Genomic DNA, 144,179 nt, shown 5'->3' with positions numbered 1-144,179 from the left:
CGTAAGGTTTTAATATATTTTCCAAAAATAATTGTTAGGTATCAGATTGCAATTTCCCTGACTTTGTGCAAGTGACATGTACATTGCCTAATTCCTCTTCTTGTTTTCGAACATCTACTGCTACCCGTGGTCCAAAATTTCCTCCAACTTCTTGCAGGCACAAAAATATTTTTGGCAAAAGTTTTCCCGAATATGTTACTGCATACTGCACTGTGTACGAATGTGATATTTTATTTAAACTCCCCACTGCAACTTCAGTGGTCTTCTCACCTTGAATGCTTAACGTTCTCTTGGGTTGGATTTTGTATTCGCATCCAGTTTGGTCGGTATTAATAATGTAATCTTCTTGAAATGTTGATATTATCTTTTGAACTTGGTCTTGAAAGAATTGTGCTGATTTCATAATGTCTTCCACGGTTAATGTATCTTTCTTCAATATAAAACGCGTTATTTTTCGTTGTTTTATTCTTTGTTCCCGTTTTAATTTTTTCACCCACGATGTTGAAGCCCTGAACTTAAAATCATCTGATCTAAATTGATTTGAAGCTTGTAAAGCCCATAATTGCAACATTCTTGTAGTTACTTGCTTCTTCAATTGGCGAGCCTCGAGAAATCTGTCTACTGTCCACTGTGTAATTACATGATATTTTTCATGTGAAGAACAATTTCTTTCAATTGTCTGTTTCTAATGTAATAATTGGCTAGCAGAGCACAGCTGCCTTGTCACACTCCTCTGAAGGGTTTTCCAAGTCCACGTAGGATGGAGTTTTGCAGCGGTTACTGCTTTTATTTTGGTAGCCCACGAAATTACTTCTCTTTTCTCCTTCTTTGCGGGTGGGCTGTATGTAGATTCATTGTCAGTATTGCTTCCCTCGCTGGATACTTCTTCGTAGGGACCAGTTTCCTCCACAAATTGGTCGTCTGCATTTTCATCCTCTTCACAGTGGACTACTACCTCTTCCTCACAGAGTACCATGCCTTCTATAGCATCTTCGATGCGTTTGAGAAACTCATTCCCAATTATAATTGCAGCACTTGTCATGGTGCCGGATGCTTTTTCGGCAATCAAACCTTTTGACCGCAAGGAACGTACTGCGAAATCCACAGCGTCTGTACAAATAATTTTGTACTCTTCGTTCACTGCTGCGACCGAAGTAGACGGTTGAGATTCCATTTTATTAGTAGATAAAGTCTGCAGTAAATCGGTAGTCAAAAGGAGCGTTTTTTCTATGTTGCAAGAGGTATGGTGTCGGAACGAACTAACTTCGATGACAATTTTTACTTAAAATTACACGTCGGAGGATTCCTGATTGGTGGAGGCTATTTGAGGTGATAGAAAGCTTTGAGCGGATATAATTCTGCAATTGGTTATTAGGAACGTCGTGGGAGGGTTTTTTGGAGAAAATAGCGGGGGTGGTCTTGGAAATAAAAAGTAGAGGTAGATACAAAGGGTGACGGCGACTAGGTTGTCAACGCACTGGTGAGGACAGTTACTTTCCAATTTTTGGGAAATTTCTGGCAGCCAAATGTTGGTATTGTTCTGTAGTGGCTTTGTCTCATCACGTACAGGGCTACGGAATATTTCTTCGCGCAGGGGACGAAATTACGGTAAGAACCTTGGCACTGAATACATTGCAATGCAATAGAGTGTAAGGCCTGTCGCGGTACACGTGCCCAAAACATCCTCCCCAGGTCGAAGGTCGCGCAAATTTAGGGATGAAAAAACGATATTCCGAATTAGCGATGCGGCAGAGTTGCCTTGCGTCTTTTGCAGATGTTTTATGGCTATATGGTCCCGCGAGTCGGCGACGATCGTTGACGTCCGTGCCTAGGTTCTACCTCCTTTACCGTACCGCAATATAATCCTTCACTGGTCAACTCGGGCATAACGCATTCGCTCAAAAAGCGCTATTTACTTTACAACGCCCTAAGAAATAAAAAATGCTGTACAGAACAAGCATTTATAACATGCGCTTGGTGTATGAAACCATTATGTTTTTCCTGTTTTTATGATAAAAATCATACAATGCATTGCGAAACCCATATGAAATAAATATCTAATTTTTGTATTTATTTATACGTGAGATGTAAATATATATGAGAATATGTTTGTAAGTATGTGTGAAAATAAACATTTATAACCATAATAGTACTTTTTTAAATTTGTAACAGCTATCTTTTTCCATGATATTAAAAATTAAAATTAAAATTAAAAATAAATAAAAAAACAAAATGTTCTAGTTCCGGGGGCACGAACCCAGTCTTCCGACCCCAATTCCTCGACGCTAACTCCACGGCTACCATGACTGCTGAAAATATAATAATTTGAAGCGTTGAAGAGCGTATTAGTGGGCGTAGAGAAGACATTGGACCAGCTTGGACGTAGTCGTAATTAAGATAAACCCACTGATAATCGAGTAACAGTAGTTGTGCCACGTCCAAGATTATGTTTCCCATATGGGAAGGGTATATCGGATGCGGTTCCTTTACGGATGAATCCGACGGCTCTTACGAGTTTTCAAGAGGTGCAAGCTTATGCAGATGATTCTAAAACAACTTTGGATATTGCTAGAATTTGGGGATTGCGTAGTACCGTAGTATGGCATAGTACAGCCGCAGCAGGTTCCGAATTGTTTAATGCGGTGTTGGATCCAGGATTGAGATCTTATGTAGATGCTTATAAGGGACAAATTACACCTATGAAATATGTTACTGGATTATATCAATTTTGGGCAGGTACTATTGAATTACGCTTTGATTTTGTATCAAATAGTTTTCATACAGGAGCAGTTATTATATCAGCAGAATTTAATAGAACTTCTGTTGTGACCGATGAATGTCAGTCGCATTCGACGTATACGAAAACTTTTCATTTAGGAGATCAGAAATCAGTACATTTTACAGTGCCATATATTTACGATACGGTAATGCGCCGGAATACAGCTATGTGCTATAATCCTTTATTGTTGGGTCCAGTGGCTGATGCTACGATGTTGGATACTGCGGTTGGAATAAGACCATAATCGCGTATGCGAGTGAAGATGCGCATAATAAATGAATTACGACCTATACAATCAGCTCCACAGGAGATAGACATATTAATGTTTATGAGAGCGGGACGAAATTATGCATTGCACGGATTGAAGCAGTCAACATATGTGGATTCTAGGGATGTTGTTTCTATGGATAGCTTTCCTAGTGATGGTTATAAGGGGGTGCCTGATGTTATACCAGCGGGGGAGCGAGTGAAAAGAGAAGGAGTAAATACACGTCTTCCTCATGTCTCGAGATTTCTACCAGATGCAGTAGCTAATCAGTGGAATGAGTATCGGCGCTTTCCGCGTACGCAAATGGATAACGGAACTAAAGAAGATGAAGATCCGACAGAAGATTTCTCGGATGGACAGAGTGCTATGGGATTTCAGTCGGTAGATACGCAAGTCGGAATTAAAGACATATTGAGACGGCCAGTACTGCTTTTCCAAAATGTGGCGGTTAAGACGATGTATACAGGTTTTTTTATTCCGTTAATGCCTCCGTCACGCATGATGCAGTGGAACACGCAAGATACAGAGATGCAATGGCAGGAATTATTGGGCCATACGCCTCAAGCTGCTTTGATGAACCTATTTAGATTTTGGAGAGGTTCAATGCGTTAGACTATTGTAGTGCATACATCACAGAATGCTCCGGTATATGTTACTCAGTTGCCGCATACAGGCATTAGGAAATTTGGTCAAATGCAAGTAAACGGACTTAAAAACCTGGGTGCTGGCTCTAAACCGAAATTATAATTCCCACCGTTAATCCTACGGCATGTGTGGAGGCTCCCTTTGATACGGAGAATAATTGGGCTTTAACTTTTGAAGAGGATGCCCAATGCGATTATTCGCGGCGGGATAAGGGAGCTACTAATTCAGGACATTTGGTAGTATCATCGCCAAAAGATATAATCATGTCGGTGTGGTGGTCAGCGGGGGACGACTTTGAAGTAGCAAATTTTTATGGGATACTAGGGTTCAAATGGAAGAGGTAGCGGAAGAGGAATTTGTTGATGCTCAAGAGTTTGATACTCCAGCATCGCCTTATACACCATTACTGAACACGGATTTTCGGCCGTCTAACGTGGTAACTTCGGTTAGTACGTTATATCATGCAGCGAAGAAAGTAGTTAACCCGGAACGCCTAATGACAACGGCTGTGTGTATGATACCTGGAATTGGACCAACGTATGCAACATTGGATACAATGGGCAGCTTAAAAAACAATATTGTCGATTCAGTACAAGTCGTAACTAATACCGTGGAAGATAAAAGTGGTGAAATTTCGGCAAAATTAGGGACATCAATTATAACCAAAATACTTATAAACTGATGATGAGAATAGAAAAATAATTGGTCCATATAAAAATGATCTAGGGTAACTGTGTCAGTAGACGGTCGTTTAGAGCATAGTGAAAATTCATTTTACGCACTGTCATTGTTAATATACTATTTTCTATATGTTTTAATACTGTAGTAATTTGTAGCTAAAATACCTAGAAATTTGCAGAAATGTTTAGCGTTTCAGGTGTCCGTAGTCAACCGTTATAAATAGTGTTAGTATGCAGGTAACAAAAGTTGATCAAATTATCACAAAAAGAAACGAATCTTTCTTTCTGTATTGCTTGAAAACAATATTCATGTTAGTCATATTAACCCCTTAACCTACAACTACGTGTGAGACACGTAGTCTTCTATTCGGGCTAAAACTGATTACCACGGGCCTGGCTCGTAGTACATCGGTCGGGCCAAATGTAAATACTACGGGCATAGCTCGTGGTACATCGGTTGGGCCAAATGTAAATACTACGGGTATAGCTCGTGGTACAACGATCGCAGTTTGTAATTTGACTCGCCACGAACAGCACAGACCAGGCTTGTGATACGCACGTTCGCACTTTGAAATATATTTTCTTAAATATTAGAGAAATATCTCTACAAGATGTGCGCGTTTAGTACAACTTAGGACGATTTGCCGAACCGCGAAATGACTCGAAGGCTGCGCGATCTTATTGACGCTTTGGGCCCAGGCTGTTGAAACATAAATCGTAGGTTAACTTTGATAGTGTTGGAAACCGGCCTTAAGGCATGTTCGTTGCGCCCTCCGGCGGACCCACGTGTGTTTTGTCTTGCGTGTGATGTAGCGTGCTGTTTGGTTCTTCCTTCTTCTTACTGGGTCTCTCGTCGCGTTCAGACGTGCCGCGTTGTGCCGTGTAATAAAAGTATAATTTAACTCTCATATAATCTCACAGATAGTACGAACTTCGTATATTAAAACACTTACAAAATTAAATCACAATATTCCATATTATTACATACCTAAATTTTATGCAATAATTCTTTGTTAAAAAGTAAAGTGTATTTACAACTGTTATCATTCTCAACGATTAATTCATCAAAATGTGTATAGAAATCGAACAAACCATCTAAGTCGAGTGGATGTTAAATTTCGAATCATTTAGATTTATAGCACTAGTATCTAAGTTGTAACTGTTGGAATGTATGTAAATGTGATAGTCTCGATCTATGCGCCATCTGAAAAGGAGAGAGGTGTGTGAGTAAGGAGGTCGTGCTGGAAAGAATATGCGTGGGAATACAGTATTGTCTTTATAGAAGCGACGCTCTCGGGGCTCAACACGCTCGGCTATATCGTGGACGAGAAACGATTCTTGATACTTTGTTGACGCCTACTGGAGGCGGCGAGTATAGAAAACAACAGCGAGCATATGACAAAGAGGGACTGAGCGGCCGAGCATCGCCGAATTTGCTATCGCTTCCTTCGCTTCGGGTCGGCTGTAACGAAACACAGGCGATGTTTATGCGAGCCTATACGAAATCGGTGTTCTAATTCTGACTTCTACCTCTCTTGGTAGAGGTCGCAGAATGAAATACTGATTCTGTATAGGCTCGCGTAAACATCGCCTGTGTTTCGATACAGCCGACGTGGAGTCACTTGAGCGATGCATGCCTTTGATTTCTTATTGCGTTAGTAAATAGGACCTAAATTGTATATCGTATTTGGTGTCATTTTAATCAGAAAAGTGTCACGAATATGTTGATGAAGTTCGAAAAAAGGAAGAACAAAAATAAAGATAAATTTCGTTGTTGATTTAATATTGTATATGTACTAGTTAAATCGTGTCATAATTTCAGTACATATATGTATGTATCGCTCGTTTACTGCAATAGTGATATGACTCAAAAAGATACAACTTGCGAATTTGAACTGTTTAACCAACTTATTTTACTCTGAGTTGTCTCACGATTTCAGCAAATAAATAATAGGTCAATTAAACATGTAGTACAATTTTCTTTTAATGTTTGAGTTTCTTATGAAATTCCATCATCTTTGGTTGAAGCAAACATTATAATTTGTTATCCGTAACAGGCGTATGCAAAATAAAACAATTGTTCCTAGTGACAGATTCAGAAGAAAGTAATAAAATCTGCAATTATTCTGATTTTTTTATGACGTATGAATAATTAAGGTGATTTTAATTATTTCGGCTATAGTATCAAATAGAAATATTTAAATATAAAGTAGTAAGCAAATTTCAAATTGTGTGAAAACGATTGAAAAATGGAAACAAGGAAAAAGGAGCCTTAAAAGCAAAGCGTCTAGATTCATCCCTGATCGGTCCCTCTGGCTGCAAGGACATGGCCTACGATACAATACAGAGTAGTGTTTCAAGTGTCTAGCGCTTTCCCTTCCCTCGTTTTTTACTGTCGTAGTCCCAGGTCACAATTTCGAATGCCTGAACAAAGTGGAAAAGAGATAGACAGAGAAAAATAGAAAACGAAGGACTGTAAGGTTCCGAGGGTCAATGGTTTGAAAACTGCAAGCACGTCTCAGTTCAGACCCAGAGTTTCGACAGTTAAAGTGCGCTCAGAATTTTAGTTTTTCTTATCCTTCAATTTTAAATTACATATAGTTCTTGTTTGTGTATTTTGTGTCTTTTTTTAATTATTATAATTATGTTCAGTGTAGTTTTAGTTAATTTCAATTAAATATAGTTTCTTTTTGTTTCCATTTCGTTTATTTTAATTACATTCGCTTAAATTTTAGTTACTTTTAATTAGACTTAGTTTATTTACAATTTTTTATTAATTATTACTGCCTTGATACTTAGTTTAATTTAGTTAGTTTAGTGATTCATTTAAGAGAATTTAAAATAAAAGGATGGCAACTAAAAGGAGAGTCAGTTTGACTGTGCAACAACGGCTGGACGCGTTAAAAGATTTGGAAACGTTACCCCTTACAAGTGTTGCTGCAAAATTTAACGTGCATCCTACGACAATTCGTCGTATAAAAAACAATTCTGCAATAATTGGTCGATTTGCAGAAGAGAACAAGCGACGCGCTAAACGGCAAAGGTTTAGGAAGCCAATGTACGAAGAATTGGAGCAACATTTACTTGCGTGGTTCACTGAAAGAAGAACACTCGGCGATATCCTTTCGGACACGATTCTTCTGCAAAAAGCCATAGAACTGAAGAACACTTTGGCAATATCTTCCAATTTTAAAGTGAGTAGAGGCTGGCTCTCAAAATTTAAAGAACGCCATAATACAAGGCTTGTCCATGTTTGTGGTGAAAAAGCCAGCGCTGATGAGGACGGTGCAAATGTATTTGTACAAGACTTTAATAAGTTTATTGTAGAAGAAAATATAAATTTAGACTGCATTTATAATATGGATGAAAGTGGTTTATTGTGGAAAGCTTTGCCAACAAAAACACTTGCAGGTGGAAATGAAGCATCTGTAAGTGGATATAAATTACGGAAGGAAAGAGTGACAATTGCGTTACGCTCAAATGCCACGGGGACGCATAAAATTATGCCCCTCGTAATATACAAATTTAAAAAGCCAAGGGCTTTAAAAAATATTATGAATAAACTTCCCGTGATATTCAAGATGCAACGCAATGCATGGATGGACCAAAGTTTGTTTGCAGATTGGTATGAAAATCACTTCAAACCAAGTGTGAGGGACTACCACATAAAAAATGGTATTAATGGACCAGTAATTTTATTACTTGATAATTGCGCTGGTCATAAAGTGACGGCTGATACTGACCGAAATTTTAGAATTAAATATTTACCAGCCAATACTACATGTTTAATTCAACCAATGGACCAAGGAGTAATTGAAAAGACGAAACGTAGTTTTCGTCGTAGATTGATGCAGAGAGTGATTGATTGCACGAGAGGCATTAATGAATTTTATAAAATATATTCCATAAGAGATTGCATTGAGATGATTGCAGAGTCGTGGAAAGAAATAACAACCGACAATATAAGAAATGCGTGGAATAAAATTATTAAAAGAACCACTTTCGAAGAAGAGGAAAGAGCATTAGGAGTAATGCAAGAATTAATTTCTTTAATATCCGAAGATAATGTCAGTAAAGAAGAAGCCGAGGAATTATTGCAAATGTGTAGCGAAGAGGAGAAGAAAAATCCTGCAGAACACGGGGACAAGGATGAAGACGGAGACCAAGACGAGGACGAAGATAGGGTTGAAAACGAGGACGAAGATAGGGTTGAAGACGGGGACGTTGAAGGAGCAGAAAATCAGATTTTCAATAGACATGAAAGAGACGAATTAAAATACATTTTTGAGCGACTGCAACAATACAAACCTCGATTACGACGGTCAACACAAATGCACATTGATCTCCTTAAATTTTCAATTTTGGGTAAGATAAAGTATAATTTAGTATTAATTATACATATACATATATATATATATATATGTATATATGCTATACATAATACTTAAAGTGTAATCGAAAATTATGTAATTACAATTTCTTTTTTCAGATGAGGATACACTTTAACGAAAGGACAAATGTATATTATAATTTATGAAAAACAATAATAAAAATTGTGTTGTACTTGATCTTAGTTAAATCAGGAAACTGTCACAGACATGTTAAAAGTTTCAAAACAAGAAAAGGAAAAATAAAAAATTTGTATTATTTCACTAGTGTTGCTTTAGTAATTTGAACCCGTATCGTTTGACAATCTTCGACGACCGACCGTCAAGCGCGCCGCACAGTGGTTCAAGCGAGGAAAAAAGTCGATTTTTGCAATGTTGTATATCCAGGTTCTGTTTATTATAATTTCAGATGAAGATGATTGAAGTATGAGAATCAACAAAGATTTCTGTAAATACCCACCTGATTACAAAGATATTATAACATGAAAGTTAGGAAATAGGGAATCGGCAATTTTGGACTACTAGTGCACCTACAAATAAACGCAGTTACAAGTATCTGAATAATTTAAGAAAAAATACAATTATGTAATTTGATTATGTTGATAATAAACAAGTAAATTACATGAATAAAGTTAATGACAATCTCATTTATTTCAATAGGACATATGTTGAATAAAACGGTATTTTTAAGAATAGAATTAAAGTTTAATTAGACATAACTTTTTTGCGTCAGCTAGCGTCAAAATAAGACTTCATGCTAATTATGCACTATATTTTTAAGTTTATATCCAAACAGGTTTCAGCTGCGTAAATCTGCGATTTTGGTATTAGGAGCATTTTTTTCTGTAACGTTGATCAATGTCTGAAATATCTCGCTTTCATTTTGGGTCATTGATATTGTCTTAAATAGAGTCATATATTTTTTAACTTATTATTTTATTGTATGTGTTATTTTCTACAAAAAACTACTAACATATTTATATCAGATCATTAGTTTTAATTTAATGACTTAATATTAATATTCAAAAGTCTCCGAAAGTAATAGTTTTTCGACATAAATATGTTAATACTTTTTCGTAAAGAATAATACATTTAAATGTATATGATTCCGTCTAGTCAGGTCTAGTCACCTGATTGGTAATTTTTACATTGACATCCACCTATTCCGCGCGCCTGAAAAGCGGTCCGTGCGGAGTAAGCAGTACCAATGGGGGTGGAAGGCAAGACAAAGATGATTTTGCAATGTGGTGGAATTTCCGCCAGGCTTGGGCCCCTGGACATGACCTGGTCAATGGCCATTAGGTTCAGTCTCTGGGCCCTTTGGAAATTGCACAAACAGTGACTAATACACCATCCATGGCAGTGTGTTATATATGCAAAACGATCTTGGGGAACCGCCCATAGGAAGGCACACTCGCCGGTACAGCGAATGCTGGGTTCTAACGGTACGCAGTGGGGATAAGTAGAGGGGATACGATATTTGTCTATATCGTGGACGAGTTTTGAGCTTATATAGAGAAAATACTATGTATATATATATACACCAATAGGTATATTATCTGTCTCTGAGAACGAGAAAGAAGAGCACTCACAGATTACCTTTAAGCAAGGTATGATCTTCGTCCATTCGAAAAGACTTTTATTCGTCTTATTGCTTCAAGGGCGTATCGATTCTTTCTAAAACTAATTCCCCATCACTGAGTGAATTTAAAAATGATTTTTTAATAAATGACGAATGATATAATCGCGGAAGGTTATTTTGCAAGGAGACACCTTATTATTCTGATTACATAAATTGTTATTATTGTTTAACACATTGACTGTCGCGTGCAGGACTTTTAAGGAGCTAAACAGATTAATCTCTAAGGTGAATTGTTAAACAAAACAAATCTGAAAAAATAAGTACTATAACAAATGTTTCATTATTAAAATCATAATAATAAAAAAAAAATTAAAAGCAGTAGGAGAAGATAGGTAACAGATGAAAGTCATTGGAAAGTGACAAAAATTTTTTAAGACATAAATCGAATTAAAAACAAATTATTGTATGGAATTCGATTCAAAACAATCAAATAGCGATAGACGATAGTGAGACACATTTTCAAAGGAATACAACTCGTGATGCAGATGGAAAATATATAGTTAGCATTCCATTCAATGACAAAATTGGAAAATTAGGGACCTCAAGGGAACAGGCAGAAAAACGCCTGCTGGCCATGGAACGAAAATTTGCAAGGAATCCTACTCTTCGTTCTCAATATAATCAATTCATGTTAGAATACGAACAATTAGGACACATGTCGCGTTTCATTGATTCCACTAATACATTAGATTCCGGTTACTTCTTACCACACCATGCCGTTTTTAAGGAAACAAGCACTACCACTAAATTACGTGTAGTTTTCGATGGTTCCGCCAAAACTTCATCCGGAATATCTCTAAATGAAACGCAGCTTGTGGGTCCAACCGTCCAAAGCGATCTATTCTCGATCTTACTGAGATTTCGAAAACATAACATTATTCTGTCGGCCGATATTGAAAAGATGTATCGGCAGGTACTGGTGAAAGGGGAGGATCGAAGGTTTCAGCGTATCCTTTGGCGCTTTAGTCGGGAAGATCCTATCAACACATTTGAATTAAATACCATCACTTATGGTACGGCATCTGCCCCATTTTTAGCCACGCGAACATTGACTCGGGTAGGTCAAGAACATCTTGACACATTTCCAATCACTGCTCATACGATCATTAACGACTTCTACGTGGACGATTTATTAACAGGCTGCGAGACAGTGACGGACGCTCAACAATTACATCGCGAACTGACAGATATTTTAGGGCAGGCAGGTTTTCCATTAAGAAAATGGGCTTGCAACCACCGTGACGTGTTAACAGGACTGACTGACGAAACACGACAAGAAATAAGGTTTGATACGAGCGACCATGACCAGAAGACATTAGGTTTGTTATGGTCCACAACTACGGACGAGCTTTGGTACACTTTCAAATCACATTCGCAGACTCCCGTGACTAAGCGCGCCATTTTATCCCGGATCGCACAAATCTTCGATCTGGGTTTGATAGGGCCTGTCATTGTGAGAGCAAAACTCATCATGCAACAATTATGGCAGCTGCAATTAGGGTGGGATGAAACCTTACCACAAGGTTTGCATACCCAATGGTCGACCTTTCATTCGGAATTACATCAAGTTATTTCATGTAAGGTACAACGTAGAGTATTGTGTAGTAACGCTAAAAGCGTTGAACTGCTTGGCTTCGCGGACGCATCCGAAACGGCATATGGGGCATGCATCTACATTCGTACGCTAATGGAGAATAATACATGGTTTGTGTGGCTACTATGCGCGAAATCTCGGATAGCACCCTTAAAAACTATTTCTTTACCGCGTTTAGAACTTTGCGCGGCACTTTTGCTATCACAGCTAGCAGATAAGGTCAAACGCGCGCTCGAGTTGGATTTTAACTGTGAACAATATTGGTCCGACTCCACTATAACCCTTGCCTGGATTAAAGGTCCATCATCAAGGTGGAAAACCTTTGTTGCAAATAGGACATCGGAAATTCAACAACTAACTTCGACCAAAAACTGGAACCATGTAAATTCAGAGCAAAATCCCGCCGATGTACTTTCACGTGGTTCTAGCCCTAGCGATCTGAGCACAAATCATCTTTGGTGGTTTGGCCCAAAATGGTTAACTGAAGAGGTCGATCAATGGCCTGCTTCAGACATTTTTGTGCAGCATCCACCCGAGGAAAGGCAACGTTCAGTTACATGCTACAACATATTAAATAAATCTCATTCGGACCTTGATGATATCTTTCTGAAATACTCCAGCTATTGCCGATTACGTCGAATCTTCGCATATTGTCTACGGTTCATCAATCGACTTAAACTTGTTATTAGGAAACCGCAATCTGGCAAAAATGGAGATGATCTTCCATATAACAATCTATTTTTATCCACTAAGGAGCTTGTAGAATCAGAATACTCACTTGTGAGATTAGCGCAGCTACGGGAATTCGCTGATGAAATTAAAATTTTAATCTCTAACAAGAAACTAAGTTCAACGAATCGCCTAATCTCATTAAACCCATTTTTGGACAACTTTGGAGTCCTTAGAGTTGGAGGGAGATTAATCAATGCACCTGTGCCTTACAATCAGAAACATCCAATGATTTTGCCGTACAAACACCCATTGTCCACACTTATTGTAGTTTATGAGCATCAAAGACTTTTGCATGCCGGGTGTCAGCATACACTAGCGTCATTACGTTCTCGATTTTGGCCAATTTCCGAGAAACGACTAGTGAAGAAGGTCATTTACGATTGCGTACCATGCTTCAAGGTAAACCCCATTGGTACCAGGTATATTATGGGCAACCTACCTGCCGCTCGGGTAACGCCGGCTCGCGCGTTCGCTACTTGCGGCATCGATTATGCAGGTCCGGTAGTAATTAAGGAAAGGGGTCGTGGTCGTATCTCTCACAAAACTTACATTTGTTTGTTTGTTTGCTTCGCGACGAAGGCGATCCACATTGAATTGGCGATAGACCTCACCACCGATGCTTTCCTAAATTGTCTATATAGATTTATTTCGCGAAGAGGAAGAAGCCAATGCATTTACTCTGACAATGGGACGAATTTTATCGGAGCTCGAAGTGAACTCAATGAACTGGGCATATTACTGAATAGCCAACCCCATAATGATAGAGTCCGTACAGCCCTGTCCCAGGAGCAAATACAGTGGCATCTCATTCCGCCTCACTCACCGCATTTCGGTGGCCTCTGGGAACGCGCAATCAAATCAGTTAAAACCCATTTGAAGATCGTAATAGGAACTCAACAATTGACATACGAGGAATTATATACAACTAGAGTAACCCTGCCCGCGTTGCTGGACAATACAATAACATACGTTTACGTCTTTGTATTAAAAATTAAATTTTCTAGAAAGAATAGACATTTTCCTGAAAAAGAAGTGCAAAATAAGATAAATTTTTTAAAGTGAGAACATCAAAAAGGAAAAAATTTATTGCAGATGACGCGAGCAAGCAGAGCCTTATACCGACAAAATGTAATTCGCATAAGAAAAAAAATACATTTTATATAGGGAAAACACACCATCATAAAAGTGCGCGTATAACGCATATTCGTAGAAATTTTTCGATGTTTTTTTTTTATAAACCATCAGTGAAAGTAGACCTTTCCAACGCATGTACTCGTTTGAAAATCGGTTGAGTGGTTCTCGAGTTATAAAATCACGAACATAGGACAACTTATTTTTATATATATAGACACTCGCGCAAATAGAAGCATGTCTAAATTCGCGACCACTTCATCCATTGTCAAATGATCCGAATGATCTCACCCCGCTCACGCCAGGACACTTTTTGATAGGCGAGCCTTTAAATGCTCTTCCACAACCAGATCTCTTACATTTAAACCAGAATAGATTGAATAGATACCAGTTAATCCAACAAATGAAACAACATTTTTGGAAGCGCTGGCAACGCGATTATCTCACTGAATTACAACAAAGATGTAAGTGGAAAACGGACTCTCCAAATGCCATCTCAGAGGGTATGGTGGTACTCATCCGTGATGATAACCTCCCCCCTCTTAGATGGAAATTGGGAAGAATTACAGAACTGCATAAGGGAACCGACGGAGTCGTAAGGGTGGCTTCTGTCAAAACTTCAGATGGAATTATCAAACGACCGATTGTAAAACTTTGCTTTCTACCAATTACAAGTATCCATAATTAGTTCTAGCATTTCATGTATATTTGCTCACAATAGTATAGGCGTTAATTAATATTATAAGAATTATTTTAAGTATCTATCAAACATGTACTTTATTCTTGTTAGAACAACTTTGTAAATAGAATTTAATTAACTTGACATTTAAGCCTGTATTATAGAATCGATGTATATTTGTATATTTGTCCGCTAAATTACCTCTAACCGTTCGTATTTATACCCTAAGTTATAGATTCGGTATATTCGCGCACTGATGTTTCCTGTAATCATTTGTAAGTTGTATCCTAGCTATAAATGCACCTCATTTGTATTTATCATTGAATGCCGATGCATTCAAGGCGGGCGGAATGTTTAGATTCACAATATGAATTGCCACCTTATAAAGCCATTTGACTAGTGCCCTTAAGGCAATAGGGCCCTAAAGGCCATTAGCAGCATTTGCTAATGGGACGAGGTACCGCGCGGCCTGACACCACCGTTGGGTCAGGGTTTTTCCGCCAAGTACTTGTGCGAAGGTAGAGAAGTAGCAGCGCACCAATCAGGAAGGGGAAATTTTCTGATTGGCTAGAGGCTGACTTTCAAAGTAACATTTAAGGCCCCACACTTGTAATTTTTGACACACACGTTTTTTGAACATAGGCAGCACACCACGTGCAACGCATAAGGAACATCGGCAGCACTCTACGTGCATTATAAATTGTAAATAAAGACAATCCTTAACCAAATCTGGTTTTTCAATCAACCTTTGGCAGCACACAACGTGCACTGCTGGTCCTTCGAGCAAGTCGGCACATTACGTGCAAATCTTCCAAAGCTTGAAGATCTTACGATCGCCACAAGCCCCAACAATAGCGAAATTAAATAAATTGCAGCTGATACGGAATTAAACGTATTTCTTAACTGTGGATCAATTCCGAAGATAGCTTTCTTAAAATTCAAGTAAGAATCGTGTTAGAATGAAATTTTCTTGACTATCAAGTGGATATATAAGAATACACGTAGCCATTTTGCGATTACACGATTATATTTCGGGAGAAATTTAAAAATTTGAAAGTCATTAAAGTTTTATATTTTATTTCTTAGTAATAATTAAAAAATATTTATTTGAACATTTATTGTAATTTTTCTGTTAGAGTACAACTACTTTGCTGAGTCTGTCTAATGTTTTAAATTAGAAGAGATGAATTGATTATTAAGATAGAAATATACCTAGAAATAGTTTAATGTAACCAATTATAGAAGACCATAATATTATTTTCAAAACCAATATAGTGTCAAAATAGGTAATTACACTTTTTTACTTTTAAAAATATCTGACTGTGTCCTCACAAAATGGCGTCCGGGGGCATGCGTATCTTTTTTCCTTGCTTTGGCACGATTCTGACTAGAATTTGTTTCTAGAAAAGGTTATTTTTATGTTGAGAGAAATACACTTTTCTTTAAAGAAATATTGATAATCTTGGCTGTAATAAAATAAGGTAATTTTGGAAAAGAAAATTATTATCACAAATTTCAAATTATTATCTCTTATAAATATAATAAGCTTTTCAGTGAGACATATTTAGCAAACTTTTAGAAACAATTAAATATTTTGATTTTCTCGCAGATAGGAAATAAATAAAAATTTGTAGTAATTTTATTATTATTCTTGTATAGAAAATAATATAAAATAAAGTTGACTGGTCATTTTTTCTTGTTAATCTAATCGCATAATACTAAAGAATTAAAGAATTAATAACGTAATGAACGTTATGAATTACGTTTAGTAATCTGTAAAGAAAATGTAATTATTCTGAAGGAAATTGATTAATATAATAAATATAATACAAAGAAGTTACCATAGTGTGGTCAACTTTATAGAATTAAATTGAAGCTTTAAATTAGATATTATGGTGATAACGATTAAATTGTCAGTACCGCTTAAAATTGCAGTTCATTGCGCATATAATAGTTAATCGGTGCAGTTGTTGGCTTGTTAGTTATTATATTCACGGCAATTGTACGATCAAACAGATACGATATCTTGTTTTGCATTTCAAATTGCAGCAATCAATAATTCATTTCTCGCATTCGTGCAAACGGACACGAACTATTGGCCAACAGTTAAACACAGTTTCTATATCATTTATAGCTAAGTTATATAATAATTACCATAAATATGACCCGATAAGCTATTAGTTATTTAAGGTTTCTCTAATATTGAAACAATGACACGTATCGTTTTAAAATATTCACTATATCCTGTTGAAAACTTTTTATATTTACTTTCGTGCTCAAAATATAAATTATAAAAATAATTTTGATATTGTTAAGAATAACTAAAAATCGGTAAGGTAGTACGCGATCTATGTTAATATGTACGAAATAAACAGACGCGTGACATCTATTGTCCTGAGACAAATGTATCTACCATGTATGTTTGTATATAAATATGGATCGCGCTGTGAGGAATGTTCTAGAGGTAAAGTGTGAGCCGTTGTCGAAGTAATAAAGTAATCTGTAATACATAATCCGTTAGTCGTCATAAATAAAAACCCTAATATAAAATTAACAGATATAATTTTAATGTCTACCAATCTCGTATTTATTGGAAGATAATTCGAGAAGTTGACAAAAGAATAATAAAGGAGTTCTGTTTGACACGAGAATTACAATATTTAACTGATTAAACTTGTTATGTCTTTCTTTGGAGTCAAATTAACGAAATGTCTATATTGTTCTTTTTATGAAGAAAACTTAAATAAAAGTTGAAGTATAGCATCGGTTCTAACTAAAACGATTTCTTTTGAATAATGTAAATGATATATCGTATCAACAAAATAAAAAAGATATTAATATCCGTCAGAAATCACAAAGTAAAATATTAACGTAAATGTTAACATCTTCGCTTAGTACTTTGTAACATAATAAACAAGTTGACTTTACATTACCTTCATATTCTGTTCAAGTCAATAACTTACAAAAATTAAATCGTAGTAGTAAATATAAAGCTCAGCGTACTAAAAATTTTAAGTATAACAAGAAATATTTGTGTAAAATTTATATATATTATTTTTATAAACATTATAAATATTATTTTTGAACATGAACAGAATATTTCCTAACGGAACACTAGTCGGAGGAATATAATCTTAAATATTTATGAAAAAAAAACAAGTTTCGGAAATATTATACTGGCGCATTGAAAAAAATTCCATGTTTGTTATTGCTATCCAACCGAAGCACTAGTTATTGAAGTTGATCGATATCTCGAATTGCTTCGATCAACACGCTTCACTGGGACAATATTTCATGCAAATAAATACAACGGAATGTTTCGAGTAAAGTTTTTTCACTGTATCGATATTCGACGTTTCGAAAATAAACGTACACCGCATCTAACTGATTTTAATTAAATGCTAAAGTAAAGAATTGAACACTTATACAGGATAAGAAACTTAAAACAACCAACTAGATTTACAACAAACATAGGTCACTGAGAATTTAGTGTTGTTATATACTGATTAATTAAAATAAAATGTAAAAGATATTTCCACTGCTTAGTTACATTTAAACGGATACACGGCGTTTTGCTGTAGTAGAAATCTTACTACGAATACATGTTTAAGAAATAGAGGTGTGGAAATGTTTATATTCCGTAACAATTTTAATAATAAATAGCACAATTATAGAAATTCCAATATTAAGTAACCGCGGTCGCTATATGTGCCAAAAACAATATAATTAAGTATTGACTCACCAATCGTTGATTATGATGAAGTAATGCCGCCGTTATAAGCTGTCGACGAAGCTGTTGTCCACTGGAAATTATCAGCGAAGTCGTCTAAGTAGTCCTGCTAGATTTAGGTATGCAACGAAGAGATATAGAAAAACTGTAGAATACAAGAAAAAAATTATTATCTATCGTAAAAATTATGGACAATTTATAATTTAATATTAAAGACTCTACGTTCAAAATTAATTACAGGTTTTTGATAATTAAGAAAATTTTAAACTAATAGCAAAATTTTTTCTAAACGTACATAAAATAAAGTAGGACGATAATTACATTTCTTATTCATAGTCTGCCGTCCAGTACATATTTCACTTCAGCGGTGCACTGACTCTAATACCGGTAACGAATAATTTTGATTTACAATAGAAAAAGTTATTAACGCGACCGAAAATCAAAATTGGCAAACAACTATTGTCGCGATTTATAAAGCATAAAGAGCGACGACGCTCTGGAAAAAATTTACAAATGCGCAATATACACTGACTCGACCTTCGCTTGTGTTTAAAATATAAACGATATTCTAACCGAAGTCGCTGTGGTTCGATTAACAATAATCTATTCTACGAAACAGGCACTGATTCTACCGACCGCATTGCACGCGGTCATTAAAACGTCTAAAAGAAATAACTATTAACTAAACACATATACAGTAGACTTGTAACGAATAGGAATTCGATAAAAAGACATAAAAGGTTTATATACGTATATGCTCACGTCACACGTTAGAAAAAGCATTATGGCGTCGACACTGCGTGCTGATAGTTTCCTACGTGTTCGAATTACAATCACGGGCTATAACAGAAATAAAACATAAATTTGTTATAGATACGTATAAATATTGTATGAAGGCACCGTTGGAGAGTGACTAAACGTAATAATACCGATTAGAAACGTTTAGAAATAATAAGTATGTACCCAATTTGATGCGAAGTTGTCAATATCTTACCACAGCAATTGCCATAGAACGAATGGCGAGCCCAAATTACAGTAGCCGATGCGTACCTACTAAGGGGTGCGGGGTGAGGAGAGATGATCAGGTAGTCCAACGTCTCGATTGTCAGTGTTTATTTCAAACAGAACGGTTAAACCTCGAATAACGTTGTTATTGTACAGTTAATCTCATAAGTATTCGTACTTTCATTGCTTATGGAAGAAATTTGTTGAAATCAAACGATGAATATAAGATTTTGCAATAAACATTTTGCTATAAATGAATACATGTATAAAGATTATTTATACCAAATTATAACAAAATTGATTAACTAATAACAAAAATATATTGATTTTATTCTACATAGTACGTAATAACAGTCCACAAAAGTATTCGTATCATTTTTAGCGAAGTCGATTTTCTTTCGTTTCGAATATCATTACACATCGAAAATAATTTCCACAGTTCATAGTTGGTTTAGTGAGCGCTAACAAAATAGTCTAGTTCGAAATTGTGTCAAAATAGCATCAATAATCATAAATGAGACGAAAGAAGTCCAAGACTAATCTAGAAGAGCGTCAAGTAATTTTTAAATTACACCAAGAGGGCAAAAGTTATGTTGAGATAGGAAAAATAATGGGCAGAAGTAAATCGACTATCCAATTCACCATTATATTGATAAAAGCAAGTGATAGCATGAAATTTCCAGTAAACAAAAATTAAAAAATTAGAAAAAATTGTAGAAGTTTGGAATAGTATTGAACCAAATATCACTTTAAAACTAGTAAAAAGTACACCAAATAGATTAAACGATGTAATAAGGCATAAAGGTGGACCCACGAAATACTAGAAAATTAATACAAAGTAAAAAAGCTACCATGATATGCGATTTTTTGACAGAATCTACACTGGTACGAATACTTTTATGGAGTGCTATGTACTATGCAGAGTAACATCAATATATTTTTGTTATTAGCTAATTAATTTCGTTATAATTTGGTATAAATAAACTTTATACATGTGTTCATTTATAACAAAAAATTTATTGCAAAACTTTAAATGCATCCTTTGATTTCAACACATTTCTCTTACAAGCAACGTGGGTACTAATACTTATGGGACTGACTGTACCTCGAATAACGTTATTGTATGTGATCGAGGATGTTTAACGTCGAAGCTGCGGCTGTAAAATAAATACATAACGGTTCTAGTCAAACCATTAATTACTTAATGTCTTATTATCGCTATATTTTCGTGACGTCACGATGCGAAGTATCCGGATTTTGACACTTCTTGAATATCGAATATCGATCTGTTATGGGATATACAGAATGAAAAGCAAGTAGTTAGGAGATATTTAAATAATTCTAAAATTCGTACTGACATTAGCGTTTATTTACAGGTATGGTTCCATATAACGACGATTTGCATCACAGTATTTTTGAAATCGATGAACTAAGGACTGGCCTACGTCATTTAATGTATCGGTTGGTATTTTGCCACATTCATCGGTAATACGCTGCTTTATATCAGTCACTGTAGTTGAAACTTTTGCATAAATAAATTGAAGAACGATTGTCATAACCGAATCGTTCTCAAATGTTTACATTTTAACCCAGCCAATCTCAATTAATCGTCTCTGTTAGTCCTACATTGGTATAAACAGAGCTCACGTCTTACTGCGGCAGAAATGATGCATTTGTATTTAAATTATTCAAATTGAAATATCTCCTAAACTACTTGCTTTTCGACATACGTGGTCAGTACTTTTTTATAAAGAATGTCTAGCTGCATCATTTGATGCATGTTGGATTTCCTAACCGTCTCACGATGTTACAAAAACATCTCCAGTGACGACTGTATATTTCGTTTTAGTTTTGGCCATGAGTTCTACGAACTGCGCTTCACTCTTGCCTTTCTTCTGCAGGTGAACTGCACTGTTCAGAAACAGATCTCATAGAGAACGGATCTCTAAGATATACCTTTACGTATTTAATAAAAGTGAAATTCTACTATTAAATATTGTTCGTTTAATTTAAATCATACGTCCCATAGCCCTACAATTCCAATAATGCATAAAAAAGTACCTCATTCCATTTGAAAAAACAAAGTTGACCTTCATATATCCTTGACGCGTCCCCATACGAAAAAAAACTAAGAATACAAAAATTATGCCCAACTCGATATCATCTAAGTTCCCAATGAAACATTTTTCGCTACGTGTCACAATACCGAGGAAATCAAGATGTCAAAATCGGCTGAGACACCCTGTATGTTACCTCTCGACAAAATTGTGTTCAGTCGTCTACACCTCTATCATTTAGTTCCAACTCGTTCATTAAACAGCTATGTCGTGGTGGTCGCAGCAACAAAAAATAATAAACCGACATATTTTTACCAGATTCATGTGTATTCTTTCAAACCAAATTAATAAATTTAAATTGCATTTGCTACTGTAGTCAACTTTAATAAATGGGTGGAATATGTTTTTCAGATTCATCTTAAACCTAGAATACGTTACGAAAACATTAATTTTTCACAACTTGTGAAATACAAATTTTTATATATTGAGTCTGCTCTAGTCTGTTACTAGTCTGTGCATTTCTTGTGTGCTAAAATAGTTTTTAAGAGTAATTTTATTCTTACTATTGCTAGCATTACTATGCTAGGAACAGTAATCCCATATACTTGTTACGTTTTGAAATCTGATACACTTATGTTTTGCTGTATGTATTTACTTCCTCAACTGCCACTCGACTTCACCTTGAAGCTCACGAAATCCTTGTTCCTGTCACGCGAAAATACGACTATATTATACATTGTCTGTAGTTTTAATCCATGTCTTTCGAAAAAGATATTGCTCGTGACGTCTATTCGATACTTACAATTAGTCTATGCCTCTACTACAGTCTAGTAGTCTATACTGCATACAGTTCGTACTTTTTACCATTACTCTGTCAAACCCAATGTTATAGACTCAGAATCAAGAAAGACACAGACGGTAACATGTTTCATTCAATGAAATAGCGGTTATCGAAGCAAGAAACGAAAGAGCAAGTTAAAAAGAAGTTATATTCATTAGAATTGCTCGACAGAGCACAGACATTCCTACACTCTGGCCTTAAATTTAATATAAAAGTTAAATTACTTATTGCTAGTTTAATGATCCTGTGGCGGATGATGGTGCCGTTTATGATGTCTTCACCGAAGTAAACCTGCACTAAAATATAATTTAAGAATATAGAAAAATAAAAGTTCAATTATATCAAACAGTATTAAACAAAATGTTTATGTGTTAAATAAAATGAAGTATTCTACCCATACCTGCGTATCGAGAGATAAAAATTCGAAAAATCATGTAAAAGTGAAATAGCAAACGATTACAAAAATTATCTATCATCTATCTAAAGGATTATAACAATTTCAGAGACAAACAGAAACGAAAATTGTAAGTATAATCTTGAATTATGCGTGTATCTTATTGTGCTGATTATTCGGAATGTCCGATTAATATTTATTCTTTTATTTCCTAGTTATGATCGAAATACATGTTCGACTTCTATACCATGCATGTCTTATAACATAAGATACACTTCCAAAGAGTGAAACAGACTATTAAAAAGACCATGCATTAAATTGTAAGAAGATCCTTTTAAGAAGACTTTAATCTTCGAATTCGTGATGGCTTTAATGGGTCATTGGTTATTTCATGGTCAACAATGATTTTCTTATGGTAGTCCATTGCAGATTCAGAAATAGTCAAGTCGTAAAACCAGCCGAAATAATTCTTCTGTAGAACAAACAGTCGTAACTGTTAAGTTTGACTTTGTGTCTCCCCACCCATTATCCCCACTTCTACTATTTTACAAAGGGGTAAAGTAAAGCCACTACTGATGAATTCCTCAGTATCCCTGGGATGTACAGGAAATCGAATCTTGCGATTTGGAGGCCTACGTCTAGCCATTAGTAAACAGCAGATTGTTACTGACCACTGGTGACCACTATTGGCCGATTCTGACCACAGTTGACCATTGCTTTGTGACCATTTGTAACTATTTGTCATCAAGTAGTAAGACCACTACACACATTTGTATTACTAGCACAAAATTACCCTGTTTACTTTATTTGATTGTTTGGTGTTAATTCAATTTTATCTGTTTATGGGGTTTTATTTGTTTAATATATTGTTTCTTTTCTCTATTCGCACTTTTGCATTATTCTTCAAATTGGTATGATTGTTTTTATATGAATATATTTATATTTCCATACTATTTCATGAATTTTAATTATACTAATTAGAATAAAAGTTTTATTTTTACGTTATTACTCAAATATAATACTTGTAACATTTTGCCGAGATACTTTGTTTAATTCTGTGGTATTTTCATTTTTCACTTTCTTAGTATTTCATAAATCTCTTTATTAGCTGGGTGATAAATAATTATTGTAATCGTTTGCTATTTTACTTTCATATTACTCTACGAATTTTTATTTCTCGTTGTACAGATATAGGTAGAATACTTGATTTGGTCTCTTCCGAAGACTTCTATTTTCACATTATTTCAGAAATTTTTGTGACATTGTCATTATGTGTAATATTAGGAAAGTAATGTGATATTTTGTTTAACACTGTTTGATATAATTATACTTTTATTTGTTTATGGTTCTAAATTAGATTTCAGTTTAGGTGCAGGTTTATAGAAAGACATCACAGAAGGCATTATCATCCGTCGCGGGATCTTGTTTAACTTTAGATTAAGTTAGAACTAAGTCCATAGAGTACGAATGTCTGCGAAACAATTATAATGAGAATAGTTTCTTCTTATTTCGCTCTCTCGTTCCTTACTTCGTTCACTAGCGTCTCATTGGATGAAATATGTGATCAGCCGTATGGTTGGTCCGAACGATCTAGTCGTTTTCTCCTGGTAGCTCGATTTGGGGAAAATGGTTCTTCACTTGAAGGTGTAGAGTTCCGTTTCCTGCGGAAACACATACCTTCCGACGGAGGTCCTTGTCTCAGGTACTCTCTCTTTGTCAGACATCCTAAATCGGGTCCTTTAGCCCCCGGCGTGGTGTGTTGGAGAAATGGAGACCAATTTCAGAGGCGCGACTCATTTTTCTGAAGAATCAAATTACTAACGGACAAACGATTGGATCCTAAGACCTTCTCCACGGTTCAGCATGGCGTCGCGTCGCGTGTCTCCTAATGTTCTCTCGTTTTCTTTGATAAAGTAATTGCTTGGCTAAACTAAACGAGGGGACCGAAAGAACTTTAATTCTTTCCATCTACTGAGTTTGGAACCCATCTATCTCTTTTCGAGTCTCGAGCTGTAGCAACCTCTTCCTAGTGAGACCTGGTAATCAGTGTTACTCGCGACGAAAATCCTTCGCCGCGGATAACACCGAACTAATGGCTGCGAATTTAAAATAGTTTCTTTAAATATCCGACAAAATTGTTAATAATAGCAACCTTGTACATCGTGTACAGTGAGTAACTTTAATATTCGGATACTATACAATTTTTACATTATCGCATTGTAATTTTATTCACGACGAAGGAAACAAATATTGAATCCAAAATTACATTACTGCATAAGGTCTAGTTAATAAAAGTATAAATTTTATTTATATAATTACTAACGTTTATTAAATATTCTATTTTAAACAAAAGAATGTCTGGTTTTAACGTTACAATAATATTCGGACACTTTTAAATACTGATAGTTTTTGTAGTAATTTTTACAAACGAAAAGTAATTCAATATCGTGTAAGATATTCTTCTTGACGAATGACCTCTTTTAATCGTTCAGGCATATTGCAAATTATTTTTTTCAAATATTCTGTACTAATATTATTCCATTCCTCTTTCAGTCGTTCTTTTAACATTTCTTTAGATATTATTGCAGTTGTTCTAATTCGTCAGTCTAGTTCATCCCATAAATTCTCTATAGGATTCATATCTGGGGACTGAGGTGGTGGCGATTGTAATAATTTTGGACTATTATACAGCAAATATTCCTGTACAATACATGCCTTATGCTTGGGGTCATTATCTTGATAATACTTAAATGTATTCTGAGTCCCCATTTTTATTGCACTTTTACGTAGATTATTTTTTAAAATATTGAGGTATACAGTTTTATCCATTATGTTATTAATAAAAATTAATTCACCCGTACCAAATGTTGAGATACATTCCTATACAAGTACATTTCCACCTCCGTACTTTATAGTCGGCTTCGTATCTTTAATTTTGAATTCTTCATTTTTCTTTCGCCACACCATTCTTCGCCCATCCAATTCAAAACTATTTAATTTACTCTCATCACTAAAAATAACGTCATTCCACCATGTATCTTCTTTTGAAATAAATTTTCTCGCAAAATTTAATCTTTTCTTCCTATTAGTTTCATTCAGATACAGTTTTTCCGAGCAACTCATCCATTATAACCACATTCTTTTAATGCTCTGCGTATTCTTTGGGAGTGTACTTTCTTTCCAATCTCTTCTAATAATTCGGCAGCTAATTTTGGTGCACGTAATGTAGGATCTTTCTTTATTTTTTTCATAATTTTTCTTTTAGCTCTGAATCATATTTCCCTCAATAGATTACGTTAAATTAATATCATTGTACAAAAAATTTCATTTATTTGCGAAGATATGCAGGTTCGATTGGTCGTCGGGTCTCATAAACACGAATCGCGGAAACGATTAGCCTAATTAACAAGTAATTTACTAGTAATTAGTAACTGAAACAACGAACCAGGTGAAAGCATCGACCGCTATATGTTATCCAGCGGAAGTATACCCGCGGGAGCAATACAATTCTACGCGCAACACGTTTCCGCATCCTGTGCAAAACTATTCATTGCTGATTTCTAAGCTCTAATTCGCGTTTGATTAAATTATAATTTATGTGGTTGTTTAATGAAGAGAGAGAGAGAGAGAGAGAGAGAGTGCTCCGTGAGGAGCAGAGCCGTGTTTAAATATTTCGACGCCCAATGGAATATTGATCACACCGAAATTTAACAAATTTTTCATAGCTTTGGTAAAAATAAAATGCCTGTGATAATTGTAACAACAGAATTTATTAATTAATATACTAATATTCCTCCTTTGCTTTGATGTCATACATTGTTTTATCATCTTCCTTATATCTTCATTATTGTATCATTTACCTGTAATTCTTGTTTTCCAACTCGGTTATTGTAGTGTTCGATAATGAATAAACAAATTTTTTAAGTTTCAGACATTTTCTATTGCATTTAAATCAAGCAAACCGCCTGGCCATGGGAGTACAGGGATATTCTTAGATGAAAGCAATTCTTTGACCGACTTAGCCCCGTATCACGGTACTCCATTTTGTATATACATACATATACATAGTAGGGTAATCGTGATCTCAGAGAATTGTAAAAGAGAAGGAAAACAGTTTTTACTATATCCTGGTATTGTTTTACATTCATATTTTCTTTAACAAAATAAATTGGGCTTTTTTATCATCACTGCTTGCTCTATATTTTTGTAAAATAATTGACAATGGTGAAAGTGTTAGAGATTACTACATCATTTAGTACAATAATACTTGTGATACATGAAAACTTGGAGTTTTTATTTGTGTGTCTTAATTTATTTCACATTTCTGAATCTGGAGTATTTCTTGCGTGACGCAATACGTATGTAATTAATCCAGGATTATGTTTTACATTGTTTGTCCACTCGTGTTTCGTACAAAGTGTGAGGTGATTTCCAGAAAAACGTTTTGACAAAACTGATCAACGACGTTCAGATTGACGAACGATCCACTATCTCATCGAGAACCGAGTAGTCATTGCGGATTTTGTTTTAAACGAACACAGACAGGTGGAGTGACTTTTAGTGGACAGTTGAAGACAGAAAAATCAAAGAGCTTCGAAATCTATAATTACGTTATTCGATATTTCACAATCAAATTTTACTATTTTTTACAGATTCTTTAACGAATATGAACATTTCCTTACGTTTTGCTTTTATATATTTGAATTTGTCATCGCGATGCAGTAATTCACAGACTTCTGCACATAATGTAAATTTTTAAAAAATTTGATAAATATATTTGTAGTCATAATGAGTCACTTGTTGTTTAATGTTTCCAATCTCCATCTTACAGTCCTCTTTAAAATATTCATCTAAGAAAAGTGTAAACTCATCAAAATAATCGAGTAAAATACCTAGGAAGGAACATCTTTTGCAATTATTTTTCGAAATATATAAATTTCTAATATTCTAATGCTAATGCACAATGCACTCTGTACATGCTATCGATGAAAACAACGACATTTTGTTTCTCTGTGTGTAATGTAAATGTAAAAAATAGTTTTCAAAAACTTATTGCATGTTTTATTCGCATACAGGAAATTCATTTTAATCGAGCGTATAGTATTGTCATAAAAAATTCGTGAATATACAGAATAGTTTGCATATTGGATCAATGAACATTTGTACATTTCGTATTACATATTTCGTAATGTTCTCTTGCTTGATGTCGAATAATCGACCATGGAAAATATGCATTTAATGAACTTGACTGTTCGTATCTCAATGGCTGATTATTATTTCAGGAAAAAAATTATTCTAAAGCGCGGCAGGATAATAAAATCTTCCTACGTTTAAGGAAACGTAAAACGCACGATGGTTTCCAATTTCTAGACGCTGAAAGTTTTACTCTCAGATAGGTACACAAACGTCGTAACTTTTCGCTCCTTTGCAATTCTGTCTCCTTTTGTTTCTCGAGTTTTGATCACCAAGCGGCCGATCGAAGCGATCGAACGGTCTAGGTAATAAATACGGTTTCCCAAGAGTGAAATGTTCCAAAGTTTCATCGAATCGGGCCAGATTCCCACATGACCCCTTCCACAAATACTAAAACCTTTCAGACTTCTGTCAAATTCGCCCTCTATATTTCTGTGTTTTGCGTTAAACAATAATATTAATTAATAGTTATTGGTAGTGCCCACTTACTTCTGTCTCTCTGTAATTGCTTGATGTTTGTTTAAACCTAATTTGGGTTTACATCGATTGTTAATATTTATTTTAATTGTTATTCAAATAATCTATATACTATAACGATGAATATTAAATAAAACTTAAACATGTAATTGCAATGCTATATTGGTTAAATTTCATTGATATCCTTTTTCATCATCTGTCCACTTACTTTTGTCCTTGACTGTGTATGTTTTGATGTCACAAAAAGCTATTATTTCATTCTTGCTATGTAATTCCATAATGTCAAAGTTTACTCTATTCTTTGCTAAAAACAAGTTTAAATACCAAAGTTATTTATTATTAATTAACTAAAAATTAGATGTACTTTAAGCTTTTGATACATTGATAGTAAGCAACGAATTTGATACAGAATAGTGAATAATTTTTTTTTGTACTCCTAATAATACAACAACCTCTCATTATTTGCTACCGTTTCCCAACGAAAGTCCATTTCAATTCCGCAAGTTATAATCTGCTGAATTTAGATACTCGGGGGCATCCCGGCCCGCTTGAAATCCTCCGAATTTCGGTGAGGTCATGAACCTTTCAGTGGCACGTTTCCCGTCACGAAATCTCGTTTCCCGGCGTCACGATAAATCATGTCGCCGTTCGTGCATTACGGAGGACACCGGGACACGCATGTTCCCCCAACCGCTCCGAAGGATCTGTTTAATACGAATTTGCATTTCAGTCGCAAAGTCGGCGAAGACGACGACGTTGCGCGACCGTACCGTACTTAGAAACGCATTTCGTTGAATAATGCTACTCCACATCGAATGAATAGTTTCGGCAATAAATTAATCTGAGAGCTTCGAAAGAAAACTGACAGACCAGGCGAATGCCAATTTTAGCAACGAAAGTCTTCTACCAGGGCTGAGAAAGAATAGAGTTTTTTAATAGTAAAGGAATATAAATATTTGTATTTTTTCGTCTGATACAGAATTGTGCAGATATACACTTTTCCTTGAAATAGTAGTTACATAAAGAAGTAGTATTTCAAATATGTGCATATTTTAATAGTAATTCAGTAGTATTAGGAAAATTGCATTATAGGAAAATAGTATTTGAAATAGTGCAGTCATTCATGTTTAGAAGTTACAACATTTCCCTTTTCCTCCATTATAATAATCAATCAAGTTCTGAAAAACTACAGTATAAATAGATAATTCAAATAAAAAGAAAATGAATAAATTACAATTTTCTAAATCTTTCCAAAACATTGAAAATTGTTCCACTTCGAGAAACACTGCCTTATACCGTTTATCCGTTTAAATAGAACCGGGTTGCTTTATGTTTCATACAGAGGGTAGTAAAATTTTTCAAATAGAAATAATAATTAATACTTTGATTTCCTGTATCATCGTTATTTTTAATAAAGAAGAAATGATTACGAGATAACTCTAGTTCTCACAGAGATTTTATGATTTACGATCAATTTTTAGTTTTCAAAAATTCTGTCTCTATGTTTACATCTTTTTTTATTAAAAAGATTCTTATTACTTTTAACCATAAACTAACGTGATGCAACCAGCTACGTGATTTGCTCATTTCTTACAAATGCATCTGCAGTCGATAACATTTTTTAATTTCTGGTGCAAAAACACTTTTTCCTTAGATTAATTCCATATTTACCAGCCATCCTTGATTCCCAATTATTATGTATATACATACATATTAAAAGTGTTATAATAGTAATAAAATTTAGAATAAATGAAAGACAGCAAATTTCATATCTTAAAATTATCGTATATTATATGAAAATTACATCCTTGTAGCACATTGTTATTCAATAAATAATTAATGTAAATTCGTAGAAACTGTAATACAAATACTTAGTAACTTAATTTGACGATTGAATATCCTTCGTGTACATATAATTCACGAGAGATTTATAACGGAAGTGAATTCAGACTTAACGAAATTAATTTATATAAAATTCTAATTTTATTTCTGAATCGCTTAATTACTCTTTTATTGATCGACATGTAATAACTTTTCTTTGATATAATTTATACGTTTTTTAGTAGTGTATAGTGCTGCGTGCGACTAAATAATCACCCTCGCAATGTTAAACATTAAAAAAGACGTAGTCGTAATTGCAAGTAGATTATAAAAAATGTGTCGCTTATCGCATTGACATTTCCTTGTAATTAATAATAATTCAGCAAACGAGGCTACAAATTTCTTACAAAATAACTGCTACCAATTTCAACTTATCTCGTTGCAACATAATTATACATTATTAACAAATAGTGCATTAAAAAAAGATAAGCTAAACGACACTCGTAGAATTTACCAAACGAGAAATAAACATAAATCCCTTTAGAATAATTAATTATAAACGTAAAACAATTATTAAGCGAAGGATAGAAATTATCGTAGAATAAGAAACGATCTAATCTATGGTACTTAAATCAGAAGATATTTAATAATAAATAAAAACGTATGATTAAGGTTTTCGATATTAGAATAAAATTACAATTTAGTCCAACAACTTGGGCACCCGAAGTACTTATAAATAGCGAAACATTGATGCCAATATACACCACTAACGTATCGTACGCGTTAACACTTGAGATTTATTTGTAAAAACAGAATGTTCAATGAATATATGGTGCATTACATAGTCTACAAACGATATTAACCCATTCACTCTCGCAACATTGATATACATATCATAATATTTCATTGAGTACAGTTATTTCATTTTTACTTTGTTGAGCACCAATGGGACGTATTGGACCCACGGCATATTATTACGAACCGAGCGTACATATCCCAGACGCGATTCTCTATTTACGAAAAAGTTGTGGAATTGACGGAAAGAAACTCTCACGCAAATAAATTTGCTTGATTGTTCGTTGGAATCGCAATACCAAGGAAATAGAATTCCTAAAAATTTATATAAATAGGATTATATTTTCGAAAATGGTACTTTTGAAATTAAAAGAACAAAATCATGCTAGGAATCAAACGTGTTATTTCTGCAGCTCTTTAAAAATTAAAGTAAACGATAGAAATAAATCTTTGGTTGTAAGAACAAGGGAAAACATGAAATTATTTAAGAAAATAATTCTGTTGGTTGTTCGTTCAAATTGCAATACCAAGGAAATTGGGTCCTCCAAGAAAATAAATGTCACAGATAAAAAGATTGTATTTTCGGAAATGAAACTTTTAACATTAAAAAAACAAAATCATGCTAAAGATCAAATACGTGATTTCTCTTGCTCTTTAAAAACTGATGTAAATAATGGAAATAATAAAAATACAACTTTCTAGAATCTTTAGACTTCCGCAAGCAAGTTTATAAATATAATCAATTTGTTTCGATACAAAATTCAGGTCTTCGTTAGTATTACGAGCAAAAAAATTAACAAAATAATTATATAAAATTAGTATAGAAATTCTTTACTATGCTTCTTAATATTTATTTTTTTAGAGCAAAACGAATTTTTCATTTCTATACTAATTTTCTATCATTTTCTTAGTTAATATTTTTGTTTATAATACCAAAGAAGACTCAAACTTCGAGTCGAAATGTTTAAATTGATCACGAAAATTTGCTTGTGCAAGATTAGAGACTTTAGAACGTTTAAAAAATAGTTTAATAGAGTTTAGAATATTTAATAATTAGTTTACTTCATTGCCTTGTCAAAAATTTTTTAAATCGAAGCAATAAAATTCATTCTTTTGTATTCTTTGTTATTTATAATTTTACAAAATGTACTTCAAGGTCATTAAAAACGGCGAGGTTGTTAAAATTGCAAATAATTACCCCGTGATTGTTGGAACCAGGCGTGCCAAATACATTCTTACCCAAGGAAAAATTTTAAATCATTTTACAACAGTTAAAAATATTTTAAACGCCATTCTTGACTCATACGAATACTAATCATTAGAATTGAAAACAAAATGTCCAGACACATAAAACAACATTTTCTTAAATCGCATTATTTTATCTTTTGTAAATACTTTGCACGATTTGGCAAACACAAAAATATGAAAATTTGAAATAAAATTAAAACGCGTGTTTTTTTCAAATTTGCAGAAAGATGTCGACCCAGTAATTTTAATTGTGCTGTTTTTCATTATTGAAAAGCCAAACTAAACATAATAAAAAGGAAATAATAGTAATAGAAATGTAAAATCTTAATCGGGCCATGTATTTACCATTCCTGATTTAAATCAATTTAAACTTAATATCTGAATATTAGTCTCCTCGACCTTCGCGACGAAAATTAAAAAAAGATAAGGCTTCTCGCGGATTTCACTGGCGAACGAAATTAGAAAATAAGGGGGAGGTTTTGTGATGACGAAAGGAAGGGCGCGGGGTGGTGCAGAAAAGTACGAAGGTAAGAAAGAAAGAGCAGAGAACCAGCGTTCTTCCGGCAATTAGAATTTTCCAAGAGACCAGCGCGACTCGCTACAATCCCGCACGAGTGCCTTAATTAAGCCAGACCAATTAAAAACACGGCCATGCCGGATTATTCCACCGCGGGATCTAATAAGTGAAACGCCGTGGCTTTCCTTTGCGCTTCTCGAAGACGTCGAATTAATTGACTGGCTCACTGACAGCGCGCTAGAGGGAAGCCACTTCTCGAGGAGCCAATCTGGTAATATCAGATCGAAAAATCCATTTTTTTTTGTTTGTTTTCTCTTAAAGTCCTCAAAGAATTATCCTGAAAATATTGTGACAAAAATCGAAAAACTATTAATGTTATAGGACTTTAAACCGAATACGGTTTAGAATACTCTATACGTTCCGACACGGTATAATTGAAATTTTAAAGTGGTACGTCTCGAAACGATATTATTCAGCACAGTGTGCAAGATAATCTTCGAAGTTAAAACGATTAGAAAATTTAAAATGTGAAAATCAATTCAATATATTTAGTATTTTTTTAAGCGACTTAAGGAAACGAAAAAAGGTCGAAGAAATGAATGTTTCTTATAAGAGCGATATTGAAATTTTAGTTCCATGGTAGTTCAATCGATTGATAAAACTAATCTGAATATAGATTTCCTTTCCTACTTCTGTTTTAAATTAAATTAAATAATACTAATAACCTGTTTCAGAAAAATAATTTGTGAGAATATGTCATTAAATTATATTATACGAGATATCTGTTTATTAATTTTCAATGTAATCGAATTATTCCTACGTATAAACAAAATTGCAAATGACAGTAGTAAAATAATTACCGTAAATAAAACGTTGAATGCAATTCTCGCACATTTTGTCGAATTTTGTATAGCAACCATGGTATCTCAATAACTAATCAACCAATTCGATTTGAAATTTTGGTTACATACATATAAAATAAATATTTAATTTTTATTTGAATTGGTATTATCTTAATATGTGTATAAAATAAGTCCTTTATTATTTGATCAAAAATTAATTCAATATCCATTAACGATATTTTTTATCGTTTGAGAAAGCTACAAAATTTAATGAAGAAATTAAATTTTTTTTAAATCTGACTTTTTACATTAGGAGTATCAGAATGAAAGTAACCATATCATATGTGGACACGTATTTAAATGTATGTAGTTTGTAATAACTAATATTTGGTTGAAATATGAATGTAATACACATGTAGTGTTTAAAATTGGTATGTTGAGTAGTTTTTTAAAAAAGCTCTTAATTATCATTCAAAGGTTAGTTTATAAACTAGACAGATCCCTTAAGGAGCAATGCAATGGCGTAAAGCTATTGTATCTTCGAAATAAACGGTCCACGGGTCTATATTTATTAAGATATTTTACTCGTTTAAAAGTTTAATAACTTCTTAGCGAGTACAATTTATTTACTAAATTGTAAACCATGAAATTTTATGACAATAATTACATGAGTCACGCTGTGTACATAAATAACATGCAGTTATTATCGTAAGTAAATAATTGTACAGTCAGAATTTATACGGTGTGAATCACGCAACGCGATGCTAACAGTAAGTATTCAACAGAACAAGACTGAACGAATTAATGAGATCTAACGTCATAAGTTATTTTTATTTTGTTTTATCAGGTGCAATTGTAAGCATAGGTAGTGTAGTTACACTCTTTTAATTTCCTTGCGTAATTCGCGAAGTATTACAGTTTCCCTCGTTTCCTTAGTCGATCTTTAATATTAGTTAAAATTTGGCAGTGCTCCTGTGTGTTCTATGTTAGTTTCTCTTCAACTATTTTCTGCGCGAACAGTATTACTGTTTAAATAGACGCTTTACTGCATTTCAGTAACACACCACGCTGTTTCAATGAGCCACTCAATTATTGGAATATTAAATAAACAAACCCTTAAGCACTAAATATAATATTTCCTTGTTATTTGCGATAGTGTCCCGATGACTGTGCAAAATTACAGCTTAAGAAGTAATGTACAAATTGGCAGCATTAATATTATTATCTATTATGCGCTAAATATTAATTAAAAAAAAAAAGTAGTGGCACTAAAAATATTCACGCATCGAACATAAAGTTAAGGTAAAATTAAGTTTCCTTAAATTGCATAAATTCAAGTAAATAAAGCTAAGCTACATAATAACGAATATATTCACGAACGAATCATTAGTTAATTAACGATCTTTCGTTCTTACACATGATCGTCGAGACGTCGGTTTAATTCTTATAAAAAGAGTATTGTTATCCCGTCGCGCAACGCAGTAACGTAAAAAACATTAATTGTAAGTGTGAGACTCGGAATCGGAGCTAATATCGAAACGTACATGGAATCGATCCCAGGTACTTTCTACCTTAAAATTAACACATGAACGATCAGACTGGACATTACTGTTAACGACTAACGATCGTGATCGACGAACCGAGCACACCCGAAACACTGCACGGAGCTATGAAGATTGCCTCTGAACGATGTTCATGTTACGAGACAAATCTGATTTTTAATTGGCTTTAGCAAGTTGTCTTAGCATTTAATGTTCTTTCTCTCAAGAGAGACTCAGATAGCACGCGACATGTTCAAGAAGACCATTGTACATGTACATGTTTGGTCTGATTGTCATACGACCTGATTTGAACGTCTTAAAGACGTACGAACCGGTACGTTTTAAAGATGTTCATTGTTATGTCCATGTTTGGTCTGGGCATCTTACAACCTGGTCTGGTTTAAAAAGTGTTTTTTTTTTGTTTTATATTTGACGAATCAATTCTTCTTGCTCAGTCAACAGACTGAATTAATACGTTAAATGAAACGAAAGTTATATACATATACTATAATATACTATACATATATCTTCAAAACGTTCAATTCCAGCCTGAAGGCATATACGTCTAGAAGATGTCTTGAAAATGTCTGGGAGACGTACTTACATAAAATATCCGAAAGACATCTTGAACATTTCAATATCTAGAAGACGTCTTAAAGACGTCACGTTTTGTAACAAAAGACGTTTATAAGGTGTATTTTGGATATCCATAGAACATTACCAGACGTCTTTAAAACGACTGACAATCTAAAACATATGACTTAGAAACGTCTTTAAAAGATCTATGCGACATCCGAAAAACATCGTAAAGACGACACATAAAACGATCGGATTACGTATTCTGCACGACTTTAAAACGCCTGAATGTCTGAAGCTGATGTCATAAAAATGTATTTGTGCTATCTGGGTAAAGTATTAAGCAAGAGAAAGAGAGAGAGAGAGAATAGACATATACATATATTGGATGCTCGCTAAGACTACTTATCAGAACCAATTAACTTTTTCCTATATGCGAGTTGTTTGAGCAACGAATTTACAATTCTGTTTTTCCTCCCATAAAATGCATTTATACTAATTATTGAATTATGTGAATATTGAAATAACCTATTATAAAAATTGTGATCATTTGAATTCCATCCAGAGGCAATTCCTTCCGCTTCTTGGTATACAACTGCTTTAAAAATAACTTACGCAAAGCGATAGAACAACGCAACGCGGCCATAATGGCCAAAACAGGTTCATTGCGTTGAAAAATTATTGAAATGTAATGACTTGGATGTAACTCTGATTCCTTCCATGTTGATGCAACGTTGGAGACTTAAAAGAACTAGCGACGTAATTACGATTTCACACGATCATTTATGAACTAACTGATAAACAATCGATTCGAATGTCGTTGTAAAATCTAAACTTCAGACAGGATTGACTAAAATTCCTCGTAATTGTCGCATAAATCATACAGTGGCAGACATATATTTACGTACGGGATGCATTTTAATTTGCAAACTTAGGATACTTTGACAGAAAATCAGTAACAGTACTGAAACTATATTTCTAGAATATTTAAATCTTGCTCTATATTATAATAAATACATTTTATTTGTTTCTTTTCCTTTTCTTATAAACATTTTATATGATTATTACAATATCATTGTATTTTTCTACTAAAAATTACTCATTAACCCATCTATGCTTCGTATAATAAATATAGTGTGTTTCAGGAATGGTGGTACAATCAAGCAAAATAAAATAAGTCGAAAATGTACAATAATCGAAAAAAGAAATAATATTCACTGTATTTGAATGTGTGCACACAGGAATTAATTCTAGCTGTAGTTTTAACAACGAACGAAATATTTGCACGAATCATGGCTGTAGTAAATTTAGATTAAATTCCATATTCAGTAATGCTGATTAATGAACGCGCTATAGTCGAATCAAAACCAACTGTTGAGTTTGTTCCAACCGTAGTAAATTATTCTAGCCATTGTATCATAACAAAATGCATTTTGAATCATTTTCGTAGATCAACAAATAATATCCAGACTATAATTTCTTAATCATGTTAAAATGTTAAAATGATCAAGTTCTTTTTACTCGTATTTAATTGTCCATTCGAAACACAATACTTGTAACAGAAAACACTGATATATTTTGTTTTTTTATAAACAGAAAATTATATTGTCTTCTTAGTAAGTTGAATGAGAATTTATAAGAAAATACAATGAAACTATTACGACAGGATGGTAAATTGAAAAATAGAAAAGCATTTAAAAATTTTTGTTGAACATTGTAATGTAATTTCATCATATGTTTATCTATTATCCAAAATTTACTAAATTTCAATAAAGAATATTAACTTATGCACTTAATATAGTCAGTATCAAATAATCTAAAATGAAAAACAATCAATTTTCATATTGATTCGAAGGTAAATATTACATCTTTTACCCAATACTTTTGCATTCTTTCAATTATGTCGCGAAAAAGTATTTCGAATAGAAATTTCCTTGTCTTTTATTTCAGACTAATTTGGTCACGTGACACTTTTTCTACCAACTCGAACAGAGTGGCTGCTCGTGATTATCCATAAATTTTACACAAATCAAATTTATTTCATGAACTTCAGTAGATTTGTAGTTTTACATATACATTTTTAGATGTCAAATAAACATTTAATTAAATTTTATATCCGTCTTCAAAAATAATTTCTAAGTATTTTTCCAAATAAGGGCTAACTTTCCTACCTTCTGATTGTGCGTAAATAAATGTCTGCTACTTTAAACTACAAAAGTCAAAAGAATTCGCAACTTAAATATCGAAAAATCGTTGTTTTCGTTTTCTTTTCAGTTCAACTTAATTGACACTGCAAGGGAGAACAATTTTACCCAAGTTCCACAAATTTGCTAGTGCCAATTTTACATTCAACGAAGTTTTACAGCTTCATAGTGAATTTGTAAGCATCGCGGATAAACAATCTTCTTTCAAAATGGTCGCAAATTATAGGCGATGAATTTGGAACGACAGAAATTCGCAAAGTTGAACTGATTCATGATTTAAACGTCGTCTGAATAGATTTATTCACGCTGGCTGGACGCATTCCGAGATCCTGACCGGATCCATTCCCATTAACGATCACGATCGATTACAGCAGTCGCTCGTGAAATCGATTCGATGGCACAGAGAGTAATTCTCGACTACGGAACGTTCTCCGATTACGTTACACTCTCGATACAGATACACACTCTCACTCACACTGCTCTTTATCTCTTTACTTCGTTCCCTTAACGTTATGGTAAATTACATTGTTCCTATTTACAGCGTGATATACATACAGATCGTTTCTCTATAAAACTCGTTTCGCGGTACATTTCTGGTTTCGTATGTGTACACGTGATACAAAACCGCTGTAACTTCGTTGAGATCGATCGATTTCCTGTTTCCTTAGAACTAATAAATCGATTGTGACCACCACCGATTCCGATCGAGTCGATCGAAAACGGAAGTTCGATCGATCGCACTTTTTTCTGTTTTTTTTCTATTTTTTGTTTTTTTTTTATTTTTGGTACATTTCCTTCCCACGAAGCTAGTTGTTAGGGATTGTAATTAATATAGGGAGATCGATCGATCGTCGATTCGTGTCGTTCGATCGTGTCGTTTTCGTTCGTGTATTATGTGCAGCTTCGGTTCTTATTTGATCGCTGTCATTGTTCCTGCGAACTGAATTCCGATCAAAAGAAATTTGAGCGGTGCTGCTGACTATTGTTCCGAGCATGTTATTGTACGATGATAAAAATATGAATGACTCAGAATGTTACTATTAACGGTACACATTATTTTAACATTTACCTGAGCGAATAGATGAAAATGTCAGGTTTATAAATCGTGTCACGATAGAAAGTATTGTTTCGTTCCTTGAAGACTCGCAAAGTATGTACAATTATGACAGTACATAATTTAAAATAATTTGAGACTTACAAGTCTAGTAATAAGAATTGTACAATTGTAAAGTATATTATGCAAATTTCATAGTTTGCAGTACAGACTTTGTAAAGCAAGAAAATATTCCTTGTAAACTGTGCAAAATAAAAAATAACTAAATTTTGTCATTGATAATTTATGATGCTTAAATTCGCAACAAGAATATTTTTCTTGAATGTTCTGAAAGTCACTGTATACCTTTTGAAATTCATATTTAGTAGTATTTCATATTGATTCAACGAATAGGCTATTTTTTTATAAGAAATATATAAATGTGTTTTAACATGTTTGAAAATTTCGATTATTCTGTGAAATTTATCTAAACGTAATGATGTACGGCACGAAAAGAGTATTTAAAAAATAAACTGAGTTCCCCAAGTTTTTCTAATTTTATAGCTGTAACAAACAGAAATTTTTGCTTTAACATCTGGGATGTCCTTTTCAATTTACATTTTGAGCCACTCGTATTTTTTCAATCTCCACGATTCTGTTCTTTCAATGAGAATATGTAACGTTTTACAAAATTCGCGATGTGAAATGATCATCGAGGCAGTTACGTTATCGATGTTCTCTGTTATCACGAACAAGACATCTTTGAACACGATATTGTCGATAACGTGTAATACCTGGCAAGAAATCGAAATCCAACGGAAAATCATGGTCGCAATAAAGGACCTTCGGTTCGTTTTCTTGTAAAGTATGCAATAACACTTTCACGAACAGTCTCGTCAATCTTTCGACAGCAAATTATGATTCGTAATCGATAAAGGATGCACAATATAATTGTTTATTGCTGTACATCGTTTGTGCAGATATGTATTCTTCGAAGAAGCAAATAAACAAACGTTGTCCATCGTAAACATGTTTGTGAACTTTCTCAATGAATAAATTATTGTACGTACGTAGGACATTGATCTACCCTTTTGACCAACACCTATTGTTATTGTTATTACCGTTGAACAGGCAGTGTTATTCTTTTTTATAATTGAATTTTTCCATTACTGGTAATACTTCAATTTGTGCGTCTTCGTCGCAACAACATTTCGTTGTAAATAAAATATTTTCAGGAATTAAGAACGTTCTAGCACTTGATTAGAGAAAATGGACATAATTATATCGAGTACAGACATTCGTTCCTCACGCAACAGCAGGAAACAAAGATTCCTCTTAAGATATTTTCCGTTTAAATTTATTTTAGAGTTAACCTTCAACGCAGTAATATCAAATTTAGAAACGTACCTGAATTTAATTCGAAATTAAATATTTTTGTAATATTCGGGGATAATTCAAAACGAATGTGTTCGATCGACGATTATTCATTCTACGCCATTTCCGACAATCTTTTCCCAGCGTCTGATTCGAACATTCGGATATTAAACTCTAGTTTACAATCTTATTCGTTCTTACAGCCTCAACGACGTTTCAGGTGCTCGCTTCTAGTACCAGTCGCGAGACGAGAACCCTCTCCGCATAAAATATTTTTCTCTCCATTTACAATCAACGTGCTTATATCTTCTAACCCAGACTCCAATGTCATACACTCGCGTCTCTTGATTAAAAACAGTATTTCTCAATAACAACAGCATCTTCAACAACAATAAGAATTTTCAATATCCACTTCCGCTCGGTGGCTGAAAAATTGTCGATGCGTTTCGAAAGCTGTTCTCCAGTGATGGGACCGATAAAGTGACATACTCATTGATATATTGAAGTATCAACCCAATATAGAAATTAATGTCATTGATATTAGTATGACCTAATTATTGAAATTTCTTGTAGAATCGATACAATGCAAACATCGCGGTAATTACAATTTATACAATCAAAACCATTATTAGAATAACTTCGAATACATATTAATCTAAATAGTAATTGACGTGGAACCATTTTATAGAAACAATTAATATAGGTCATTCGTTATTTTTCATAATGGTGTAACTAGTCTATCATTCTGATTTACGAATTTAAAATAATTGTCAGAACAACTTTAAGATGTTTATATCTAAATAATAATTCGAGTCAAACCGCGTATGCAATAAATTCATTTTGATAATTAATATTCGCTCTTTATAATGCTCGATTGTAATGAATAAAAGTTTTTTTGGACACCTAAAGAGCGACAATATCGAAATCTTAATTATTAGTTTATTGAGCCAATTGATATTAGCCATCATTTACTTTATTTCTGGTGTGAATAAGAATTATACTTGATATAAAGGTAATCGTATATGTAATTAAGTAGTTGTGTAGACAATGTGTCAATAATGAAAAAAAATAAACGTTGGTAACGTCATTATTAGAGACATCACTTCTAACAAAATACAGTCTGAAGACAAGTTCTACCACTGACTAAAAATTCCAAACACTATCAGTGAAAAATGCATGATATTAATAAATGCCAGTCTTTTTCTAAAGCATTTATGTATATGTGCTTTGAATCAAAATATTTAGTTACTTCTATTGTCAATTCAAATATTGTTTAGTATAAAACGTTTGTTCTATAAAACATTGAATACTTCTTGCTTTCTTTATGTTTTTACTAAATGTCTATTACCAAAACAATTTATAGGTTTAGGAAAGATTTGAAAATACATTTTATCGTATTTTTAAATAATTATAACTAGGTAGAAAATTAAAGTAGAAGTTAGTAATTACATACACAGTTTAGTGATTTGGTATACTAATCCAATTAGAAACAAAGTGTAGCTAACTTCTGGAGTGCTGAAAAAGCACCATAATATGCTTTAGATTCTAACTTTAATGAAAATCAGTACTTGTAACTTCTTGGGTCGCTATTGATCCATTTTAAATTCAAAATGGCGGATTCACATTTTGGAGGCAAAATCAATTTCGTACTTGTCGGTCCTATTGAAGTAAAGACTGCAGATTCATTATCAGCGACCGAAGAAAAAGTTCGAATTTAAGAAGCTTTTAGAATATTAGGTCTGTCATATATCTATCATTCTTAATTTTCAAAATTTGACTATAGATTCGTTATTAACAATGTAAAAAATCCTGTGATATGAAGTTTTAAGGAATAATATTAAAAGAATTTTGTTATTCCACATTAATATAATATAATAAACAATAATACAATTATAGAATTTGCATGATAACTTTATATAAGATGTATGCAAGTTTTTAGTAAACTATATACAATATACAGGATTAAATTTAAAAATGACCAGTTCTCAGGAGGTTAATCTTCGACTGCTTAAATCATATTTCACTTTCACAAACAAATTACTTCCTGATTATTTATGCATCCATGAATGAATCAATACTAACACTAAACAATTAGTAGCTGAATCTGTAAGTTATTGAATATTCGTATAAGAGATTATATGCAAATCTGGTACAATTGTGTCAGTGAACTTTGCAAGGATTATCTTCATTTGGTCACCGAGCGATAAATTCTATAAAGATATCTATTACTAGTTATTTTTAACATAATTCACAAGTACATAGCGATACAATGTAATCGATTGCTACAAAAGAATCAGTTTTCGACGAATCTAAACTCATCTCGGTCCCATTGCTAGCGATTCTCAGATCTCGATCGAAACGGCTCGAAATCTCACCATTGAAATCGTACTTATAACGTTCGCTAGCTCGACGAGCTTTCATTCACTACCAGTGTCAGGCACAGACGCGCACGAAACGATTTCGCTACGCAATAAAAGCTCCTCCATTTCTGATTCTCTGAGTCCAGCTTAATGTACATCCGCCCTACGGTTTTGGCTCGCGCGAAGCTATAGCTCAACAATTTAAATAAGATTCCTGAATACAATTCAGCGTCAGGTTTTGATATCTTTCGATGGTCTTGTTCGCTTTAAACAGTATCAGACTATACTTGCTAACTAACCAAAGACCATTCGTTTACCATCGCTCGATTTATTACCTTATGTTTCTTATTTCAACTTTACCGAGCTATACCTTGCGATCACATTTGTTATCGAAACGTTAGCCACGAAGTTCTCTCGTAATCCGAAGAAAATCGTGGCGCGATTCGTCGAGACCTTGCGAACTGGAAATGAAAGTCTCATCTTGAACGCAGATCCTTCGCGCGAGGAACGAAGAAATTATGAGAAAAGTATCGCCACCACGTGCTCGTTTCCGGTACCAGGCGCGAGAACGACAAATTCCACAACTCGCCGCTCGAAGAAACAAACGATTGATCGACGTCGAGCATCGCGGCTCAAACACAGTTTACAGCGGCTTCGTTTCGTCAGGCGCGCCATAGAAAATCGGTTGTCTCGATTAAAAGCAGTAATTCCGCGTGCGTACTTCTGGTACCGGGCTCAAGGACGGGGGTCGTCCCTCGCGCGGGACAACCCCTTCCTCCTGTCAGCCGTAGTAGTAGCTTTTGGTGGTGAGGCTTCGTGGATTTTCCTGGCGCAGGATCGTGTGGAGATTGTCGGTACCGACCATATGATTACCCAGATCCACTCTGACGCCCGTGACGGAGGGATGAAGGACGGGTTGTGGATGCATCGAGGTGGGTGACAAAGGTATCCTTGTGTCCGCGTAGTAACGCTCGCCGTGGAGTCTCTCGGCCAGCTGGGTCTCCGGAAGCCTGCAAGGAAGAATTACGAATGAGACATACTACGTCGCAAACCTGTAGTTGAACGAGCATTGTTACGGCGCGAAATAACAATTAGGATTTATCCTGTGTTGCAGCGTAACAGTAAATTCATAAAGCCAGCGGATGTAGAGTCACACCTTTCACACAATCAAGTTCTGCCTATAACCAAGTGTCATTAAGGCGGCTATTTAATTATTAAATTCATTCAAATCTGTATGGCCCTTTCAAATCCAGGCGTTCTATCACTTTACTATCTGCACATCGAAAACCGGTGCCAGATGTTTTATGGCAAGTTAGGTATCGCAGGAAACATCTGGGTACCAAGCGCTGACCTGGGCCCGTAGCCGCCTTGCAGAAAACCCCAGACGAGGGAAAATTATTAAAAATAATAGTTACATGCCGTCTCCCACTGACCAATTTCGCCTCCAAATTGATTGGCCGGCATATCAGCAATTTTTAACCAATCTAAAACTGATGCTTCCTCCCATGGCCTTGGGTACGCCCATGGCGAGGTTAGCTTCTTGGGCAACTTTGGCCTAGACAGCACATCAAAATTGATACTTAGACACAACTCTTCAATATTATATTCTAGATTTTGTACATTTCGGCTATCCGACAAAGAATAAATAGTTATTGGTTGTTACAATATTCTACTGATTGTGATTAACGTATATTACCTTCCGTATCCCACAAACATTCACTCGTCATTAAAGTTGACGTGTGAAGTTGAGTATATCAGAAAGTTTTTTTCACAAATTTAAATTATTTTGCTCAACCCCTCAACAAGCATATTTAACAATATTTAACCCTTTGACTATGAAGCTGTGTATACTTACAGTCAGCCAAAAAGTCTCCGTACACGGCACTAAGATTTATTGAACGTTGTATATTAGCCAAGAAGGAGATCAGAAATAAATAATATACAACGTTCAATAAATCTTAGTGCCGTGTACGGAGACTTTTTTGATTGACTGTATGTGTATAGGTATGTTTATATAAATATTCAATGGGGTTTAAATGTAGACTCTCAGGTAGCCACGGTAAAATTTAACTTTTTTAACAAAATTTCATAACTGTGGTCCGATATAATATAAAATGTAATTTATTTAGGTTTAATACACCATAGAGCGAAATTACAGAGGTAGCGAAGAAGAGATGGTTTATAAACCAGTTTCGATGGTAATACAACAAACACGAGAAATCCCGCGACCGCGTGGCGAGCTTCACTTGGTGGTTCCCCTACGGTCGACCAGTACTCCAACGTAAAGCGCCATTGTGCGGCCATATGCGCGCCACAACAACTTTGGACCGATATTTGAGATTATTATCTAGCTACCATGGAAGCACCGTTGTTAGAAGGATCTTTGCGCTAAGGTAATTGTAACTTATAAAATATTGAATACTTCTGTATGGAAAAATTGTGGATTATTCATCAAATATAGATCTAAATATACAGGGTGTTCCGTATTTTTCCGTAGACTTCAGCAATGTGTTTTACTAGTAAAAATAAGATCAAAGTCTCATATAACAAAAAATGCATAAATGCTTTGTTAAGAAGTTATGACAAAAATATGAAATGTGACATTTTTTTATTTACTAAACAAACAAATTTGCTAAAATTTTGTTTAAAGGGAAGAACTGCTAGTTGAGGCACGAAAAAATATTTTTAACATAGAATTATGTGGATAACTTAAACACTTCTTTATCAGAGTTTAGTTTCTATCATTTATCTTGGATGCTGAAGTATTCTTTCTTCGATGATAACTTCTTATTGTCATACAATTTTGAAGTATTGTTCAAGTTTATATTCAGTAAATTACAAAGAAACTCACGATATCGAATGCTTACAAAAGATTCATTTTATTTTATTATACATTTCTTTCTTATTTTAATATCCTGAATGTCAACCGAGTTTCACAGCTCATATTTTTGTTATTACTGCTTAACAAAGCATTTATAGATTTTGTGTTATATAACATTTTAGTCTTAGTTTTACTTGTAGAACGCACTGCTGAACTGTGTACGGAAAAATGCGGAACACCCTGTATATTCATATGAAGTCAAACTTAGTACAATAATATTTTACCATTTTCCATCAAAAATTCTAAAGAACAACCAAAATTACATTCTAGAATAGAATACGCCCTTAAAAAAGTATTTTACCCAGCTAGAATATCAACGTAAGTTAGTAAATGAAATACGAACCTCGTGTCTTGCATGGGAACTGGCACCGGAGTGGTGAGATCGATGTCAGCGTCGATCTCCGAAATATCGTCGTTGAATCCATTCGGAACTGCTTCGTTATTTGCATGGAACTTCGCGTCTCTCTTGGCGCGATGGCGACTGACCAGAAGACGTCCAATTACCAAGCCCAAAAAGATCAGAATACCGGCTGTGACCGATACTATGATGTACAGGTAGAATTTTTCTTGATTTTCTGCATTAACGAAAGTGACAAATGATTAATTTATTAAATTTGTTATTTCGTAACAACTTCTCGCATCAACTAATATATATTACGAGTCAAGTTAAAACACGGACATTCTGAAATTCACGAGAGCGTCAAGTTGCATGCAAGACTACTAAAAACTTTTGCCACGGAAAAATGCAATGCCAAACACAGTGCTCGATTCTTTGACTGCAAACCTTAAAAACACGTCGCGCTTCGAGCAATCGGATGCAACCTACTTCTCACCTATGCATTCCTTCAGTATTCTACGTAAGAGAAATTAAATTAGCATAGTTTCCAAACTATCCTTACTAAACCTCTTTCCCCAAGACTTCAACAAATTTATTTCCTAAACTTTTACTCTCTGGCATATACTATTTCTCAATAAGTACGATATTGTATTATATGATGGTTCTTGCACAGACGAGGTATACGAGTAGACCAGTTTCACCTTATGGACTTTTGAGGCCCAATCTAACTGCCATACCGAGTTGAAAATTCGGAGGTGATTTTAACGTCCTCTTCTCATGGATGGCGGTCAGTTGAGAAACTATTCACTGGATTAGTTTTGATGGGTAGATAGCTGTAGTGTGTGCGTAAATACATGTAAGTTGACTATGGGAGGGATTGAAAAAGGCAATCCAGTATTATCAGGCAGGCTGGTGCCCAAAGGAAACTGCCCTTCCACTTACACACACTAATGCATAGCCACTTTGTATATGAGTTCTGGCGCTTCGTATAGTTTCGGGGATTCGAGAAAGAAGGCGAACCTGAGTCTTTCCCTTTCTTGCTCTCAACACAGCTGAAATTCGACCTCGCATCACCGGCATACGATTTCGAATCTTGACTGCCCACGCATTTTTACTTTCCAATTTATATAGGTATAAAGTACAATAATAACAAAAAAATTTCAAAAATTTTTTTTATGGAAATACACGTTTTAAGACCCCCTGATTATATTTTAACTATTAAAAAAATAGACATTTTTTTACTATGTTTACGGACGAACGTTCATCTTTTTATATTATTAATACGATTTAGTCTTATTTCAAATATTTTTCAAAAATCATCTTTAGTCTTCTACATTCATCATCAAGCCTTTCTTCCTTAAATGTAGATTAACTTGTTTTATTTGCAATTAATTTATATTTATCGTAAATCGTCTCTGTTAATTTGTTTCTCTCCTAGAAGCGTCCATTGTCGCTAAATGATTGTTAGACATCATTCAACTGAATCACGACGTCATGACAACGTAAACAAAACATTATCGGAGAAGCCCTGGTATTATGTTTCAAAAATTTACTAGATTTATTAGATTTACATACAGATTTCGTTTTTTCCTCATTGTATAAAATATTCTTAAAAACAATAAATTTGTATGTAGTTTAATTAACAATATCACACATAATAATAAATGAATATAATATTATGCTAAATTGTTGCTTATTTTATTTTAAAACAGACAAAATTGCCGTTTCTATGTTTGTCTTGGTTGTTTTAATTGCAAAACAAGGAATAATATAAAATCGCTGCGATATTGCAACGGCATCGCACCGCTTGTCTGTTTCCAGCCTTAAAAAGAAAAGACGTCTTCAATAATGGCATCGTTCCTTAATGACCCCAGCGTAAACCCAATCACATGTACGGCAAATCTTAACAATTTCGGAATGGAAAAGTAAAAAATAACGCGTGATAAATTGTAACGATGCTTGATGTCGCGTAAACAGAGAAAAATTCGTAATAGTATCGCACAACTGTGCATTATGATTCTGGTTTCAAGCGATTTCATGATTTCACGACTAATTTCATTTTGATTTCGTTTTAATTAATTTTATGAGATTTTATGTTATTTCAAGTGATTTCAAACTAACTTCGTATTTATTATGAAAAGGGGAGTTCGTGATTTTTGAGAGTGAATCACTTTTCGGAAGCGAATGCTACCATGTTATTTATTACAATTGATTGCTTGGTAGCCGCTTGATATCTTCCCTTAAATTGAATCATTGTACTATTTAATATATTTAGTCGCATAGATATTGTACTAACAAATATCTTGTAAACTGTGTTGTAGCCAAAACAGTAAAACAGTCGTCAGGTATATACCGTAAAACTATAAAATGTTACATTCGATCATCGGTGTTGTTGGTAGCAGGTATACAATTTAAGGGGGTCTTTTAGTAAAATAAACATTTTTTCTGAATTTTTTACGAAAAAACCATGAGACTTTTGAATACAAATGTTTCACTCACTTTGTTATATATCTTTCAAGGATATACACAAATTTTTTTAGTGCAAAATAGTAAAAAGTATAGGAGTTCGATAATGACATGTATAGATTGTTTCGAAAAACAGGTTCAGATGACTGACATCATAGAGACTATTCTGTTCATCTGAAACAAATGAATCAAAATGCGAGGATTTTTTTCGTCTTTGAGATTGAAAAAGAAATAGAATAACACATCACATCTTAATATCCCTAGTTCCGACTACAAAGGCATGTCTATAAATTTCAAATCCATTAATCAATTTGAATTCGTGATATTATGTCAGCCAGTTTCGAAAATATGGTTTCGAGAAAAACGCATTCACAACTTCCGGTGTCATTATTTACCACTGTGTACACTTCCCTCTAAATGGCTATAACTTCGTTATTTTTACGAATTTTAATGAGGCAACTTCATTATAATTGCTAAATAAAGATGACAAGTAAGACTGTATTCTCTAATTTCTTTAGATTTTAAAATTTTCCTATATTAGAAAATAGGTGTACGGCGGAAGCTATACAACTTTATAATTCCTAGCATGTATAATAATATGTATACATATACTATATGTATATGTACTATAACGTACGGTCACTTGCTGTGGAAAGTCAACGAATCTACAAAAAGCGCTCAGGTCTCGTTTCCAGAAATATAAGGGATGTCAGTCACAATGGCCTTTGTCGTTTACTGATGATGCGAACGGGTGACGATGCAAGAGTGAGAAAGAAAGGCTTACATTTGCTTTCTTTCTTTAACCCTTCCAACTTCGAAGAGTCGAGAAAGTGGATAGTGTGCGAAAGTGGAATGAGGAATTCCTGGAGCCCCCGGTGGGCACTGATAAAACTGATTTTGAGTCTCAAATACGTTTTTGCCGAGTTATTTTTTAAATAAATGATGTATTACAATGTGAAATAAAAAATAGAGGATTTGCGGTATACTTATCAATGAGGTACATCCTTACGTATTTTAATGATCTTGAAATCTTTAAATAATCTTAATCGATTGATTACTCCAATGAAATTAATCGATTGATGCTCAATTTTGGACCGTACAGCTTTCATTCCGTTAAAATGATAATGGGACTTTAGAGCCTCTGAAAAATGGGCCGAAAAAATACATTCGGTCTACTCGTTTACCTCGTCTGTGGTTCTTGTGTAAATAAGTAATGTTACCAACGATGGAAATAAAAGATTTTCTATTATCCAGTGCAGGTAAGTTATCGATCGTAAGTAATATGTCGACTGTGGACGACTTTCCAGCAGTTGATATGTACGAAATCTCTTTTTACCGACATGCTGCAATGTAGTATAGCTTTCGTCGGCAAGAGATCAAAACCAAGAAAGAAAGTCAATGAGGGGACGTACTGATTGATAGAATGATAGAACGAGAAGGGAACAGTGTAATACTTACTTGATATGAATGAATATGCATTGATCCATTCATTGATATATCCAACAACGACACGATCCTCTTCAGGAAAGGCGTAGATTACCGTTGTGCAATTAATTGGCGACATCGTACTGGTGGAAAGATTCCTAGTATTATCAGCCAAGTTGTTCTCGAGCATTACCATCCCTTGAATAACCATGGGTGTTAAGGGCATGTCTTTTGCCCCTACACCGACCGATTTAAAGTTCTTCGATCGCGTGTCCACTGTGTAGACGCGAGAAACAAATGAATCGTGGAAACTGGTAAAGGAGGCGAAATTGTGACTCGAATGTAGCGATGGGAACCATACTGCACGTGATTTCGATATCTTTCTGGAAACTATTTGTTACTTGCTGGTGTAATAAAAAAGAAAAGGCGAGATTTTTGTGTCAAAAGCGCGAATCTGACGTTTACTGGAAATGCAGTTTCATATAATAATAAAAAGGTTTTAGACATCTCTGATTGTTTCCTGAAGAGTCATAAACATAGAAGGAAGTGTAGACTGGAACTTCGATAACATGTGTGAAGATAAGGATTTTTGAAACTGGGTTCCTTTTTATACAAATTTACTCAAACTTAGCTAATAAAAATGTGTTTTACACGAAAATATGACTATTTTTATATTCAGGAATATAGTTATTTTAGTATATCGGTATTTTAGTGTTATTACAGAAAATATATTATTTTCCATTTTTTTTATTGGTTAAAGTGAATTTTTCTTTAAGCATTGAACACAATATACACATTTCCATGCGAACAATAAATACTTTCTTATTTTAATTCCCCTTCAATAATATCAAACGATCAGTATAATCGGAAAGATTTAAACAGTCTGCTCGAGGGTAGCACTGCGCTATCGCCGCCATATTGTCAAGATAGTATGGCATAGAAGTAGCAGCCGTAGCCAGAAAAAATAAATTAAGTCTCATTTTTGAAGAGTACGGAAACGCAACATGACGCAGGTGCCTCCTTCCCTATTCATCAAAAACGGGATTTAACTTATTTTTCTGACCATGCTGGTTGTGTCAGACGCGACAAGGTGCTTCGAACGGTCAATCGAGTTTCAATCGACTGTGGAACTTGCTGGAAAGGTTGTCGATGTGAAAAACCGAATTGGTCCCATCGCTACTTGCGTGTAGGATCAAATGAGCTGCTGGGAAGTGAGAACGCAATGCACAAATAGGTGCCGATAATTCACATTACCATCCCCTGTTCGGTTATTTACAAGAAGCCAAGATCGAGCTGATTATTTGACAGATGGCAGAGACGTACTCGAGAAACTTAGGTGCAAGTGTACTTCAAGAGTAATTTAGCGTTAACGACGCAATCATTGCAGAGTCGAAGTACCAAGGGGCTAAGTGGCAAAATTGGGTAGAGAGAGATTATTTCTTGATTAAATGTTACGTGCCAATGCTTTTAACTCTAGAAAAAGGCAACGCATCGACAGTTACATCGTGAATGAAGATGCTGATTGGTTTGTTAGTTAAGTGCAACTGCAGACTTCTCTGAATATTTATTTTATTTAATGGATTGACTCGATGTGAACAAAAACAAAAGGAAATAAGACGTGGTCGATCGTTGTTAAGTACACGTATGTACTTACAGACAGCGTAGTTTCAAGCTGCCTGTTTTCTTTCAGAAAGCACCATTCCAGGCACCATGCTTCTGTCGACGCGTAATGGGAGATTACTTTGTTCAAAAGAAAAACATGCTTGTAAGTGGAACAATAGTTACCTTCAAGCATGCTTTCTTTCGAAAGGAGCTTAAATACATTTTGAATGAACTAGACCGTACAATGGGCTTGAAAGAGATATTTCTATTGACTAATAACTGGGTCAGCCGGAACAAGAATTAATTTTGTATGTTTTTATTTTATTGGTGATTTATGAAATTTATGGTTCAATAGAATACAAATTCCTAATAACTGGGTACAATGTGACGTCCAATGATAACGATTTTGCATTAACGAGATTCTACAGCTGTGGCTTCGAAGATTTATATAATATTTCAAGGAATTTAGAGGTTGAACGATGATATTCTATAAAATATTTCGTTCCAATGGGCACTTTCTACAAACAATTTTAATTTATAATTTAAAATTAAAAATTAATCTCTTTATAAAAAAGTTTAACTGAAGAAGGAAATAACACTTAACATTTTTATATTGTTTTCTACAAAAACCTTGTTTTTATAATATTGATTTATCTTTATAAATCATTATCATTCTATTATAACAACAAAATAATGTTTCTTTTATGTGATCAGAAAATCATTATTTGGTATCAGCCTCTTTAATACTTCCACTCTGCAATTGATATTTTTATTTACATTTCACTATTGGATTAAATTTACACGAACTTTGAAATTAACTAAAAGGTAATCGCGGTTAATTTATTTTACAGACAGCATATTCTTGTTAAGGCGACGATGTATTGTTCGGAATTAGGTTATGTACAGAGAATTGGAAGAAAAATTGGTATGTAATCCTCCACCAAATTACAATCGTGTCGTTATTATACAGTTGCGATTAATGGAAAATGCGGAGGTGCTGTGTAAAAGTAATTAGAGCAGAAAATTTGATACGTAAAGAAATATCATGACAGGGCTGACCGTGAATGTTTACTAAAAATTAGAACATTGTTTCGAACGATATTTCTTCGTTTGCTACTGTTTGAAATGAAACATTAACGTATTTTATAATAAGTATTCCATTGGAGACTAAATTCTACTATTTTATGTCGACTTATTTTCGTAATTAGATGTAACAAACTATATAAGGTGTTTGGCTATGGGTAACAACTTTAAGGATTCGTTCGAAAATAAGACGAAAATCATAAACGACAAAATTACGTTGGAAACTGTGTCTGAAAGTATAATTTTAAAAAATACGCAAAGAACTGAGGTTTTATTTAATATTTTCTTTATTCGGGAAGATATAATAAAATTTTATTCCGTCTTTTTATACAAATTCTTTTAATTGAATATTCCTCAAAATTTATTCCACATATTGTTTAAACATATTTAAATTTTTATCGAAATCAATTTAATCGTTTACATGCATTTGTGTTAATTGTAATAAACACATACATACGTAAATTCAAATACATATATTTTTTTATTGGTCGAAATATGATTAAGTGATCTTATTAAAGTTTTTCCACAAATAAATGTTTTCAAATGTTTTTGTCATGGAAATATTGCTATATACTTTCTTCCAATATCAGAAAGTAAACAAACTTCGAACGCAATTATCCGTTTTTGATTTTCTTCTTATTTTGGCACAAGAGAGTCATCCTTTAAAATTTTTTCCAACGCTTTTCAAATACAGGGGTTTAATGTAAACAACTTGTAGTTTTTGTTCACTCAATACCAGTTTACGTACAAATGTTTGAAAATGAATAAAAATTTGCCTTGGGCTACTCTTGTTCTCAAGAACTTAATTAATAGTTCTTGAAGTATGCAGAATCCCGATTAGCTTGCTGCAGAAGTTCAGAATTAAACTATACGTATTTCCCTGCATTTCTCGCAAATCTATTTTATTTTTTTAATTCTTGATAAAAACTTTAAAAATTTTATATGAAAATGGTACTTGCAAAGTAAGCAGTGCAGGCACGCGTAAATTGCACTTCTTTGTGTCACTTTTAAATACAATTTTAAACAGAAGTCGTACAACTTGTTTTAAGTAATAATTGCAATTTTAGGAAAACAACTATAAGACATAAAAATATAGGTATTTACACTGAAGAGGTCCAAAATTTCTGACAAAAGTCTTTTGTAATTTAAAAAATCTTCTATAAATCTTTATCTGTAATTTAAAACAAATCTTAAATTCCATAAATATTTTAAGATTTAGATCTTAACAAAAGTTTTTAACAAAAAAGTTCTACAGTTCTTTTTTTAAGAACCTATCAGATTTGTCTCCGATATAAACAAATTCTAAATTTCACAAATATTTTACAATACAGTATTTTCTCTATATAAGCTCGGAACTCGTCCACGATATAGGCAAATATCATATCCCCTCTACTTATCCCCACTGCGTACCGTTAGAACTAAGCACTCGCTGTATCGGCGAGTATGCCTTCCTATGGGCGGTTCCCCAAGATAGCGGCGCGTTTGACAGTCGGTCGTCGAACATTGTCATACGATACGGGCTCAAATTACTAAGGCAACACTAGTGCAATAATACAAATTTTTTATTTTTCGTTTTCTTGTTTTGAAACTTTTAACATGTCTGTGACAGTTTTCTGATTTAACTAAGATCAAGTACAACATAATTTTTATTATTGTTTTTCATAAATTATAATATACATTTGACCTTTCTTTAAAGTGTATCCTCATCTGAAAAAAGGAATTGTAATTTAATTGGCCTATCATTTATTTGCCGAAATCGTGAGACAACTCAGAGTAAAATAAGTTGGTTAAACAGTTTAAATTCGCAAGTTATGTATATCTTTTCGGGTTATATCACTATTGCAGTAAACGATCGATACATACATATATGTACTGATGTTATGACACGATTTAACTAGTACATATACAATATTAAATCAACAACGAAATTCATCTTTATTTTTGTTCTTCCTTTTTTCAAACTTCATCAACATATTCGTGACACTTTTCTGATTAAAATGACACCAAATACGATATACAATTTAGGTCCTATTTACTAACGCAATAAGAAATCAAAGGCATGCATCGCTCAAGTGACTCCACGTCGGCTGTATCGAAACACAGGCGATGTTTACGCGAGCCTATACAGAATCAGTATTTCATTCTGCGACCTCTACCAAGAGAGGTAGAAGTCAGAATTAGAACACCGATTTCGTATAGGCTCGCATAAACATCGCCTGTGTTTCGTTACAGCCGACCCGAAGCGAAGGAAGCGATAGCAAATTCGGCGATGCTCGGCCGCTCAGTCCCTCTTTGTCATATGCTCGCTGTTCTTTTCTATACTCGCCGCCTCCAGTAGGCGTCAACAAAGTATCAAGAATCGTTTCTCGTCCACGATATAGCCGAGCGTTGAGCCCCGAGAGCGTCGCTTCTATAGAGACAATACTGTACTGCTAAAACTTTTCTTATTTTTTTTTGTTTTAATACATATTTATTTTCTTGGCATACAGTTGTTTTTTAAAAATTCCTATTATATTTAAAAATAGGTTGCGATTTTTGGGACATTTCATATATTATATAAACTGAACACTCTACAAAAATCTTAGACGGAGAAATATATAAATTTTTTTTTATTCCAAATATATGACTAATGAAATACATTAGTACTGTATTTTCAGCTGGTTTTTGTAATATTGATGAGACTAAATCTTGTTTTGATACCATCAATATTTACGTTTAAATTTGGTATTATTGCGCCAAATCGTTCCAAGGAATGTCTTTAAATTTATCGAGACATGTACCTAACAAGTGTAACAAATATAACGATGAATAGAAAAATTTGATGAAGAAATCACAATTTTTTCTACTCTAGAAGAATAGTTGTCCCTTCCCAATAATATAATAAACAAAACACCCTGAAAGAAAATGATAGATCGATGTATAAAGAAAGTGAAAAAATTAGGATATTATGTGAAGTGAAAATATAAACTACAGCTACTATAAAGTTATTTATCTTGCTTTTCTGTCAACAAAATCTTTAATGTCACATTTGAAACCTATTGTGTTCATCGATTGTTGCTCTATAGGCAGTTAGGTAATTCTTTATCAGTTTCAGTTTAAAAACTTCTTCCACTGACAACAAAATTAGCAATAATTGTAAGAAAAATTCGCAGCACTATTACAATAGTTGGACCCCTTTTCCAAGAAACCAATTGCAATATAACTTTGAATTTTTTTTTTACAACATGGAACTTTTCTTTGTAAGTATTATCGTGGTAGTAATCTACTTGATATTTTATACTTATTATCCAAAAGATTCACAATTGCAAGGAAGGCATATTTCTCAGCAAATTCATCGAGTTTTCGAAATTTCAAAGTTATTGTCATAAATCACTGTATCCAGCGAGGAAAACATTTCACTTTGTCGTCGTTTCAAATGAAAACAAATAAAATTTGTTTATGATTGCTGCAGTAGACCAAAAGTGCTGCTCGGGGCGGACTACCATTCCACCCCTCTAGCTATGCAACTATACGACATAGACGTAATTACAAATTAAATAGTATAGGTAGTGAAACATATTTGGAATACTTTTGACAAATTTAAGTACCAAAGTTTATACCAAAATTTAAACAGTCACTAACGTTGTCTAATTTGTAATGCCCCAAATAATAAACGTGAATTACTCATTAAATAATATTTGTTGACGAGCTGTAATTTTAACAATTCTGACTCAATTGACAGATTAAGATCAATTTGTAAAAATGAAATATATAATCGCGTTTATTCGTGTTTTTATGTGATGGAAAGTGGTAACTACCACGTTTGTATGTCACTGCAATCACGTAATTTATCGCTATTTGTATGTGATTATAAGTGACAATAATCGCTTTGTAGGTAAAGTTTTTCAGCAAGAATTCAATTGTTAGAATCATGGTTAAAATATGTCAAAATTTTAATAATGAAATGTATAACTTAAAAATGTACAAATATACAATTTTATATAATGAACAATAATATAGATAATTTTCATTCATTGTTAATAGTACCTGCTTATTATGTCATTAAAGACAAATTCATCAAAAACTTGTTTCGCGTATACTAGGGAATTTCGTTGGTTAATAATGGAGACACAAAATTAAATACGATTTCTACTAGAATTTTCCTATAAATGATCAAATAACACTTCAGAACTAATTTAGTTACGAAACTGAAGACTTCAATAAGTACAAGATTACATACTTTACTTAGATATCATTGTATACTAGTAAAAAGTTATTAATTTAAAATAATCAATATTTTTGTACATCTAATATTTGAATTTTGACAGAATTTTTTTTCTAAACCTGAAAGGCCCTAGTGCGCCGTGTAGTACAGTAACGATTCTTAAAATGAACATCGCTACGGTGTTGGCATATTAGTTTTTCGTAGAGCGGAACCAGCGTTCGTACATTCCTTCTTAAAAGGATTAAAACAATATTTCTATCTCAGAAAACCCATAAATATGTATTAATAAAAGTGTACAAATTATATAACATTGAAACAACTTTATTGTAATTATTCTTTTTAATTTAGTCAGAATTCAATACATTCATCATATACCATTATACAGTATTTTCTCTATATAAGCTCGGAACTCGTCCACGATATAGGCAAATATCATATCCCCTCTACTTATCCCCACTGCGTACCGTTAGAACTAAGCACTCGCTGTATCGGCGAGTATGCCTTCCTATGGGCGGTTCCCCAAGATAGCAGCGCGTTTGACAGTCGGTCGTCGAACATTGTCATACGATACGGGCTCAAATTACTAAGGCAACACTAGTGCAATAATACAAATTTTTTATTTTTCGTTTTCTTGTTTTGAAACTTTTAACATGTCTGTGACAGTTTTCTGATTTAACTAAGATCAAGTACAACATAATTTTTATTATTGTTTTTCATAAATTATAATATACATTTGACCTTTCTTTAAAGTGTATCCTCATCTGAAAAAAGGAATTGTAATTTAATTGGCCTATCATTTATTTGCCGAAATCGTGAGACAACTCAGAGTAAAATAAGTTGGTTAAACAGTTTAAATTCGCAAGTTATGTATATCTTTTCGGGTTATATCACTATTGCAGTAAACGATCGATACATACATATATGTACTGAAGTTATGACACGATTTAACTAGTACATATACAATATTAAATCAACAACGAAATTCATCTTTATTTTTGTTCTTCCTTTTTTCAAACTTCATCAACATATTCGTGACACTTTTCTGATTAAAATGACACCAAATACGATATACAATTTAGGTCCTATTTACTAACGCAATAAGAAATCAAAGGCATGCATCGCTCAAGTGACTCCACGTCGGCTGTATCGAAACACAGGCGATGTTTACGCGAGCCTATACAGAATCAGTATTTCATTCTGCGACCTCTACCAAGAGAGGTAGAAGTCAGAATTAGAACACCGATTTCGTATAGGCTCGCATAAACATCGCCTGTGTTTCGTTACAGCCGACCCGAAGCGAAGGAAGCGATAGCAAATTCGGCGATGCTCGGCCGCACAGTCCCTCTTTGTCATATGCTCGCTGTTCTTTTCTATACTCGCCGCCTCCAGTAGGCGTCAACAAAGTATCAAGAATCGTTTCTCGTCCACGATATAGCCGAGCGTTGAGCCCCGAGAGCGTCGCTTCTATAGAGACAATACTGTATTATTAAATTATTAAATAATTTAACGTGGTAAATATTTCGAAGAATATCTTTCTATAGTTAATAAATTGTGGTCTTTAAATGCAAGTTGACGAGATCTGACGAACACGCTGAATGCACTGACGGTTGTTCATAAAGCATTATGTTTCACGCTTCACTGGGCTCTAAAGGGGATCCCCCAAGTTGAAAGGGATAGAAACGTTCAATATACGAATCACGTGTGGGACTCCTTTTAAGAATCATTACTGTAGTTTGAAAAAACAGTGTATCTCTTCAGGGTTAATAGACCAACCATTGAGACAATTATATTACTATTATATTATTAAATTATTACATAATTTAACGTGGTAAATATTTCTAAGAATATCTTTCTGAAGTTAATAAATTGTGGTCTTTAAATGCAAGTTGACGAGATCTGACGAACACGCTGAATGCACTGATGGCTGTTCACAAAGCATTGTGTTTCACTGGGCTCTAAAGGGGATCCCCCAAGTTGAAAGGAATAGAAACGTTCAATTTACAAATCACGTGTGGGACTCGTTTTAAGAATCATTACTGCAGTTCGAAAAAACAGTGTACCTCTTCAGGGTTAATAGACCAACCACTGGGACAATTACCTTACTTTTTATCGGGGAAGACACGAACAAATAAAACTAATGTGGCAAGCTAATATCAGAGAACGAGGGCAAAATGTGGGGAAGTCGATAATCCGCTACATGTCGTTCACCCCATGTTTTTCACGGATCGATGGATCCGCGAAGGAGATACTGATACTCGCGTACCTTCGACATGTTTCCAGACCTCAGACAGCCCGCGGACGGATATTTTTCAGCGAGGCGGTGCTACCGTTGAATGCCAATGGGAATGGAAATTCGAAGTTCGCGTATTATACATCGGCACGTTGCGCGGAGCTTTGTCACTCATGCCGCAGGAATACGTGAGCTACGTGTCGTAATCGGTATGCATTGTGCCGCTGTAACGGCGAACTTCCACGAAAATGTCATTCTCACTTGACGAACGTGAAATTCCAAATACTCCAACGTTATAAAAACCATTTCTATTAATCTTTTCGCGCCTGCTGTACACATTAAGGCGCTATTCTAATTTAGAGTTTCATTCTTTTCGGTCTTTTTAGATTTTTTAAAGAAAAAGTATAACTTTCTTAATTTTGACATTTTGCATACATATTTATTTATATTTTACGAATATTTACAATTTGTTTCAATTAAAAATAATTAAAACTGACCCATTGGCTAACATGATTCCAATCATTATCTGAAATGAAAAAATTTAAAGGACTCTTGATTAGTATAATTGTGATTATGGTGCGAACCTAAAATTATAAAAGAACAATTTTCCTTATTGTCTTTTTGACTGGCAAAACATGAAAAGACGTTAAGAAAATCAATATTAAAAATTCAAAGTGTCGCCATTTTGTAAATTTTCATTATTTGTTTTCATTTTAGTTCACAGCACAATCGCAATCATATTAATTAAGAATCCTTTTGATTTTTTCATTTCAGATAAGCAGAATAGTTGGAATCATATCAGTGAGTAGAACACTTTCTTTTAAAAGAACGTTGTTAAAGTTAGTTTTCATTATTTTTACTTGAACAAAATTGTGAGCATTTGTAAAACATAAATAAATATGTGCACAGAATGTGAAGATTAAGAAACTTATATTTTTTTTCGTAAAATAATCACTAAAAAGACCAAGAAAATTAAACTCTAAACTAGAATATTCCCTGAACGCACATGATTTTCAATCATTCTTTAACCCTTAAACAGTGATTCTCAACCCTTTGCATAAAATATGTTACGACACCCCTAGAACATGAATTTATAAAAATAAAAATTGATGCATTTTGGACTATAAATTTGAAAAATATTTGAAGGTGAAGGTGTTAATCTGGAGTCTGCGGACCCTGAGGGGGTCTTGCATATAGAAATTTTAAATATTTATTTTCAATGTATACTACATTACACCAGAAACTATCCACTTGATGTTTTGAATACTTTGAGTTTAGGTAAAATAAGTCTTCCAATTTATTGTTTTGAATTCACAATTACCACTTGCATAGAGATATTACAATCTGTCTTAACCAAACTTCTGATATGGAAAAGAAGCGTGGAGGCTGACAATTTTGGAAACTTTCAAATACTGGCAGAAATATTTCATTAAGATCGAGCTGATATCAAAAATTCTCTGACAATATTTTTAAGAAAGGAACTTTACAAACACCTGGTAACAGTTAAGAACTCTTTTAACAATTACTTTTATCTTGATGGCGTTAAAATTGAACTTGGCTCCAGAATCCTTGCCTGTCTAACATAAATTCGATCTGGGATGCAAACCTAGCCAAGGATTAACTCATCGAACTTAAAACCGAAAGTTTGCTAGAATTGAAATTAAAAAAGTCTCTGAACATTCTACTGCTCTTTATAAGCTTATTTTCATCTTGTAAATCGATCTGTGTAAGTGTTTATCTTGTTTAATGTGTTATATGTGAATAAGTCAGATTTTCAACACTGGTTGAAAAATATTTATTTAACTAATATTTAATATGGGCGACATGAATTTTCACTAAGGAACTAAATAAATTAATTCTCAAGATTAGATGTTAAAGAAAATAAATCTAGATGGGACTCTTGAATTTTAACAAGACTGTAAAAATAAGTACTATGACAAATTGCGGGTTTGTTTGTTTTCAATTGTCTAAAAACAAAGTTTCGATTTCATGAAAGATTTCAGTGGTTTGGTCTGGCAGTCGACGTGTTAAGAACGTTATTCTCAGAACCATTGCATGGAAAGGGTCCATGACGTTCATTAAACTTTCAAGAGCGGTCCGTGAAAAGAAAGGTTAAAAGCCACTGTTGTACATTATCAATGAATATAATTCTAATTAAAATTCAAGTACGTATTATAATTTCTCAATTCAATTACATTTATTAAATGTCGAATAACTTGATGCATATAAAGAATATTCTTTTTATTCACAAAAATAAATTCGAGACCGAGAAGGTTAATTTGTAAGTGATTTGTGAACTGATCTTGACTCATTAAGTACCAAAAAACATTTTCTTACAGATATTAAAATGTATTTGAAAATGATGTGATTTTTAAAGTTCGAAGTCGAAACCTTAATAAACTGCACCGTAATTTTTTTTAATATATTATGTATAAACAAAATATTATATTCAGCAATAATTAGTTAAGTCTTTCTAGTTAGGAATATTCTTAGATTTCGGTTCTAAAAAACTGATTCTATGTTATTATGATTTTTTATCAAAAAAATAGTCATAGAAGGTTACAGTTCTATTTTTTCTTATTTTATACACTATGCTGCACAAATGTATCGATACTATTATATTATTTATTATTAATTACATCATAACATAGAAGGAAAATATTTTTCTATGGAACATATTTTTTAGTACAATGTGTGGAAATAGAGAAGAATTTTGAGGAAACAATAATTTCATGCTTAATGGGTTAATGAATTGTGAGAGCTAATATAGATTTTGAAACATAAACTCACATGTTCTAAAACGACGATTTGTCCTCCTTTGTTCGATTTAGAAAACTGAGGCACTTGATTCTAACTTTTTACGAGAACGTTTCGAAGTGACTGATTTACATGAACGGAATTATATTCACGTGGTAAATCTGCAGACTCGACAGAATTCCCCTGGGAACCAGCGAATTAGCTGACGTGAGATTTTGAACTAACATGGACACGTTAGTGCAATGCAAGACGCGAGGTGTAACTTCTGATTCATTAAATCAAAATATTTATTCAATATAGTGTCTTAACGGTGATTTTACACTCTTTGAAAAATTTTGTCTAATACTTTGCTTGAATATCTTTAATAATATATATTTTCAAAATTAAAAGTGTTCCCTTTCCCACGAAAATGTGTAAATGTTTGCAATGTCCATTTGACTAAAATGAGTAACATAATGAATAAAATTTATTTCAACTATTGTAGAAATAAAACTATATCTTACAATTAGTATCAAAGCAAATTTACATCCCATGAAGAATCATTTATGAAATTATTTAAGTTATATTCTACAGGATTTTAAATCAAAAAATGCATTTAGTAACCAAAGAAACAGAAAAATATTAAATACTGCAAAAAGTACAGATAATATTTATTTTACTCGAATAAATTTTTATTTAGCTGTTTCTGATCATTAAACGAGAAAACCTTGCAACATTATTATTATAATTTATATTAGAAAAATGTTATTCACGCGGACTTAAATTTATAAAAAAACTTCCTGTTGTTGATTAATTAAGGTATTTCTGTCATCGGTAATGAGACTGTCTTAATCAGAATCAACGAACGATGGGTAAAAGTTACTTGAAACGTTTCCGTTCGATTTCCGACAAGAGTGAAGAAAACTCTGCGAGAGATTTCCAGGATGAAGATTAATGAAGTTAACAGACTCTCGTCGTTCTACATTATTTATTTCGGGAATTTGAACAGACAGATCAGTTTCGGAGAAGCTTTGTGAAAATCAGTATTTGTTTGTTATTCAATGATATAGTTTCATATAGTTTTCAAATTTTAAATTAGCTACTTGCGTTTATTAATTAGTTGACGCCACTTTAACCCTTAAGTGAATTGTTGGAGCAGTTGTGGGCCTCTGTAAGTTTAAACTAATAATTGTTTAATATATGTCAATGTAGTTATTTGAAAATTTATGTATAAGAAAAAGTTGTTCAAAATATCTCTATAATAAATTTCAGGCCCACAAAATCCGTGAGAGAGCAATCTTATAATAGGTATGACTAAAAGAATGATTAGTTATAAAAAATATATTTAGTAATTTTATCTATCAATTTCAAATATATGAGAATATACGTAATAAAACAGTAAAGCGTATCATAAGGTGCTGTTGAAGAAAGTACCATGTATTCCTAGTCCATCAACAGAATTATAAGAAAAGCAGATAAAACATTCAAGTTGTTATTTGTGTTTAATAAAATGACGTGTCTTTCAAATTTCCCAAAAATGTAATAAAAATGTATGCAAAGAACATTCAAACATAATTTGTAATGACTGTTTAAAATAAAGAAGCACTGTATACTCTGTGCTTGACATTAGTAGTAAATTAATCTCACCTGCTTCAGTTTTCAAATTTTTTAAATCTTCATGTATTTCTAATCTTATTACACTATAAAACAATTGGCAGTTTAAAGAATTTGTTGCATGGTAAATGGAAGAGAGAGATGACTTTATGAATTCACCTGGGCCCAATAACTAAACTAAGATTGAGAGTCCACTTAAGGGTTAACCAATAGTTTTTGTATGAAAAATTTTTGTAACTATTTGGATGAATAGTATAAATAATTTTACATATAGCAAGTTAGCAATATTTTATTGTAGGTTAATATAAATGAAAACAAAAATATGTGTATTTGTAGATCATTTTTATATAATCACGTAGTTAAATATAATATATGTTAATGGGACGAATTTAACGTTTCCGATCATTTTTGTGGTCATCTTTTGAATAATATAAATCTAAAATAAAGATTGTGTTTTTATGATTTCACCTAATAAGTTATCAAACTTGATATACTGATAATTTAATAGTTTTGTGGCACAAACTACCTTCGTCAATAAAAATTTTAAATTTCAGGAGAAGAAAAAACTCACTATAGTAACTAAATATTTCGTACTATACCATAATATTACTATTTTTAGTACAAATGTACACAGTATGTCAGAAAAATAACGGAACTTTTTAAATTTAATGAAAACTGCTAATGCCATCTATTGAAACAATATGTAACCTGAAAGCTGTATATTTCCTCTACAAAACAAAAGCATCATTATTGGAATCGACTAACGGATTGTCAAGTTATAACGGTTAAAGTGGCAGTACCTTTTATCACTTCGTCGCAGAAACACAATGGAACAAAGTGCAAATATTAAATTTTGTTTCAAGCTCGGGAAAACTTTTACAGAAACATTTGAATTGATGAAAAAAGTTTATTGTATATATGTTTAGTTAAGTTAAAAGGTGATGATTGTTTATACCGTACACGTGTGTTCGAATGGTATAAACGATTCCAGGACGATCGTGATGCTTTGGAAGATGACCCAAAGCCAGGCCGACCAAAAAAGAAAAATCGCGATGAGTTGGTGGAAAAAGTGCGTGAAATGATTACCTAGGATGCGACTTCAAGTGTGAGATGGATGGCAGAGGTATTAAATACGACTAAAGACATGATTCACAAAATTTTGACAAAGGACTTGAACAAACGGAAAGTCTGTGCTCGATTTGTTCCTCACGCATTAAATGAGGACCAACAGATTGCTCGCGTTGAACATTGCAGGGATCTTATTAAAACAGCCAGACGGAACTGCACATTCCTGGAATCAATTGTGAGACGAGACTTGGTGCTTCAAGTACGATCCACAAACAAAGCGCCAAAGTGCAACGTGGAAGTCCCCAGACTCTCCGAAATCGAAAAAATTGCGATTCCAGAAGTCACGAGAGAAGACAATGTTGACCTGTTTTTATGATTCTAAAGGTATTATACTTCGGGAATTCGTTCCGCAGGGTCAAAATGTCAATGGTGAATATTATCTGGGTGTTATGGAGCGTTTGTGGAAAAAAATCGTTCGAGTGAGGCCCGAATATCGAGCGCCAGGAAGTTGGTTTTTGTTGCACGACAATGCACCATCGTACAGGACTGTTGCTGTTTATGAATTTTTGGGAGAAAAATAGGTCTGTGTGCTCCAACATCCTCCGTATTCGCCGGACTTATCTCCATGTGATTATTTCCTATTCCCAAAACTCAAGCTAGCCATGAAAGGAACGTTTTATGACAGTGTTACACAAGTCCAAGACGCGGTGAGAAGAGTCATTGAGGCGATTCCGCAAAATGATATAAAAAAATCTATGTTGGCACTAGTCGAACGTGCCCAGCGGTGTATTGATGCAGAAGGGATGTATTTTGAATAAAAAAAAATAATTTTGGCAAAATAACTAATATTTTCTTTTAATTTAAAAAGTTCCGTTATTTTTACGACATTCTGTGTATGTTAATAATGTTATTTCCAAAATTCGTTACTCTATTAAATTTTTCTATGCAATACTCCAAATGAAAAATAAAAGTGAATATTCAAATCTTCTACGCCAACTGATATTCTAATATAATATACGATTGGATACCTATTTTTTTAAACTAATGATCATATTGCAAACATTACCATTAATCATTACAATATGCTCGTAATTTAGATCTTAAATTTTTTTGCAAAAGTTGTTTTTGTTATAAAATCTTGACCTACCTGACGCAAAAGTATAAGGAGAGACAGAAAACATTTTCAAAATTACATAAGTGAAGCGAAGTAATTATCATTTGAAAAGCATTATTAAATTGCCCAATGTTTATGCAGATTTTAATATTGAAAATCTAACGAGGGAATATTTAAGTATTTAAAAGGTTTGTTAAGCAGAAAAATGAAGTTTTATCTCAAAGGTCAACTTTATTGTAACATAACATCTATTATAATATCCAACTTAAATGGAAAAGTAATTATTAGGCTGCGGATGTTTATACACGTATAGGAAATTTTAATTCTCAAAAACTACAAAACGCACTTAATATGCAAAAATATAAAAACAGTTATGGAGGATTCTCGTGTAACAGCATTAAAATTAAAGTTTAGTTTTTAATTCTTTTCGTAAAGAATTAAAAGTTTTATTGTATTAGACTTTTAGGAACATGAAAAGGAACCCTTAAACTATACAAAAATATTTTTTTAATCCATTTTTAATTATCTTTGATGAAATAGTAGTTAAATCTTTTAATCCTATCCCACGATGTAACCATATTTGGTGTACATGGTAGCAACCTATTTTAAACAAAAATAGACCCTATTTTAAATAAAAAATATTTTTTATAATTGTTCATAATTTTTTCTTCATAATGCTATAGTTTTTAAAATTTTCCATATTTTTTGTTTAAAATAGGTTCCGTACCAATGGAAACCAACTAGCTTCAAGAAAATTGTTCGTGTGTTGCATTCTGATCTCTATGATGTATGGTATGGAATTAAAACACTTAACTACTATTTAATAAAAGATAATAAAAAATAGACCAAAAAAATATTTTCGTATAGTTTAAGAATCTCTCTTCATGTTTCTGAAAGTCTAATAAAACAGAACTTTTAATTCTTTACGAAAAGAATTAAAAAGGAAACTTTAATTTTAACGCTGTTACACGAGAATCCCCCCTTAAAGTAATATACAAATTATTCATTAATTCTATTAATAAAAATATGAATTTGCATAAAGATCCGCAGTCTAGCAATTATATATTTTTAATAAAATTAATAAAATTGCAAAATAGTGAAATTGATTGTATCAAGAATGATTAAATGTGTCGAGTTTAAAGTCTGAACAGCTACAATTTACTTTTGATTATTTATTAAAAAGAATTTAAAACTTCTGACACGATGTTACGACAGAATTTTCCTGTAAATTGTTTGTAAAAAGCAGCTGTTCTTAACGCAAGTTTCAATGTAGGAGCACATTTTCGAGCATGGAATCGCGTTATTTTCACCAACCTCTTATTTTCCTCCAAATTTCACGAGATCCAACTTACGGGGCGAAACACTGTTAACCTGGAGCGCACGATCAACTTTTAATTAAGTACCGCTTCGTCGAGGACCGATTTCCCTGCCCCATTCCCTCGGTGAATGTTAAACGGATCGGTGCTCGATCTTCTCCGTGAAAATTCGACGAAACGACGACGCGCATGAAACTATCCTAGTCGGTGAACTCTCGGTAAACATTTAAAACGCAAACGTCAACAGAGCGCCTCGCGATTTACACAGTCGACCAGATAATGTCGTTTGAAGCGTGATCTCAAATATTAGATTATGTAACCAAGTTCGCGCGTTAATAAGCATCGATTCCGAAGGTTTTGCATAGTTAACGGACTCAGTCTTATTTTCCGAAAGCCTCGACTCGTTCGAATTCCTCGATTCTAAAGGAATTTAACTTTCACAGTTTCACAAAGAGATTAACGAGGTAACATTACGAACTGTCAAACATCGATTTGAATGGAACTTTGTGGAAATGTTCGTTGATTCGGTTTGATACCTATGCTACCTTTTATAGCTGCAACTTTTCGAATTTAAAGGGTGGCGCCACTCTGAAACGTCTGGAAATAGGTAAAACTTGAAACGATTTTTCGTAGGAAATTCTTAAATGTTTAGATCTGCTTAGAGGATATAAAAGTAACTTTCAGTTTTGTGTTCGAATCCTTAAAAGGTATAAATGTTTCGAAATGGCAAAATTATTCACGATTCCCAAAATATCTTCTGCCAGAACATTGATAGCTGTAATTCGTAGCACGAACTGGATCATCAGAAATAAAAAATTTTTATTGATTCCTAAACAAAAATCTACTGTCTTCAATATAGCATATAATTTTTAAAAAGTTTTAATAATTATGGAAATAATTGAAGATTTTTAAAAAAATTACTTTTTACTGGAACGAAAATTAACTTGAAATATTTAAAAGAATATAAATAAATGAGTTACTTAAAAAGTTTAGTGTCATTAATTTTATTTCTTGCAATATAACTCTTAAATTGCAAAAGATAATAAAAAATATTACTACACTCAACGTGTGTAAAATATTGTCTAGACTAAAGGGAGACATAGCTATTGAAATATGGTATTTTTTACATAGCTGAAACATCATTTTTCTGACATCCATCATCAAATATTTTAATAAGGGAAAGGATACTTCACAAGAACATGATTTGTTTAGAATAGAAGAATAGAAGAAAATCGAAAAATAAAATATTTTCTTCATGTTACGTTTTAAATTGGTAATCTGAATGTCACAAGGTCCCTCCCTAAGTTTACCAAATATATATTCCCGGAAAATCATAAACAAATCCTTTAATGGCGCAAAAAAGACCTAAATTATCATATAAAATTGTTATGTTACCGTCAAGATTAATATTCAATAATTTAAGATATCATCGTGAGGTTAATTTTAGAACAGACGGTTTCGAAGCGCGGTAGCTTATAGAAATCAGTTTTGTCAAGAGTTTGCTCAGTTTTAACTGTAGCCTTGGTGATTGCATAATTGTGTCATTAGTTAGAAATACGTATGAGGACACGTTTGAAACAAATGATTATATGAAATAATACTGAAAGAAAAAGAGCAGTTGCATATAAAACCGTTATGAGAAGACGATTGTAAAAATTAATATTGCCCTAGAGAAATATAAAAGTGATGGACCTTACGTAATATTTTATATTTGAAGAGTAGAAATGAAAAAGCCTAGAAGTGCCATTAAACAGAAAATTTTTGTATACAGGGTGTTCGACCACCCCTGAGAAAAATTTTAATGGGGAATTACAGAGGCCAAAATAACACGAAAATCAAGAATACCAATTTGTTGATCGTTAAAAAGTTATTAACAATTAAATTCAATAATTTTAAATCGTTCTGGAAAAATTATTTTCGGTTGCGGGGGCCAATAACAATCATTTTTGGTCATTACACATACCCTCAAAATCTTACGCACTGTCGAGAAAAAAATTCCACACCGAAAATCTAATTAGATGCCTTTTTTCGACGAAAGAAAAAAATTTCTAATCGTTCTGAAAAAATTATTTTCGGTTGCGAGGGTCAATTACAATCACTTTTGGTGAATACACATACCTCCAAAATCCTACGTACTTTCGAGAAAAAAATTCTTTACCGAAAATATACTATGTGGAAATGTTTCTATAACTTCTTAACGAAGCTTCAATCAACAAATTAGTATCCTTGATTTTTGTTTTATTTTGGCCTCTAAAATCCCCCATTAAAATTTTTTCCCAGGGGTGACGGAACACCCTATATAAGAAGGATGTTTATGTAAAGGTCATTGTTAGTAAATACAGATAGAAATATTATTACGATAATTCATAGAATTTTTTGCATTCAGTATATAATAAAGGATGTGATAAAAGTAGTAATAATTTAAAAATAAAATTATTGAATCGAAACAGTGATTTCTATATCAGTTAATTTGTAAACATAGTTTATAATAGTGCAGATACCTTATTAGAATTAGGATGAACAATACTAGTAGCTTCTCAAAAATAATTTTTTTTCTTCATTTTGTCTAACATAAATGTAAGTGTTATTATGCATATCGAGATGTGCATATATGTATCTTTCGATCAAAATCTGAAGTTATTTAACAAGTAAGTTTTATGAAGGGCAATGCTTCAGAAACTACCTATCTGATAAGCATATGTAAAGCTCTATTCAGATTAGTTCCAAATGTTTTAGCCTTGTAAAGATGAAACAATCATTAAGTGGATAGGAAAATTGGAAAACCATTACTGTTTACAAGAAAGGATTAAATACAGACAAAATATGTATAGTAAATGGTACTAAAATCCCTAAAGGTTAACAATCGAATATTGAAAAAAAAGGCCGATGATTTTAGAAAAATTTTGTTTTAATTACACAATGATATTTACACAATAATAATACTGTCCATTTTTTGACAAAATTCTAAATAAATCTGTTTAGATTATCCCATCTTATTATTTTCACCCTTTCTAAAAATATAAAATTCTTGTTGTCAATCATCAGGTCTTTGAAATATTAAAATAAAAATATTGTAAAGTAATGTGGTACATACAGTAAATAAATTTTGCAATATTTTAACAACCAAAGAATTATTTTCCTCAAAACTGGTTTTAGCATTCACTGCTTTACTTATTTCCACTCTTCATTTGTGGTTGTTTCGTTATATGTTTTTTTCAATTAATTATTAAATATACACATGTATTTGAATAATTACTAAGGGTCCATTAAGGTGTACTATTCCGTTGCACGTTATACGTTCCATACTGACGATTTGAAATTAAAAACCACATTATTTTTATCATTGTGAATTTTAATATTTCATGTTGAAAATTCCAATTTTTAAACAAATAATTTTTGTATCTCGAATTACTTCATTGAACTTCGTCAAAATATAAAAAAAATTGAGATACTAATGTCTACTTATATTCTCAGGTATACTACGAAAGAAAAATAAAACATCAACAAATTGACACAACTTCACTTCATATCTTTCGATCCATCGAACAGTCAATTAATTAATGGATCGTTGAAGAACTCTGCATACGAATCCAATGAACATTCCTCCGAAATAAATGTGTGGCAGACAAAAGTATTCTTCAGTATTTTTTCGTCAGGTCAGTCGAGTAATTTGTTTAATTTTTTTTAATTACGATATTATTTATCTGTACCAGAAAGCAAGTGAAAAATAAATGTTGTAAGCAATATTTGTACAATATCCAACAAACATGCACTTTGTGAATGCAATTAATTGATGAAAATGGCTGTATTTAACAGTGATAAAACGCGACACGATGTATCGGCATGATTCTAACGATTTCAACTTTGTTTATTCTCTATTGAGCTATTTATGCTCGAATATTTTTATCCTACGAAAGATATTCAGTGCAACTCAACGTGATAAAATATTTTAACGAAGCAACACAGTCGATATCATTGCGTTTCGTGTTTTACAATGCATAGGCAATCATTCAAAAATAATTTAATGATCCTCGCGCGAGCGATTTCTAGATATCGAGGAAGCAAGTGGCGTGCATCAAAATTCATGCAAGTTTTCTGTTTATTTACACTAACACATGTATACACGCGTATAGTTTCCATGAATTAATGCTTTTTCGTTGTCTTATATTGTACGTTGACAATGACAAAAGAAAATTCACCTTAGAAATCATTTTTCCCTGTATCAAAAAGAACAAATGTATGCTCAATTTAAAAAATGGCCTAAGTAACTTGGTACCAATATAAATCTAAAAATGTTTATTAAATACTAAGAAAACCAATATTCATATTACACTTCAATGATTTCTTCTACGATGATGGATAAATTTATTGTTTAAATAATCAGACAATTTGATTAATTTAATGTTGTATATATCTCTAATTTAAGAAAAAAGTATCACGACTTTCAAAATTTCTATTTTTATTTATAGATTTAATAATTTGAGAAAAATGTTTTGGAAGATATTACTGTAATCCCTAAAAAATTAAGCGTTACCTCTTTCATCATATTAATTGTACTTTTATTTACATGTTAGGTCTGGGTTAGACCTAACTTATACATATCAGGACCAAGTTTTTTTTACAGAATAATGACTACTTCATAAAATAAACAATTTCTTATGTATTAATGCAGAATGTTTTGCTGAAGTTATGGAAGACCACAAAGTGCTATTCCAGGATTAATAAAGTTTATTTGTTTTATTCACGTAGCCTTTTCGTCTTTTATTTCGTTATCTATGAAAGTGAACAGTTATTGCCGTGCAAACAGAACAAATATATAAAAAAAATTCTCGTTGAGTAGATTGTTGTTCAGTTGATTCCTGTTAATAGCATTTGGTACGCACGGATATTGGCGACGAAACCATCTGTATTGGTATGCTGTTGCACTGACAAATGTTCCATCACTGATTGGTCCATCGGTCAGTGATTCACAATCAATACAATGGAACACTACAGACCTAATCTGATTCTGATTAGATCCATAGGAATCACTTTGAGAATCTAGTTACCTAACTATAATGGCTTATTGTTACAGTAGAAAAATCATGTAAGATTTTACGATGTTGCATATGTTTCGGGTAAATAAATAAACGATTACGAAAATGTAATTTCTAAATAGGAACAAACCGATCGTATCATTTCGTGATCATCTAACATTGTTATTTCTTTTGTGGGCTTAGTAATAATTAAAATACATTTTATTTCTATTTTATCAATTACACTATAAGTTTAATGATATTTTTACTTTATCATAATTTGTATATGATCTCTTATCATAATTTTGGTGTTATCATAATTTTGTATCTTTAAAAAATTATTAAAAATATATATAAAATACAGGGTTTGAAACTATGAAATATAGGGCCAACCAAAACTCTATGTATTTTGGCAAGAATTATAAGAATTGCAATCAAATCGCAGCTTGCATTCTGAATTATTGCTAGGGTGTGCGAAAATTAATATCTATAATACATCACACAATGAAGAATAATCACAATATTCACACCTCTTTAAACGTATTAAATGTCATCTATTAGGTTATGTGTATGTAATATTAGTTCAAGCAAAATATAATCACGTTATGCTTAATTACGCCAACTATTGATGTAAATGCAAAGATCAACCAACCAAATTACTAATTCACTAGTACAGGAATTAAGTTGTCTTCAGAACCAGAGTTACCAAATTTCTATGAAAGTCTAAACTTCTCAGCTAAATTAACGTCAACGAAGAACATAAGTTAGGGCACTAACTTTATCCATCTGTAGCATCTCTATTAATTTAAGCAAGATGAATACATTGAAATTTGATAAACGTTTAATTAAGTCTGGAATATGTGTACAAAGTATTTCCTCAAAACGAATCGCCACTAAATTCAAAATTTACAGGACATTAATGTCTTTCTTGAATTAAATATTAAACTAGATGATAATCGATGATAACTGAATGGTATTCCAGTTCAACTGTTATTAGAGCAATCATACTCTTGTTTCTCGTATTTATTCAATAATTATACGTTTCGGTACTCTGTGGAACCCTTTTTATATAAAAAACGTACGAATTTTTAAATATTGTAATTAATCAATATAACAAAACAGAAATATTGGAGTAAACCAGAAAATAAACAAAACATGTTTCACGGTAAGGAAAAATATAGAAAAGAAATTTTGGAGCCACATATTACTAACAAGGAACTTCCACGAACAGTCCGGCTTCGATTTTGATGAAACTTTGTACACTTATAAAGCAGCCAAAAATAATCGACACGTATTTTTTTTTAGCTGCGATAACTCGAGTTTAAGGGGTGAAACCACCCTTTGAAGTTTTGGCTCGAAACGACTATTTCGAAAACGGAAAGACATACGAAAAAATTGTTAATGAGCGAGGTTAATGATTTCTTATGTACAATAACATGGTGTTACAAAATTTAACAAAATACAATTCATTTATAAAAAAAAAAAATTTATTAACTTAATTTTTCATTTTATTGAAATTTTCATAATGACAAAAATGACGAGCATTTTATTCCAAATCCATTGGTATGTAATATTTTAAAATTGCCTCTTACAGTTTTGCAGATTTTGATGATTTACATCTTGTGCGCACATCATTTTCTATATCCCTCGCTTGTAAAGCCCATCGCCGTAGATCTACTTCATGCACAATTACTCTTAACTGCCGAGCTTCCATACATTTATTAAATGCAATACATTTTATCTTTTCCTTTTTTGTGCCACCCTGTTCAACTTGTAAAGCCCATTTACGAAGCATTCTTTCGGATTTCACGTGATGGAATTTGGAACGTACGGTGTCTAATTTTAATCGCTTCGACTTACCGCTATTCCAGTACGCCACAGCTTTTTTTTTATATTCGAATGAGATGTATTCCTTATTCGAATGACATACAACGTCCTCCTCTTCATCTACCCACAACCAGTTCAAATCAGCATCCTGAATTTCTTGTTCGATAGGCGTCCCGTCCATTTCAACACACGTTTCATGTTCAACCAGGAATGCCGTGTCTTCGACACTTCTTACAATTAAATCGAATAATACATCCCTTAAATTTTCTTCTGCGCTATTAATTGGCGTGGGTCCCTGGTTCCACTCAACAAACGCAACAAAAGCTGGAAAGTCTCGATTTTAAATGACAAGTATTTTTATTATACAGATTACACAAAATGCTTTCACAACAGTGAAGATTTAGATAACGTGCTCAAACTGCATGATAGGCAAGCCGCAGAAATTACAATATTTATTTATTCAATTTGTATTTTAAAGCAAGTACGTCATGAGAATAATAAGTGTATCTTTATCCCCTGGTATACACACTGTATATATTTATTATGTATAAATCGCTCCACCTTTGCCACGATGTCATAGGTGGACAATAAAAACAATTAATCTTTTCGTTGCTGTTAAGAAACTTTTTACTGTTATTATTACTTACTACTTGTTACTGTATAATTTAGTGCAAGCCTACAGTGCTTCATTAAAATCAAAGTTAGAACGGCTACTACCATAGTCGATGTGTGCTCATGATGTAAATGATCAAAATCTGCAAAACTGTAAGAGGCAATTTAAAAATATTACATACCAATGGATTTGGAATAAAATGCTCGTCATTTTTTGTCATTATGAAAATTTCAATAAAATGAAAAATTAAGTTAATAAATTTTTTTTTTTATAAATAAATTGTATTTTGTTAAATTTTGTAACACCATGTTATTGTACATAAGAAATCATTAACCTCGCTCATTAACAATTTTTTCGTATGTCTTTCCGTTTTCGAAATACAGTATTGTCTCTATAGAAGCGACGCTCTCGGGGCTCAACGCTCGGCTGTATCGTGGACGAGAAACGATTCTTGATACTTTGTTGACGCCTACTGGAGGCGGCGAGTATAAAAAAGAACAACGAGCATATGACAAAGAGGGACTGAGCGGCCGAGCATCGCCGAATTTGCTATCGCTTCCTTCGCTTCGGGTCGGCTGTAACGAAACACAGGCGATGTTTATGCGAGCCTATACGAAATCGGTGTTCTAATTCTGACTTCTACCTCTCTTGGTAGAGGTCGCAGAATGAAATACTGATTCTGTATAGGCTCGCGTAAACATCGCCTGTGTTTCGATACAGCCGACGTGGAGTCACTTGAACGATGCATGCCTTTGATTTCTTATTGCGTTAGTAAATAGGACCTAAATTGTATATCGTATTTGGTGTCATTTTAATCAGAAAACTGTCACGAATATGTTGATGAAGTTCGAAAAAAGGAGGAACAAAAATAAAGATAAATTTCGTTGTTGATTTAATATTGTATATGTACTAGTTAAATCGTGTCATAACTTCAGTACATATATGTATGTATCGCTCGTTTACTGCAATAGTGATATGACTCAAAAAGATACAACTTGCGAATTTGAACTGTTTAACCAACTTATTTTACTCTGAGTTGTCTCACGATTTCGGCAAATAAATGATAGGTCAATTAAATTATAATTCCTTTTTTCAGATGAGGATACACTTTAAAGAAAGGTCAAATGTATATTATAATTTATGAAAAACAATAATAAAAATTATGTTGTACTTGATCTTAGTTAAATCAGAAAACTGTCACAGACATGTTAAAAGTTTCAAAACAAGAAAAGGAAAAATAAAAAATTTGTATTATTGCACTAGTGTTACCTTAGTAATTTGAGCCCGTATCGTATGACAATGTTCGACGACCGACCGTCAAGCGCGCCGCTATCTTGGGGAACCGCCCATAGGAAGGCATACTCGCCGATACAGCGAGTGCTTAGTTCTAACGGTACGCAGTGGGGATAAGTAGAGGGGATATGATATTTGCCTATATCGTGGACGAGTTCCGAGCTTATATAGAGAAAATACTGTAGTCGTTTCGAGCCAAAACTTCAAAGGGTGGTTTCACCCCTTAAACTCGAGTTATCGCAGGTAAAAAAAAATACGTGTCGATTATTTTTGGCTGCTTTATAAGTGTACAAAGTTTCATCAAAATCGAAGCCGGACTGTTCGCGAAAGTTCCTTGTAAAAGGTATCATTAAGAAGTAAAAAGTTATTACGTAAAGGTTACTGATTAAAATACATTGTGCAAAATTATGGAGCAAGATTTTTTTACTTTTTAGTTAATTACAATATTTCTTTGTTGCTTTGATTAATTATATTTTGTAGAAACTCGTAAGTACGTTATTTACCTGAAGAGTATTTCATAGAGGGTCTAAACGTAACTAAATAAACAAAAGGAACATTTTAATGTTTATTAATTTTTTCATTTGAACTCGATTTTTGTATTTAATTACAGACAACAGAATTGCTCTAATACTGATTTAATTTAGATGTTATTCGATCACCAACAACTACCATTAAAACGTTGTAAGTAATTAAATAAACAAAAGGAATATTTTAATTTTTAATTATCTTTTTATTTAAACTCGATTTTTTTATTTAAATACAGACAGCAGAATTGCTGTAATACTGATTTAATTTGGATGTTATTCGATCACCAACGATTATCATTGCAAGAATCAAGTTAACCTTGAACTTTTCTTCAAATGCATTACGTAAAAGAAACTACAGTTGTCGGTGTTCCACGAATTTATTGCTGTTATCTCCGTTAAATATGTTAGAGGCGATACGGAGGAACAATGTAAGCAAATGAGATACAGTTAAATGCTATTTACAACAGTGTGCAAAAGACATTTTTTCGCGATTCTGATACTGATGTGTAAAAAAATAATAAAAATGTGATTAAAGGTACCATTCTTGTTTATCAATACATAATTTGTGAAAGAAATACCTCATTCTTTTTATGTTAGATATTCATAAGCCAGAGTTGAGCATATTTTATTCTTGAATAACGAATAAAAATTGTAAATTTATTCCTAAACTAACTTTTGTTTACCCTTTAATTATTAACGGATTTTTTAAATCAATATTCAAGCGAGTGAATAAAATTTGCCCAAATCTGCATAGAATAAAAGTGCCAGGCCAAACAGATTTTTCACTGTTTTTCCACAAGAAATTTGTATTACTATTGAATATAAAGATATATTCTATAAAAAAAATACTACAAATAAGATAAATTTATTCTTCCACGTTTATTTGTTTGAGGAACTGTTGAATTGTCATCTTAAAAAATTTTCGTTTCTTTTAATAGTTCCTTATTCGAGTTCTCATACATTCACTATTTTATATGATCATTTATTGAAAACAGTAATACTATTTTATGAAAATAAAGTGTCCAACTAGTTAATTTAATTTAATTGGTCTTATAGTCAAACTGAGTATTTTATTTTATAAATAATAATTCAAACAAAAGAATCGACGACACTTTATGAATAAAATAAAAATCAAATAGAAAACATTAATGTTTGTTACTTTTAAACAAAAATTTAAGCTTTTCGTTCGCAGCTTTTTTTTCTATTGTATTCTCTGCTTTTTCCAATTATTCTTCATTTTGATAAAATAATAAACTTTAAATAGTTGATTCGATTTCGTTTAAATAAAAGACGTTGTTATCGTCATTAATTTTGTTTAGTTATATAAAATGATGGTTGTAAGGAGACAAATATCGTATCGTCTAGAAATATAGCCTTACTAGAACGTTTTCTTAAAGAGGATGCTTATGGAAAAAAGTTTGAATAAAGTATTATTTATAAGGAACTCTTATTATCTATTTTTCTGTGGTCTGAAACGCAGATGGTACATACTGTGAGATCTCGTAGGAACCACGTACAGTTATAGCTACTCAACTTGGATAAAATCGCCAAGGGGGTAGCTTGAACGTGGATGAAACTAAACAGAGACGTAAAGTCACAGAGCTTTTTAAAATAAGTAAGACTATAAGAGTATGATAAGGGCTGAACGTCGTAGTACTAAAAAATACAGACTAAGATTCAATATCTCGAAAATTGTTCAAGCTAAGAGCAAAGATGTGCAAAACTCCTTTTTATATAAGAATATTAGAGTCCGAATTATAGAATGAAATATTTTACAATGAGGAAATAAATATTTAACTGTACAATCGAATAAATCGTTATACAGGGTGTTTCATAAAGTAGGATTCAGATAGGGTCATCAAACAAATAAATGTTACCTCTGGGAATATGTTCGCAAACGCATCGATTAAAAAATATTGTCTGAATTAATAATAGAGAAAGGGGGTAAATTATTGTTCGCCATGCGTCTAAAGAAAATAGTTTATTTAACTACAGTCAATCCCATATATTTGTCGAAATTAAGTGACAGATTAGAGGTTTTCGTACAAATTTTTCTTCGTACTAATTTATATTGGCATATCTAAAATTTCGAACTTTTTGTGAACCGATAAATTTCGATTCTTTTTTTTTTAATTCAAGCAATTTTAATGTCTCTTGAGATTATTTTGCATTACATCGTATGTTACAATGATTTAAATAAATAATTTGCAGCTTTTTAGAAACGAGATGACCGCATTACAAATCTCTACTGTGGGTTTACAAGGTATAATGTTATGTGATATCTAAACTTCGTTTTCATTCTAAACAATTGCGAATTTTATCCTCGTTAGTCTGAAAAGTTACAGGACGGCTTAATAAATAGGAAAGAATGTAGTTTCGTTATAAGTCTTCGAATTTTACCAAAATTTTGTTCGAATAAACTTTATACATTTATAGTAACGAATTTGTATAATTTAAAAAATTTTTATACAGGGTGTTCGGCCACTCTTGGGAAAAAATTTTAATGGGAGATTCTAGAGGCCAAAATAAGACGAAAATCAAGAATACCAATTTGTTGTTTAAGGCTTCTTTAAGAAGTTATTAACGTTTACAGTTCCGTCTGTAGAATGGCAACCTGCGAACAGCTACGGGCGCGTGATAGTGGTTCTCACTCAGCATGAGATATATCTATTCACTGACGTATCGACAGCCTTACAGTTTTCTGAGTGAGAGCCATTATCGCGCTTACGTAGCTGTTTTCAAGTTGCCGTTCTACAGGCGGAACTTTAAAGTTTAATAACTATTTAACGAAGCATCAATTAACAAATTGCTATTCTTGATTTTCGTCTTATTTTGGCCTCTAGAATTTTTCATTAAAATTTTTTCCAGGGGTGGCCGAACGCCCTGTATATACATTGATAGTGCTAATATTTATGGGACTGACTGTAATTGTACCATCTGTATCCACGGTGTTTACTGTTTATTATTTCCGTATCTGTAGTATCGTTTGTGTAGGCAATCTAATAGAATATTCTAATAAATCCAATTAGTCAGAACAACAACGTAATCCTACTAAAACGGATCTCATATCTGAAATTTCATCTATTTAACCCGTGGTTTGTCATGACGGAGCCACATTGTTCTCCAACCATAGACAGCGACGCTTTATTGGTCAATAATTGTACCCATTACACGATTACGGTGTGTTTAATTAGCAGATTTATGCAACAATTTATGGCACTTGTACGATTGGCCGCATATAGCTTCCTTCTTTTCGAAGATTAACCATGAACCCCATATAGCGTTGACGCGATTGTTAATTAACACAGAATTTCGAACAGCGAGCCCGTAAAATTGTTACTCATGAACCAGCTAATAAATCTTGAGGTAATACTCCTTTTACGACCCACCGGGGATATACACAGTTAATCTCGTATAGTTTCTAAAAGAATCGCGTACCGGCGTCGATACACTTTTTCTTGGAGTTTCGTTTCCAAACGAGCGGAATATAAAATGCATCGTTATAAAAATCATTCGTGAAATGTGTGCGTACAATAATTCGTGGAATTGAAAATTTCATTAACCGTCTTTAATTTGCATCACGTAATATTTGCACGCGATACATAATTAAAATGTTCATAAACAGTGTTTCAATTACCGTGTTTTGCATACATTCGCATCGCAAATGGGAAACTACTACCGACACGAATGCAAAAGCTGCGGTGTCGTTCTGAGCAATAAACAGAATATTAAAATTCTCTCATTTCGCGATCAAAATGTTGCGTGCTTCGGCAAAAATTACGACGAAGGTAATCGGATACGATAATAACATTAGAGTAATGAGATCCAATGATTTTTCATTATTATATTTATACATTGAGCATAATCAAATTTATGGGGAAAAATATCGATCTTTTGTGTTTTAAATTTCCTTATGGCATTTATTCCTTTAAATTTTATTTGAGTATTGTAAAAAGTAATTTTATACAATCTTAAACTGAATTTGATATTTTGATAATGATGAATTTATTATTTCTACAAATAGTAGATATACATATTTTGTAATTTATTAAATGAGATAGGTATTACTATTTGTTCTTGTTGTTTTTAAGTAGATAGCTAAAAGGCTTAGAGTTTTATACAGGGTATTCGGCCAGCCCTGGGAAAAATTTTAATGGAAGATTCTAGAGGCCAAAATAAAACGAAAATCAAAGATACTAATTTGTTGATTGGGGCCTCGTTAAAAAGTTATAGAAACATTTCCGGCCACACAGTATATTTTAGGTAAAGAATTTTTTTCTCGAAAGTACGTAGGATTTCGAGAGTATGTGTATTCACCAAACATGATTGTAATTGACCCCCGCAACCAATAATAATTTTTCCAGAACGATTTGAAAGTTTTTAATTTTGTCGATAAAGTCCACTTACTCAAATTTTTTTCTCGAAAGTATATAGGATTTCAGGGATATATTTATCGACCACAAATGATTGTAATTGATTCCTTCAACCGAAAATAATTTTTTCAGAACGCTTTAAAATTTTTCTTTTCCATCGAAAAATTTACCCTCTGTCGATGTTTCTTAAAAATTCGTTTTTGATTTTTAGTAATTTTGTTTGGCGCCATATAGAAAAGTTGGCTAATACGTTTTTGTAGGTACCTATGAGCTCTACTTCAGAAAAAAGTTTCATTGAAATATATTCACTATTATAGGAGTTATAGTTGTTTAAAAATTGGATCATTTTTATGGGGTTTTTCTCACTTTACGGGGTTAAGAAACAACTTTTCGAATATTTTTGTAATTTATACATATTCTACGCCAAAATACGCGTTATTTGCCTTTTGAAACATTAAAATCATCCAATCCGTTCAGGAGTTATGATGTTTCAAAGATTCACATGTAATTTCGGGGAATCATTTCGGATTATATTTAGGCTTCAGATTATATTTTCGGTAAGTAATTTTGTCTAGATAGTGGGTAGGATTTCTCGGATATGTTTATTGACCAAAAATGATTACAATTGACCCCCGCAACCAAAAATAATTTTTCCAGAACGATTTGAAATTTTTTTTTTCACCGAAAAATATCAGCATCCACTCGAATTTTTTCCTCGAAACTGCGTAGGATTTCATGGGTATGTCTGTTGAGTTTTGCAAGCTTACAAAGTTTCATCAAAATCGGAGTCTAGCCGTTTGCGGTGCTTCCTTGTAAATTAAAATCCGTGATATTTCAAGAAGTTATCAGAGTTTACACACTTTTGAAATTAATATTCCAAGATTAAATTACGAAGAGCAGTAACGAAAGATTGTTACGAAGAAATAATATAGATCTTAAACAAGGTTGGACGAGATACGGAGCTTATCAATTTTTATAGGGGTCCAATTATTCTTAGAGGAAAATATAAGAACTTCCAATTTCCGGCCTAGAGTTCCAGACAACCATCTTAAGACAAGAAATGTATTTAAAAGTGGCGAGTACCTTCATTTCGTTAAGAGCACCTCCGCCGGTACAAATTTCCAGGGAACCGTGAGACGGAAGTTCTTGTTTCCGCTTCTAAATTAAGAGTTACAAGTTGAATGGACAATTCTGTGCCGGTATTTCTCGTCTGGTGGAAGACTCTGAGTTATAGCACGTTCCCGAACAGCTTCATGAAGTTTATCGGCCGGCTTGACCCTTATTGCAACAATATGCAACTCCTGCCCCGGGGCTCGCAAACTTCTCGACGTTTCAGAACCGAGTTATCGACACTATACCAGTTGTTCAATAACTTTTTTGTTAAATATGTTTAGCGAACAACGTTATACGGATAGGGCGATCTTATGCCGTTGTCAATAGCACTTAAAGAGATAATTTTACCTTTTAATACGAGTTCGATTATTTCCGACAGGACTGCATAAACTGAAATTCTCTAAATTGTGTTATGTAAAGTACTAATAGTATTTTTTTTTTTTATTGGATTTTAAAGTCGCATCAACAACTCAGGTCATAAGCGATTTGGTACATTTATATTCTTATTCTTTTAACATTTTTCAATCGCGTTGCACAGTGGGAATACAATGTGTTTGTGTGTGAGTACAAGCTTGCTTTTTTTTTAGTTTGGTGTAGATGAAGGCAATTGTGTTATTAATATTTTCACGTGAGTTTATTTTGTGTTTTCTACTAATCTCGTTGAGATGATGACAGTCAAATACTATGTGCTTAATGCTAAGATTTTCGTTGCATAAGGTGCATTTGGGTGCACCCTCTTTTAGGAACAGATAAGTATGAGTTAACCTGATGTGGCCAATTAGCATACGGGTGATAATTACTTGGTCGCGTCTGCTAAGTTTATCAATGACTGGTTTGTGGCTTCCCGGTTTGTAGGATGGTAGTTTTGACGAGACTAGACTTGTTAATCTTTGGTTCCAATTATCCTTTAACCTTTTATTTATTTCTCTTCTATAATCCTGGAATAGAGTTATCTCTGATTCGTCCAGAGTATCATATCGTGTAGCTCTTTTGGCTGCTAGGTCTGCTTTGTCATTTCCTTTGATCCCTACGTGGGAAGGAATCCATGTAAACGCTATTTCTTTTCCCTCTTTAAGATTTTGTGAGTACAGTATTGTCTCTATAGAAGCGACGCTCTCGGGGCTCAACGCTCGGCTATATCGTGGACGAGAAACGATTCTTGATACTTTGTTGACGCCTACTGGAGGCGGCGAGTATAGAAAAGAACAGCGAGCATATGACAAAGAGGGACTGAGCGGCCGAGCATCGCCGAATTTGCTATCGCTTCCTTCGCTTCGGGTCGGCTGTAACGAAACACAGGCGATGTTTATGCGAGCCTATACGAAATCGGTGTTCTAATTCTGACCTCTACCTCTCTTGGTAGAGGTCGCAGAATGAAATACTGATTCTGTATAGGCTCGCGTAAACATCGCCTGTGTTTCGATACAGCCGACGTGGAGCCACTTGAGCGATGCATGCCTTTGATTTCTTATTGCGTTAGTAAATAGGACCTAAATTGTATATCGTATTTGGTGACATTTTAATTAGAAAAGTGTCACGAATATGTTGATGAAGTTCGAAAAAAGGAAGAACAAAATAAAGATAAATTTCGTTGTTGATTTAATATTGTATATGTACTAGTTAAATCGTGTCATAACTAAAGTACATATATGTATGTATCGCTCATTTACTGCAATAGTGATATGACTCAAAAAGATACAAACTTGCGAATTTGAACTGTTTAACCAACTTATTTTACTCTGAGTTCTCTCACGATTTCAGCAAATAAATGATAGGTCAATTAAATTACAATTCCTTTTTTCAGACGAGGATACACTTTAAAGAAAGGACAAATGTATATTATAATTTATGAAAAACAATAATAAAAATTATGTTGTACTTGATCTTAGTTAAATCAGAAAACTGTCACAGACATGTTAAAAGTTTTAAAACAAGAAAAGGAAAAATAAAAAATTTGACAATGCTCGACGACCGACCGTCAAACGGGCCGCTATCCTGGGGAACCGCCCATAGGAAGGCACACTCGCCGGTTGAGCGAGTGCTGGGTTCTAACGGTACGCAGTGGGGATAAGTAGAGGGGATACGATATTTGTCTATATCGTGGACGAGTTCTGAGCTTATATAGAGAAAATACTGTATATCTTTTGGTTATATTGAATTAATTCGTCAGATATATTAGGGTCTCGTATCGCCTGTAAAGAACTTTTAGAATCTAAACAGGTAGCAAACTTTTTGTGGGTTGAGATTTTAATGAGTTGAAGAGCTTTTTTAATAGCAATTGCTTCACATGAAAAAATTAACAGGATTTCAGGGAGTTTTAAACTTATATTGGCAACCGATGTAATTATTGAGCAGCCATTTCCCTCTTTAGATTTAGAGCCATCTGTGTATATCTACGCGCGGTTAGGGATGGTTGAACGCATTTCTTCGAAGAGAGCTTTGAAGGTCATGGGGGAAATTTCATCCTTCCTATTAAATGCTAAGTCAAAGTTTACTGCTGGTATGTTGGTCATCCATGATAGATCTGATGGGTATTTCTTTTTACCAATGATGAATGTGTTTAGATTGAGACCAGTTTCTTCAAGCAAATTGCTGATTCTTATGTAAAACGGAGTAGGTAATCTTGTCTTCTTTTCATATTCGTTTTTATACCCAGTGGTGAATAATTAATAGTATTATTAAATATCTTTGTACCACACATTTCTCTCAAGTAAATCATATTTTGTTCTTGGGTTTAAATGTTTTTTTATTTTCATTAACTCTGACTTTTAACGTTATATTTTATGTAGAAAAGAGAAATTATAAAGTGTAAATGTTGTGTAATTGTTTCCTCTATACACAGATATTTCATGTCTTTTTCATACCAAATTTTTCATACCAATACATCGATCATGATTTTAAATACTCTTTACGAACATTGGACATGATTTAATTTGATTTGTGATTGACCAAATAATGTTTATTTTATTTTGTAACCTGTTTACAGATATTTCTTTAAGCACGGAAGTTCAATTATAATTTATTGATAATTTTTAAAATTTGCATACAATTACACTGCAGATTATTATGTAATTTACCAAGGACAATTGAAATTGCAGTCGAAAACGTTATAATAAGTTTACAAAGTTTGAAGATACTAATACAACGATAAATGTGAATTTTAGCCAAGCAAACAATTATTTTAATTTTTATCGATTAAAAATATTATTGTGGCGAATACATAATATTTTTTTCGATTTGGATTGTCGTAGATTCTAATACTCTAAATATTTAAAACAGTATATGGATATAAATTTTAACTATGTTATACTGTAAATTCAAAAATGCTCAGATTAACGTATAAAAATTGATAAAGACTAACGAACTTTTTATTCGACAATTTCCGTCCATTTATATTGATCTAACTTTCAAACGAGCAAAGTTTAGTCACAAAAAATGTTTTCGCTGCCTAGTAACTAAACAAACCGGGTTTAATCACGTTCTATTGTTTGAAATGTTTTCAAATTTGTCTTCGTTTACGATTAACGAATTTGAATACGATAATATCGTCAGAATCAGAGACGAAACAATAGCATGGAATGTGTATTTCACTCGGAGGTAAATACAATGATCGCTGACGGGACACAGAGTGAATCAATGCGTGGAAATTTGGGAGATGAACGGCTGTCTAATCGGAATTAGATTACACCTGCAGCATATTAGTATTCTCTCATTACTAACGTCAAACTAGTTATCTATAGTTCAATCTTCAGCGCAACGCCCATGCGAGTCTTAATTGCCTGTGGCTTCATTACAGTTGGGAACAATTAACAGGAACTATTAACACAGGTCGACGATAACCCAACAGCTATTTTATTCACCGATCGTTAAATAAGTATTATCGTTATATAAATCTAATTATCAAGCACGCGATATGTATTCTAATCGATCCAAATTCATTTTCTTCGAAAAATATAATCACTCTAACAAAATTTTTCTTCGCGGATATATAAAATAATTTCATATTAGATGTAAAAAAAGGTACAAAACAAAGTTTTCCCAAAATATACATCTACTAAGAATTAAAAATAAATCATTTAAATTCTAGACTCAGCTTTATTGAATTACAATGCATTCTTCAACCACAAGACATTAGGAATGTTTACTTAAATCAGAAATTTAGCAACTATAAATTATCAATAAATAACAGATTTGTCTTTAACACTATTTTAGATTATAACCAAATTATTCTTTTCTTTAAAAAATGGAACTACATATTGCTCAATTCATTGGTGTTCATTCTAATTAAAGATGTTTTGTTTTAGTACATGCTAATACATAAAATAATTATACATTAGATATAAAAAGGATACGAAGATATAAATTAACGATTCATTTCTGAAGATAAATACCTATTGAGGATAGAAAATGATCTATTTAAATTTTAGACTCCGCTTTACTGAATTGTTTTGCTACACTTCAACCTCAAAGCATTAAAAATGCTTATTTAAAAGACCTGATCTTATGGAAAATAGCCCCCGGTTAAATTAGCTGAACTTTTGTATGATGTAGTTCATGATGTCTTGATGAAAAGTTCCAATGGGCCCACGCTCGTAAATTGAAAAGTTTCCGAGATACGGAGGGTCAAAAGTCAATAATAGTGCGCCTTATTCTAGAGTACCACGTTTGAGTATATTTGAGTGTAAGAAGCACTGTTGTCCATTTATTTGACCCCTTAAAACTCAGTAGTTGTACTGTGGGCCCTTAAATATTACCCCTTGGTCCCCTGACCCACTGACTCCCATTCAGGAGTCAAAATAGAAAAACGCCAAAAAGGTAAAAAATGGTACTTTTTTTCATTGTACAAATACGAAGCACCGTCGACGTTAGCATTACCCAGTGTGCACCACGAGGAGGTTGCTCGATCGGATTTTGCACACCATGTGGCCCTGAAAAGGGCCGCTTTTATAGTTCTCTCTATTCGAGCATAAAAATCTCAACATTCATATTGTCTGGATGGTCTCTATTAGCGGCATCTCTGGTCGTATTGAGAAGATTGCCATCCGAATATTTGACATGCCTTTGATGACGAGCAAATCCTAAAAACCTTAAAACACTTGCAATATGTGCGCATGTACCCAATGTTTTGGCACCGGATTGACAGATGCAGTAAGAGTAATAAGAACTTGACGTTTGGTACGATTCCGAAATCGTGAATAAGGCTGTTATCTACCAACAAAGTGTTAATCTGCGCTAATAGAGGGCATCAAGACAACATGAATGTTGAGATTCTTATGGTCAAATAGAGAGAACTATAAAAACGACCCTCTTCAGGGCCACATGGTGTGCAAAATCCGATCGAACAATCTCCTTGTGGTGTACACTGGGTAATACTAATGTCGACGGTGCTTCATGTTTGTACAATGAAAAAAAGAACCATTTTTTACCTTTTTGGCGTTTTTTTTATTTTGACTCCTGAAGGGGAGTCAGAGGGTCAGGGGGCCCGGGGGGAATATTTAAGGGCCCACAGGGTCATGACAGTGCTTCTTAGACTCAAATTTGTTCAAACGTCAATAACTAGTATAATTTTTCATTAAATAATAGATTTGTCTTGAGCACAATAGGTTTTATCATTTTATTTATGTTGTTTTTTATACTGAATGCTTTTTCCAAATTATTGGGTATTTAATATTTTGTTCTAATATATGCAGATATATAATATAATATTCAAGCAAAGGTGTTACAAAAATTTAAATGAAGGGTTGCTTTTCCAAACCATACACCTATCGAAGTTTCTAAATTAATTACTCAAATTGTAGACCATACTTCTTTGAAATACCTTAGAAACTTGAACTACAAAGCATTAAGCATATTAATTACGATTGAAAATTTAACTGCTTCGATGTTTCAACAAATCCTTTTGAGCACTGTTAAACATTTTCGTTCCATCGGGATACTAATAGCTGGTATCCGTACTTGGCGAGGAAATGAAATTTAAAGAGATTATAAACTTCGTTTCTCGTTGATTACGCGTAGATTTCCATTTTCGCGATAATTAACGAAGGCGTGACCAGCGAAAGCAACGCGTGCTCGCGACGTTAACGTATACAGAAGCTACCCGACTCGACAAACATAATAAATAGAACACGAAAGTATAACGCAGGTGCTTGTTAGTATTCTTCGTGGAAATTCGACCGTGTTTCCGGGCGACGTCGTAAAGTTCACCGACGATCGCGAGTTTCAGCGAGGGATGCTGGAATTCAGGCCTGAAGGGCTCGAAAGTTTGCGCAACTGCATCAACCAACTTGGTAGACATTGACACTGCGACAGCTGTACGATAATTGCTTCTTCATCGATCTAGTTTGATTTCCACGCAGCCAACCGCCGCAAAGCAAACATCAGCTTCTGTGCTGTACTTCGTGCGTTTCGATCAACTCTTCGATTAATGAAGAATTTCTTCATTTAATTCTTGTGTAGTAAAGTAAAATGTTTACCTTCCCGGAGAAAAATTATTTTAGTCGAAAATAATAACAATTGAAGCTGACTTTGACTCGTGATACATATCAATATTATAACGAAATTATCTTCGTATATCCTAGAGAAATTTAATTATAAATATTTCATCACAATTTTAGCTATTACTTTCTATGCCATTAATATGTATTTAAAATGCTTCGAAAATTTAATTGTACCTGTATGTGGCTTTAATTTATAAATATATAATTTTAATAAATAATCATTTGTAATTATAATAATTATTGACTACATATTTTAAAGTTTATTAAATTTAAATATTCTCCCAATAAATATAGATGTTGTAGATTATTAGAAAATTTTTTTCACTGACATTCATTTCACTTCACTCTATTTATTTTCACGGCCCTTAATTAAATTTAAGCATTTTTATCTAAAATTAAAATTATAATTATATTTTAAAAGCAGGTTATATTTCAATAATTGCTTTATACAAAACTTCAATTAGAATCCTGATTATTATGTTATCTGTATATAGTCAAAATACTGCAGCTACATAAATATTCATTCACCAGAATAGACTTTAAATTATAAACGAAAAGATATGTTTCGGATAAACAGGTGAATATAATTTTTGCCTAATTCCTATTATATTCTTGTAATTTATATACGTATTTTATCATTACACATTTTCTTTGGGACAATTTTTTTGTCTATACAATAATCTATAAATTAATTAATCTATGCTAAATAATTTCTAAAATATATGTACAAGTTATAAACATACGTTGTGAAATAAGCTTTCTTTAATAATTCTATCAGTTTATGTTTAAATTTATGAATTAGTTGTGTAGTTATTTTTACTGATTGGAGTTGGTAGCGCTGGAATGAGGGGGAATACCGGAGTAGAGTGCCCGTGTAGTGTGTAATAGTGTTATGCGGAGACACGTGTAGAAATACCTATGTACGTTCATTGTTAAAATAGAAATAAATGTGTTGAAATAATAATGAGTTGTTTAGAATTGTTTACAATGAACCAAACACAATACCAACATCAGTGATATAAAATAATGATTCTAAGTAACAGTTATACATATTAATATCAAATAATAAATAAGTATAGTCAATTAAGAGACGTGATTAATTAAATATACCGGGTGGTCCACGTAACTTGTGCAGCTCGATAACTTCAAAAATATGCGTTACACGAAAAAATTTTATACACAAAAGTTGCATGGCTTAAAGGGCCACATTATGTACTGCATTTATTTTTTTTATAGGTGGAGACATTTCGGAGATTTGAAGGTCAACTTCGTTTTTTTAAATGAAATGCTATATTTTTTGTATGAAAATATGAAAGAATGTCGAATTCTAAGTAAAAAAGTATTGACCTTTATTAGTCCTAAACCTAATAGTTAACGAGTAATTTCACTTTATTTCTTGTAAATTTTCTTCACGTAATATGAAATTGGAGACCCAACCTTATCATAGATTTCTGTAGAACAGTGAAAATAATCAAGGAATAATGTGAAATTACTCGTTAGCTATTAGGTTTAGGGCTAATAAAGGTCAATACTTTTTTACTCAGAATTCGATATTCTTCCATACTTTTATACAAAAAATATAGCATTTTTTTTAAAAAAACGAAGTTGACCTTCAAATCTCCGAAATGCCTCCAACTATAAAAAAAATAAATGCAGTACATAATGTGGCCCAAACAACCAGCGTGGCGTGAATGACAAGGTATTTGCCTGCAAGTTCCGAGCTTCTTCTGCTCTGCAGGTTCGAACCCTGCCAAAACAAATCCAAACATAATGTGGCCCTTTAAGCCATGCAACTTTTGTGTATAAAATTTTTTCGTGCAACGTATATTTTGGAAGTTATCGAGCTGTACACGTTACGTGGACCACCCTGTATATTAGATGGTAACTATACTTCACTATTATTTAGCATTTCGTATTACTTATTTTATAAGCTTTTAATATATTTATTAACAATGTTAATAGTTACGAATAATTTACTTCATAGATGCAATCGATCAAAGATATTTCTAATATTGCAAGCTTGTTAACAAATATTGAAACATGAAATAAATTCATGTTTTACAAATTGTTACGCATGCGTTCTTAATTCATTATTTCAATTAATATTGGAAAGTTTGTATAAGTTATTTCACAATTATTTTTTTACACCTTTTAACAAAATTTAAACAATTACATTAATTGTCAATTTTAACAATTTACAATATCATTGTAGATTTTTGCAATTGTTTGCTGTATGTTTCGTTATTATTCGTTTAAATGTTTATCAGAAATATTGCACAATATTTATTGCAGAATGAAGTGAAGCGGCATTGTAAATTACGTGTGCATGTTTTATATTGTTTTATTACACTTTCAACGCAAAAGTATTGTTTGCCAATAAAAATTGATTTGAAATAAAGTAATTTCAAATTAAATACACTCTGTAGCCATTCGTATCAGGTCGGAGATATTGAACTTATGCAATTGACAAAATACATCGATATAACATATTAGTTACCAAATTATTAAATTGTTAAACTTCATATGCTTATAAAAGGAATTAGTTTATAAACGGTTCCACAAATTGAACAAAGAAACTTTGGGGCAATGTGGAAACTTTTCGCATTCGTGTTAAATTATTCACTTAACCGTTATCTCAAAACTTGAACACTATGTTATTGCTAGAGTTACGTCTAGATTAAGCACTGAAAGTTTCAATGTTGAACTATGTAATTGTTACAGAGTGATTGTACAAATGATCCATTTAATAAGTAACAGAGTTTGAATAACATGCACGGTTGTTAAACTACATATTTTCTTTCCTTTTCTCGATTAAATTTACCTAACAATTGTCGTTTGTTCTAAATGTTTGCCTAAACGAAAAATTACTAGGTTTGTGAATATAGTACAGCAAAATTTGTGCATTGAATTCGATAGACATAAAATAAAATGAGATGCAATTATAATCCTGAGAAACTAAATTTAAATTAATTTTGTAACATTAGAAAATTAATCTTTTTTCTGCAATGAAAGATATTCCCATAAAATCTCGTTTTAAAGAAAAATATAATTTCAAAACTAAACTATGAGTGTATCCACAGATCTAACAAGGGGCATAAAAAAAGCAATGTTTTTCTAGATTAAATAATTTCAGTGTCAAGAGAAATATATTTTTCATTACCAAAATTAAGGAGTGTTTACAACCTTTAACTATGAAACATTGTATATAAAAAAAATACCTGTCAAATATTTTTTCAAAAACTGTCTCTTATGTAAATTACTTTTACACATTTCATATTAAATATAAACTTTTCTATAAATTGTAATTCTTTTAGAAATAGAATGCAGTCAAAAATAACGCTTACGAAACTTTACTTTATAAAATGTATTAGTTACTTTTCAATTCGGGCCAACAAAATATAAACATGGAGGACAAGATGAGTGACTGCACAGTCACGAAATTAGTACACTATCAATAACAATTACAACGAGTCTATCATTACAGATGAGAACATCGTTCGTAATTATTGATCTTTGCTGTAATTTCCAATTGTTGGCCGAATCGAATCGAGATAAATGAAGCGAAATTCTTTCCTTAGCAATGATCGTCAAATTTTAATTTCACGAGGGACCCACTGACGTAGCTTCTCTATCGATTCTGTCGAAAGCTGCCAGAACGGAGAGATCGATTATTAAATCCGCTTATCTAATCGCCTGCGAGAGATTATGCCAGAAACGGAAGACGTTTTCGTCGAAAACTTCGCCAATATTTTCTTCCCCAACAAATGAAACGGCAGGAAGCCCGGATCGAAGTTCGGGAACGATGTTCGATGGAAAAGATAGGGTCTACTTTCTGGAGCTACAGGATCGTCGACCATTACCTTTAATTAACGCAGCGATAAAATCCGCGGTAATGTAACGAGGTACGGTAGAATTGCATTAGTTTCAACGAGATGGAAGTCGTTGTTAATCAACATCAATGCACAAAATGGTGCAGTTCTTCGAAAAGGCAGGAAAAATTAATCTTTTTTTTTTAAATATACCTATAATTAAAAATTTTGTTTAATGATTTACTAATTCTAGAATCTACTAGACGGTTTTGAAGTGGTCGATTTTAATATCGTCGTTTATAATTGCGTTGTTTTTTCTAAATTAAATGATGTGTGATCGAATCAAGTTTACCTAATATGTATTTGAATCATAACAAATTGTAACGTTCTTATAACTTTGACATTTTTTGAGTTTTACCTAATTAAGTATCTTGAATTTTCATTTTATGTTTTAATTATGACTGCAGTTGACTCGGCTTTATTCCTTAAAAAGAATTAACTAGGTCCTACTTAAATTGAAAAGATCACCAGATTTTTTTATAATACTATATTGTTACCTTCCCTTTTCTACAATACATATCAGCAAAAAATCTTGAAAAACAAAGTGAATTAAAAGCGTTATAGAACTGAACTGTATTATTCGATACATATTTACAAGCACAGTTAAATAACAGCACGTAAAAAGAATGATTGTATTAGTGGAATTAGATCAGAAGAAACTAAAAATGGCCCAAATACGTATTAGAAGTACATAACATAGAAAAAGATATATACATGCGATTTCAGGTATGAAATATTTTTACTACGTTTTGGCATCCATTTTTCCCATTGTGTTCCGTGTTAAAATACTTAACAAAAAATGTATTTTTTAGGAAAAGTGTTTACTTTTATATCGGTAATACCACATTCTACATGTCATGTTTCCGAAATAATTAGTAAATCTTTTGAGATCAGTTTTTAATTAATGCAATAGTAAAAGCTTTTAATGAATTATACAAATATTTAATCTTCTCTTAAATCAGGAAATACTAATAATTTCAAAATTTTGAATTGGGTATCATTGCAAATCTTGGAAAATTATAGAATAAAATATTAGATACACTCTTTGGGCCTGAATTTTTAAGTAGGCGATGTATAGTGTTTAATTTATTCAGAAAATGTGGATGACCTATTTTTGACTAATCTAGAGGAATATGAATCATTTGCACTTAGTTGTGACTATTTATATTTTATTTTATAATATAAATTCCATTATTATGTCTGATTTTATTTTATTATCCCTATCCATAGACCTACATACTCGTGCTGTATTTTATTATATCTGAAAATCCCTACAACCTTATTGTTAAAATACAATGTTAAAAGTAATGAAAAAACCATAAATTAAAATAAATACCTTAATAAACTAAAAGATGCAATGTTTCTTGAAAACGGAGTAAAACAGATTCTAATTTGTAATTAAAACATGTTAAATGGACTTGCACAGGGTAAAATTTTAGACGTGCCCGATAGGAATTTAAAGTATAGTTTCAGTAATTTTTTGTGACAATAAAATAATTTTGGATAACCATTATAAAGCCTATTGTCTCAAAATGAAATTTGCTTCTTTATAAATATAAATTTTATCAATAGCTTTATTTCAGTGCAGTTGGGTGTTTTCCATATATTTGTTTTGTTTTTCACTTTTCATGTTTTTTACCTATATTATAGTTCATTATTATACATTGAAGGTCTTTTAGGTGTAGTGGAATAAATTCTGTACTAGATTGGAAAATTCGTCGAATTAATGGCAATTTTGTTTTATAATCAAAATATTTCTACAAGTTCTCTATTTGCGGTATATCTCATCGGTGATTCTCGAGTCGCCATTTTCGCTCGGAAATGTCATCCGTTCGATTGCAGCTTTAGGGTGATGGATTTAGTGCTTAGTCATCGCTGGTAATACTAGCCGGTTAATTGATTCCAGGTCTGTATCTGTCTATTTCATTATATCGAATGAGTATCCTGGTAATGGAATTGCAAACTTCGTTATGGCTTTTGTTTTATTGGCTATACTTAGATGGAACTTATGATGAGATTGGTGCATTGTCTGAAATTTAGGTCCCCTATTGTACTATTCTCGTTGTTCTAAAGCCATTTATATTTATTAGTGTCGTAAATATCTTTAGAGAATGTGGTAGTTAACATTTTTGAGACATTTCTGTACAGCAACTTTCAAACGCCTAAAATTGGCTGATATTTGGATTTTATTTTCACAAAAACTATTAAGCATATAATTTTTAAGTTTGTATAGATATATCTGTATTCATATTTATACGTGTTGCAGCTAAATTTTGACTTTATATGTTTATATGGTGACACGCACTGACGGATTTTGGAGAGTTCAAATTAGGATGATCCTGTGATCCTGTTTTCTAAAATTGATCGTACATTCAAATTCAATTTAGGTCTAGGCAAAACTATTCTGTGTTTAGGGAATCCTCATACATTATAATAAAGTTCCAAGCTGTTTCTCTTCTTTTGATATTAGTAGCGTTCTGGAATATTCGTTTATAGTTTCGTTTAAAAAATGTGCTATGGTTGGGCATATATTATGTATTTTTGCTATCTCGGTATTAAACTTCAGGATTTTTCCGTTTTCGAGACCATTAAATGCATAAGTTCCAATGTTTAATGCTAAATGTAGTGAGAATTTTAACAGAAGCATAGAAACAATATCGATAACGAATAAAAAAGAATCAAAAGAATTAAAAAATTATATTTAGTATGTGATTAAACAAAAAGGTTATACTACTAATTGTAAATATTAAAGCTAAATTTTAGTTTATAAGATGTTGATTCGGTATGGTGTCCGCACATTTTACTATAATATTATATTGGCTGTGATTCCATTTAATTCATAATATTATTTTATTATATCATATTAGTTAAATGTCCTATATATATATTTGTAACGTACAATAAACACTTTATCGAAAGAAACAAGTTTGAGTTCACCTTTTCCATAAGTAAGAAAGATATAGACCGTTAAACACAAGCATACCTAGTGTCCCAATATTGCGATTCACTGTATTTATGTAGTACGGTTGTGTAGTATTTGCAAGTCGTATATCTTCTTTAAAAATAATAATAATACAAAATAATAACAATAAAAATACAAATTGTTATTATACAGCCATATTATAAATACAGTGAATCACAAAAATATTCGAATACTAATCATGCTTATCATTAACGTTGTATATCATTGTTAATTACGAAAGAAGTGAACTCAAACTTGTCATAAATAATACTAATAATAATAATTATTATTATTTACAACTCTGCACTAACGGCTATGACAAATACTGTGACCGCACGCGCTGCAATTAGGCGCATCCACCCAACACCCAACAGTTTCCATCGTGGCAGGGGAGGCCTCCTTTGGCCCTGAACTACTCTCTCCCCTGCTCCGCGCATTAAAGCAAAATCCTCAAAATCGGCCTCGGAATGGTTCATTCGACCGCATGCTTTAACGACCGTTTCCTCCCGCGACTAGGCATCCTGTTACTAGCCGCGCAGATAATTCAGGCTTCTAATTAAAAGCGGCCACATCCAGCAACCCCCTTCCCCCTCCTCGGCCAGCCACCACCATTTCTGGCCGGGCACGTAATAGTTTGGAAGTAACGCGGATCTAGGTTGGGGGTTTGAAGACGCACACCGATCGCGATAACGTTGTGTTACAACGATCGTGTTCATTATCTGTGTTTTGAATTGCACTGTCGCGTCGCGTCGCGTGTCGGTCCGTCGACAAAAGAATTCCCAATTTTATGGGACGATATTGTCCGGCGCACCACAGGCGCCGACATCGACGTCGCCTGGCATTGAAGGCAATATCCCCCGGACGTTATCCAATTCTGCGAAACCGCATATACGATCTCCATTCTCTTTCGTCGTGTCTTCCTCCTCTTTCACGATGGCGGTCATGCTTGCTACGACTTCAAAACTTTCCAGCTTCCAGCACGTCTTTCTCGACACTTTTCTCGGGTTTGACTTTGAATTTTCGCATCGAAAATATCGATACCGTCTCATACAAATGACAAATAGTTGTTTATATTATTTCATTTAGACGCGTTGTTAAGATTATTTAGATGGGTTTATAAGTCCAACAAAAAGACTTAATTTGCAGCATACAGTAATGATTCTTAAAATGTACCCCAATGATTCGTAAATTGAACATTTTTATTCCTTCTAACTGGGGGAGGAGATAACTGGCTCATCGATATTGCTGAGTATAAATATCTGCTGGTGTCGAATTTTCAACCCCGGAACGATGTTCATTTGAAGAATCATTTGTAAAAAGCTTGCAGAAGTATTATATTTTTCTGGTAGTTTTCTTTACTAATACGTTTTAAAATCATTTTTTTACTCCCTTTTATACAGTGGCTCACGAAGGTATTCAAACGCTCGCTATTATAATTTTAAATAATAAATACATGCATGCTAGATTTAAGTTCTGAAAGTCATCTTGTAACTACTATAAGATACAAGTATCAAAGTTATACATATACACATACATATTTATTTACAGCGAATCTGATAATATTTGTTGAAGTATAATAATTTTTTTTAATATTATTAATCAGTTAACATTTAAAGGTTTATTAACTAGGCGAAAAAATTTTTGTCCACCAAAAATAACAACATTTTTATTTTTGTGAATTACGAATTCCTATTGTTAAATTTTCAAATCACTTTTCTTAAATTTGAGTTTTATCGAAACTAGCTCAAGTTATAGTAAACAAAGTTAGAATGGTAAATACGTACTTTAATTTGTTTCTGACTTTTTGTTAAAATAAAACTCTGCATGACATTCTTTGGTAATATTTTATTGCGTGATATTTAGAACATGAAAAGTATTCGAGATACTCATATTTCGAGTTTATCTGTAATAGTTTTTGATATATAATAGTACCCCTTCCAAGTTTTAGTCAAATTGATGTGTTGCCATTTTTCTCAATTTACGTGTTCGTGCTTCTTTTCATCAGATGTGTACAATAACGTATACGTTTCTCATTCTTTTTATTTATAAAGTTCATTGTACACATTTTGCTGAAGTTATAATATACAGAAGAATATCTGTTTGCTATGAATTTCAGTATAAATTTGTAGCTCAAGACTTATTAAACTTAGATTCTAACTAACTGGGGAAGAAAGATTTATTTTCGAAAATTCCGAGGAATATTTCGCTTGTTCCACCTATCCCCACTTTCATTGTACGATACATTGCTGTTTCGGCCAATGGGACCGTGGGCTCGTCAAAATTTAAACTATAGTAGGAAACCAATCAGACCCCCATTCTTTTCATTAGCCAACTTTTCGCGGATGTACAGTAGGTCTCGAAGAAACAAATTACTAATTATTTCGAAGTATGTTTTCTCAAAGATCACTGATGTTATTAACAATGATCTAATAATCACTACTAATAATTGCTGATTTATTTATTTATTTAATATTCACGCGTAAGAAATCTCTTTGAAGTACACAAAATAAGTATAAAATTAAGATGAACATAGGTTAATAATAAACATTTAAAAAATGTTTTAAAAAAATAACATTTTGTTTTATTTCAGCTTAATTTTCAAAGTAATCGTATAGTGTCTACCGTGTTTGTAAACAACGTTTACAGAATATTTACGAGTTACTGGATATAAAAAAAATTACAAATGGATTTACTTCATAATTTAATAGTAATTACAGAATTGATGAAATTGATTGCCTCCCTTTCGCTGACGAATACTTCTACAGTCTCGTAGTGGTCGTTGAGGTTGGAAACAGCCATTTTCCAAAAGAATTCTTTGCATTCTTTGTATCGTTTTTCGATTGGGAATCTTACGATTCGGATATCGCTCTTTGTAATAACGAGAAGTAACAAGTAAAGTTACAGATATCAATGTATTTTCGATTTGTGTAAATCTACGATAACTTGATAAATTGTGTAAGTCTACGATACAAAAGTCGTAGAACATTGTTTATAAACACGATAGAAATTATACGTCACAGGGCGAATCGTATCTCAGCCGTTAATGCATATAACACAGAGTGAATTTTCAAATTTGATTATTTCGAAAACTAAGCCGAAATAAAGAAAATTTTATTCCCTTTGCTTCTCTTATTCTTCCATAAGGAATCGCTTCCCGCCCACTTGTACATGTTATTCGAAAACACCGTGTATAAATTTATGCACATACTAAAAACCTAATGAAACAGCGTGAAATTCTATTCGTATTCGTTCGAAAATTTAAGTGGTTTATCGGATTCATAATTCTTCTTTTGAAATGTTATTTAGAAAGAACTGCTTATTTCAATTGTACCCATAGCCATCGTTATCATGTTACCAGCTCTTGTTTCATTCGCGCTCTCCTTAGGCTATGTAAGTACACGCACACCGGCAGTTTTAGTTTTTCAACCTAGATGGTTTCAGGTTTTTTTTCTCAGTTTCTTTCTTCCTTCAGCTCGCCGTTTTCCAAGCACGCCACGGATGTGCTCGTTTTATTCAGGCATTCGCTTGATTTTCGGTTCACTTTTACGCTGGTTGCTCCGCCGTTTTTACGAACCCCTCTTTTGTGTTCTTGTTGTTTCCTCCTTTTATCTCTCTTTTAATTAGTTTGCTTTCTCCCTTACCGCGCCGTTTTCGTGCCCATAGTTTATTTCTTCCTTTGGGTGTATCACTATTTTCGTGCGTTATTTCTTTTTCCTTTTTATCGCTGGTTTCTCGTCCTAAAGTTGATTTTTAAGCACGCTTCAGTGTAGTAGCTTTTAGTACGCTCTTTGCTTTCTTTCTACCAGTGACCTATTTACCCGCTTCTTTATGCAAATTCCTGTTTGTATTGTTCTTTTGAAACGAGCTCTGTATCGTCTTTCAGTTTTCAGCCCATTGTCTTCCTTTCAAACGTTTCTTTCCCTTTTCTTATCTGCTTGATAAATCATCTTTCCGTTAATTATTCCTTATGGGTACTCGTTCTTAATCGTTGTTCTTTTAGAGTTCATCTTTTAAGTGTATTCGTGTCTTCAGCTCTGTATACACTTTGTCCCGCTTGCTTAACCAATTAGCTGCCATTGTTCTCACTTGGAGATCACGCGTATTTAATACTATCACTTTTTCTGTGTTGCCAATTGTCACATCTCCTATGATTATAGTGTGTCTTTAGACGCAATATATATTATTGTTATTTTAAAAATATATTTTGATTATGTTTTACTATTCAGTCTTGATATAAAAAAAAACAAATTGCTTTTTAAATTAAATTTAATATTATAATAAGTTTTTGTTGAGGAATACAGTGTTGCCATCTATTAGACTTACCCGAATGGGATTTCCCCACGCGACGCCTAGAATGTTCGTAGTACTCGATGGTGTAACATCATGCCCCTTTTTTATTTCCGTAAAAGTTACACTATGTAGTATTAAGGAATTATTAAAGTAATAATAGCTACATTAGTTATCCCAAACTATAACAGTTTTGATTTTGGTTCGAGTTATCTTCAGACTGACAAAAAGTTTTAAAAATAGAAAAATTATAAATACATTGAAAACTAAACTTTCTACTCTAAGAATATAACCGTATAAATGTTCGTGACACATTATTGATCAGGAAAAAGGGAAACAAGAAATAGAAAGAGGGGGCAATTCTAAATCAAATTAAATATTGTGAGTTGTTGTTAAGTCAAGAAATTAATTTTTTACAGAGTGTAGATTATTTATATATACATTATTTTTAACAATCACAAGTATAGAAACATTATATTTATGAGTTAACATTTTTATTGAGCAATTAAAATTATAGAATTTTATGTAAATTTCAAAAACATGTTGACAGTTAATGATTTAAGGATATCAACTTTACAATACAAATTTTTTAATTCGAAAAAATCAATTATGTTTTCACATTTTCAACCAAATTAAATCCTATTAGATTCGATACGAAGTAATGAAACTTAATATGAATGATGAGCACAAATAAATTAATGTAAAGTATCAATAAATTAAAAAAGGAATACGATAGCAATGTGCGAATCTGCTAGATTGTCAGTATTATTCTACTTATTAATTTCTATAGCGAAAAGGTAAAATATGTATACGATCAAAAGAAATATAGAAGTGAGAATATTTAACGTTAAAAATTATATAGCAATCTCAAATTCTAATGTATCCACGATATATTTTGAGCACATTCAATACACTTAGTATACATTATTTTAATTGTGCAGTTTGACTGATTTAAGAAAACTTTTTTACAGCAACTTCTAAGTAACGTGGTGAAGAGATATAATTTTGTTGGCTACATATTTAAACACTTTATTCCATTACTTAAAATTATATTTTCTTATAAGATGAGTAAAACTCGAACTTTAATATTAATTTTCTCAAATACCAGATGGTAAAAAAATTTCAAAATGAAATATTAATTATAATACATTTAAAATAATGAATGCATGAAGTTTGAAGTAATTCTTACTGTTTTGTTTTAATTCTCCTTAATTCATTCTTCGACTTTTTCCTATGTACGAAGCAACTATGTAGTCTCTAAGATTAGAATTATCATTTTTGTATACTAACTTATTCTATTGTTTACTGGTGCATTATTTGCTATGAAATTTTAATTTTTCAAGTAATTCATACAACGGCCCCTTTAGGTGGCGTTGGTGAAGTATCACTAGCTACCATATTAAAATTACTGTACTATTGTTTCAAATTCCAAATTGTTACGTAGCAGTTGAATGTTTCATATTGTTGCTAAATTAATTACTTAGGAAAATAACTAGCGAAGTAATGATTTTAATCGTATACTAATAGTTATGTTGTAATGAAATATAGGTGAATTACGTTTATAATGTACAAATTAGAGTTTATGGCTTCTGGATGGATGCTGCGTTCAGCGATTTGCCAATGTTTTGTACATGTTACAGTTTGCATTTTCAGGGCGGGAGGCTTTAGTCTATATAAATTGTTTGTTTTTCCTCTTGTAGAAAATATGTCATCTGAGAAATGTTCCATTGAAGAATGTAATTCACAATAGAAAATGAATTTTAAACATTACTGTAGGAGATGAGCGTTCTTCGTTGTATCGTATCGATCGCAGGGAATGACTGAGTGAACTGAATGTGTCGATTCTGAGTGAATGGTTGAATGTATGAGTGCAATGACCTTAGAGACGGAATGTTTGGTAACGTTAGGAATATTCGAGAAGTAATACCGGATGAGGAACTATGGAAAATGTCAAGAACGTTCTGGAATGATTGAACTACATGAATGTGTCGACTCTAAATGATTGCATGATTGAATGTATGAGTGCATGGACTATGGTAACGCGATATTGATACGAAACGACGAGAACGTTCTCGAAACATGACCGGACGTGAAACCGGCAAGTGTTCGGGAGCTGGAGGATAAAAGCGCGAGTCCGGGAAAGAGTGGGGCTTTTTTGAGAGTGAACGTCGATCACGAAGATTACGCTACGAACGTCCATTACGTTACATGTTACGTTGTGTTTCGATTATAACTAATTTATACGGTGATACGTTGTGTTTCAATTATAATTAATTTATACGTTGATTGTGTTTCTTTCCAATTCGCGCATGTGAATTACAAAAAAGGCAGATTTTACACTTCTGATCCTACATTACTTTCCTTGAAAATAAGTATTTGTATGAAAAAAACTTTGTTCGATATTTTCAATTCATTTTTTACGTAAAACGATCATATTATCTATATCAACAGTTATCGGACATCCTGTTGTATTATATTGATATATTATTGTTTCTACAGAAGTTATTATCTTATATTACATCTGAAGAAAAGATTAAAAATGTTTAGGTTCTAATTATCAATGAATAATAAATAACAGTTTTCAAGATTTATAAATATAAGCGCCAAAATATAATTAATAAATGGAAAATTATAATATATATACAGGGTGAGGCACGAATTAGTTCCCACGATTTCTGATAGAAACATGTTTCCTATCAAAGTTAATCAGTACTTCACCGACAAGAAATTACAGTTGCTTAAATTTAAAACAAATTGATTTTCGATAAAAAATTCAGGTCACTGTTATATTTTTAAATGGAACTAGATATTTCTAACTTCATAGTATTGTAGGCGACGACAAGACGAATTCCACAAACTGCTACATAATGACTTTCAGATGACATTAAAGGGAAAATTGCCATGAATTGATTGCCACAATATTTAAAATAATTCGGCGATACACAACATTAAGGCCTCGCATTTAGACGTGAACAAATGAACGTGAACATTACGAATGCATTATTAATAGCATAACAAAATGAAAAATTTATACAAAACCAAACTGAAAACAGGCATATTAAAAAGGTGCATGTAATTAGTAATTAAATTAAATGTTCGAACTGCAATTCACCTTTTGCAACGCAAAGTTCTACTCTTTGTAATAACGTCTTATGTGTAGCTGCAATTAGAGAACTTCTTTGTACATTTCTACACATTTTGTATAAATGTTGTATAAATTTTCCTTTCATTTTATGTGTTAAGTTCTGAAGTTGAATAAATGAGCATTCGTAATGTTTACGTTTATTTGTTTACGTCTAAATGCGAGACTTTAGTGTTATGTATCGCCAAATAATTTCAAATATTGTGTCAATCGATTCATGGCAATTTTTCTTTTTAATGTCATCTGAAGGTCATAGTGTAGTAGGTCGTTGAATTCGTCTCGACATCACGTCGCTTAGAATACTATGGAGTTAAAAATACCTAGTTCTATTTAAAAATATAACAGTGACCTTAACTTTGAAGTTAAATACTGATTAATTTCGATACGAAATATTTTTTGTCAGACCATCGAAAGGGGCTGAAAAATCGTGGGGACTAATTCGTGTCTCACCCTATATACAACATACATACATACAGGGTGAGTCTCCTAACATGACGACCTCAAATAATTCGTAAGGTATTCGTTGTCCAAAAAATTGTTTCAAACAAAAATTGCATGGTATTTGGGGGACATACAATGCTCTAATTTGTTTTTTATTACCTTACTTTCTTATTGAGATATTAGGGTCACCTTCAGTTTTTTAAATGGAATGTCTAATATTTTTTTTCGAATTCGGATAAATTATTAAATTTTACATAAAAAAGTATTACACAAAATGGGATTTCAGATTAATAATTTGATCGACCGTGACCTTGAATAATTATAGTCACTGAATTCCTAATGAAAGGGACTATTATTGTTGGTGTTTCTATTTAAAAAAATGTCATAGAACCAAGAAAGAAGACATAGAAAGAAGAAAATATTTTTGGCATGTGTGAGCCCCATTGTACCATTCAATTTTGTCCTCAAGACATTTGACGTATCTTTAAAAACAACAAAGATATTTGAGGTGCAAATGTTAGGTGACTCACCCTGTATATACACATATGTCGTTCTATGTGAAAAAATAAACTGGAAATATTGAATAAAATGTATTTAATATATGCATATTCATTTCTATCTTATAATTTTGTTAAGATTTCCATTGGAGAAGTTTCTATATATACATATGTATAATTTTAACGAAATTACAAAATACAAACGAATTTCAATCTCCACTTCTGACTTAATATATTATTTTATTTTAAATATTAATATATTTATTATAACGAAACAAAATTAATATTGATAATTCTAATAAAATATTTGATAAATTGACCGAAAAACCAGGATCATTTATAATTTAATAATGTTTCTCGTTAACAAAGGTTCATTTCTTTATCGAACTAATCAGTTTTGGTCTCGAGTCTTTTTCTTTGTCCCTTCGTACTCTTCCCATACTAATCGCGACCCACCGAAGAAAGGAATGCAAGCGATATCGATCCCAGCGTCGTTTTTCGATCATTTTATTGCGCTTACACGTGATCAGCGTCCCTCTACGAATAAAGAAAAAAGCACCAGGCACGTACGCGTTCCCGGCTAAAGGTACGTCGGTAATCCTCCCTCGCAGGACGTTCTCTTTCATATTTTAACATGGTCGAACGGAGAATTTTAGGAACTCTCGACGTGGGAGGCATTAAAGTGGAGCGCTTGGAGAAAATTGAATTTTGAGGAGGTTTGATTGGATTAAAAGCGACCGAGTGAGACACGAGTCACGGAAAGTAATTCTGTTCGACGGACTAATAAGTCTAATAACACTGGTTTGCCTTTTCGCTAGCTTCTTTTCCGTGCAGGCTACATCGCAGTTTTTTACGAAGCCCTGTTCCCAATTCTTATTGTGAAACCTAACTTTTAACGGTAATTTCCACAAATACTCTGCAGGAGCAGAAACACGATAATGTACTTGCACACATTACACTGAATTACACGTAAGAATAGAGATTTAAAAAAGATTATCTGAATGTAAAACTAATTTTCAGTCACCGTAAGATTTTAAAACATACATTAAAATATAGTGATCACTTATACATGTATTGAACCGTGATTTTTATCTGGTATAAGACATTGTAGTTTCTTTCGTTACATATTTTGTAACCTTTATTGATGGATGATACATAAAAATGTATATATAAAAAAAATAGATTAATTATAACTATACATATAAAAGAAATGTGTATTATATGTATGGAGTAACAACAATTTTTTGCAAATATCTCAAAAACTAAAGCCAAGCAGAGGTAACACATATAGGGGAAAATTGCTTAGAATATTAATATCTACAACATAACTTCAATACCATTCAAATCGGCAAGGAGGCCACGATTTCGAATAATTACCCCTCGTGCTAATTACAGAGTCAATTGCAGTTAGTTAATCAGCTTCTCTACGAACGTCCATCCATAACAATGTAATCCAAATAACATTAAGATGAGAACGCGAGGCAAAGTAGAAATCTATAACATCACAGCAAACACTGTCAGTGGGTGATTGCATTATAATATAATAACAGATTCGCGAATCGCTATACCTAATTGGAGAACAAACGGACGCTCAGTATTCAACGATGAAACGTAATACGTCCTGTTCGTCTATGATTACTCTAATTACTAAGCAGCGTACTAAAATTCTGTCGCTTTGATGAGTCGCTTTTGTCAGAGCACTTTGAGCGTTCCGTTTAGAGACATCGGAGAATGCATTTTAGTACGGAGTTAATTAGACGCTCTGAGCACCAACTATACGGAACACTCTATCAGGTACTCGATAGGTGTTGTTGCTGATACGTATTATTAATTTGTGACGACGTTAAGGACTTTCAAAACCTGGATTTATGAACGGCCGTTTGATACGCGGTGTTTTTGAGACACAGGTGTAAATGATATCCATGAATTTAAGTAGCTACTGTTACGAGGAACTAGGGCCGTAGAAATTGCTCTTTTTATATCTTTAGCAATATAATGACACTCAATCTAACTTCTAGACATATTGTCAGCATTTGATATTTTAATTTTTATTGAAATTTCTTCAAATTAAATTTTGTGATTCGTCTCTTCGGATCATCCTATGGATCTGAAAAATGTTTGAAAAGAGAAACGTGTCTCAGCCTTGACAAGAATCATGTAAAACTTTTAATTGGTGTCATTAAAATACTAGTTCTCAAACTGTGGATCGCAAAAGGTTACGTAGAAGGTTATATACAGGGTGTTTGGCAACCTCTGAAAAAAATTTTAATGGGAGATTCTAGAGATTAAAATAAGGCGAAAATTAAATTAAAAAATTTGATATCATTCCGAAAAAATTATTTTTGGTTGCGGAGCTCAATTATAATCATTTTTGGTGAATACACATACCCCTGAAATCCTTTCGAGAAAAAAATTCGAGTAGGTACTGAAATTTTTAGACGAAATTAAAAAATTTCAAATTATACTTAGTCACAGAAGTCAAGTACAAGCATTTTTGATTAATAAACATACACCGAAATCCTACGCACTTTCGAGAAAAAAAAAATCTAATGGGAGGCCAGAAATGCTTCCCTGAAATGCGAATTTTTAAAATGTCATAACTCCTGAACGGATTGGAGGATTTTAATTTTTCAAAATGCAGACAACGCGTATTTTAGTAGAGAATATGTAGAAGTTCTAACAATATTAAAAAAGTTGTTCCTTGACATCGTAAAATGAGAAAAAGCTCCTACAACTGGTCCCATTTTCAAACGGCCATAACTCCTACAATAGTAAAGGTATCTCATTGAAATTTTTTTTTAAAGCAAAGCCCATGGGTACTTATAAAAAAGTATTAACCAAACTTTTCTGTAGAGCGTCAAACAAATTTATTAAAAATGAAAAACGAATTTTTAAGAAAAATCTACAACGGGGTGTCTAAATTTTTCGACAAAATTAAAAAATTTCAAATCGTTCTGGAAAAATTATTTTCGGTTGCGGGGGTCAATTACAATAATTTTTGGTGAATAGACCGATCCTCGAAATCCTATCCACTTTCTAGAAAAAAATTTAGTACGGGCAGAACTTTAAAAGTTAATAACTTTTTAACGAAGCTTCCATCAACAAATTAGTATTCTTGATTTTCGTCTTTTTTTGGCCTCTAGAATCTCCCATTAAAATTTTTCCCAGGGGTGGCCGAACACCCTGTATATTTAGTTGCAACTATATTTATGAAAACTTTATTGCAAAATTTGTCAGTACTTATTCACTTCTTTTTGCTAGATGAATGGAAGGAAGTATTTAAAAAATATTAAACCACTGCTGGGTTTATTATAACTTGAGGTTGTCTTTATTAAATATTCGGATGCAAATTTTTAAGCTGGTTGCCCGTGTTCAAGTACAATTATTACAATAAATTGATTAAATATTAAATTAGAATCATATTTTTAAAAAACTTAGTTTTAACACGTTTCCTTATATTCCCAAGACTTGACAAATTTTGAGTAATACTGTCTTAAAAGAAACAATTTCTGATTGAAAAAGCGGGGTGGACCTATAATTTCGTCCAGTAGTATAAATAAATTTCTTCGTAAATAGAAAAGTTAACTTAACTCAAACTCACTAGTTAGAAATTCTTAAGAATTCATACCTTGTAAAATTATTTGATATTGTTTGCACATTTAGGGTTGATATTGTGAGTGAGATTGTTGTTATTGCATGAGAGGAGTGACGAAGTTGCGTGCGCGCGTGTGTGTGTGTGTGTGAGAGTGTGAGAGAGAGAGAGAGAACGAACAGCTAGTGCGACATCTGGAGGAGCGAGTGGAAGATTATAAAGTGTTCTTTTCAATTTATATGTATAATATTATTGGCTGTGTCCATAGTGGATAGTTTTTAATAATATAATGTCGATTCGTAAACAGGTGTAATTCTTTTTCCTTTTACCATCCGATCCGCACAGATATCAGTTTTGGCTCGGTAAGACTAACTTTCTAAAACTTCTAAACTATCTTGTTGAAAGAAAATAATAATACATGAAAACTGTAACTTTTGAAGCTGATGTAAATTATTATGACTTTGAATTTGGAAAAATTTCTTTTAATTATCGTTAATATTGAAACCTTTTGGGTCCATACCTTATTTATTACAATATTTACATAATTAAACTTCTAACAAGTAGTAATACCAAATACTTATTTCACTCACTTATAATCAGTCATGAAGTGCATAAGGAAAGCGAGAAATATTAACATCATGAAAAATAGTGGGAAACAATGAAGAAAAGGTAGCTGATATCTAAGTCTAAAAAGACCAACGTCATGAGAGTGTTAATAAAGAAAGCTTACTAAAAAAATTACCACAATTTTATTGTTCATATAATTTTTTCCCTAACATAGGAAAGTATTGTTTGTTCTCAAAATACTTACTTCTAAACATCATTTTCTAATAGAATATATGGAAAACTTTGATGGTTACACCGAGTTTTCCCTTTTAACACAAAACCTACCACTATCGATCAAATGACCGATTGAATGATTTATATTTTTTTGTAAAAAAATTGGCAAAATTTGGTATCAAATTCTGATTAGCTTCTGATGTAAAAGGAAATTATATAGCAAAGATGAATGGAGGGAATCTTCAGTGTCTACTGTCTTAGAACAGTCCAAGAAAATAGTCTAAAAAAATAGTCAAACATTACACGCGCGCAGATCCGAAACTACAAGTGTTTTCCCCATCATTAATCTATTGTTACAAGTGGCAAAGCTTCCTCTTTGAAATAGTTTTTGGTTTATGTCGATCAGACTTTTCGTTTTGGAGATATCGTGGTTTTAATGAAGGGGTAATTTTTTAAATTCCACTATTTCTCTCTCAGTCTAACGTGTCAGACCTCTCTTTTACACGTTCGTCGTGACTGAGTGACGTGGTATTTTCAAAAATTTACTATTTATTATTTACTACGAGCAAGTGCGGTCAATGACCTCATGATGTCAACAATGAAAAGTAAACAAACGCTTTGAAGCCTTATACACTCCGAAATCAACTACTGTATCGATTTGAAACAAGTTTCATTTTAAAAGGCTTTTCATCCTCTATTCAACGAATATATCAACTGTTGTTATTTATGTTGTCTTCTATGTTTATCATGAAATCTACTTTGACTATATGCATAGAAATTTCAGCAATTACTATTGACTATACGACTGGTGTACGATAAAACTGGATTAAAAATTATTTATTTAATTGAGAATAAATTAAAGTTTCTATATACGATGTTTGTGTAATGACTAGTCAGTATTTTTTAGTAAATAATTGTTTTCTCCGGACAACGAAGAAATATAATATATAACTACGGCGTCGACTTGAAACAAAGTTCGTTTTCAAGGGCGTTTTATTTTTGTAGTTTGTTTTGCTGTATGAAGATGAAGTACTAAGTATGCACATTTAGAGTAAAATTATTGAATATTTTTGTACAGATTTTCAAAATGCACGCTTTAGGAAAAGATATGCGACATAAAACTTCAAAACACACAATTTTATGCATGTAATACAAACATTAGGAGTACGTTGTCTCCTAAAAGAGAAAAAGAAAGACTAGTCATTTAACCAGTCATGGTAGCAATGGGTTGGGTATACATGAAATGTCGGTAGGTTTAGTGTTAATGTGCCCATAAATATAGACGCACGTACAAAACATATGTGAGTATGTAAACAAAACCAACGGCGTACGCCGTCGATTCACACAACTCAAGGACTCTTTACCGCATCCATCTGGCACAAGAAATACAAGCAAGATGGATAATGAGAAGAAAATATTTTGTTTTTCCCTGTGAGGTCACTTCATCGTTGTTAGACAACGCGCGGAAAAACGAAAGTCTGGATTCATCTCGGGCATCATCTGTGGCAACACTTCCCGCATTCGCCAGCAGAGGGCTACGCTCTCTGACAAGTGCTCGACCGATCGCCTATTCCTACATATACGTATATGCTCCTCGACCAACTACCGAATGTCTCCTCCCCTCTTTTTTCCTTCTGCTATCTCGATTACTCACTTCCTCCATACAGTAGCAAGGCGCTCCATACATTCATTCTCGTTCCTGTCATCAAACCCACTCCGAAAATCGTTAGAAAACTAAAGAAGAGGATGGGAATAAAAGAGCAATCTGCTGATTCAAGAGAGTCGAGCATATATAATCACAATGACAAAAAGTGGGCCGGGGTAGTTTCATGCGTTGCATTATACACGCCTCGGCGACTAACTCATTAAAGCCACGCAACCGGAACCGGGAATAGCACTTCGAAAGCTACCCCGGAAACTTGGAGAGCTTTCGTCCAAGAAGAGCTCGAGGAGGGCTCGAGCAGCCTAGGTGTGTGCACCTATATAATTACGTGGCTCTCTGAAACGATGCGGCTCTCGAAGCTTTCACAGCCAGCGTCTCTGTTGATTATCTTCGAGTAAATCGAGTATCTCGCGGACGTCTTTCTTGTTGGTTTCCCGCTTGCCTCCTATTTCCGTTACGAGCGGCTGCTGTCGTTTCAGTGACTCAGGATACAATGAATGCCACTGCAGCTTCTTTGTCTGCCGGAACGCTGTCAATCTGCTTAGCCGCGGAACTCATACACGATTTATCGTCTAGAGTCTTTGAAATTGAACGAAACTTACCAATATTGCGGGACAATTTGTGATTGTTTTTTGTGCGAGAACACATAGCAATATTGACTGCTTAAAATTAATAACTTCTTAATAATATACAATAATATGTAAGACAAGTATTGTAATTTTGTACTCATTGAAGTTTTTAATCTTATAATTACATTTATCTCCCATTCCATCATCAAAGTTTTCTAAAAATTTAATAGCATTAAAGCCTCGTTTATAGAAATTAGCGTACCAAAGTTCTTAACTTTCTGAAAAACTACTCTTGCAAATACAAGACATCTTAAAATGTCGAAAAATTCAAGAAACCAGGGTTGACAGATTTTGACACATAACAATAACTCTCCTGTCAAATACGTTTTAAAAATTTCTATAACGCAGAAAATCGATGCTCGATCAACACAAATACTACCCAAGTAGTATGATATATTCCAATGAATTAAAACTACTATATTTGTAAACTAAATCTATCCAAAATTGAACGTTCACCCTGGCTACGCAGGCTATTGAAAGATAATTGATAATTCGTTACTATGAATTAAAAAATAAAAGCTAAACAGAATATCATCTTCACAATGGCGTGGAAAAATTAGAGATCTTATTTCCTGGTTTCTTCATGGAAGGAGAAATATTCTCCTGGATTATATTTTTATTTTGTTATTCATTAATTATGCAACAGATTGAAATAGAGAAAATGATATCTTGCAATTTTTCATGCATTTTTTAATGAAAATGTTAAATGTAATTTAAGGATTTCAACGGTAGCGCGCAACTTCCGGTATTCTTTTCAACCACTCGCCTGGCCATTTACCTGCCAGTCTCACGAGGAAGAATTTTACCGCCAAAGTTAATTAACATTTAGCCACCGTCCGTAGTAGAAACATGAATATGCGAGACCTTGTGGACGCAATTACGTAATTTTGTAGCCACGGGCATTACCCCTCTACGTTCGCCTAAGCCCCTTTTCCATGGCATTGAAGCAAAAACTGAAAAGAATTCTCATTAATTACGAAATTAAAATTATCAATTTAAATTGCTTACAAGAAGCACGTTATATATGGAAGCAAAAATCTTGCTTCTAATATATTGGAAGTACAAATTAGTTCGGTCCGTTTTGGAAAGATGGCTCTGGCTGTTATGAATGTTTCATAGTGACAGCTGATTTCGGTTGTTTCAGAGAGATTAGACATCTACCAATAATATTCAGTGTATATTGCTTTGAGTTTCATACAAAACTTTTGTTTTTTACTGTGTTAAATATGTCAAATTTTGTGTTAGTTCTCTGCTTTAAGAATGCTTGTAGAAGTTTATGGTGACAATGCTCCAACTGATAAATCATGTAGGGAATGGTTTCGACATCCAAAAAAATTCGAAGACACAGAATTGGAGGCATTACTCGATGAAAATCCGAGTCAAACGAAAGAAGAGCTTGCAGAATCAATGGGAGTTACGCAACAAGCAGTTTCCGTACGATTGAAATCCATGGGAATGATTCACAAGCAAGGCTATTGGGTGCCTTATGAATAGAAACAGAGAGACGTTGAAAGGCGATTTTTCGCCTGCGAGCAGCTGATTCAAAGGCAACAAAGAAAGGATTTTTTACATCGAATTGTGACTGGGGGTGAGAAATGGATATTCTATGATAATCCCAAGAAAAAATATTACGCTGTGCCCGGTCAATCGTTGTCATCGACCTCAACATCAACACTAAAGCCGAATATTCATGGTTCGAAGGTCATGCTATGTATTTGTTGGGACCAAAAAGGTGTTATATACAATGAGCTGCTACAACCTGGCGATTCCATTACGGGTCAACCGTATAGACTATAATTGATTCGTTTGGGTCGTGAATTACGAGAAGAACGGCCGGTATAAGAGCAAAGACATGAGAAAGTTATTCTTTTTCATGATAACGCTCTGCCTCATGTCGCAAAAGTCATTAAAAAATATTTGGAAACGCTCAAGTGGGATAGTTTACCGCACCCGCCGTATTCGCCGGACATTGCTTCTTCGGATTACTGGTTATTCCGACGGATGCAGCACGATTTGGTTACCGGTTCACTTCTTTCGCAGAAATCGAAAATTGGCTCCTAACTTGGATCGCCTCAAAAGACGAGACATTTTTTCGAGATGGAATTCAAAAATTGCCTGAGAGGTGAGGAAAAAGTAGTACCCAGCGATGGACAATATTTTGATTAATTGATTCATTTATTTTGTTATGTAATAAATGCATTTTTGATCACAAAAAAAACGGACCGAACTAATTTGTACTCCCAATATCATAAACTATTTCTTCAATTAATAGAAATAAAATGACGTTAAAGTTTCATTTAATAGCGGATTATGGAAAGCGAGGATAAAATAGGTGTTTAAACATATCGTATATGTTCTGATCTAAATGAATTACAATTTTGTTAAGAAAGTAGCACAAACTTATTGCTTTAAATATAAAACATTCACGACTACTATTACAAATTGTAACTACTTTTATATTAAATACCAACATTGATATCGTGTACGCGTAGCTTTGAAATTATATTATATAATTTCATATAGATACATATAATTCCATATACATATAACCTTGAGGGGATGCCTTTGGTCGCTCGCGGTTATTGCACCGATTGATGTGCAGAAAAGAAATTATTAAAGTAAAATGCTTAGCATCGTGACAAATGATTTAAAACGAAAATGCATGTGTTTATCATATTTAAAAACGTAAAGTGTTTTCTGATGATTACATGTATTTTAATAAATGAAGTCATAGGTTACGCATTTCGAATGTTTTCGATCTTCATATTCTGGCCGTTATCAATAATATTTAACTATGTTATTCTACGAATTCTAGTTTTTCCATTTAAAAAACTGAAAGTGACTCTTGTATCTCGATAAAAACCAAAGTAATACAAAATTGATTACGATACCGTGTAACGTTTAAATTTATCAATTAAAAAAAATTCTTTAGTTAATAATTTTATAGGAAAGATTCTTTTAATGATTTTTATGCTTGTGTTTTATTTTGTCAATGAATGTCACGTTATTTATTAGTATAACACCGTAAATATAAATTCTGCTAAAAATATAGTATAGTTAAGTATCTAGTAATGAGTAAAGTCTATTTAATTTTTGATTAAGAAAGAGGAAAAATCTTCTGAGAATAATTGCAGGGGAAAATTTTCTTCTGTGCAGGTAAGCGTATAAATAATTTAGCGTAGAATACAGTAAACTATATTTAGCTTAAAGCATTTACGACTGGAGCATTAATGTAAATCTAATAAACATAGTTTCCTGGATAATATGCAAAACGCTCGCAGTAAGAAGTTATGTAACATGATATTTCGAGAGCTCTCCTCCGCATTAACGTATTCAAACGAAATAGAATGAGTTACGAAGAAGTGGCTAAACGCGATAAAAGAGACAGAATTCTTGGATGAAGGAATTGCTTCTTCGTGCTTTTCTATTTCTTTTTTAACCGACGCAGCGTCTAGAAATAAATACTCAAAGCAATGCGGAAGTCAGGACTGGAAGCGTTTGAACGAATAGAATTCCAATTAGAGCGCCTAGACTCGTGAAAGAAATCTTTGAAATTTAAGTCGAGTAATTCAACCTCGATTTTATAAAACAGTGGTCGATATTTCTCGAAACTTGCTAGATGATATATATATATTTTGCAACATAGTCCTTATTTAATTTCGATGTAAGAAAATGGAACAGATATTGTAGGGAAACATCAAAACGTAATTCTATAAAAATTCTGCGCTACGATTTCAGTGAGAATTTACCTTTGGATCGTATCTAGCGTTCAATAATTATTATTGACAACGCAACGAGAATAAATTTATTAAAATGCATTCCATGTAAAAATTTACTTCATCAAAATGATTAGTACGTTAGACAAACTATGCGAATAAAAAATCAACTTTGAATTTTGTCCTTAACAATTCACATCGTGGTCATACTTTGAAATTGAACAAAACTTTTTTTTTTAATTAATTCGAGTAAAACTTTTAGTTATGTAATGACTATTGGCAGTGGAAGTTTTATTATCCGAAAATATCTTCAATTGAACAGTTTTGTCCTTTTATTGGCAATGGAATCTGTACTACAAAAACAAGCAAAACAACAAAACGAAGAAAAGGAAGGAAGAAACAAAAATTCGAAGATATCAAGAAAGATACAACTAATATAAGAACTTTCAGGAAAAGGTTATTCACAGATATCTTTCCTGTTTCTTTTCTCTCAATTATTCAAATAATTTTAAAGGTAAGGGTCGTCAGTATGGCAGTTACAATATAAACACCGAGAGACGCCAAATTTAACAGGTCAAAGCTTTCGAAAAATTAACGTAAAAAACCCGTGTGTTTGCAATGCTGTCTCACTCGTCTATCCTGTCAATGTACTTCCCGTGACCAGTGTGAAAGTTTGCAAAACAGATAAAAGGAAAGAAGGGATCGTTTGATGTATCGTTCCAAGGCCAATTATCAATTTTTCCGATTCGTGGCAACGACGGTTATTTAATTCATTAATAAAGTTCTCTCGATTCAAAGTTTTCCCTCGAATTTCCCGCGAGTTCTTTCCTTCGAGCGTTTAATCAACGCTCTCCTTCATTTTTCACTCGCCGCGACACGACCAAGGCACGAGGCGTTAAAGGAATCAGCAGACGGGAAATTAGCTCGGAAATCGCTTTCGGAGTTGCGAACAACGAGGTTTCCCCTGTCGGTGGCTCGCCGTTTGATTACTACGAAGTTACGCGGCCAGAACCTTTTATCTGTCAACGACTCTGCTCGCGTATTTACACGTTATCGCACCCCCGGGCATCGTCACTGTCCGCACGTCGACGCGCGATTGTCGCTGAATTAATTACGCGAGCTGCGTAGTCAATATTTGAAACGAAATACGGCGAATCCCTGGGTAAATGAATATCATCGGCGGGCATGAAAACGCTCGGAGCATGTTGAGTAAATTTACATAACAATTAATTAGAATGGTTGTTCAGGGATTAAATCGCGCAGAATTTTACGGTAATGGGCGCCGATAATTGACACTCTTATTAGTGAGGAACTGTGGATAAATCATGAGTCGATAGCCATCTTTCCAAACGGGGCTCGCGAGGGAGTGGTGCAGAGGATGCATTCTATTTGAACCCGTCAGTTTGATGGATCTGATGAATCTTTTATTTCGTACCTACAGTTACAGAGACCACGAATATAATTTTTTAACAATTTATGACGATGGTTCATAATGGTGGGAATATTCATTACCATGTAACGCCAGCGCAGAAAAAAAAAAGTTCGTCCGCCTTTACGATTGCTAAAACCCCATCAACAGTATACACGCAGCTGAAGAATACGCACTTCTCTCGGCTCTTTATCTTATAGACAGTTTCCCGGAACCTAAATTTATCATTTTCTTCGACTCCCTTTCCTCCATTGTGAAAATATAAAACACGAAATAAACCACCGAAATTTATACCGAAATCCAAGAAACCTACGACCAACTGGTCAAATCCATCAAAACAATAACAATAGCATGGATCCCATCTCACAAGGACATATTTGGAAACGAAATGGCCGACCTGAAAGCGAAAATTGCATCAACGCTAGACAACAACAACCAACCGATACTCAACATGTCCGCAGATATCCATAGGCATATCGTATTCTTGTGGAAAGAATCCTGGAACCGGATATGGCAAAACCGCAAAGCAAGCTTACTCCATAGATCAATTCACAACTTCTACGATATTACAACAAACCCCAAATTCAATAGAAACCAACAAGTAGCACTAACCATCGACCACATCATCATCGAATGCAAAAAATATGCGCTAGCAAGAAGAAAACTGAACATCACGGCTAACCTAACGTAACTACTTGCATTGTCATCACACCAAGACGCAGTGATAAATTTTTGCAACACCATTGGATTACTAGACAAACTATGAAGACTCTTTTGGCAACACAGCACCCAATCACCTACCCTTAACGTTGCGCAATTCTTAGTACAGTCGTTAATAACCTTTGCAGTTGATGCGACTATAAACTTTCAATTAAAAAAAAAAAAACGTTATCAATGATTGTTGTTCTGCATGGAAGCAGTGAAAAAAAGCAAGTTGGTAACGAACGTGGAAATGATAGGTTAGCATACGGCGGAGTGCGTGTGGAATTAAAAAAGGATGGTAGATAGTATTCAGAGAGAGGGGGTGAGAAAGAGACATGCTAAAGAGGACGAGTCTGTAATACATGCTTTGGTAAAATAATTGTAACTTGTAAAAAACATCTACATTTTATGCGTAATTCTTTTTTAAATTACTATTGTTATTCTATTATTATTAATATTATTCAGTTTTCGTTCATAAAATACTAAAATATATAAGAACACATAAAATGTTATGTCTTTTCTTATATTACTTGTTAATTTAAAAGTTTTGACCCCTCCGGTAGAAGTGGGTATACTATATTTTAGTATAAACGAGCCATGATATTTTTTATTGCATACTTGAATTCTACGCAGAAAAATATGCAAGTTTTATCTCACACAATTCTCACGAAAATGTCTCTATGAGACGTGAAATGATCATGAAGTTATAAACGAAAAATAGATATACTGTTAGATAAAAAATAGTTTATTTAAATCATGAATTCACTTCGTTCTTCGAATTAAAGATTCTTTTTACTTGAAAATTTAAATCGTGTAATTAGAATTGCAACGAAAATGCGAAACTTTTATCAAAATAGACGGAAACGCTATGTTTTAGAAATAAAATACTGTAGTCATGAAACCTAACCACGTAAGTAGAAGGGTCCATGACAGAAAATACTAAACAGCGTCACCGTATGCACCATTTTGGATAGTACGATAGTTTGCGAACTACGAAACGACGCCATTTGTCATTTGAATTTAAGAGAACCTTCCGCGGACCGTGAGTTAACCTCCTAATTAAAACACAATCGCGAGAACTTTCGGCCATTTGAAAATACAGATTCCCCCTGGGCGGGACTTAAGCGCATCAAATCGCGGAGAAATAACTTTCCCGGCTTTGCCCGGAGAACTACGAAAGAAAAACAGATAAAAGAACTCCTCGTAGTGGCAAGAACGAATAAAAAAGTCAGTGAGTTTGCTCGGCTGACGTGTTACTCCATCGTGGCCATTACCGCGTGCAATAGAGTTATGAGCGCGCATCCGCTTGCATCTCGCGCAGTGCATCGTTCAAGATGAATGTTCTGCTTGGAAGTTTGAGCGGGCCAGAGAACAGTCGGGGAAGGAAACCGTTTAGGGGAAAACTTCTACGTATTGCGACGTGTATTGTTTGCTTTGAAGGGTTGGCTCGCGTTAGAATATACAATGCCGCGTTTCTTTTCAAATCGTTGAATAGATGCTATTTAAGGGGAAAGATAATGCGTGTGGTATTAATAACGGAAACGAGATTGCGAAAGGGACGGAGAAACCACAATTATTTAAACCAATTTGAAAACATGATCGTTTGGACCAAGTTTCATCGACGCTGTACAGTCAATGTAAATCAACGATTTCAACATTTTTTAGAGGATGTCGTCCATTAAAAAAGAAAATTTCTATATCAGTGAAATTGAGAAATAATTACGAAGTAATTAATAGTTAGATAGCCAAAAGATTTTGTGCTTTTGTTCCAATATTTAATATTGCTGAACCATGAATAAGATAAGGTATTTCTACATGAATTTGCTGGCATTGGTTAGAGAGTCAGTAGTAGCGTACTGTATTGGCCAGACCAAGCGATGAGTTCTATTTATGCTTCAAGTCTCCGTCGTTCGCTACTACGGTTGGTAACACTAGTATACCAATGACACGTACCGTGCTTCTAAAGTTGTAAAAGCTACACCATTCTGGACAATAGAGATCAGCATCTGCGGAGTTTCATTGGTAGCAGATTACAAATGTCTGCAGAGAATAGAATGTCCGAGTTCGTGAAGTAAAAAAATCATAAAATCTACAGTTTAGCGCATATATCAATACAAAAACTAATTTACCAATATTTATCAATATTTTCGACCTGTACAATTTTTCGAAATATTTACTGACCCTTCCATATACCGTTGCCAGAATTAAATTATATTTTTAAGGTTTTCGGGATTTTACACTTAGTAAATTCGTAATTACTTAATGACAATAGTAGTATAATTGGAAAACAAATTTTTATCTTCCAAAGTCTGTCAAGTTCATCAAACTTTCTCAAGCTGAAAACTTTAAACTTATTTATTACATTAAGCTCCATTAAGTCAAATTACATAATTATAATATACGTCTAATATTAAAATAATAATAATTATATAGAATATAAATTTTGTTTGTTGAAAAAAATCACTAAAATTATTATAGCAATTTTTGTGTAAATGAAATAAACAATTTAGTAATAAAAGCTATCAGACATTGTAGTCAAAATATATAGTATAATTAGAAGGTTTTTGAGTATTTGATTTCAATCGTTATAAGCAAATTTTAGAAGGTACTGTTTTTATAATATTTAAAATCAGTGTTATTTATAACAGTAAAAAGGCAACGGTAAATAATAAACAATTAGCTTATTATTCAGTGGTATACATAGAAAATAATATATATTTTAATTTTATTATTGTCATTCACTTTTTTCAATACAAAATAAATAAGATTTATGAAACAATCATAATATTTTTAATTTTAAGGAACATGTTCGTGCATATTTAATAAAAAACTTCTCATATTCAAAAAACAAGCAAGAAGTCAAAAACATTTTGAACTGATACTACATCGTTCGACCTCGATATTTGACAATTTATTTTATTTTAATCAAACATATATCATTAGTATTTATTATTAGTTTGAAGTATGGACTATCATTAAACATTAGTGTTCTGTGGGATAAGAGCAAGTGTTTCATGAAATATCGTAACTGGTATTTTAAAAGATGAAATAAAATAAATAAATACTTCATATTTCTAACGTGCACCATTTTTTTACTACATTAATCTTCAATATTTTAAATAAATAAAAATACAAATTTACCTGACAGTATAATTTACCAAAAATTTTTATCTTCTCTATAACGTTTTGGCTACAATACTTAACCCTCGTCAAGCACATAAAATTTTATATACCACGATTAAAAATATAACAAAATGATTGTAAAGCATTAAAATTTTGTTTAACAGATTACGGAAATTATAAAAGAAGGGAGAAAGGGATAAAATTTACAATTTTTATCTTAAAATAAATATTTATAAAACATTTAAAAAAAGAAGAAAAAGTTTCCAATTCCATCATAAAAATCTTTAATGGAATTTTGTAAGCTTTTGCTTTTTCCTTTCCTCAAAGCTTTATGTAATTAACAAGGGTTATAAACTAATAGGCAGAACGTGACAGGAAAAAGATCAAATAAAAGCTTGTATTGGATTATTTTAATGCCAGTTAACATTGTTTTTTAATTTACATTGATCCCATTATTTGAGCTGAGAAAATCCTCTTATGCATTTCACAATTTTTAATATAATTTTCTTTGAGGTATTAATATACATTACAAAACAGTTTATTTTAGCAAGTTTTGCATAAACGCTGTACAGTTTAATACCATCTATGAAAAACTAGAAATACACTGATTGTATCTACAAAAAAATCATCATCATAGTACAATTGAGATTTTCCTTTTAAAAATCATATTTTGTGTATTTTTTTACTATTCAATTGATTTTACCATTTTTATATGTACACTCTTATTTCCATTTTGTTTGCAATGATAAAACATACACTCCAGTATAAATTATTATTTGTTCTCAGCTTGAAAATCCAAATACTCACAAAAGGGTATACATAATTGGTTTTCAAATGCATTGCTCGATGAAAAGCGTTTCGTGGCCAAAAAATTCTGGCAAACGTTGTTCTATAGCCTCAGAGAAAATTTATAGAAATCTACGAAACGAGAATCATTAAATTCCGCATCGGACAAGTGGACGCTCTCGATGGTTTTCCAACGAAGTCAATTTTGTCGTCAAAAAACAATGAAGCTTCGCTCGGAATACATATATTCGTTCTATTCGTTCGATCCATTTGTTGCTTTTTTTTTCTCGTTTTCACAAAGAGTCTTTGTGCCGTGACAACCCGTTTCGCGCACGACAACAAACAATGGTACAAATTATTAGAATGCAGTGGCAGTTCATCGTTCGCGATCGTTGACCGGATTTCAGGAACTGTATCACGTGCTCTACAACGACGCCGACTGAATTTTGGACTAGTATTTTCCGTAGTCATGACACGATAATTGGAATTATACTTATTGCAACGAGAAAGAAAAATCAGTCCTGGAAGTGGTCGCAGGCCGTGTTGGATCAGGCGTTTTAGTTAAACGAAGCTGTCGATCAACGACAAAATAACTCTTTCAGTTTGATTTTGATAAAACATTTTTCTTTAACAGTGGTAAGTCAACTTTAAAAAGTATTGCAGATACAAAGAAATTTTTTAAATTTTGTTAGGGCTTTGTTTCGTAAATTATGTATTAACGTAATTGAAGTTTTCACTAAGTTTTTTCTTTATGCTGATGGTCTAATGACGTACAGAGTGTGATTCTACATAAAAGAGTAAATAGAAAATGTAAAATAATATTTTTTCATACAAGGCTTTGTTTTTCAGAAAATTAATTTTGAAAATTCATTGGGCACACGTGCAATAGAGTACGATTTTGACATTCGCTGGAGTAGAAATACTGAATAATGGGCAAACAAATCATATTCAATTCTACGTTAATTTAATTAATTTTCAAACAGAAACTAATATCAGAACATTTCAAAACATGAATAATAATTTGAATTGCTGTTTGCTGGGAAAATTAGTGGACATAAATGTAATTCGAAACACTTTATTCGATTTTCTTTCAAAAATTCATACCAATCATTTTTATGGTACACTTCAGTAACGAAAATATACGCAAATGTTTAATTTTATAATTGAAAAAACAAAACTAAAATCATTTCGAGCAATATGACAAAAATACAATATTAGATATAATATCAGGATCACATCTCTCGAAATAGTTTTACTTTTTAGATTATATAATTCATTTTCAATACTGAAGAAGACATAAAAAAAATGAAATATAATTGTAATTTCTCGAATAACCAATTTTTTCGAGAAAAAATTTTTTATCAAATATAATTGTCAAAGACGTGTTATCGATTAAAATTTAATAAAAACCCTTTTCAGTGTCGAATAAAAGTACTTGTGGCGTTGAAGTGGATATATCGAGGGCAAACCAAACACATTTGAAACTCCATTTGATCATTGCTAACTAATTGAAAATCAACCAACATGTAGCATTTGCAATAACGATGACGCTGTAAAAGTGCTCACCTGAATGTGCTCGAAATAATTAAATCTGTCTGATGTAAAAGCATCGTTATGTTTAAAACATCCGTGTATCATGGCATACGTATGACGTTACGTATATCCGACTGAGTATCCACTTTCGTTCGATGGCTATTACTCCATATACATACATAGTCATATTTTGTTTCTAACTGACAATAGGTGTAGATGTCAGTGCCAAATGAAAATAATATAAAAAATCTTGGGACATCTATTAAAACGCCATAAAGGCCTAAAAAACAAACGGAAATCGTGAAAATATTTAACGGAGAATAATTTATTCTTATGTTTTACACAATTAGCTATAAACAATAATTTCTACTAAATTTTACCAACATTATTATTGATAATTAAATCTCTTTATTGTCTGTATAACCTTCATGTGCTTGAAACGCCGCTTCTACTGATTTTACCATTCTAGCGATTACTTTGTTTGCATTCTTACTTAATTTCTATCTTGTAGAGTATTTCACAGCTCTGTTTTTGACGGTTTAGACATATTTAAAACATTTGAACAATTAAACACTTTTTTTTATTTATTCTTAGCAAATATAAAGGGTGTTCGTCCACTCCTGGGAAAAATTTTAATGGGAGATTCTAGAGGTCAAAATAAGACGAAAATCAAGAATACCAATTTGTCGATCGAGGCTTCGTTAAAAAGTTATTAACGTTTAAAGTTCTACCCGTACTGAATTTTTGTCTCGAAAATGCGTAGAATTTTGGGGGTATGTCTACTCACCAAAAACGATTGTAATTGACCCTCGCAACCGAAAATAATTTTTCGAGAATGATTTCAAATTTTTCAATTTAATTTTTTAATAACTTTTTAACGAAGCCTCAAACGAAAAATTCATATTCTTGGTTTTTGTTTTATTTTGATCTCTAGAATCTCCCATTACAATTTTTCACAGGGATGGACGAACACCCTGTATATCGTAAATATACGTAAGAACGAAGCAACGATTAAAAAAATAATTTTAATAAGTAACATTGTATAAGCAAAATTTGTCACAATAACAACCTTGTTCTTACAGAAATATTAATAGTAAAATTGTAAAATTGATTCTTTTACTTTCTTATTAATTTCTTATTTCAAATGCGAACATCCTGTTATTCTCTGTCAGTAAGTACGAAAACTTTTGAAGATAGGGACGTACTTTAGTCTAAAGTTTGGAGGATAGTTTCACCTCTTGAACATTGAACTATCGGCACTAAAATAATAAGCTCCGTATTCAAATTCCATCAAGATCACAGAAGCGAAGGTATTCAGCAGATATCGTTTGTAAGTAAAAAATGGCTAACACTGTCCTCGCTTCCTATACTCGTGACATCACATTCTCCTTAATTCGAGACTGATCTTCCTTACTTCCTACAATACGTCATATAAGTCATAAGCAACGACGATATCGGCGTTGCATTAACCTTAATTACGTTCGAGCATTAATGTTCAGTATGCGGCAGCTGCTAACGACTCTGACCTCCTAATGCTATGCACGTTTGTATACGGGTGTTATGTGTCAGTGCAGATTCAGTGCAAAGCAAAGGTAGAAAACCACAGCCAACATGCGTGCGCTATACAGGAAATTCGAAAGTAAGCTCCGATACGCTAAACACATGGAATCGAGAATGCCACTCGAATTGCGTCGAAATAAAATTGATACTCGACGCCAAAGGTGGACAAAATTTCATTAGAACAACAGATTATTCGGAAAGTTTATTCGATCAAATATTATTCAGCAATTATTCAGATATTTATTAGTCGAAAGTGATACATGATTCGATCGTACGATTTAAATTATAATTTTTATCGAACAAAAAATATATTAAAAGTTTATTTTTTATTCGCTGTTTGATATTTTGATCCAGATAAAAATTTTGTCTGCCTCTACCCGACATTCGATTCGACTCGACTTTCAATTTTCAGTGAAAATCGTATAGTGTACTACGATTGATTAAATATTACCTAAAATTGCTAACTACATACCTCCGTTAAAATGAATTAAGCGTTATTATATTACATTATGCGATTGAGTTTAATGAAGTATTAATTCAACAACAGTATCACGTTGCACGGTATAATAATATTTGATTTCACGTGATAACGACCATAGGTAACGACGCTCAATAGCAAACAGAGACAGTCAAAAATTCGTGTGCTAAAATTCTGCCAGCCACACTTAATTATATTCAGAATAACATACACTATTGGATAATTCAGATTTTCAATGATTAACATAATATTATGTAACTGATATGAATAAGAGATAATTGTTACACTAGATACAGCTTAACTATAGAAATAAAGATATGCTGTAGCTTTTTTTTAAAGAAAAATATAACAAAAATTCTTACTAGAAAATTTGAGTCTTCATCAGGACTATATGTATATATTTTAATGGTATTTTTCTTTTGTAATATTCACTTGCCCTTGTTCTTTAAACGAAACCTTGCATTTTTTATCGATTCTTCCCTTCACTTTGCATATAAAAGTGCTAAGACTTAATCATAGAAAATGTAATATTCTACGAGATGTTTCATATTTTATATTAGGATATTACTTCATTTCAAAAGACGATATTCGTTCATAAACGTTAATGATTTATTACCTGCTTCCTTAAATTGTTCAGTTCTATTATATTCATACAGTTAGTTTTAAAATTTCATGTTATTACTTAACATTACAAACAGAAGGTTACGAAGATATTATGCCTTTTATAAAACTTACTTATTACAGTATACGAGGTACTATAATGTCTGATGATCTAACGAAAAGAATTATTTGGCACACGAATTCCATACATTATACGCTTTGTTTACTCGACTGTGAATCCGTTCAATTTTTTCTTCTTCGATTAATGAAGTGAAAATTAAAATTGAAAGTAATTTATCTTACGGTAAAAATTTCTTAGAATATAACCTATGTAATGAAATAAGTCGAATCGAATCATAGAATAAACCAAGCACTGGAAAAAGTATCGAAACTTATACAATTTTTATCTGTTTATTAGTCTTTACAACCAACTACATAGACACTGTATGCCCGCGAGAAGTTGGCTAACGAAAGGAATGCGGTTTTGATTGGTATCTGGATCCCCACTCTAGTTTAGAGTATTATCGCTATTGACCGAAATGACGATGCGACGTACGACGAAAGTGGGGAGAAGCGGAACAAACGAAGTACATACTGTCCTATTAGCCAACTTCTCGCGGACGCACAGTACACATAAACGCTTTCGTCTCCAAAGGCCCTCTTCGTAATACATACATACATAGAGTTTATCTAAAATAACATTTCCTTATTTCCGTGATACTAGAATTAAGATAATAAGATGCCAATTATATTCTCGTGTAATATTAAATAATGTTCTGAATAGTCTTTATTATGAAGAGGATCCAAGCCTACGAAACGCTACTTGTAAACACTAACAGGCAGATGAACATTTTCAAATAAACAAACATGAGACAGCAACACGAGTGGCACCCCGTGGGGATCGTTTCATCGCAAATCAGTTGAAAAAGATGAAGTAACGACGTTGAGACGTGGTACTCACCGTCGTTGTTTGTTCGAGCACGCGGCGGCGATGAGCTGGCCGTTGGAAAATTTCGGGAAACGTTATCCCTCGGTTGTGGTTGTGGCCCTTCAAGGTTGGGACTCGGGCTGAATTCTGCCCTGAAGTCTGCCCTATCGAAGCCCTCTTCAAATTCGTGCGTCAGACCCATTTCGTCTGGCTCGACGTCGTCTTCCGATTGATTCTTCAACACTGTTCGCGGCACTGAAACGAACAAGCGAAACGTTTGGCGATTAGTGACGTTTGAAAATTAAACATTTGTATAATTAAAAATGTCGTTGGGACTCACAATCTTGACAAGCAATGTATTTTACAAAACATTTTCGAACTTTATGTTTTACAAATTAAATAGGTACGAAGAAAACATTTAGATAATAGTCGTAGTATCTTAATCATTGTTTCATTTATATACATCTTAGAACACGTTTTATTGTACAGGGTGTACTAAAACTTATAACCTAAACTTCGAGTATACATATAGTAGTCTTTGTGCTTCGATTAGCGATCTTTATTTGATCACTTCTTTATTCAGGTTAGATTTTTTTCCTGTGCTTTAATATTCTTGACTTGTACTTCGGAATGGCACCCCTCTTCGATCAACATGAAATTTATAGGGGATGATGGAAAGAGGGTGTAAATTCTAAATACAAAATTTTAGCTTCGGGAATTTAATTGTTTTCGAGATATTAGATTAGGTTTGGCTATTTTCGTCACTATACGTATTTAGTTTGGATTATAATGGTATATTGTAAAGTAACATTTTTCAGTCAACAATCCTCAATCTCTGTTTATAATATCATAATTACAGTAGCTTGATACGATACGATACGATAGCTGGCTGTTGGTCATCAACCGATGCAGGATGTAAACATAAGCCAACAATATGCCTTTATCGAATTCAAAATAATATCGTATAGTACCTCTTTGGATTTGTCTCAGTATCTGTTGTTACTTTCTGAAGAAAAAAACATAGCATTCCATTTAAGAAAAATAAATTGACCTTCAGATCGTCTCCACCACTCCACCCACAAAAAAACAATTAATACTACATGATGTAGCCCGTCCTACCAAACAACTTTTAATAGAACATTTTTTTAATAATTACAACTACCAAGATATCCTGCTGTACTCACTTAAACAAGACACCCTGTAGAATAATTTATCTAGGGCTCGGGAACAGAGTGTATCTGGTAGTGTAACTTAATCATTTTTGGTCATCGAAACTGAAATATAATGAAGTTTGAAAAAACGACGGGTAACATTTTTATATACACAATGATATACAGGGTGTTCGGCCACCCCTGGGGATAATTTTAATGGGAGTTTCTAGGTGCCAAAATAAGACGAAAATCAAGAATAGTAATTTGTTGATTGTGGTAGTGGTTCTCACTCAGAAAGCTGTAAGGCTGTCGATACGTCACTAATTGTAAGTATAGTTTCTCACGCTGAATGAGAACCACTATCACACGAACGCAGCTGTTCGCAGGTTGCCTATCTACACGCGGAACTTTAAACGTTAATAACTTTATAATGAAGCCTCAATCAACAAATTACTATTCTTGATTTTCGTCTTATTTTGGTCCCTAGAAACTCCTATAAAAATTTTTCCCAGGATTGTTCAATTTTAAAAACAAATACATACTTTAAACAAAGAAGTTGTATCGCCTAGACTATTCTACTTCTTCTAGCGTGGAAGGTTTTGTATCTTCGCTTCAAAAAAAGCTACAGCTTGTCCCAGTATCTAGAATTGCCCTTTCTACGAAAAAGGGTTCACTTTGGATGTGTTCTAAATCGATTTTGAGCGACGATGTATAAATAACACATTTTCCTAATGTTATTTACTTCCGGGTCCTGTCGCTACAATAAGATTCTACATTCAACATTCTGACGGTGATCGATTTATTTCCACCTACGTATGTTCGTGTCCCGTATTCGAGCCAGAGTATCGATATCTCGAACCGTATATGCAATTGCATTTCCAGCGGATAAGCACGTAGACGCCGAATCTAGGACTTGCATCGACATATACGTATTGTACGACGTGTTGGGAGTCATTCTAGCACGTAAAAATTCACGATAGGGATACGTTCTTTGCCAGCACGAAGGTAAAGTTGAGATTACGCGTATAAGAAGTTAGAAAAGAAATGTTAACGACATAACGAGGTCTCTGGTGCCCTCGATTGTAGTTGTTGCATAAAGTTGCTGATTAAGTGCCTTGAAGAACTGCTTAAATAGTTTGTAAAATAAACTAACTTTTAGTTTACCGTGTATCAACTAAGAAGATCCAAGTAGAAGACAACATTGGTTATTATTGTTTAATACGTTTTTCATTCTACGAGGTGTGCAATTAAAAAAATTCAAAAAATTATAAAACTTGTTGCATTTAAAAGAAAATAGACACTTAAATATTCTAAAGAATCGTTAATTTTAGAAATTTTTAAATAAAATTAACGACACCATCTGCAATGTAGAAGCAAGTTACAAAAATGAGAAATTAGAATTGTGAAAAATGATCACTTCATTTGTTAGTAGTTCTTATTCCCTCTTTTCTTTTCATATTTTAGAGTAACATTTTTATCAAAGAAAATTGTAATTGGAAGCTGAAACGTTTAGAAACGATATTATTATTTATACTCGTCCTGACCATTTCCAGTTTCGTATTAATATGAAACATGACCGATTGATTGATCGAATTAAATATCAATAAATCCATTCAAACATAATTTCAAATATTGTCATTAGAAGCAAAAATGATCATCGCGTTTGATTGCATCCGATGCTCCACAAGTCTTAAGCAAATATTGGACACATCGAAGCGTAAACGCAACAATGCTTTGTAAATCTTTAAAAAGTTTCGAAATTTCATTTCCGTTCGTAACCGTTTTCTTCGTTTTAACTTTCCTTGTTCTACTTTAACATTATAATCGGTAAAAGTTTTATAAACTCCATGGTTTAGAAGATTCGCAACTTTTAAAGCTTACGAATTCTGTGAAATTGTCGAGAATCAGAGGTTTTGTATCGAAAGTTCAAGCTTCGAAGAACATGCGAATTACGTCGACGTGTTAGGGCAGCATTTTTTCGTTGTCAGCCAACGAAACTGTTTACTCGAACAACAAAAACACGCCGGGAAATATGCGTAGAGATAGTTCTCACACATTTGCGACAAACGAGATTTGCTTTCGTGACCTGGCATAAAGAAACAGTCTACTAAATTACTCGAAACACACGTCGCGCCTTTAAAAATGCCGTGCTTGTGTTCTTCAGGAAGTTACGACTCTGCATTTCGGAAATGACACTTACATTTTTAGGAAATTACACGTTAAATTAAAATTTCTGTAAACGAAAGATACCTGAATAAGTAAAAGGAAAAATTTTGCAATGACAAAATCTAACGTGATTTTTAATTTGATATTTTAAATGTTATTGTTAAATGCAATTTAAATCGATCGAGGAATAGCGGAATCTTTGACTTACTTGACATGGACATGTGAATAATTTTATACATTGAATGGAAGACACATATCCCAAGAATTGCAATTTTCACACAATCAAATCTTTGTTAGTTTAAACTTGGATGCTATCCAGTTACAGACTGTCTCCATTTATTTTCGTTATTCAGCAAACAAGACGCTAGTCTACCAAATTTATAGATTGTTCATTCATAAATCGTCAAAAAAAGGCTACTACTATTTCAGTTGAACAAGAATTTATTTGATTAAGAATATAACTGCGATTTTTCAACAGTCTTGGCATCCTCGTATAATTGGATGTTAATGTATTGACCAGTGTCCTAAACAGAACCCATTTTTTCAATAAGTTTCTGATAAACAGATTTAATGTGGCGTTTGATCCCTTTTAAATTCGGGGCTAATTAAAATAGTAAAAATACTACAAGTAATAAGATACAATAATTATATTGAAACTACTACTAGTTTCTGTCGCTGATAGTAAAAACATAAGAAAAAGGAGTACTGTCTACTTATTTCTTAAGCAATAGCATTATCCAACTCATTAAATTTATGTTTAAATTATATTTTAAGGACCGAAACATTAAGGAAGAAAGTCTCTTTTTTTTCACTTGACCACTTACTATGATTTATTGTTGGACTATTTTGTACTTATAGGTAACTTAAAAATTAATTTTAGTCATAAGGAATAAGACAATTTGATATTTTACAATCAGATACTTCTACCAGAAAGTCAAGTACCACAGATTTTGTAATATTTACTATTTACTGAAAGAAATTAATTTATTGTAAAATAGTGTTAAATAGATCTGCAGAAAACCTACACGTCTAATGATATTCTTTAAAAAATTCGTTGAAATAAAATTAAAATTTTGAAGCAATGAATACACGTTTTTAGAAAGCAGTTTTCAAACATATTATAAAAGTAATAATTTAATTCTGCTCTATAGAGTCTACCAAAAAAGCTAAGTTTAAGAAATATCAATTTAACGCATTACTAAAATTCTAGAAGCTAAACAAAATTCTATCGCTCGTATCGGATATTTTTCCAAAAATCATTAATTTTATTAATTTGTTTTTAAAATGCCCATAAAAATGTCACTTTCCGATGATTTTAAATTATGTGCAACTCACTTAAAGGATAAGGGGAGAATTTTTTGATAGTACGAAGTGCATTAACGAAATTTTGTGCTCTAGGTAAGGAAACAGCCTTTATCTCCGTCTACGGAATCGTTTAAGCTTTTATTATGCCATCATGGTGCACCCCAAGATAAAGTAACTCGTACGATAGTCTCCTCCGAAAGACATTTATGGAAATCGTATTTTTCTAGAGAAATCGTCAATCTATGCAACGTAGATAAGAAGTTTTAATAAAATCTAAATTCAAGATCAGAAGTGAATTTCGATAGTACGGCGTTTTACAGGGGAAAATTTGTAAAAGCAGTGGCTTACATTTAAATATAAATTAACGATTATCTCGTATAAACAAAATGCAAAAGGTATTATATCCTTTTTAGTAATTTAGACTCGGCAAATAACCCAAAAACCACAATTTTATTATTTTCATTTATAAAGATAGCAACACTCGATTTACTACAAAGTCTATTATTTATTTGAATTGAATCTTTCCAATTGCTACCTTTTAATCTATCAAGAAGTTATACAACCTTAATAACAATACTGTACGTTTCATGAAAATGTAAAGTTTTACTGCACATAAAATGTAACAAGTTTAAAATGAAATTTTTTGTGTCTAAATACACACATTTTCAAGGCTGTATTCGTTATTCGTCTGTCACGAATAAAAGTTTACCTAAATAAAATTTTTATCTATTACCTATAAAAGTTCAAGTAGATAATATTTAATTTATATAAAAGTTAATCCAGATAATAATTTATGGATTGATACATTTCTAAAACGCTTTTCTATATTTGGTATGAAAATAAAAAGAATTCATGAAATTACATGTTTCTGCAACTTCCTTCTACATTTGTTACAAAAATATAATATTTATGAATTTACTCATTACAAATTCTCATCTTTGATTCATCTAGTTAATACATAAATACTTATTCGTCTTTTTAAGTTATTTGAATAAATTATTTTCTAGATACTTTTATCGGAATAAACTGTTACTCGTAATACACGAATAACATTTCATTTTGCTCGATATCTAGACAAAAATGTGCCCAACTCTACTACTTAGCGAGCTACATAGTATCTCTGATATTCTATTGACTCTGATTTCGATCACCAAATGACCGCCGATAGAATTAATTGCTCGCTGTCGAAGCTTAAGCATAAGTATTCTAAAGCTAGAGTCGGTCAAACTGAAGTTGTGTCGAAGGTAAGGTAAACTGGGTCAGCCTTACTAATGAGTCCATTAGCAATATCTGAATGAACCACCATTTTTACTTAATTTTCAGCCAATGTTCCGAACTATGGAACGAATCAATGAATTCTGAATGAATTTTTCTGAAGTTCTTCGCGAGAGTTTCGGAGGCACAGTGACGTTCGTAATATAAAATAAACCATAAATTCTCTTAATTCTTGATTTATCGTGAAAAAGCAGTGGATCGTGGCGGTGCATTATTCATTGGTATGATGTACTACCAGTGATCTATATACGGGGTGTATCTACTGTAACACTGCGATGTAAAATCTATTGGGTTGTAAGTCCGATTATGCGATGATGTCGAACGGTACACTATATTTCAAATTATTGGAATGTAGCTTACCGAATGTGTAAATATTTAGTTTTTTGTATGTAGGTAATACACCTATCCAAAGGCGTCGATAAATGCGAGGTTCTACGAGTTTACCTATTACGCGACATCCATAATTACTGTTTAACGTAAATATGTGTTTTTAGAACACTCTAGAACATGCAAAACTACATGTTCTACACCATTTCCTGGGACCTGTTTGTAATACCTAAGTTAATTTCGTTTCCATAAACTACATCACAGTTGAACGTTGAATAATTATTTCACACGTTTATACAGGATGTTCGGCCACCCCTGAGAAGAATTTTAATGGGAGATTCTAGAGGCCGAAATAAGACACAAATCAAGGATACTAATTTGTTGACTGAGGCTTTGTTAAAAAGTTATACAAAAATTTCCGGCCACACAGTATATCTTCGGAAAAGAATTTTTTCCTCGAATGTATGTAGGATTTCGGGGGTATGTCTATTCGTCAAAAATGATTGCAATTGATCCCTGCAACCGAAAATAATTTTTTGAGGTCGAATTAAAAAATTTTTTTTTCGCAGAAACTTTCAGCACATATTCGAATTTTGTTCTCGGAAGTGGATAGGAATTCGGGGGTATATCCAATGACCAAAAATGATTGTAATTGACTCCCGCAACTGAAAATAATTTTTTCCTCGTAAGTGCGTAGGATTTCGGGGGTATGTCTATTCACCAAAAATGATTGTAATCGACTCCCACAAACGAAAATAATTTTTTCGTCAATGATTTGAAATTTTTTAATTTAATTTTTTAACAACTTTTTAACGAAGCCTCTCGATTTTCGTCTTATTTTTGCCTTTAGAATCTCCCATTAAAATTTTTCCCAGGGGTGGCCAAACACCCTGTATAAAAATGTATAGAAAATATAGTATACACAGCGTGAAGACGTGAAATTATTTAGTTATAAAATAAATGGAACAGTATATCCTGACATATAAGTTTTTGGAGATGGATAGTGGGCATAAAAGTCCATGAAAAAAGTTTACATAGATATATGCCCTGTCTAACTTCGACATAACCATTTTTATACGTCGATAATGTATAGTTGCTTATCTTCGTAGGAAGTGTTCGATATGGCTACCTATGGCTCAAATACAAAGCCTGTCGACGTTTTGTCATTTCCCAATCTTTCAAATATTCCAAATATTTTGTTCCATTTGTTCACCCATTCCTATATGGTCCAAGTATTTCAACACTGGTAATGGATGTTGAACGTTGAAATGTTTCTACGTGGCCTCAAAAATATAAATTCAGCAGATTGAAATTTGAGGAACACACAGGCCAGAAAATAAATCCTGCACGACCTATCTGTTAGAACATTGTTCGTTCAATAACTGTCTGGTTACTCGATTGAAACGGTATACATAAATTCCAAAAATAATTTATGCAATTGTTTTTCAAAGGAACTGCCATACGATCGTTTTATTAATAGTCCATTAACGAAAGGAAGTTATCAAACAATCTATATGTCACTTGGAACATGAAAATTTTAGTGATTACATATATACATTCATTTATCTTATTAGTAAATATTATTTTAAATTATGTATTTGTCTTCAAAACATTTGCATTTATCAATGATTGTATACACTCTCTAGTATTTATTCCTTTTTATTAATTAGATTCAGTATTAAATTTATTTATTTCGAGAAACATGGATGTTCTTTCTGCAGCAAGTTTTAAAGTTTTGAGTTAATGAATTCTTATTTAAAAAAATATATTAATTGTTTCTTTAACATAGCCTGCTCAACTTGAACTAAAAAACTTGTATTGATGGGAAATGAAAGTACATTTTCAATAGTACGTTAACGACAAACATAAAATACATTTTATATAAATCGAATGTAGAAATATATTTTTCATAGTAATGTTTGATTACAATGTGTTAATAAATTATTAACCATTTTGATAAACACAAAGTGTAACTCTTTTTACATTTACGTTATCTCACTGCATCATATTTTCTTTTACTTGTACATTTAAAATATTCTTGATCTGTTTCACAAGATTAAAATTCTATAAATTTAATAATACTTTGCTGTTTATTTAAGGGACGTGAGTCTCCATCGAACCTGTGGCACGCCTATGGCCGCACGATGGCGCTTTACGTTGGAGTACTGGTCGACCGTAGGGGAACCCCCAAGTAAAGCTCGCCAGTCGGTCGCGGTGAATTCTCATGCTTGTGTATTACTATCGAAATAGTTTTATAAAACATCTCTTCTTAGCTACCTTTGTAATTTCGCTGTATGGTTTATTAGACCTGAATAAATTACATTTTATATTACTGTCGGACCACAAATGGTAGCAGAGCGTGGTTATTCATCAGTAATAAGAGAATAGTGTTGAAGAAAAATAGAGGATAGGAAGAATACGTGGCGGATATCGACGTCGTTGCAAAAGAATAGAATAGATAAAAGAAGAATAGTCAGACCGGTAAAATGGATAATACCACGATGACAATGGGTAAAATAGAGCAACTGACGAATAGTAATTACTATGCATGGGCGCTAAAAGTAGGTGTAGCTTTGAGAAGCCGAAAATTATTTAGGGATGTCATAGAAAAAGATGAACCATCCATGATGCAGGGACATCGAAAGGTAAAAACCGAGTAGATGTGAAGACAGACTGCAAGGGGGCAATTGACTGGGTAAACAAGAATAAAGTCACTAGCACGACGAAACACATTGACTGGATAAACAAGGATAAAGTCACTAACAGGACGAAACACATTAACAGGAAGTACTACTTTGTGAAAGATGAAGTAAAGGAAAAAAGAGTCGAGCTGGAACATATAAAATCAGAGGAAAACGAAGCCGATATATTAACAAAAGGACTGACTGAAGAAAAGGTAATTAAAGGTACTAAGATGTTACAGGTAACTAATGAGGTCGTGCGCCCAAGAGGAGGAATTGTGGCACGCTTATGGCCACACGACGGCGCTTTACGTTGAAGTACTGGTCGACCGTAGGGGAACCTCCAAGTATAGCTCGCCAGTCCGTCGCGGGGAATTCCCGTGCTTGTGTATTATGTACTATCGAAACAGTATGATAAAACATCTCTTCTTCGCTACCTTTGTAATTTCGCTGTACGGTTTATTAGACCTGAATAAATTACATTTTGTATTAGTATCGGACCACAGAACCGTTGTCGAGTAACAGATCAAGGCCACGGTATACGCACAAGGGGCACCCACGTGAACTAGTAGTCACTATAACTCGCATAAGAGCTAATCATTACAATTTAGCCTCACCTCTTTCCCGCATAGGTAATACTAATGATCCAAAGTGTAAATGTGGAAACATTGTTCAAAATGCAAACCACATTGTATGGCAATGCAATCTATGTAACTTTCAACGATATAAATTAGTAAGACAACTCCAAAAAATAAACCTATATCTTCCCTTAAGTTTAGATTTACTAATCGCAGAACCAAACGTACCAGCCAGAAATAAACCTTATATGAGGTTTCAAATGCTTCATAGAAAAAAATTTAAGAGACGTAAGGACAATTTTTACTATTACGAAATATACTAATGAAGTTTTGTTCTGCACATAAGAAAATAGCCTTTATCTTTGTCTGCAAGAAACTTTTGTATAGAATGTTCGACAACTCAAGTAACAAGGTAATTTTATGTTAATTTCTTGAATAATCACCTGCTTGATTTAATGTAAAAAAAGACTATTAGATATACGTTGCGTGTTCCATTGTTTTTGTGGTTTCCATCCATTGTTAAAGATGATATCACGTGACAGAAAACACCCAGTATTTTTTATATTTTTTGTAACGCCTTCATAAATCTGTAATGCGGCGCTATCGGTGGAAAATGCGACGACAACGATCGCGGAGTTACGAGGCGACGAAACCGCCGGATTTCAGGCTTTCAAGAGGGGCTGCGCGTACGACGGAAGTAGCAGCCTCGTATAGTTTACTTACCGCGATTAATAATTGCAATTTAACACCAATGTTGCGGTGCTGGATAGTACAATGGGTTACAACGCTGGCTTTGGCTCGGTAGTACAGCTACGAGACGCTCTAACCGAACCGGATACATTATAACCCCACGTCCACGGATAATGGAACAGAGAAAATGCGAGGTTGGGGAAGATACACCGACATAGCAAATACATATCCGAACCGGGGATGTACCGTTTTCCATAGGCGTGATATTGAATAAAAATACCGTCCCATCTAACTCTCGCGCCGTGCGATAGTAACGTAGTAGGCAACGAGAACCTTGAGAGCTTGGTTTCTTTTTTCTTTCAAAATGCTTCTTCAGTTTGACAAAGTGGTTTGTAAAAAAAGAAAAGGCAAGGAGGGGGAGCACTTCGTCTTGGGCCTACTAGTGGATTCATTAGTAAGGCAACCCTAACAGGCCCCGTCTTAGATGCAGGACAATCAATGATCGGTCGAGGAGTATCTTCTACGTCCACTCAAGGTCATTGTGTAGTAGGCCGTTGAATTCGTCAAATCAAAATTACATAATACTATTTAAGAAAGTCAAGGTGACCCGAACTTTTTGTCGAATAGAAAAATTTATCGAAACTTTTATTCCAAATATTTTTTTGACAGATTACTGTAAATCGATGCGATCGGTAGTGTGAACTCGAGTCGAACTGCACCCTGTAAAGCGTCAAAGTAAATAACAAAATAAACATAAAAGAAAATATAAATAATAATAATCGTCGTGTTCATCGTATAGAGGTTGAAGCGTCCTTGAAAACGATTTTATTTCAAGTCGATAGCGCGGTTAGTTCTGGAGATATAAGGATTCAAAGCGTTTGTTTACTTTTCATTGATTACGTTGTGAGGTCATTGGCGGCACGTGCTCGTAGTAAATAGTAAATTCTTGGAAATACTACGTCACTCGATCACGACTGTCACAACACACGCGCGAGAGAGAGGTCCGACGCGTAAGATGGAAAGAGAGCTAGTGGAAATTAAAACAAATACATTTTCCTTTACACGACGATACTTGCAAAACGGAAAGTCGAATCGACATAAATCAAAAATCATTTCAAAGAGGAAATTTACCGCTTCTAACGGTGGCACAGTTGTGGAGAAAATACAAGTAATTTAAGAATTGGATCCGTTCAAAATTTTATTTTCAATACGCGTTACTGGAACATTTATTAAAATATTACAACTTGTAAGTAAATTATTCAGATAATTTTGTGGCGACTTGCTGTATGGATTAACAATGTTATATGTAAAAATAAAATATTATGTTTCGTAAACAAACATTTAGCATTTAGAAAAATCAGTCATTCATATTTAAAACTAATTTCAAAAATTGTACTTTAACTAGATCTGTCAATTATAGAAACATGTTCCACTTATAAATTGAATTTTTTATGCTTACCTTGTTATCAAATGTTTCACTAATATATTTTAGTACGTAAACTGTTGATTGATGTTTTATTCAATGAAACAATTGTCAAGATCGTGTATAAAAATTTTTAGTTTAGTTGCAATTGTTTCTAGGGGGCAAAATTATCTGTTTTTAAATTTTATGTGTGATCGGCTTTCTAATGAAATTTTTCTACCAATTCCAATGGGTTTCACTTTGTGTATACAGGGTGTTCGGCTACCCCAGAAAAAAATTTTAATGAGAGATTTTAGAGGCCAAAATAAGACGAAAATGAAGAATATCAATTTGTTGATTGAGACTTCGTTAAAAAGTTATTAAAAAATTTTAAATCATTCACGAAAAAATTATTTTTGGTAGCGAGGGTCAATTACAATCATTTATGGTGAATACACATACCTCCGAAATCCTACGCATTTTCGACAAAAAAATTCGAGTAGGCGCTGAAAATTTTTAACAAAATTAAAAAATTTCAAATCGCTCTGGGAAAATTATTTTTGGTTGCAGGGGTCAATTACAATCATTTTTAGTGAATACACATACCCTCGAAATCCTACGTATTTTCGAGAAAAAGATTCGTGTAGGTGAAAAAATTTTATCAATAATTTTTAAGAATAATTTTATTAATAACTTTTTAACGAAGCCTCAATCAACAAATTAGTATCCTTGATTTACGTCTTATTTTGTCCTCTAGAATCTCCCATTAAAATTTTTCTCAGGGGTGGCGAACGCCCCTATATAAAGAATTTAATTATAAGAAAATACGACATCTGAAAACTGTATTTCAAGCAATTTTATGTTAAAAGTTATAGCACTTATATAAGTATACGCTGATGCAATATTCTTTAATGAATAAATAAGTATTTTATGCTATTGTAAATAATATAAGATGTTCCATGGAAAACGTAAATGAATTATATGTATTACACAAACTTCAGTGCTCATAATACATATGAGGGGGCTGGAGGTTCAAGTGACAAACCTCAATCTACCCCAACAATTATTAAAGAGTTTATTTCCGCGGGTGTCGGGGGTGTAGCCACACGTAGGTCAAAGTTAATAACACTGGCTTCGCAAACGCGCGACGTCTTAGCCAGACTCGGGTCTAAAATAGACTGGGGGTCTTTCTTCTCACGTCCCCTGAATATATACAATTTCTTACCCTAATAGCAAAGGTAGAGAAAAAGAGACAATGATTGTCACTTCAGCTCCACGAGCGCTACATGCGCGAGCTGCGTCGTACCCAGGCTTTCGCCTATACCGACGGGTGTTGGGAGCGTAAAACCACTACCAGGGGGCACGTGCGCAGGTGTTATGCACGGCGGGCCTGGAAATACCCCCCCTTCACCTGTTACGGATCATCAGAGAGGTAGACTGTCCCGGAAGGGAGGTGACCTACTTAGCCGCTTCGCCACCAACCCCGCCGTGGGCGACATTGGCGACGAAGCGTTTCCAGCGGGGGCCACGAGGAGGCGAGGTCACCAGCGCGAAGCTCAGTCTCTTGCGGGCTTGCATATTTCTACGCAAGCGTTTATACTCATCATGGCACATTCCGCCCTAGTGGGTGAAATGCCCGCGCTGCCATTTCAGAGGGAGAAAAAGAGACAGGACAGAAAGACGGAAAAACGAAACTGGAAAATACTCAGTATAGGAAAAGTTTAGCGAAAGCGAGTCATAAAAGTCAAGAGGCTCGCCGGGCCCGGATCAGGGTGGTCCGAGGCCCAGGCGAAACCTTGAGGGAAAACAGACGCCTCGCACGGCTCTGGTCGCCAAGTGTTTAACAGGACGACCAGGCTCGCACGAGACCCTGGGAAAATGGAAAAATAGAAAGCTTAAAACTATCCTTACATTCCATTCCCATTCATACTCTGGCAAGGGCGTAGTGGCTATACAATGGCCGCTACATCACCCCCCTGCCAGTGATTGACCAATCACGAAACAAATATCCCATACAGTCAACCAAACATACAGACTAAAAACACAATATATACCGTACACATAAATAATTTGCACCCATACTATATAATACACTTGTCCATACATATCCATACTCATACAATACAATAAAAAATCACTCATCCATCCATTCCGCTAATAATTACCCTATATCTACGCGTTACCCTACGTGCGGCACATATTTACAAAATACCTTTCTTAACATTATTAAAAATATTTGATTTTGCATAACTGCAATCGATCCGGGAACCGAACTCGTCTCCCGGAACGCGTAACTCGCGGATTTTGCTGCGGCGCCGGACTGGCCGCTTGGGTCGTCTGCGAAGATGGGGTCGTGTCCCCTTCCGTCGCATCAGACATTGTATACGCCGGCTTTAACCTATCAACGGTGATAGTCACCGGCTTATTTTTAATATTAACGACGAATGTCTTTGGACCACGGCTAACCACCGTATATGGTCCATCGTAAGGTGGCTGCAGCAGGCTCCGGACCTTATCGTTCCGTACGAATACCTGCTCAGCCACCCCCAAGTCCTTGAACACAAATGTTTTTCTCGCCCCATGGCGAGTAACCGGAGCTGGCGCTAACTCGCGAAACTGCACGCGCAGCTCCTTCGCGAAATCAGCCACGTCCGGATCTGTCGCGGCTGGTCGCGGTGATAAAAATTCTCCAGGCAAACGCAGCGTTTCGTCGTAAACAAGCTCCGCTGCCGTCGCCTTTACGTCTTCCCTCCAGGCTGCGCGGATGCCCAGCAGTATGGTGGGAAGCACCTTTGTCCACTGCACCTCCTGATGACAGCGGATGGCTGCCTTCATCTGGCGGTGCAGACGCTCCACCATGCCATTGGCCGCCGGATGGTACGCCGTCGTCCTGAGGTGCGATGTCCCAGTCAGCTCACCTAAGTGTCTGAACAGGTGCGACTCGAATTGCCTGCCCTGGTCCGTCGTAACGCGAAGAGGGGTCCCGAACCGGGTAATCCATCCCTCGTAAAACGCCCGCGCTACCGTCGGTGCCTCCTGATCCCTCAACGGGAACGCTTCCGGCCACCGCGTAAATCGGTCGACGCAGGTCAGGCAATATCTGTATCCCTCGGAAACGGGCAACACCACAATATCAATGTGAATGTGCTCAAATCGTCCCGAGGGCGCAAACGTTCCGAGCGGCGAATGCACGTGTCGCGTCACCTTCGACCGCTGACACTCGACGCACTCGCGCGCCCACTTTTTACAATCGGCCTTGACCGACGGCCACACAAAACGTTCGGTCACTATCCTAACCGACGCTTTAATCCCCGGATGGGCAAGTCTATGTAACGTGTCGAAAGCCGCCCGACGGAACGACTTTGTCAAAAACGGTCTTACCGACCCGGTCGACACGTCGCAATACACCAAACGGTGCGTACCCGGAACCCCCACTCGCTTCAACCGTAACGCGCTCCCGATTTCTCCACGCAGGTACCGTTGAAGCTCCTCGTCGGATTCCTGGGCCCTTCCGAGGTCATCGTAGTCGAGGAGTCCGTTGACCTCCTCAATCCTGGACAGGGCGTCCGCCACAACGTTGTCCTTACCGGCCAGATGTTGGATGTCGGTGGAAAACTGCCCTATGAAATCCAGATATCGGAACTGCCTGGGCGTACACTTCTCAGGCTTTTGCCGAAACGCAAACGTGATCGGCTTATGGTCGGTGTAAATAGCAAACACCCGACCCTCAACCATGTGCCTGAAGTGTTTGATGCCCAGGTAGATCGCCAGCAGTTCCCGGTCGTATGCTCCATACTTCCCTTCGGCGTCGGTCAGCTTCTTGGAGAAGAACGCCAATGGCTCCCAGCCGCTGTCCGTACGCTGTTGGAGTACCGCGCCGACGGAGAAATCGGACGCGTCGCAGGTGAGCGCGAGGGGGGCATCGCTACGCGGGTGCGCCAATAACGCGGCCTCCGCTAAAGCCCGTTTCGAGGCCTCGAACGCGGCTATCGACACCGGCGTCCAAGTAACAGGCGCTCGACCCTTTACATTGTCCTTTAGCAGGTCATTTAACGGCGCTTGTACCTGCGCAGCCCTAGGTATGAACCGTCGGTAAAAGTTCACCATCCCTAGGAACTGCCGCAATTGTTTTACCGTCACGGGTTGCGGATATTCCGCTATCGCGCGCACCTTATAGTCTAGCGGTCGCGAACCCTTTTCCGACACTTCGTAACCGAGAAAATGTACCTGCGGTTTACCGAACGCGCACTTCCCGGAATTCACTACGATGCCGTAGTCCTTAAGCCTATTAAACAATGTCTTTAAATGTTCTACGTGCTCCTCCTCGGATTGCGACGCTACGAGTATATCGTCGATGTACGCGTACGCGAAATCTAAACCGCGAAGCACCTCGTCGATGAACCTTTGAAACGTCTGTGCCGCGTTACGCAATCCGAAGGGCATGGCCGGAAACTCGAACATCCCGAACGGGGTAGTCACGGCCGTTTTGTGCACGTCTTCGGCGGCTACCGGTATTTGATTATACGCGCGCACCAAATCTATAGTCGTGAACACACGCTTACCATACAGCGACTGCGCGAAGTCCTGAATGTTTCATACCGGGTACCTGTCCGGCAATGTCCTCGCGTTCAGGGCCCGGTAATCACCACACGGTCGCCACTCACTCGGTTCCTTCTTCGGCACCACGTGCAGCGGGGATGACCAGCTACTTTCCGACGGACGGGCAACCCCGAGCTGTAGCATCGCGTCGAACTCCCTTCTCGCTGCCTTCAGCCGATCCGGCGCCAAACGGCGTGGCCTGCAGGTGACCGGTTGACCTGCTGTGGTTTTAATGTAATGCACCGTAGAGTGCTTCGCTGCAGCCGGAATCCCCATCGGTTTGGTGATTTCCGGGAATTTCTGCAGCAACTCCACGTACACCGAACTACCGGTTATTGTCTTTACGCGCGGAATGTTCGACGCACTTTCACCTGCCGGCTGGCCCGGCACTGACAGCGACGTCACGTTGTCCATTAACCTACGGTTCCTAATATCTACGAGAAGTCCATAGTGATATAAAAAGTCTACGCCGATTATCGGTTTGGAAACCTCGGCCACAACAAATCTCCAGGTGAACGCCCAACGTAAACCTAAATCTAACGTCAGCGTGATGGCCCCGTACGTCGAGATCTCACTCCCGTTCGCCGCGAACAACACGTACGACGATTTCTGCCGGGCACCGCGAGACATTGACCGCGGGAAAACACAAAGGTCGGCTCCTGTGTCGACCAAAAATTGCGTTTTCGACACAAAGTCCGTCACGAACAGACGGCGTAGCGTCGGGCAGGCGTCATTCGCCGTCATTAACGACTGCCCAAGTCGTTTCCCGGTGCGCCATTCCAGGTGCAAGGCGGGATGCAACGATGGGCCTTATTCCCCCACCGCCAGTGGTAAAAGCACATCCCCTGTCTTACCTCGGTACGACGCCGAGAACTGGGGCGTTGGTGCGGCTGGTGATGCTCCGGGGATGGCGGACGGTTCCTCTCGTGACCCGAGTATCGTCCCTCGCTCCTTAACCCTTGCCGCATCGCGACGAGCTCTTGTCTGATCGACAAGGCATACTGGGCCATCATAGAATCTATGATAGCCTCAATGGCGGAGGTTACACTACCCGTGCCGACGGCCGACGGAACACACACCGATGCACTACCGGTGTCGCGAGACATTGTCACTAATCGTGTCCAATAAATTAAAAAATGTCTATAGTTCACAAAAAACTTAACCTATGGCTACACTACACTTAATCACTAAACAAGCGTCTATTTGCGCGTCACCCGCGTACACAAAAATTGTTTTTAACACGTTGATCACGTCGGGGTCACCAATTAATTGAGGGGGCTGGAGGTTCAAGTGACAAACCTCAATCTACCCCAACAATTATTAAAGAGTTTATTTCCGCGGGTGTCGGGGGTGTAGCCACACGTAGGTCAAAGTTAATAACACTGGCTTCGCAAACGCGCGACGTCTTAGCCAGACTCGGGTCTAAAATAGACTGGGGGTCTTTCTTCTCACGTCCCCTGAATATATACAATTTCTTACCCTAATAGCAAAGGTAGAGAAAAAGAGACAGGACAGAAAGACGGAAAAACGAAACTGGAAAATACTCAGTATAGGAAAAGTTTAGCGAAAGCGAGTCATAAAAGTCAAGAGGCTCGCCGGGCCCGGATCAGGGTGGTCCGAGGCCCAGGCGAAACCTTGAGGGAAAACAGACGCCTCGCACGGCTCTGGTCGCCAAGTGTTTAACAGGACGACCAGGCTCGCACGAGACCCTGGGAAAATGGAAAAATAGAAAGCTTAAAACTATCCTTACATTCCATTCCCATTCATACTCTGGCAAGGGCGTAGTGGCTATACAATGGCCGCTACACATATAATTCAATTACGTTTACGAAACCGTATAAAATGATTACACTTGCAAATTGCCAGTATTCCTATATTTCTGTGCTTTTCTTTCAACACTTGCTAACGAACTAAACGTAAATTTTCTTTATATCATTAATTATACAATTTTATACTAATTTTACGATATTACACATTATAATACGATGAAGCTACTTTGAATTTGTATATCAACTAGCGTTTACTAAAGTATCTGAAAATTTCAAAATCATTGACTAATTATCACCATAATATAAGAATGAAAATGAGATGCAACGACAGTTATTCTAGTAAAGTTTCATTGCTTATCATGAAGTTTAAATTCTGTAAATAATTTTTTAAAGGCTAGTGAATACATTAAATTTACATTACCTGAAAACTGGTCATATTTTTAAAAGAAAATGTAAAATGTCGCTGTGGGGAAAATTTTGCAAGATTTATTTTCAAAGGACCGAAAATTACACTTTTACGCATCTATTACAAGAAGAATTTTTTACAAAGGTAATTTTGGGTGATGTATGAATGGTACTTTTATCGTTCATATTATAGAACTAAATATTCTCACTAAATAAAGATGATAATAAGTCAACATTAAAAAACATGTTGTTTTCAATTCAAGTGAACTCTGATTACTATAAAATATAGCAACAAGATGAACGTTCTACCGTACAAACCTATTCATCCCGTTCGTTTCTACACACAAAGTACACTTACATTAATATTGCACTCATGAAGCATAATGCCATGCGCATGTGAAGTATAAGTTAGTTGAATAATCCTTCTGCTTTGATAATTAGTGATGTAGACAGGCTTGTAAAGTGCTTTGAACCGTCCGGATTACAGAAGAACCCTCTTCGAATTTTTCAGAGCTTTGAGAAGTGAATTGGCTCTCATTAGCTTTCGCGTTTCAGTTTTTTGGATAGTACTATCCCAATTAACAGTTATTCTGCAATTCGAAGAACTTTTTACTTGTCCACTATGTTCAGATTTATGATCCAACATATTTATATATGTATAGTTTATTATTTAACTACTGTATCGAAACTGAAGAAAAAAGGATAAACCACATGCTAAAAAAGTATTCGTAACAATATCAAATTTAAAAAGAAATCCTATTAAAATTTTTTCTGTGAACTATAAAAACAAAGTTTTTTTTACGAACCACTAAACTAGACATGAAACGGTAACTGGCAGACACGATTTCTGTATAATGGTCGCAGTCGTGGCTAGCTCGAAACCGAGTTATCAAATATCTGTTCGTCCAAGCGATTTCATTGTGTCTCTATTATTGTTATCGTAATTTTGCATTTTGATCTATGATGCATTGAAAAGACTATATCTACTACGTAATTTAATTCGTTATCGAGATCACTGTATAGTATCCAGCGAGAATATTTTGCATTAATTGTAAGTGTAAAATTATAAATAGAACATCGATTTTGTATTTACCATTATATGATGTGTAATGAGAATTGTTTGAGAACAATTTTAAAGTATAATTAGTGGAATATGTTCAAATTCTGGTTAAATATTTAGAAAAATAGAGTAGGAGAAAATTTTGTTGTTTCCAATTGTTTTTATACCACTATT

The 144,179-nt window shown here is 33.7% G+C and overlaps 1 protein-coding gene across 1 annotated transcript; it reads right to left on the bottom strand.

Annotated features, from left to right (window-relative positions):
- Positions 1 to 42,352: 42,352 nt before the first annotated feature.
- On the bottom strand, positions 42,353 to 126,703 carry LOC122403195. The gene is made up of 5 exons (XM_043406557.1): positions 126,562 to 126,703; positions 124,631 to 124,852; positions 49,689 to 49,931; positions 45,771 to 46,002; positions 42,353 to 43,556 (listed from the first exon to the last, which is right to left on the bottom strand). Exons 1-5 carry the CDS (start codon positions 126,701 to 126,703, stop codon positions 43,328 to 43,330), a joined length of 1,068 nt encoding a protein of 355 aa, XP_043262492.1. The 3' UTR covers positions 42,353 to 43,327.
- Positions 126,704 to 144,179: the final 17,476 nt, after the last annotated feature.

Source organism: Colletes gigas, unplaced genomic scaffold, assembly GCF_013123115.1.
Source record: "Colletes gigas isolate AHSC1104 unplaced genomic scaffold, ASM1312311v1 Colletes_gigas_Sc00046, whole genome shotgun sequence".
NCBI classification, from domain to species: Eukaryota; Metazoa; Arthropoda; class Insecta; order Hymenoptera; family Colletidae; genus Colletes; species Colletes gigas.
This window is presented reverse-complemented; position numbering and strand designations above follow the sequence as displayed.

Bases quoted from the DNA above. Each gene is read 5' to 3' on its own strand.
- LOC122403195 (XM_043406557.1), bottom strand. From the start codon at position 126,703: ATGACTCCCAACACGTCGTACAATACGTATATGTCGATGCAAGTCCTA. The intron at 124,853-126,561 runs GTAGGTGGAAAT...TGTTCGTTTCAG, and splicing joins AATACGGGACACGAACATAC to TGCCGCGAACAGTGTTGAAG. The intron at 49,932-124,630 runs GTGAGTACCACG...GCGTCTACACAG, and splicing joins TGCTCGAACAAACAACGACG to TGGACACGCGATCGAAGAAC.